General features: G+C 36.6%; 2 protein-coding genes across 3 annotated transcripts; one reads left to right on the top strand and one right to left on the bottom strand.

Annotated features, from left to right (window-relative positions):
• Window positions 1–24509: 24509 nt before the first annotated feature.
• Window positions 24510–44028, bottom strand: LOC121411104 (xylulose kinase-like). Of its 2 annotated transcripts, XM_041603628.1 has the most exons (15): window positions 43794–44028; window positions 42311–42393; window positions 39014–39164; window positions 38279–38365; window positions 37273–37401; window positions 36734–36799; window positions 35850–35922; window positions 35259–35377; window positions 34372–34453; window positions 30665–30821; window positions 30026–30141; window positions 29395–29565; window positions 28728–28874; window positions 28084–28178; window positions 24510–26968 (listed from the first exon to the last, which is right to left on the bottom strand). In XM_041603628.1, the coding sequence occupies exons 1-15, from the start codon at window positions 43845–43847 to the stop codon at window positions 26912–26914; spliced, it is 1587 nt and encodes a 528-aa protein (XP_041459562.1). In that variant the 5' UTR covers window positions 43848–44028; the 3' UTR covers window positions 24510–26911. The 2 variants fall into 2 exon arrangements, with proteins under 2 accessions (XP_041459562.1, XP_041459563.1); XM_041603629.1 differs by lacking the exon at window positions 42311–42393 and having other exon boundaries at window positions 43794–44016.
• A 5936-nt stretch (window positions 44029–49964) lies between these two features.
• LOC121411103 (fibropellin-1-like) lies at window positions 49965–75848 on the top strand. The gene is made up of 12 exons (XM_041603627.1): window positions 49965–50461; window positions 62723–62883; window positions 63619–63757; window positions 64197–64354; window positions 66914–67073; window positions 68430–68526; window positions 68887–70927; window positions 71276–71445; window positions 71796–71964; window positions 72902–73076; window positions 74317–74408; window positions 75077–75848. Exons 1-12 carry the CDS (start codon window positions 50327–50329, stop codon window positions 75297–75299), a joined length of 3720 nt encoding a protein of 1239 aa, XP_041459561.1. The 5' UTR covers window positions 49965–50326; the 3' UTR covers window positions 75300–75848.
• The last annotated feature ends 51748 nt before the right edge of the window (window positions 75849–127596 follow it).

Genomic DNA, 127596 nt, shown 5'->3' with positions numbered 1-127596 from the left:
CGTTAATTTGAAATAAAAAAATTGTTTTGACAATCGATTCTATTAGTATATGGTATTCAAAAAGCGGTGCAAGCCTTCAAATTCGATTGCTTCGATGACTATTGTAAGTCAGCAGAATTGATCCATATTATCATGATTACGGTGTTTGGTTTAATTTTGTTTTATTTTCATTTTTTTCAAATGTTAAATGTTTTTGAAACTTGCATAATTGCATTATCATTACCGAATCTGCCTATTTAAACACACTAGGCAAAACCTTCAAGATTAATATAAGAAATACGTAAATTAATGAAACTAGGCTAAAACTGAAGTCTCTTTTTACCTTTGTTCCTGACGGGGTGTTCATGAATACTCCCCCCATCTTTGGTCTCCTTATTCTCTTGTTTCTCATCTTCCTCACCCCTCCCAAAAGGATAACTTGGTACTTGCTTTCGAGACATATTCATTTACATCCTGTAGAGCTGCAAAATATGATAAAATTATGGAATACTTAGAATAGAGTATCATTCATAAAACATTCACTATAAAGAAAGAACTGGTTGATGAAATTCACCAGTATAAAATTACGTTCTGTATTCTTAGCAGACAAAGAGGTTTTATAAGCGTTACTCTGATCGTAATATGATCAGAGAGAAGAAGTGAAATAATAATATATTGCAATCAATATTAAGTTAGGCACTCGGGTAATCATCATTATATAAAAATGAAAAAAAGATGTTATGTTAGCAAATAAAAGTTTATAATTGTCCACTTATAGTATCAATAACATCTTTTTTTAAAGGATGTTTTTCATTGTATTCTCTCAAATCAAAATACACATTCCGTAATCAAGTTTTACAAATTATTTGAAATACGATTATAAATTATACAATAAATCCATATCTCATATAATTATACAAATTATACATCAAACTTCACAGATGCTGGAAATAGATAAAATACTGATGTGTTTCAACAATTACAAAATGAAATATTAACAAGATGATTCAAAAGAGAGAGAGAGAGAGAGATAAACAATGATTAAAAAAGGCGATGTTCTACCTCCCAACCCCCCCTCCCCGTCCCCAGGTAAAAATCTCAAGAATTTATATCGATCAATTTTGATTTTGATTTTTTGATGACCATCTTACTTCAAACAAAATATTCATTAGCTATTTGAAACCATAAAGACACGGACCTCTGGAAAAATACCACCACATCTATGAACATGTGATTAACTTCCATTTGGGAAGGTTGTGGAAGAATAAGTGAAAGAGTGTATTTCCTTTTAAAATGGCTGAAATATTTTGATATTTAACATTTTTACATGAAACTTGAAAATAAAACTTCTGCAAAACTTTACAAGAGGGAATGATATCTCATGATACCCCCATAGTATACCGTATCCCCCCGGAGTGGGGGGGGATTCCATTCACGAGTGGATACCATGCGCGACCATGGGGTCTCTAAAAGCACCCTAAACACGTATTTTCCACATTCTAAGAATGCACCCCTTAACACGTATTGGCGTCTCAAACCCTACCCTTAATAAAGTATTGAAAACAAAACGATACTCTTGGCAAACATTCCCTCAAATGAACCCCTAAACAAGTACAGCGATATATTGTTGTCACGGGTCCGTCCTTCGTCGGTTCTACCTTTACACACCATTTGGTTTCGTACCCCACCTTCCACAACTCGCGCAAATCGGACTCTAAACCAGTGTTGTAGTGCCTTGATGCTCGGCCTTGGCCTTAAGGCGCCTTAAGGCCTATTTTTTCAAAGCCTTGGCCTTGAGAGAGCCTTGGCCTTGGCCTTGAGGATTTTGAGCCTTGAAATTTCAAGGCATTTTCAAGGCTTTTTCAAGGCATTTTGTATTTTGTACTTTCATTTATTTTATACAAGTAATTATAAATGTTTCAATTGTTCTGTACATCTAATGACACTAAATACTACCAGTCAGCTGCAGCAGAAGCAGTAAGTGTACTTAGCAGTGCCATCAATTGCAATTATCATCACATAATTATGTAACAAAGAGAAGTGATGAAAATTAATCTTATTTATTGGTAATATGATGTAATCATGACTAATAAGGATAATGACAATATTAATGATAATGATAATAATTATGATTAGGATTATAGTCAGTGGCGTAACTACAGGGGGGCATGGGGGCACGTGCCCCCCCCCCCATCGGCTGACTAAAAAAAGGAGGAGAGGGAGAAAGAAGAGAAACGTAGTGGGAAAGAAGACATTAATGTTCATTATAATGTTATAATTATGTTATGTTACATTACATAAGAAACATTTTTTCATATAAATGACACATAATTTGCTCAGGGCATATGTCTTCATTGTTCCTGGTGCTCCCATTGTCTGTTTACCGAGATATATAATCCTGTTATACTAAAACCTCCCGTTTTCAAGTCAATATACACCAAACTACCAAATATATTTCCTCGCACTTCGAGTTATTCTTTTACATGTACAATAGTATGCTTCTTTTTCATGAATACTTTAAATGATTGTCCCATTTTAAGGTCTTAATATAAAACATTTCCTGTCCGTGCTTACGTTCGCAGTAGTGGATTGGTGAAAGATGTCTGCTCTCCATCAATTCCTAGAATGAGTCCTTAAAATGTCCCTTTTTCTGTTTTCTGATCTGAATATCAAAAATTTTTAGCTCGCGCTTCGCGCTCGCATCATTTGGTTAGTGAACTACGTAATGTCTTCTTGAATTCCTACAAACAAGCCTTAAAATGCCCCTCTTCAGGTCTGAATTTCCTAAATTTTCAGCTCGCGCTTCGCGCTCGCAAGATTTGATTAGTGAGATGGGTATGTTAATCATGATTACAAGTGCTTTATGTGCATGTTTAGATGTAATTCTAACAAAATCAGCAAGCGCTTATTGACACTCCCATTAGATGACTATGGTGAGATGTGGATAATAAAAGATTCCTAAAATATAGTCCTTAAAATCTTCCTGTTTGGGGTCAATATTTACACAAATTTCAGTTCGCACTTTGCGCTCGCATTATTTAGCGAGACAGGTACGTATCATGATTACAAAAGATTGATTGTAATGTCCCTTTTTAGGTTTGAATATCAAAAATTTTAAGCTCGCGCTTCGCGCTCGCATTATTTGACTAGTGAGATACATGTCCGTTTATTGGCACTGTCCTTATAAAAATATCTCTATTTGGTCAGTTTACCTGGCAACTGGGCGCGCTTCGCGCGCTCACTAGGCAATTCCAAGTTTTTGCTGGTGCCCCCCCCATGCCGTGACCCACGCTACGCCACTGATTATAGTGATTTTATGACAGGAATAATTCTGACAGATCTGACTGCAATTTAGACAACAATTTTCATACTTTAAAAATAGCTTACTCTAAAGAATGATAACAAGGTTGATTTCTATTCCATTAGGTTTTCCTTGTATTATTTTCTTTGACAAACAAGATTGTTTAAGTTTTAATGATATTCTGAAAAGATTCGGTAAACTTGAACACAAACTTCAATTTCGTCATTTCCAAATGGGCTATGGCATCAATGGCATGATGAGCCCAAAAATGTTGAGGGGCCAAGCATGGCATACAGAGCAAAATTTTAGGTTTCAAAATCAACAAATTTTGGATTGTGCTTGCATAAATTATTGTTAAGGTTCGCATTCAATTTACACACATAAAAATGCTTAGAATGTCTAGTTTTTAGGTCGGAATATTACAAATTTTTGAGCTCGCGCTTTGCGCTCGCATTATTTGATTGGTGAGTTATGTATCCTATTTATGAGTCACTAAATGCAGTCCAGAACAGCTTCCTTTTCTGGTCTGTAAAAATTTCAGCTTGTGTTTTGTGCTCGCGTTAATTTGTTTAGTAAGATGCATACCTTTTTCATGATTACAAAAACAGCTCGAAATATTTAAATTTCATTTCTTATTACATCTTATTACAACATCTCGCAAGGATGCCCTTTTAACAGTGATTAGCACCATAAAAATTGAGTTTTATAACTTCAAAATTGTTTTTTTTTCAAAACCACTTGCTCGCTAATTAAAGCCTAAATCAAAATATCTGTCTTATCAATTAGAAATAACTTAAAAAAGCTTTGCTGAACTGCACCAAAATTCTCATTTTGACTTATACTGTTAGTGCATTTTTGGCTTTGACCTCCCCCCCCCAAAAAAAAAATACATTCTGCCTCCCCTGTCCCAGGTAGAGGAGAAAGACATATGTTGAGAATGGGCATGCCAGGATCAGATCACCTTGGTAATAATGATTGCAATGTGAATCGCCTAGAACAATAATTAAATGTACAAAGGTAACTACATATTTATTTTAAGTCTAAATCTACATGATCTATCATGAAATTATTTTCGTTTTAAATGTACAAGGGTCAAAAATTTTGCTCGCTCACACCTTTTATACATTTGGTCCTGTGTGTCATGTATGCTGCCTAAGCATTGTTGTCTAATTTTTTTTCCATATATTGTACAATTGAAATGCCTTGGCCTTGAGGTTTTCAGGCCTTGGCCTTGGCCTTGGGTTTCCATGCCTTGGCCTCAGCCTTGGTTATTGAAGCCTTGGCCTTGGGTATTAAAGCCTTGGCCTTGGCCTTGGCCTTGGAGGTTTGAGCCTTGACTACAACACTGCTATAAACATGTAGTGTTGGGCAAAAAGGACATCCTTTATAAAACATTTTAATTTTGTTTTATCATCCCCGAAAATTTGACCCTAAACACGAAGCTTTCCTAGCGAAATAAATACCCTTTTTTCATTATTTTTGTGTGTTGACACCCTTATCACGTTACGTACGTAACGTGCCCTATCTTGAAAAAGACATCCTTTTACGTGTTTTTTTTTGTCGCGCATGGTATCCACTCGTCAATGTTTGTGGCCCCCGGGACCATATCATGATTGCGCATGATATAATGCATTAATGTTTCAATGGAATGTAAACATTGTTATTAATGTTGAGTTCCTTGATTTCTATGTTGAGTATTTTCTTCAATAAAACGAGGTTCACATCCTTATGATTTAAGGTATTGAATAAAGAAGTAAGAAACACTTTAATCCCTTAAAACACTTCTATAAATTAATAATATATGATTGAGAATTCTATTAAGTCGAATCATCGGTTGATAAATCTATAAATGATGTTGATGGACTGAATATGATAGAATTCAAATTATTCGTATAATGCTTGATATGCACTTCAACTTAAATGGCTTTAAATATTAACACAACTCTTGAAATCACTTTGATTCAGGATTTTACAAAGTGTTTGTAGTTCAAAGTCTGTTTTGTCCATCCAATTGGCCATGACGCGAAAGCGTATCTGAAGGACAATATGATGTGACTAGAATTCTCAAATTGAATTCACAATCATTATGAAATGAAAACCCGCAACAATGGTTTGTCTTTTACAATAAATTTAAGCGTAAACAATTTACTTTATATCAAGCAATCTGGTTTCTACTATAGACATGCTGGAATCAAACAGTCTGTGCATTATCTCTCGGTCTGAGGAAGTAAAATAACGATACCAGTATAAAACTTTCTTAGAACATTACATCGAGTGCGCTGCATGAGTATCTTTTGACATAGTTTCACTGCTTTTCTCGCATTTTGTTATATGATATAAAATAGAACATGTTTATATTTAGTTCTTTGCATACGTGACAATAATGACCATCCAATTGAATCACAATATGTTACAACAATGCTAATTACACGTGATCAGGGAGGAATCAAACATTCACTGTTTCGCATTATAATGAGGAAATTATTCCATGGATTATAATGAAATGGAAAAGAAACAGTGAAAATGTGACACCATCGACTCTCTCATTTGCATAATTATAAGTTGTACATGTTATCTGAAAATAAGCGAAACCATGAAATGTCAAAGCCTTCTTTTTTTACATACGATTTTGATTAAGTTTTCAGCATATCCTTGATCTATTCCCTTCTTTTTATCTGAAAAAAATACGATGGATTTTCCCTTTAATCGGTATTTTTGATCATGTTTCGTATTCGGCCACTTCCAACTCTCTTTAAGACAGGGCCCCGTTGCATAAAATTTGACAAGGTAACTTGTCATCCAATGGTAACTTGCATGGAAATCCTTGACTTTGGTTGGCCGTTGATCAGCGTTACTATGGTAGTTCCCAATGGATGTCAAAATTACCATAATAGTAACTTTTATACAACGGGGCCCTGCATGGTCCTGCTATCTCCCTCGTCTTCGTAACATATCTTTATCTATCAGAAGAACTATGTCCTGTCCATGGGTGTCGATCACGGTGGGGGGGGGGATGGGGGGATATATCCCCCAAAATATTTCAAGTGGGGGATGGCCTGTATTATCACCACCCCCAATAATTTAGGGTGGAAAATTATAATAATGATGGTGAATAAATGAAAAGTTTGATCATGATGATTATAGTGATGATTATATTATGCCATCAATCAGTATGTTTTCCTCGTAATTGTGTATATTGTTATCAAATAAAAACATTCTTTTCCAGGACTTTTAAACAGATGAATGGAGGTTTAAGATGAAAAAGAATTGAATGTTTATGTATATGATATTTTTAACACATGACATAAAAGAACCCCGACGAAAAGCAACTTTTGTTGACAGGGTGTTCCATCCCACCAGTGGTGAATAAATTGATTTTAATAATCAATCAATTCAAAAGGGTGGAAAAATAAATGGATGCAAAGCGCAAAAAGTATTCCAAAATAACAACTTCTTTCAAGCAACCCCAAGCAAGAAAGCATTAAATGAAATGAGAAAGGAATCTGAAAGTCCGCTGCAAGAAAAAGAAACAGCTAGTATTAGAATCGGCATCAACTAGCACCACATGTGGAAAGAAAAGGTGAAGAAACCTTCCATGATGATGAACCAAATCACCCTCAAGATTGTTCGATCATTTCCCCAAAAGAGACAAAATCACAAAAGATATTCTTTCAGAAGAAGTGGTTGACCAGATATCCATGGCTCCATTACCAACCGGAGATCCAAGGAGTGACTTGTTTCGAGTGCAAGCGGGCTCATGAAAGAGTGAGCCCATATCAAAAGCAAACATTTCGCTTTTAAAAAGTCATTATCATGGTCGTTTGGTGATATGTATGGTGCTTTTGTTGTATGCGGTTTAATGTAATTAATATTAAACATTTTATCATGTGACCCCATCAGATACCACTCATGAAAATATTAAGGTTCAGTGAGCTCAATATAATATGATCATATTTTTATCATTTTTTAATAACTGAAATCAATTAATGGTTTCAGAAAGAATAATTATTCATTTCTCTCTAAAGCGTATCTTCGGATATGAACATCGGATGTTTTTTTCCATGTTATTTTTGTTATTGTTATGGACTTGAATAACTAATTTTGATTGATTTTTTTTCTTATTTTGGCAAAAAGAACCCTTTTTTTAGTTTGGAAAGAGGTGACAGTTTTGCATTCTACATGAGCACACTCATGTGGTGCGTAAATTTCATTTTAACACATATATTAGCTGATATTACAAACTGATGGTTCAAGAAAATGTTGGAGAAATATCATAACATGACAGTCGAGTTTTGATTGTTTTTATGTTTGTTTTTGTTTCATGCACTTATAAAGCATTTAAAACATGTTAAATCCAGGGTTAAAATCGCCTAAGGAATGATGGTCAGCCCGATGGCACACGAGAAGCCACACAGTTTGTAATTATTTTGTGCTAGTCTTAATTTGTCCGAATCTGCATTATATCACCATGCATGCATTAAGAAGAAAAAGGATATTGCCAGTCGGGTTAGATTTAAGAGAGAAGTTGTATACATCATGCACAATAAACAGATCACTTTGTACATGGTCCAGACAATTTTTATCATTTTTTCTTTCGTATGAGTTTAGAATAGGCTTACTTGTAACACAAATTGAATTTTCAAAAAAAATTATATAAGTACAGTACACTGCAACAATGAAGGAATTTCCAAAAACACCATGCATATCAACCACTCCCAAATGTCCTAACTTGTGATTTTAGTGGGGGTAATGTTGAAAGATCCCCATCCACTAGAACATTTGTGTCAATCATCCCCCCAACCAAGAATATCGATCGACACCCATGGTCCTGTCATTGTTATTGATCAGTGTAACCCGTATTATATTCGTTGGTGAAACAACAATCTGTTTTTTCCATTTTTTGTGTTTCGTTTGCGTTATGCCAACGTTGAGTCCAACGAGTAAACTTTATTTTTGTAATGGAAATTTCCCCCATACAAACTCATGAATGATACATTCGAACTCAAAGAAGACTGCATGAAACTTGAAATACGTGGGAACGACACTCAATAATAGACACTTCTAATATGACTTTCCTTTTCTGCAAAGCCCTTGATAATAGAAATGCTTTCCACCTCTGAATGTCAGTCGTATTATTCTTTTATATGTAAATTCCCATTTATTATAATTACTTTTCTACTTGAGTAGATATGTATTAGATTTCTGGCATAAATGAAATTAGATGGAAATGAAACGATGCTTCATATTGAGAATATTCTTTCTCTCGACATGCTTGAGAATCCATAGAGTAAAACAGAAAGATAGAGAGAGAGAGAGAGAGATGGGGGGGGGGGGGGGGGGGAGGGAGAAGAGGAACGGAGAAGGGTGGGGGAGGAAGAATGAAGAAAAAATAGACATGAGGAAGCGAAACGAGATAGTGCGAATAATGTTAATTATTGTGTGTGCCTGGTGTGGATTTGTGTGTGTTTATAAAAAAATAACGATACAGTAGGCATATTCACAGTCTGATAATTTAAGAACGATCCATAATCATAAACTGCCTTGTATAATATTGCCTTTTTCTTATGGTTAGTTCTTAAGCGAGCATAGCCACGTCTCTCGAAGCATTCTGGTGCAGTTGCCACCCCCTTCAGAAATCAAAACCATTCCATTGATGCATGCACACGCACGGGGCTCCCTCAGACGTGTCGCCACTTCCAATAATCTAATTGACAATATTAAAGCAATCATTCATGCGTATGAACAATCACAGCGCGCTATGACTGCATATCCAGCTTGCATCTACCCTGTGCACGCGGTGTTCCATAATTGCTAATCTAATCGCGCTACCATGTATTTTCAAAAGCAAATAATAATCATCAACAATGTAACATCAATCTCGCAAAAAATACAGAAATATAGCGAACTGTAAAATAAAGAAACAAACGCTAGATTATCTGAAATCATGGCTTATGGAGTGTGACTATAAAACTAGAAAATTTCACCTTTTTAGAATTGAATATAATGTTCTGATGTTTACTTTCTGTCCCAATCTCTGGACATTATAGACATGTCTAAACATGAATGATATAATTTTTACACAAATATCGAACCACTGAATATAAACATTATAGCGGTTGCAGCTTATGTTGTTAGGTAACGAATTTTATGTTCCAAATAGATATCAGGAGCAAGTAAGGTTTTGGTATGAATGAAGAAGTATATGTTACAGCCAGATATTAACTTATTAGAATATTAGTTAAAAAAAATCTTGATTGCTCTTGCTCAAGTTTTTGAATAAAAAAACATGAAGAATTAGCAAACAGAGTGAAAATATAATAAAAATTTCAATGATTTGAATCTGTTCATTAATGGTGACCCCCAATGCGAGGCCCCGTCCCGAAAATCGCCGCACCTTTGCTCTCTAAAACACATCATAGCTTTAAATTCGAATCTCTCTTCACCTCTTTAATTGGTGTTATACCCCAGTCCGATGTACCGATCTATTGGTGTTATTACTGATATTGCCTGATGCATGAGCGATTTTTCCACGCGACGCATTCTGACAGGCTGGGCCTTAAGAAATATAAAGCTTTCATCTTTCGAGTGCTCAGTTTATTGTCAAACAATCATGGTTATTGGTGCAAATATCGCTATGCGTATACATCTTTGATATTAAATTTTAGCGACTGAGTCATCCTCGCTAGATTAAAAGTCACAATGGACTCCCATTCCCACAATTAGATAAAGACATAAAATAAGCCTAATGAAAATATACGATTCATTATGAAAACCTATTTTGGGCACGTCCAATTTCCAAGCTAACAATGTGATGGAAGTGTGCGATGTACATGTACTGATTTATTTGAATGTCTGTTTTTTTTTGCGTCCAAAAGAAGCCCAAAACGCTTGACACAAATAGTATGATTGTAGTACACGTATATATATTTCTTCTTTCAGACGAGAAAGTAAATAACAGATTATCAAAGAAATGTATTAATATTTGTAGAAGTAAAGAGGTCCATGCATGCAGTCCCCCATTAAAACAAAACAACATCAACAAAAAGAGTTCACAATGTCACTGTGATGCCTGTCAATGACCAGTATGCTCGATTATATTATAAAGCATCACATAATATAGATTATTTTCCGATATTCATACATTTATCTGACTTCTCAATATTACAAATTATATTTTACATTGAATTTGAAATTACATTTGGAGTTTAGTTATCTCTCATAAGAGAACGATAAAATTGTGCAGAAAATGTTGATGCATGACACTCGCGAGACCCGGCCGTCTTCGGTAGGTGAATGGGGCAAAAGCAGTTTGAAAAATGCGATGTATGATAATCACGATTCTTTTTACTTTATCTCTTTTAATCCAGAGTTTTACAAGAGCTGTGGTTTTATTATAATCGCATTTCAGTGTAATCTTTCCCTTTTCACTTTTAATGCTCGTTAGATTCTCTCTGCCTCTACTTTTTTTAACGAGTTTTCTTTTTAAGGAAGTGATCCTTGCTTTTAAGTCCTCTTACGGAAAATCCGTCCAGTAGAATATGAGAGGATGTGTATGCACAAGCTCTGGTCATATTCGGAATTTGTTAATGTCGATTGATTAAAAGCATAAACATGACTAGCGTGTTGGACAGCTGTGATGCAAAATGATCGACGATCAAACCATAATTTATTTGATTGAAATATGGAGTTGAATGTTTAAAGGACCTAAAAGAAAGATGACAAACTTTGATGAACAATCATAAGGACTTGAAACGAGTCATTGAAGGGTTCAAGAGTAAAGTAAATTTATGCCAAACTATTGTTAAAACTCTATCAAATCAGTGTATAGTGTTTGTTTGCACTATATACTGTCGCAGTCACACCACGAAAGTGACTCTATAACGATCAGGGGCCCGTAACACAAAACTTAGCAACGACCGTACAACATTTTTCTACAATTGATTGCATTGACTACAATGTACAATCAATCGTAAAAATCAAGCGTATACGTCAATCGCTAACCTTTGCGTTACGGCACCCAGAACGTAAGCGTTTATTTTACATCATCGATCGGTTAAAAGTCAGTTTTGTTAGTGTGACTGAACCTTAATTTCAGGTGACCCCCCCTAATTTTTTGGGCTTCCGCCGCGAATGGACAGTCATATTTAAATGTAAGCTCGGGATCCATGCAAGATTTCATGAAATAAGAGAGATCAAATGTGGGTCGATTCTTCATAATATTCGGAAGAGGTAAAAAGCAGGAGGTTTCTCTTTCAAATTGAAGGGGAGTCTATATTCTCATATATTTGAAAACATTATAATTATTCAAATATGTAAAAGATACCGATATTAGAGGGGCACTTATTAGAAATTCTATTTAAGAAAATAGAAGATCCGAGGAAATGGCAATATACTTGTCTTTTCGACACGAAACTTTTACTTTTCATTAGAATAATATATCAGATGTCCCTCTGTAGGCCTATCTAGATTTCAGTACATGTAGTTTCTTTATACAATTTCAATACCTGTATGGGGAGGCTGGCTACTTGCTACCTGATTGATTTTATCCATAGCACATCAGAATATGGGGAAATCTTTCCCGTCGATCCTTTTTCATGTTTCTTACACCAGTCGTCACTCCTTGTAATATGGATATTGTGTAATTTTGTTCCATTATATTGCCTTTCCATGAACCAATTGCGAAATTTTAAAGGAAGGTGACAGAGCCCTGTCTGGTGATCTTCAATGTATATTTAAATCCTATCTCTTCCGCCGATATGGTTTTTGCATTTCCGTGATTACACGTCTGTCCTATACTTGCCCTTATTTTGACACCAGAAGAACTTTTCCGGATCCATAACCTGGTATCTCGTCCAATTCAAATGGAAATATATGCCTCTTGAAAGTCACAGTTTAATTTCGATATGTTCAACCAATAGAGCCTCTACATTGCATAATAAAGGAGTTAATGCTGTGAAACAATTTTATCTTGTAGGCAAATCTGCATGTAAAAGTCAACTTTCTATGCATTTTGCGGCGGATTATCCATTTCACTGGCACAAGTGAACTTTCTTGGACATAATGAATTATACATTACGAACCCACTGCATACCCAAAAGATAAAGGGTAAGAACTGTAAAGTGAGGAGATATAATAGAGAAAAACTTTTATGCAATATACGAAATGAAAAGAACTGTGCCATGAAATTGCAATCGATCACTGTTTTTTTTTCAAGGGAGGGGGGGGGGGCAGGCTGCTTACCCTTCATTTTCCTCAAATACTTTGTTTCAAATCAAATATGTTACATGGAATATTGGACTTGCTTCGATTGATGGATATGGCGATACACTCACCTGTTAGGAAAGTGTCTAACATATATCCTTGTTGATAAAGTATATTTCATGCTCATTTGCTTCGCCCATGCACTCGTGTATCCTATTTTTTAGAAACTGTGCAGCATTTTCAGAATTCCACGTGATATTTTCGTATGCTGATTATACCACTTAAGTTACAGTATCATTAGAAATTTTTTTTCCCCACCAATCTTGATACGACGAAAAAAACAACCAACCAACCAACCACCCAAACAAACAAACAGACAATGATAGACCTTCTTCACATGCTTATGGTTGATTATCATGACTGTTGAGAAGAGTGATACTTAGAAGGTTTAGCTTAGTTCGTATATATATATTTTAATTATTTCAAATCAAATGAGATCTAGGAAACAATCCTAGTTTTCAATTTCCCTGCATGTATAAAGAGAATATGCCCATAATAAATTCAAATATTTAAACAAACATCTACTGCCGGATCAAGTTTTTTTAGGGGGGGGGGGGGAACAGAAAGATTGCGGAATTAGGCTTCTTCTTTTAGAATGCTCTAACAAGCCGGAAAAGAATCCTTAATCAATAGAAAAAACAGAGAAAGAAGAATACAAGTTCTTTCACTCAAAATCTAACAAGGAACTAAGGGGGAAAAGCTTTTCGATGACAAAAGGATGTATTTTTTTACCCGAAAGAAGTGATTAATATTTTGTTATATAAATTAAATCAATTATGTTTGACATAACGTTATAGCAAAATAGGGTGGGAAACGGCGAAGATGATGGATGGTTTAGCACAGATTTTTGAAATAATAATTGATTGATTTAAAATGCTTTTAAAGGAAAATGACAGGTCAAATTGAATAAATAACCTTAAAATTGTAAATAAAGAGGCTTTAATAGGAGGAAATCATAATTTGTAAACAAATTTTCGGCATTATTCCTATGTATTAAGATCGCATGTTCGATCTTTAATGAAAATCATAAGTCAGAAAAAATTGGAACCAGTGGGATTCGAACCCTTAAAATTGAGAATCAAAATAAAAAACGTAACATTTTATAACATTTTCTAAAATACCTCTGTGTTGATATTGACGAAGCTGATAAGGGATATAATCATGTATACATATATAATAACTATAATTTGTATAACCAACAATTATCAGCAAAAGTCAAGAGGCCCAGTCGCTGGCATTATTATATAGTGAGTTAACATTCAACTACATGTATTCAAACTGTGCGTATCATTGAAGGTGTGTGTTGCACAGCGTCATTGTGAGGACGCTGGCGGTCGAGCCTCGCCGCACGGGGAGCCTCTGTGATCAATCCCTGCATGATGCCATCTCAAACACGAATAAAGAGAAAGTAGAAACAGAATATCTAAACTTACCAAATGATTTTATAGTTTTTGATTGATGAAATATTCGAGATAACTGATAGATATATTGATTACATGGACTTGAAATATAACGCAGAAAGTCATGCAATAAGATGGCAACCTGTGTTGACGACGATGATAAGATCAGACCACACCCTAGTTCATTTTATCATCTTACCTTGACATCAAAAGATATCCACTTCAGTTTAAGTAAATTAGTTCTTAATAAGATCACTGGCAGAATTAAAATCAATTTTCAAGTCCCCAAAATGAAATAAGATAGAAAAACTCCAAGATGGCGAACATGAAAAAACGGCAAAAATTCATTGCCATAATAGATATATTAATATGCGCAATAACCACACCGCGCATCCTTGCGGGAGATGCTATAAAATATAAGATGAATTAGAAAATGACATTTTGCAATAGTTTATATCGCTTCACTAAATTTGTACCGGAAAATTAAGGGTTCATAGTAAAAATGTCCGAAAACGAATCAAGATCGCCGAAAAATGCAAGATGCCGATTATTTTTCACCAACTATTTCCCGCCAATATCATGCCATTGTATACTTATTGCTCTTCTTGCTATTGTGAGGTCACCCACCGTGCGGCAATGGTATGCGCCCAAAAAGTACATATTCCAGCAGTGATATACATATCATTACACCAAAATACGTCATGTGTATATGCAGTACCCACCTATATCGAAGCTATGCAGTTTTGCCTGTAATCCGATTATATGCCAACTTTAAGGTACTTTTTCCAAGCTTCCAATCGTCCAAAACTCCAACGAACATGGTCCAAGGTATATATATCCTATGGTATGGGCTCGAAACATTGAGGAAGAAGAGACATTACCGAAATATAGTCCAAAATGTTGAATTTCCAAACGGAAACTATAGAGGAAAGGAAGGCGGAGACCTGAGCAATGACGTACCTTTAATACTAAGTTCAACTATGCGGCTTCGCTGTGGCACACCTACTGCCGAGCCATCGGCGCATGCGCGTTCTCATTATTCAGTGAACACTGGTAGCTCATAATGGATGACAGTTGTTATGGAAAATGTATCTTTATATCATAATCTAATTAGAAATGTACATTTGATAGAGGAAATAATATGCTTTAGTGACTGTTTGAACATTACCAACCTTTTTAGCGATTACACAAGCCATTGTAGACTTCAAACTTGGAGTCGCACTAAATCCCAAGACAACATGATCCTATTTAGTGCATTGCTAATTAATGGATCACTATAATGACCAATACCTATCTTGATACACATTTATCATTTATGAGATGTCAAAAATGGTAATTTGTACGATGATTCAAAGCTGGCAAATGTGATTAAGAAAAAAATGAAATAAAATTACTTATAGAATGAACCGGTTGATATTTTCGAAGTTTTAGTAAAATGTAAATACAGAGGAAGGATAAATTCTACATTATTATCATAACATTTTGATAATGAAGAAGAATCACGGTCTTTAATGATACTTCAAACACAATTATGAACAAAGAATAATAAAGAACGTCGACAATGCCAACAGTCAACATGATTAATGCATGTTTGTATATCACATCATGTTCAACAAGAATGAATATGAAACGGAATATGATCATTTCTACTTTACTAGTACATTTCAAATATATGTCAGTCGAATGTCTAAGACTATTGAAATATCCTTCAATTTTTTTTGTCTAAGCTACTTTAATACCGAAATGATATATTGAAAAGGATTTGGTGTATATTCTGGTGAACCTCATGACTGACAGCGAAAAGTGCTCTTCGCTCTCAATATTTCATCAATTCATCATAAAAATTTCTTCATTTTCTTATGATTTGTATAGATATGTCACATGTATAATTGCATTGAAAGATAATGTTATGTTGATTAACACAATACATTTTCAATAGAATAGACAATAATTGATATATTTCAGCGGAATTTTAGATTTTGATAAAACTTGTTATTGAAAATTTCATTGAAGTTCGAATCGATAACTTATTACACTCTTAAAACAGATCAGTCAAATTGACTAGACCAGTATAGTCAGCTGGGAGCAACTGATATGGCAATCACTGATAGTCACATTTCTGACATTATATTCTAGTCAGAAATAACTCTGTTCTAGTAAAATATGACTAGAAAATAGTCAAATATGACTAGAATAACAGTTGCACCCAGCTGACCCTATTAACTAGTCATTTTTGACTGATTTGTTTTTAGAGTGTACATCATTTTATCCCAAGCAACAACAAAAATGAGCCAATCCACAGTATCAGCCTTGTGAAACAAATTATAAATATTCAACTGATAATAATTATTCTACCAGATGTTTGCTGGCCTATTACATGTTTCTCACTCGATGTTTATATATGCCTATATAAACCTCAAATCGCACAGATTACGCGACTGAATGCTTTATGCATTAATCGATTTCTGTATGGCGTTCAACCATCTGCTTAAATCACTAACACGTTCTAGAGCTCTCCCCTGTGCCTTACCTAGCGGCCTGGCTATGTGCGGATCTTTCATTCCTATAATTGGCTTGTTGTCATTGCGATCGTGTTCTCATTATGCCTTGCAAGAGTATGCTTCAAAATGAAAATCACCAATTAATTGAAACAGATTCCATGGATTCGGATACAAATCATAACTTGATTATACATAACCCTTTCCTTCCATCGGCTTTTGTTTGTTATTCGAAACTGGAGAATCAATTGAGTTACTGAATACTATCAATGACATTTTGTGATAACGTCTATAGGCTAAAGTGCCAATGAATATGCATCGCCTTTGTATATAGTGCTATATCTAAACATTTCTGTGTTTCAATTGTTTATTTACTTTAAGAACGATTACCCGCCACTCCCTAGTAAACTGATTGAAATATGTTAATGATTAAATTATAGGTTTACTTGTGTTACTCTCTATTTAATTTGAATTTATTGGGTTATTTATATGAAGATTTATTTGCGTAATTAAATGTAAATGAGATCAATTTTCGCATCGGTCATTAAGAAATACTTTGTTGTATTTTATGTTTTTTCTTTACGTAAAGAGAAATTTAAATGCCAATTGAATGTATGCTGAAGCCAGTCATAACTGAACCGAATAAGTTTATTTATTCTACTGAGTGATACCAATTAAAAAAGAAAAAGAACAACAAAACGCATATAAACACATTTTGTTTGTAATGAAATCTCATAACTGATGATGAAATGATTAAAAAACGTTTGATATGTGGCATAAAAAGCACACCTCATTTCTCAAAGAGGCGGGACCTAGCATTATGGCCCACAATCAGGGCGTCGATTTATTTATGAAAAATACGGGTATCCACGATAGTAAATGAAAATGTGTCGCATCAGATACCATCTATACAGCAGCGTCTCCATTTCTGCGCTGCGAACCCGCAGATAACTTATTTGCCAATTCTCTCCCCCATTCTTGATTGTCCATGCTCTCTGCTAAGAGTCAATCCAATCCATTAAAACCAAGATTTTCATCTTTCCTACCTATCGATCACAATCTAGGAAGGACCAATGAGTCATCGTGGTGCTTCAAGCCATTCATTAAGATTGGTATCAGAGTGCATCACCTGTCTCACATGGAGTCATCAAATCTCAACTCTGCTCTTATATCACCATGATGTTCTATTGGACAATCATTGAAAACAATTCAATGGGACTGGTATGAAATAAATCTTGAGATCGAACTAACCTCGCTCACTGTTTTTTCACGTTGTAAAGTGAACTATGAATCTTGATATGATAACATAATTTGATTGGCGCATATATTCGCTTTTTAATGAGAGCGCCGTTAAAAACCAAACCGTGAACAACATCATGCTTATGATAATTATATAAAGCCATGAAACGATGATGATGTAATAACATCTAAGGGCTGTCAGTCGTTGATAACAATCACAACAAAAATAAAAACCGTTTTCTCTCTAAATGTCTTTTACATTTTCTACATATCCCAAAACAGACAAACTGCATTAGTGGGGGAAAAAATATGTTGACGATTCTAGTCTTTACCGTGTTTGCATTGTAATTGGAAGATATAAACATAGTAACGTATGCCGTATACCTTAATTAATGTAATGAATATAATTTTGTACACATTCCACACAAATGCATCACAATTCTACTCTAATTATGAAATTAGCTCGGTATTTTAATACGTAATTTATTTCATACGTATTAAGTTCTCCCCCGCGTGACCATAATTCAACTATGTTCAACCAATGATCGTCTTTCGTAAACAATCGGTACCGTACAATCGGTGAACATGACCTACAATTATGTTCTGCCAATATTTATGTTTGTCTACTGATATTATCCCTCCTTACATATTCATAGCTTTGTAAATATATACAAGACTATTCAAGAAAGCAAATGAGCTGTATGTAACGATTCAACAGCCGGAACTTGCGGAGGGGAAGAACATTTCAGCAAATTACTTTGTGTCATGAGCCGTATCATTTTGATTGATGACTATTTTTTCTTCATCATATGCGTTTATTTACTCAACTTCTCATAACCATTTTTTAAATATAATCATGTATAGCCAATGACTAAATGATAAAAATTATGTTCCAATTTACGTTGATAGCTGCTTATCGATGCAGGATGTCATTCATCACTGGTGTATATAGATTTCGGGGATGAGGGGCATTTGAGCCCCGAAATTCGACAAACAATGGCAAAATGGAGAGTAGACTGGAAAGATAAGAAAGATTAAGAAAAGAAAAGGGTAATAGATGATGATAGGTGTAATCTTCTTAAAATTAAGTAAAAATATATCAAAACATTTCGCTTGGTCGGTTCGCTTGTCCGCGCCTTTTAGAAATTTTGCCTTCTGAATCATGTTCTGCCCCTCATTTTTCAACATTACGCCGCTATAACGGCACTCCTCTACAAGATATGCTTTTTGGTTGTCTTCCTCTATGTAATATTTCCTATTCTGATTTTTGGTAATCTCTTGTTCGTGGCTAAGATAAATGTATGTATGCGTAATCGATTCGTTATACTTTGAATGAAAAGGGTATTGAAATTGAAATAAGTTTATTTTTCAGAATTGTCATGAGTAAATCTGCCGATTACATGATTTCGTAATCGTAAAGTAAAATAAAATCGGGTTTCCCTAACGATCAAAATATTAATGTTTCTTGAACAAAAATAACACATATGCCAATGCAATCATGATACATGTAATAATTTCTTTAAAATGGCGCAGTATTACGTTGTAGACCCCAACTTATATATTTCTTTACATCGAATGATCAGTCACAGCTGCTAAAGCTGAATCATGTAAAACTATAAATCTTGTGTCAGATCTTGTCTTAAATGAAAGATTCATATGAAAAAAAATCCCAACACGCTTCGACCGACCGTCAGCACATGAAATTATGCTTGTCCAATTAGACATTGTGAGGACAGTTTTATGTCTTCCTTACACCCCTTGTATATTTACCAATCCTCACCTAGCGGCTCATTAACCACCAGACTCGAGCGCACAAACTCATCAATAACTCGAGCTTTGTGTCACTGAGGAGGTGATAAATCTTGTAATTGGTCGTGTTAGCTTGCTGTTGAGAACTCATTAGTTAGTAATTGGAATACACGTCTCTATCTAAGGGTTAAAGAGATGTTTAAAAGGGATTTGGTTCAGGGGCAAGCCCATGAGTCAAAGGTGCCACTATTCAGAAAGTGTAAAGGTTCCTTTAACCCGCTGTTCATAAAGTCATGAGGATCATTATTCTTGGAAGGTTAGCTATTTATCTGATGTAAGTTTTATCTTAATGATTCATTATGACGGTCGTGGATCATAAAAATCGTTATTCATATTAAAAAGGAAATCGGGTACGTTATTCAGTTTCATATGACCGAATAAGGGAAACTAATTATAATATGCAAGGGTACGAGGGTCCGATCGAGGGATACTAGTAATGGCATGAATGAGAGAAATAAATAGCATGTCCCATGAGTTTTGCAATACTTACTTTTTATTCGATTATGAATAGCGACTTTCCTCAACATTGGCCCATTAGCATAAGGGAGGGACATTTAGAATGAGAGTGGGAGAGAGGGAGAGGGGGTGGGGAGGGGGGATGAAAAAGACGGGGCCCGACCCCCCCCAAAAATGGTCATATTGAAAGTCTGTCAGGTTTGTTAAAAAGATTCAATTATGAATGACATTTCATCATGATTAAAAAGATGCAAATATTATACATTATACAAAGGCCATAATATTGATAATTAAATCCCTTTTCATTTACAATTTTAATTTGGATTTGGCCGTTGTATTATATTAATACTTAACGAACATTCTTGATGGCCCTTCAAACTTTTTGATTGATCTGTATAGCTATTGTTAAGTTTTACGGTTTCTTCAAAGGAAAAGTCTAACACATCAAAAAGTTGATTTGAATAAAAAGAGAAAAATCCAACAAACATAACATTGAAAATTTCAGCAAAATCGGAAGTAAAATAAGAAAGTTATGAAATTTTTAAATTTCGATTAATTTCACAAAACAGTTATATGCACATCCTGGTCTGTACGCAAACCAGGGGACTGAACGTCATCCACTCACTATTTCTTTTGTATTTTGTTACATGAAAAATGAAATATTATAATTTTCCCCTCATTGGCATGTATAAAAGAAAGTTTTATTCCTCTCTGAACATGTGGAATTACCTTTGTTTTAACATATTAAGGTTCAATCAAGTTGGCCCCTATTTTTGAAGTTGTAAAACTTGAAATATTGTATAATTTAAACAATAAAACAATCATCAACCCTCTCGTTTGCATATCACTGACCTGTTCATATAACTGTTTTGTGAAAAATAAGCGAAACTTAGAAATATCATAGCTTTCTATTTGACATCTGATTTTGATGAAATTTTCAGCATTATGCTTGTTGGATTTTCCTCTATTGATTCAAATCAACATTTTTGTGGGGTGGACTTAATCTTTAATATATAGACGTTTTATTAATTATGGATTTTATCCGTTTTTGCCATTTTCAGAAGTAAGATCCCACCTTTCTCTTTAATCTGACAAATGAACTAAATAAAAGCTTTGAAAAATTAATAATGTTTAGGCTTTCGTTAAAGTGTCCATCATGAGTTCCTACACTCTATAGTATCTTCGTTCCTGGGGCATTTTTTAAATACATGCTATTTAATTCGATAAAAATTTTACCTTAGTGGACGGGTAATAGTCATGTGTTTTGCACATATGAAAGCAATATCTTCGCTACCACAAAATATAGAAAATATTGAAAAAAATGTTAGCTAACGGTTATGAAAACATTTTACAAAATAAAAAAAATGTAAGAATTAGAAAACATTTTTGTATAATGTTTAGCAACAATATTTCTAAAAACATTATAAGTTTTTGTTCTGTTTTCTTGGAAACATCAGAATATTGAACACAAATACAAAGTTTTTAAAATATATATATTTCACATATTTTATACCAAACATTGTTAAACTATTACATAGGGGTGTAATGTATTAATGTTCAAATGTTGTAAAAACTTTGTGTGAATAGCCATTTCTGAGACCTTTTGAAAATGTTATAAAGGAAAATCAAAAGTACCTGATTTTGGATTGGTAGAAAGGTAGCTACCATATCTTCCTCTGATCATCCACACAAACTGATAGATTGAGAATTACCAGGGCGCCATCGAAACATATGTTCAACATGAAACTACCCTTCTTTTGCTTTGATACGACATTGTGCCAGTACCCCATGCTTGTTGCAAGCTAATTCAATATTGAATACATATGTCATTCGACTGGCATCTGAAGGGTTGTTTAGCCGGTTGCTGGTATTTGGCTACTGCTTCGGTGATGGTAGCTCTTTAGAATGACCTCTCGATACGTGAGGGTCTAATTACTTCAAGCGCTACTCCGCTTGGCTCTCCGATGGGATAGAAGATTCCTGGCATTCTCCGTCGGTTAGAGGGCTGGGGCGGGAGTTCATCTCATCTAATACCTTCTAATTTCTGTTGAAGCAATGTTGGTGAATTTAAATCACTTTAAACTGTTAACCTATTTGTTTCGTAAGATGACATATACCCCTCCAGCCCTCTCCCCCAAATCCCATTCATTTACCAACAATGGCAACTCTGTCGCTCCTTTGATCAGATTGCATGTGTTAATATGACCATTAAATGATGTCTTTATCTTTACCGAGATTTATCTTATTTCATCATGTGCCACCAAACGGGGGGGGGGGGGGGGTGGGGGGGGGGTGATGAAATCTTGTTTAGTTTTTAAGTTGTTGTTTCTGATTGATCATAAGAAATGACGTAAAGTGACATAAGTTGAGAGTATGACAGAACATGATTGTTGGCGTTCAGTTAGAACATCGTGTGTGTGTGTGTGTATTTGAGTTTTGTCAGACGTGTATTAATCAGATATGATTATTTACGTCTGGGACCGACCTTTAACGTCACCATCCGAAAGACGTGACCAGGGCTCGGACCTCGAACCTCTGCAATCAATTTGTAACTTCCCCACAGCTTGGATTACAGGCGCACGCCCAGTCATCATTTCTTTGCTATTTCAGTCGGTTGAGGGCGATATGCATCACATTTACCTGCAACCCTTCCGAGACCAGATCAGTAGATGACCAAACACACTTTCAATCATTCTCTACTCTGCCACATCCATTGAAGAAATGGGGTGTCAAAATATGTTCCATTCAGTTGTATATCAAACATTCAAAGAGGATTTACAGTTTTAAATAAATCTAACTATCGTTTACTTATTCTTAAAAGAGAAGTTGGCTTCAACAAGGCAGATATATGAAACAAAATATGTTTATGTAAGTTCAGTGAAAATCTAGCAAAGAATTATGGATTTTTAGATATTTTATCTTGTGAATACAAGCAGCTCCCTGTTACATGATATACATAATATCACATATATCCCATATATTTCTGTTCTCAGAGAACTGACGAAATAGGTCCAAATTCATATGTTTTTCACCAGACACATTAATTCAAATCTATTCTTTATGATGAAAACATTTCCAGTCATAATAAACCATTGGAAACTGAAAAATATGGAATTTCAAATAAATGACAATTAGGGTGACTGCCTACATGTGCTGTCATAAAATCAAAACTAAAAAAAAAAGAATCAATATTTTGTCATGGATTTTCATCAAACATTAATTAAAGGTAAATTCCATCTCAGACAGAAAAATATTTGATTTGAATCAATATAGAAAAATCAGACAAGCATAATGCTGAAAATTTCATCAAAATCAGATGTAAAATAAGAAAGTTATGACATTTTTAAGTTTTGCATATTTTTTACATAAAAGTTATATGCACAATTTAGTCACATGCAAATGAGAGAATCAATGATGTCCCTCACCGACTATTACTTTGTTTTTTTTATTGTTTGAATTATACAATATTTCATTTTTTTTACAGATTTGGCAAGGACCAACTTGACTGAACCATAAAATGTTAAACAATGGTAATTCCATTTGTGTAGTGAGAAATGAAACTTTGTTGTACAGGACAATGAGGAGAAACTTAGAATATTTCATATAATACAATACAAAAGAAATAATGAGTGATGTCCTCAGTTCCTGCATTTGCATACCGACTGGGATGTGCATATAACTATTTTGTGACATTAAGTGAAACTTTCAAATGATGATTTTGATGAAATTTTTAGTATTATGCTTGTTGGACTTTTCTCTTTTAATTCAAATCAACTTTTGGTTGGGGTGGCCTTGTCCTTTAATAATTTTCTCTCAGTATTCACCTCATGTCAGAGCAAGCTCCTCCTTTAAACATTCTTGTTCTATTGATTCCTGTCAGCTATATCAATATACTAATATGCCTAGTACAAATGGCAAATTGAACCTTTTAAAAATAAATTGATTGATGTATCTGTCAAATTTTGAACCTTTGTTAAGGAATAAGAAAACACTTCATCAATTATCATATTTTGTCAAAACAAATCTAATTTTCATATCAGATACTTTGTGATTTTAAATGGTGATACAATGGCTATCATGGTAAAGTTAAACATCAAAAGAAATAAATATAAAATGTTCATCCCAAATTAGTATTTCCTTGGTAAAAATGGTCACATGTACTATCTGAAAAATAAAACAGAATAAAACAGAAGCAAACAGGACTTTAACAAATTTATGAAAATTTAATACTTTCATGATGGCAGGTAAAATCACATTTCACAAGGATCTACTTGTAAAATCAAAGCACTTACAAATACATGTAACTTTGCTATACTCTTTTAAAGCTCTGAGAGAACATGATGATATTGCAATATTTTCACATACATAATTAAAAGATTTTTTAAACAGCACTTTAATTCACACAAATGTTGTACAACATAAACACATTGAGTGTCTTTTTAAAGAATATGATTAAATAATAACATATAAAAATATAACAATGTCTGATTCTATTCACATACTAAATTTTGTCACAGAGAATCATGATTAATACAGTAAATATATTTAATCATCTCATGATATGAATTCCAAGTGATACTAATAACTGAATCTTCTGCTTTATCAATTTACAACTAAAGCATGGAAATATAAGTGGGTTCATTTTATTTTCTCCATACATTTAAAGGGAAAATTCAACTTGTTCATATTTTCTCCCTTTCACTCCAACATACCGGGGTTTGCATAAAAGTGACAAACACGTCAAAGTGATTTGTAATGAACAAGTTTATGCTTCACATATATTGTTCTATCAATTCCTGTAAAGCATATCAACATATTACTATGCATAGTAGAATGGATAAATGCTTATTCTAGTAGAATTGATAAATTTAACTTTTAAAAATCAATTAATTGAAGGGACTTTGTCAAGTTTGGAACCTTCCTTTAAGAAAAAAAGACATTCACCATTCATCATATTTTGTCAGAGCAAATTGAATTCTAATATCGAATACTTGGCATTTTTGTTATGTACGCCATATAGTAAATGACTGAATGTTGCTAAAATATCTTTATTTGTATGAAAAGACTGAAAAAAGGAGGATTTTTCAAAAATCTCTTCTCAAGTTTTAAAGTTGCAGGAATGGACAAAAAGAATTGTGGGGGGGGGGGTAAAATGGTGAATGACACCCTATAATTTTCATCTAAGAGCTGTAAAAAAAAGTGGAGAATGAATTAAGAGAACAAGAACAAAGTAAGCTATATAATTAAAGAAGATACTAGGTCTTTTAAACAGACAACATATAGATTGATACATATTTCCTAAACAATTCAACAGCTAAAGTAACAATTTCCATTGGATTATGAATATTAATATCCAATGTAACAACACTATGATGTTAAAGTGGATTTTAGAACCTTCATGAAAGTTGAAATTTCTCTAAATATAGTTCACTTGTAGGTATAATATGCAGGATGAATTACTTATCAAATGTGCTGCTACAATTAGACCATAGACTTTTTACAGCCGACACCTGTCTTTAATATCCTCAGTCTTTGTACTCTTTCATACTTATTTTTTTCCTTAAGTCAACTTTCTTCACAACTTAGATTTTATTCATTTTAAATAAATGAACTGAATCACATGTATGACCATTACCATAATGTTGTATTTATTAGCACCATTCTAAATGATGAAATACATTTCAACTGTTATTTCACTTTGAACAAGTCTTATCTTATCAATAAGTACATGTATGTATTATAATATTCACTCCACTATAAAACTATAAGCATGTTCACCCTGTAATACTTTGTAACAGTGTGTTCACTGTTTTAACGCGATAGTTTTTGCAATAAATCAAAACTCGGTTTTGTTTTCTCAATATTCATTTTACTATAAAATTGTGAATACGTTTTCTTTGTAATCTTTGTTTTGATCAGTCTTTCGACAGCTTTAATGAGGAAGCTTTTGCACTAAACTGAAACTGAAAAGAATTTTTGTTATTAATCCATAATCTGCCCTAAGGTTATTTATAATCCACAATAAAGTAATTCAATTGAAAGGAATGTGAGAAAAGTGACATAATACAATTATAAGAGGGTATCTGAATCACAGTTTCACTATGGATGTTCAGTTGCATAATAATAAGTTTGCACATTCACTTCAGATCAATATTTTGATTTGCAAGGGAGCAGAAATACAAGGGCAACGTCATGGGGAGGGGGGTCATCCCTCTGACTTTTTTCATGATAAAAAAACAATATTTGAACAAACATTAAAAAATATACATCTCTAAAAAATAAAATTTGGTTGATTGACTAAAACCTGGATTGCAAGGAGTTCAGCTGTCAGTTGTTGAACAAGTAGCAATCAAAAAGATCTAGAAAATCAAAGGCAAGTTCAATATCTGTGAGCATCTCATTTGGATGAAATTTAAGTTGTACTTGAATTTTGTAGTTGTGTTGAGTACAATTTTTTATTGAATTGACCCACAAAATGGCTATTGTATCACCTTAAAACAGACCTGCCAACATTCTACATCCAAAAAAAAAGTATTCTTAAAAGGAAAAAAAAATTTTGACAAAGAAGAGTATTTTTAAAATCTGGCTCAACATAACAATTGCCAGCCAGTTGTGGTGAGATCGGTGAAAAAACATGTGAGATTACTCTACTTGAAAACTTGATAATTCACCCCTTTAAACATGTGCACGTAGGTTAGAATTTACTTGTTCTTTCTATGCAACAAGTTACTGGCCCGACAGTGACTTTTACTGGTTTGGGACTGTCGGACCAGCGCTAGTGTCACACGCTGTGTATAATACATACTCCATGATCACAAATTTAAAAAAGGTAACAAATCATACAAAATAGTATTGGTGTTTTCATAGCAAAAAAGAGGAACAAATACTCCAAAGAAGGGAACAGTTGGCATGTCTGTTAAAATCAATCATATTCATTGGTCTGAAAATAGTTAAAACTGATTACTATTTCACTCTGATATCTTGGCCTCTAGAACTCTATATCTCTCTAAGAGTGAGTTGTAGACCTGCATCACAAAATGATAAACAAAAACACAAAGACAAATAAGATACAAATAGGGAATAGACTGAACATCTATTCCTAATAATCATGTTAAAGGTCAAGTCCACCTCAGAAAAATGTTGATTTGAATCAAAAGAGAAAATCAGACAAGCACAATGCTGAAAATTTCATCAAAATCGGATGTAAAATAAGAAAGTTATGACATTTCAAAGTTTCGCTTATTCTCAACAAAATAGTTATATGAACGAGCCAGTTACATCCAAATGAGAGAGTCGATGATGTCACTCACTCACTATTTCTTTTGTTTTTTAATGTTTGAATTTTACAATATTTCAATTTTTACGAATTTGACGATTAGGACCTCCTTGCCTGAAGCACAACACGTAAAAAAAATGGAATTCCATGTGTATAGGGAGGAATGAAACTCCATTTCACATGACAATGACGAGAAAATAAAAATATTTCATATTTCATATAATAAAATACAAAAGAAATAGTGAGTGATGTCATCAACTCTCTCATTTGGATGCAACTGGCTCGTTCATATTACTATTTTATTGAAAATAAGCAAAACTTTGAAATGCCATAACTTTCTTATTTTACATCCGAATTTGATGAAATTTTCAGTGTTATGCTTGTTGGATTTTTCTCTTTTTATTCAAATCAAGTTTTTGTTGGGGTGGACTTGTCCTTTAAGCAGTAACTTGGTTTGGGGAAGGAAGTCTTTTGCTTTGCCATGATAACTCTAACTTTTTAAAAAGGCTTCACAACAACTTTTCAACCCTTTTTTTATTTCTAGTATTGCACATATCTTGATACCTAAATGCCTGGGCAAAATAGGTTTAAAGCTGAATAATTATAATCATATACAAACATATTAATTTACTATAACCCATGAAAGAAACTCTTGAAGAATATTAGGGAAAGAGTAAAAGATAAAAATGAACCCCAGCCCCCACTTTGTTCAAGATATCATGAAACTCCTATGACTGTAATAAAAAAGATGGTCTTCAGAAATGCACTCTTTTATTTGCAGCAATTACTATTTTGACAGAATAAAGATGACCTTGTAACCCACTGTGGGTTTTGGGATGAGCAAGGATACATAGAAACACTTACCTGAGCTGCATTTGTATTAGGAGTAGCTGCTTGCTTGTAATTGGATGCGGTCTTCACAACTTCATGGAATGGAACTTTGTCGCCACCTAGCCAGCCTGAACAATAGAGAATAAGGACTTTTGGGTTAAACCAATGACCAGAACACTCCCATTGAACATTTCATATTCAGTTTATCATTTACATCATGACAATTATTCATTTTGGGGGAAAGGGGAGGGGGAGATAGGAGATGATCACACAAAATTCTGCCAAGTTATTTAAAACATAACTGTATATGTCTCTACCATTTAAGTGGTGGACCTGGTATATTTGCAACGTTAATTTGCCTAGGTAATTACTTTATCATGTCACACTTATTGTATTCGCAATGATGGTCTCCTTGTATTTGTACTGAATAATAAATGATACAAGCAATTCTTAAACAGCATGTACAAAGCTAGTAAAAGAAACCTAAAGGTTAGGTAGAAAAAGTTGTTGGTCATCTGAGAAAGTTTTTAATTGCCCAGAAACAAAGGTATCTGACATTTAATGTCACAGTGGTAACCTTTAGATAAAACAGACTTTGTCAACAGTCATTTCATTAAAATGATTCCCTGTATTGACATGTGAAAAAGAAAGAGGGATGAACACATCCTAATGCTTACCATGCTTTGCCCTATAAGCACATCCTAGACATGCTGAGTTGGCAACATCCAGGATATAGACTGGAGCATTGAAGACATCGGATATCACTTGTAAGATGGCTTGGTTAGCTGAAGCCCCACCAGTCACTAAAACTCTGGTATCTCCACCTATAGATGAGATGGTTATGAGGAAGTAAAAAAAAAGCAATCAGCGCAACATAATTAGAAGATACTAAAATACAGACCAAGGAGAAGCTGCCACCAGGGACCTATTTCATAAAGAGTTACAATCATGGTAACTTTGCCAGTATGGCAAATAACATAATCAAAACCCTGATTGGGATTGGCTGCTAAGTACCATTACCATTGTAGTGGCCACACTGGCAAAGTTACCACAGTTCCCTGGCTGGAAGACCGGGAAGTCCCTAAGAAAATGCTTCATACAAGGATGGGAGGCTGCAAGGGTCTCATTAACAGATGGGACTACACAGATGGAGATGACATTGACTGGTCCAACTGTTCAGACTATGGCATAACTGTCCACAGTCCCCTTGAAGTTGATGAATGATGAAGAACACTTGACCTCCAATGAGTACTCTGACCTTGTGGAATCAAAGGTCATGAAAGATTAAGAATCAAGAATTACTGGAGGAGAACAAAAATAATGACAACTTAATGCCCTACTCACCTATATCATAACCAAGCTGCTCTGCGTGCAATCTCTTTCCCATCATTTGGCCTTCGATGAGCGCTCTGACCTCTGTTGCTGGGTCAAAGGTTGTGACAGGTTGATCAGCTGAGTTAAACCGATGAAGACCTACAGCTGATGGAGTTATCTCTTGCACATGAAAGTAGATACCTGCAAAATAATGTGATTAAAATCTTTTTAAGAAACTGTTCTCCTCAGTATCTTCACCTTCAAGGAACATTGCATATTGTTTTGTATCATCAACAAAGAAAAATGTACATGTAATTCTGAGTAAAACTTTTGAAAAAAGAAGATTTTTTACTCATGTGTACTGGAGCTAATGAAGGAGTCTCTACTATATTAAAAGGACAGTATCTTTGTGACCAAATGAAATTGCCTTCTTCAATTCCATTCATATGAATTAGAATGAAAATTGCAAGCAAATTTTCTGAAAAAAAGTAAGCTACCACAAGATGTTAACTTGAATGTGCTCAGTCAAAAAACAATCATTGTCCCCATTGCCACATTTGAAATACTTCAAATATTTAACTATCATATTTTTTAATACATTCATAATAGCTAATCAGATTTTAAGTCCCAAATGCAAAAATTGTAGGAAATGCACACTTACCAATATTGCCCCCATTCCCAATGGGAGTGCTCAAGAGTTGTTGATTGAAAATATCCCATGAACCATTGCTGCTTGCATCTCTTATCTTTTCTCTTGTTAGAGATCCATTCTTGAAACTAAACATTTGGGATTTGAAGACAAAAATAACAACTAGAAGGGAGCATTAAATAATCAGGATATTTCAGAAGCTTCTGATAATGATATCCACTATACTGATTTGCAGTACATGTTCTAAATCAAATGAAATTAATCCCATTTCATTGTATCACGATGGCCAAACAAATAATAATTCATACAATATGACATAAAGCAACACTGGATATCAATATAGAGAAAAAATGCCACTGAACTTGTACACTGTATCCAACCACAAACGAGCAGGGATGATAATGTATGTCAGCATAGCCCCTGGTCTATCAAAATGCTAATCTTTTTGCACCACTCTTCAAACAGATAGCATCCAACAAAAAGCAATGTTAAGGCAAAACAAACAATCTATAACTTTTCATTATGCAATCACCATCATATAAATGTACATTCACTATACTATTATAAGATTATTTTTTGGTTGTTAAATACAAACTATGATAGCTATGATTTTCAAAGCATGGCTGTAATACTATTTCTAGTCCTACTAACCATAAAAGAGCCATATAAGCATCATCATCAACAGGATTGACAAAGATATGGCCCTCTAGTGCTGGTCGTGGGGTCGTTAGCCAGAGGAAGAGAGTGTCACTGGTTCCAAGGCTCACGGCTACATCACCTCCTTTAAGACTCATTCCAGCTAGCGAGGCTGAGGAATGAACAAAACATATTGTATGCGCAAAGCAGTTTGTAATTCATTCAGCATCTATTACAAACCTATCATAAATGAAACAATAATTAAAAAGTTAACATAAACTGTTCCCCAACACATCTAGACTAAAGAATAAACTAACAAAGGGCACAGAGTTTTTTGTTTTGACCAACTTAAATTGAATACTCTGAAAATTTGCTTTTCCCAATTGATCACAGCGTCGCACGCACCACTAGTGTTTCCACTTTGAAGGAAATTACCCGAATTCCGGGAAATCCAAACGTTTTCCAGGTAATTTCCGGGAAATGAAAAAATTTCCGGATTTCCGAAAATTACAATTAAACAACAATTAAACATAGAAATCATTTGTAATTTTGTTCCTTTTGTTAAAGAGGGCGTGAACAAAAAAAACTGCAAAAATCCTTGATTTTGGCCACCTAGGTCAAATTTAGGCTCGCTGTATTATTGCCCGATTTTCGTGTAAAATCAATCTTGAAAATTCCAGGAAATATCTATGAATTTCAGGAAATTTAGGTTTCAGTTTCAGGAAATTTATTTTTGAGCTGTGGAAACACTGCGCACCAAGAACCGTCCTCTCTGCGGAATCTATAACACATGCGAAAGTTAGTTTTGCAGAGAACGCATTTAAAAAAAGTTTTCTTTAAACCAGCAATAAGTGCACCTACGAGAGCAAATTATTTACCGGTGTCTTTGTTCGATAGTTCAGGTTCCAAAGTTTCATCCCGTATCTTTACATTTTCTTGAAGTGAATTATTTACGCCACAGTGGGCATCGTAACAGAGAGGACGGTTCGTGGTGAAATCGCGAGGCGCGATAGCGCACTGTATCTGCGCAGAGAGGACGGTTCGTGGTGCGTGCGACGACAGACCTGGCAGCTACTACTGTGCAGCGCCAAATTGACAAGGCTCTATCCCTTTATTCATTGAACGCCAAAAAGGGTAGCAGCAAGTCCCATCTTTTAATATCTTTTGGACTAATGTGGCCAGGGTTTGAACTCGTTATGTCCCGGTTGCGAGACAGACGCTCTACCAAGATAAAGATGATATGATGTGGTGTACAGCAACATAAACCAACTTAAATAATATGCTCAGCGTACAAAATGTCAAACAAGCATACATACATTAGGGATAAGCAATGACAAGGAATTTCACAACATAATGATTCTGACAAAAGGTCTGCAAAACTGCAGACAGCTGATTTCTACACTGTACAGCCATTACTGGGTATTTTTCAATCTAAATTCATGTAGATAACTAACACATTAATAATGATGCGATGGTAATCTGGAATCTGGAAAAATAAATTAATTTTCATTTGTACAATTTTGACACTATAATGAAGAAATTCACATCAATCTACATATAAGGAAGTGGTTATATCAGATCTGGGCCCATTTCATAAAAGACATAAAACTATTGCAAGTTTGGCATGCTCAGCAGCCAATCAAAAACAAGGTTTCCATGGAAGTTACAGTCATGCTAGAGTAATGATAACTGTTTATCTTTATGAAACTGGCCCCAGTTGGTGACCTGGTCAAATGCTGTGTTAAAAAAAATTAACATCTAGGTATGAATGAAATGAAGACAGTTTGTGATCATTTTGCGACTTCACTTTAAGTTTCAGGACTGAAGATAAAATTTTTTTTTTTAATAATTATATTATAGATAAAAGTTTGCTTGAAAACTGTGTGAAAGACAAATTAGAATTACAGTTACCCCCCAGAACTTAATGGTTGCTTTACAAAGCCTACAATGATGACAGAAGTCAGTAGTCTATGAGTTGATGGAATACAATCAAAATTACTTCTAGCTCTAAAATGGGCCTATAGTCTTTTTAGGTAAGCCCAAATGTTGATTCAAGTCATCTTATACCCTGAGGCATATAGTTTACACATACGGAGGCTTACATGAATGAGGAGAAATCATAAGTATCAATCAGAAACATATCATAAACTGTTACAACTTAGGTACATAAGCAAGACACAGGGAGCAGGGCCAGGGAGATGATTATCGATGGATTTCAATTTCATTCAGGATAAAATGCAAGTAACGTATGCTAATCTGCACAAATGAATTTGGGACAGAAGGTGAGGGCAAGTCAAGTTCTTAATATGAACTCCTACACATCAAACAAGTAATACAACTACAGATCCTTCTAGACTATACAATTAAAATAAACATTTTCTCCATAAAGTGCTTGTTTGGGGTGTATAATCCTGTATCATTGATTGCTATACCGGGCTGAAATTGCATGCAACATCCCTCACTTACCATCCCTGTCTATACCCTTTAAGGAAAGCCCTGCAACCGAAGCTAATGACAGAAGAAGGTATACAAAGATACCCTTCATTACCAATAGTAAGGTGGCACATGATAAGCAGTGTTCACACCTAGAGAAAGTCTAGCCCAGCGTTGATTTGAAAGTACTTAGACCAGACTTAACTATCAAGACATCCATGATGTCGGCAAGAGAGAATAGACTCGCAAAGGATGGATGTCAAATGTTGTGTTTTTCATGAGGGTCTAATATTTCCATAAAAACTGCCAAGGTATTGAAAGGCTGTGGTCAGTCATGAAAGAAGGAGTTAGGATGAACTTTTGATAGGCAGTGTGGTCTTTCCAGGACTCTGGATCAAGTCTCAAAGTATTTTCGAACAGTAATTAGATTGCATTTTATCCTTCACTAATCAGAAACCAGCTATGTTTAATAGTCATCTACAGGCCTGGTCATCTGTGACACATGAATATGACAAATTTGAAATTACAGTTTCGAGAAGAAGAACAGGCACTGAAGTCAGCTGCATTCATATAATTTGATGAATTGGAAATGATAAAATATTTATATATTGACTGGCCTTGAGGGGTACATCAAATATTTCTCCTGCAACAGAATTATATTTGACTGAGTCTTTAGACGAGGGCAATATGGTTCTTTTAAGGGCAACATATTTGATGTTTCCCGAAAGAAGAGCCAGTCAGTATTATTACCTAAGACTGTACAATGTGTAATTCAAACTACAATTTGGAACAATTTACATGCCTGTTTAATTGCTTAACACTACTTCTGATTTCATGTTCACAACCTTTTTGAAGTAACCCTTAATAAGCCATTGTGATGTAATTGTTACTTACACTAAACGCTTACAAATCTTGCGCTTGGGTTACGTTTGTGTATGCACTGGCTGCGCCACATTTACAGTGCGTTGGTTCATAAACTGGTTCAAGCCAGATTTCTGAAATACTGAAATTAGCAATCGAAATCGGCTCCTATGTAAGAGCCCATGTAAATTGCACTAGGTTTAATACAAAAAGACTAACTTTCAATAGACTAGTGTAAAGTAAAATAGCTCCCAATGCAAAAACAATTTTTTTTATCTGGATATATCTGAAAAATATAATGAGCAGAAGAATTAAAAAGCCCCTTTCCAGAAAATAGTACTCCTTGCCCTTCCATGTACCTATAAAGTATTCAATGTATTTGGTGGTAAACTATTTTTTAAGTATTGAATAAACTACGTGTATCTTACCTGGATTATCTCCAGTAAATGCAATGATGGCACACTCGGGGGAGAAACCATACTGATCTACATAGTAACCTGAAATTTTGCCCTTTGGGGGTAAGAAAACAACACATTACAAATACTAGCCAGTTTGCATTCAAACAGACCTTTTTTTTTTCATTTTGTTTGCTTATAAAATGGAAATAAAACTTAATTATTCCTAGTGCTAATTGAAACATACACACCAAAGAGAAATTCCATCTAGTATACGTATGTCCAACCCATCTATATGCTGTACCTTGTTGAAATGATTTTTCTCTGTTAGCTTGTACATATAAAAAATCACAATATTCTTGTCATCCCTAAAACAGTTTGTGAGGTGAAGTAAGAGTCGAGAGACAAATCAGGATCCGATATACATGTATGAAATTGCCCAAAAGACTAAACTTTCAACCATTACCACAACTAGAAATGAGTACATTGAACAACATTTGTGACAAGTAGTTATTCAAAGTAAATAATCACCTACATTTAAAAGTTTCTCATTAAAACAACCCCCTACCAAGGAAATAAAGTACTAAAATGTGAAATCATGGGGTTGTTTTATGTATTTCAACATATTCATGACCATAATTCAGTGTAGCTTGATAACAAACCTCCCACCACATCAAATCTGGCATGAATTGTTTCATGGTGGCCTGATATGTGGAACCAGTCCAATTTACACTGACTTCAATGGTCATAATTAGGTATTCATGTATTTCATCATGCTATGCAGAGACATGGTATCCAAAATGCTGAAATGCAAAACAATTCTTGGTGATGTCATCAACTTCATTACTAAATAATGAGAGTATATATATCATGGAAAATGTAATGATGATAACCCTTACTATAAATCTACCTATACCTACCAGGTTTGTATAGGAAGGTACTGACTGACCGAGTCTCTGGGAGAGGCCTGGTGCACATGCAGATAATGCAGCTTCAGACCACTGCTTGGTGTTAATGTCAAGTAAATTCATTCCTGATCCTATAAAACAAGAAATACAGATATACAAAACCAAGGCTTGAAAATGTACTGCTGGAATATCTAACTCTTTCTGTACCACTCTGGCGGGGGGGGGGGGGGGGGGGTGAATGAAAGAAAAGATACAGTAATTATCCTTGTAACTATTATTAATTCTGTGAACAGTATCGATCTATTTGATAAATACACCACACATATAAGGTTTTGTATTTGAATCAAAACAACTGCATTCTGATTTTGTATGTTTGTTATTTGTTTTTTATATGTCCTTGAGAGCCTCATTTAAAACATCTACAGACTAAATAATATATCACATTGATTCATCAAGTCGTAACATCTGCTCTATGTATATTTAGTTCAGAGACATCTTTAAATACACAATCCATATTACCAAGTTATGAATTCCTTTACAGTGATGACGCTTGAATAAAGCACTTTTTTTTAAATCACAATCTTGCTCTAATTGTCTACTTACCATCACTATGATCTATAGCAGCATATTCACCCAAGAGTAAGGAAGCAACAAAACTGCTCACTAGAGAGATTCGCTGTAAGGGGAAATGAATAACAAAAACTCCCAACTCATGTATTCTGGCATAAGGTCATGGGCAGGTTGAGGGTATAGTTAATGATGGTACACAAACAGTTCGTTTAATTCCAGCAGAAATTTTCTGATATACATAGAGAACAAAAGGTTCTCTAGCACAGGCACATAGCCTGCTTTTATAACCTTTGCTCATTCTCCTGAAGATGACAAGAACGTCATAATGTCGAGTTTGGGTGGTCCTTTTCAGCACTGATATATGCCCACGAGAGAATACATTGTGTAACGTGAAACTATCACACACAAGCACATAAAATAAAATGAATAAATAAAAGACTATCTTTCCACATACACTTTTTCAATCAAATGGGAACATGGGAACTACACAAAATGGGAAATACATGTTTATCAAACTGGTAGCCTTTTTGAATTTGGAGATATAATTGTTACACCTTGCTCATGATAAGAATGGGCATATAATATAGCAAACATTTTTGTCTAACAGAATGGGTATGACAATGATCTCAAATATTTCACACATGTTGAAATTAATGTACCACTAGAAATCTCAAATCACCTGGAAGGTGTTTTGCTAAGATTTCAGTCTGACTAAAACTTGTGCCTAGTGCCAATGTGCACATGATGTGTAACGCGCAGACCCATTAATTGATATACAGTAGCACGTGTCCCATAAACGTGATCTGACCAATTCAGTGATGTGTTTTACATCTCATGCAACTGGGAAATTAGGTTTCACTGTTTTAATAGTCACACCTTAAGTCATTGTGAATCCCCCTCCTAGGTATCATACCTACCTCTGTATCTGCATAAGCATTAGGTTGATCCTGAAAGACTTTAGCTATCTGATTTCCAGTAAATCTCTGTCACGAAAGTAAACAAAAACGAAACTTACTAAACATTATTTTCCAAAGGAACCATGCAGTACAATAATGCTAAATAATGACATCTTCAACATGCATGGTAGTTGAATCATATGAAACCTAAAGGAATAGATATAGTACGTTCCAGTAAAGAATGAACAAGTTTCTGCGAGAGAAACTTCATATCTGGTTATTATCTGTATATAGATACATGTAGCTATATACAAACATATGTATACTCTAAAGCATGATACAATCTGTTTCATATTAGATCCAATATTTTCATATTTCATAATGATTTAGACCCATACTGATATTGTGCAGCAATGGCAGAAGTGGATTTGACGGATGAGCAAAATAAATATTGAATATAAAATCAACTGGATAAATTCTACCTTTGACAGTACCTTTAAATTTAGAGTATTCTACTGGAACCAGCAAATAATTCATATTTCTGCTGCTGGATACTATACCTCATATGCTCTGGATCCTGTAATATTGGCAAGATTCTGAGGTCCACCTAGAGCAGCTTCAAGGTTCTTACAATGTAAAGCAGTACTAGAATCCATCCAGATTGGAGATTCTTTCACAGCAAATGAATCCTGAGGTAAAAAAAAACAACATTGTTATGAATTGTAAGCACCAGTCAAACACATGTTGGGGAATCAAAGATTAAGTGTGACTAAATGTTGCACTTAAAATTAGTTCTGAATGGTCTTTAACTCATCACTGTATTAATCAGATCTTGCTCATAGGACATACACAATTGCATACTAAACAATGAGATTGTGCCAATGACAGAAGGCACTTAAGAATGACTTTAAATCACATTTGACATTTTGGGAACAGCCCCTGACCCTGACTTAACAAAATGAATTTATCAAATATCCCAGATTTGAAACAAATATGAAACATAATGGATAGCTAAATCAATCAAAATAACAGTACGGTCTAAAACAAATTCTTTGCCTTCAGTAATCAGCAATATTATATTGAATGATCTAAAATGTGTAAACCTACAATGTGTAAGACAAGATTTTGTTTCCTTTTGAGTTCTTACATCAAAACGTCAATTATATAAAGTACATAGACTTTGTGTGCAATGCATCATTGAGGTAAACAATACTCATTTTACTAAAGATCCTGGAGCTTATACGAGCATTGTGTTAGAAAGTTTTTATTTAAATCCTGGTCATCTTGACTATTTTGTCCAAGAACTAAGGGTGTATCAAATGCCTGAATCAATTCAATATTCTAAAGTACAGCTAAAAACCAGTATATTTTATTCATATGATTTTGATACCAGGGCCAGTAACACAAGAAGTTGCAATGAATTGTAAGTGGCAACGGCCAATTTAGTTGTTTGATGCTTAAGATGCGTATGTATATTTTTTACAAAATGATCTGTAACTAATCAGATTTGGTTTTAAAATTTTCAATTCATTACAAATCTTTGTTTAGACTACTGATTACTCATACCTGTAGCTGCTCTTGTAAGAGTTTATCTGACTGGAGTTTGTTCAGTAAAGCCCGAGATCCATTTTTCCAGAACACACTCCCATGTTGCTTTCAAAACAAACAGCAAAAGAAACGACATAAACACACTTTCTCCTCTCAAATATAGTGATTGGAAAATAAATTAAATACCTTATGCAAGACATAAACCATCCAAATCACCTATTTAAAGATATTCTTTGATACTTGTATTTTATGTCTAAAACTATCATTCACATTTATACTATCCTTGATTCCTCAGTGAGGTGGTAGGGAGTGACTCTTTATGTGGCATGGGAAAAGAAAATATTTGTGACTTTCTTCTTTGCTTTTAATAGGAGACATTGAAGTGTCCTTTCTTTTTCTGTATTTTTATGTCAACATTTAACAATAACAGAGAACAAGTTCTATGGAGCATTTAATAATAACTGCCTCCAAATGACAAATTTTGCCTAGCTTCAAATACTGCAAAACAAAATAATTGTATAAATCATCGCCCCCCCCCCCTGAGCCTTATCACACAATCTCTATCACTTATAATTTTTAACTCACTAGTCACTAGATACATTTATTTCTTAACTCTTTCAATGCCATATCAGCTCCATGGGATTTATATGTATCTCATGCTGCTGATTGGCAAATTTTCCTGAATAATGACTTCACTTTCTTTTCTGTGCAATATGAGGTACATGTGTCAAGGCAGTAAATTTATCGACTCACCTGTCCTGTTCCTGACAAAGCAGCTACTTTGCTGAAGTCCAGTTTGTGCGCTTTCAATCTGTCAAGGAGAATGTCCATTGCTTTGACCCACATGATGGTAGGTGAGGTGACAGTCAACTTGTCATCGTGAATATGGACTCCACCCTCAGTTCTATGGCACATGAAACAAATATGGTTTGAAGTGACAGGTGATTACTTTGATGGTCAAAGATTTTGATGAAAATGAAAACACACTCCAAGCTGAGCACTCGCAAATCTCTCACTGTAGTCTGGTATGAAAGGTTTTAAGTTTGTAAACAATAAAACCCACATCTGACTATGTTTACTTTTATAAGCCCATGGTGGGGGGGGGGAGCAGTTGCCTCCCTCCCAGAAATTTTGAAAACTTACAATTTGTTACTGAAAATTTTCACAAGGTTCACCAAAAGTGTGCTAAAAATCCTACAATTTCAGTTGAGAATTAAAAGCTTCCCAATGACAGACTCAGTCATTTCACTAACTTACTTTCCAGTTTCTTTAAATAATAATTATGCATCCTAACCCCCTTTGGAAAAAAATATTGCGTATGGCCGTGTATTTGCCAGCATTTATATGTTATTACGAATTATAAAGTCAAACAAGGGATCCTGAAAGACCAACATGAAAAAAAAATGCACTGGGGATTATGGAGATTGACTGTTGAAGACACAGTTTCAGAAACAACTATTAAAAAAATGATACACAAGTCCAAAATGTGCTATTCTGATTGAGTATCAAACATATACCCTGTTTACACATTGACTCGGCTCGGGGGTTGAACACGAGAGCCGTGCTCAACACGGCAATTTTATGCTGTGTAAACGCGATCAGAATGATCCACGAGCCGTGTCGAACACGGCTTTATCGATCCTACAAAATCGAAGGTTTCAACCCGCGACCCGAGTCAGACTCGGCAATTTTTTCGTGTGTAAACAGAAAGCCGTGTCGAACTCTCTTGACCTAGGTCACTGCGCGCGCTTTCACTTTTGGCATTGTTGTTGTTCGCACGGACAAGATTCGATTCCGGCGGTGAATTTCCCGCCTTTAATTTGCGACGTCATAATTCTTCTTCCGTTCGAGATCCGCGAGCCGTGTTGAACTCGCCTTTTCATATGTACGTATGAACGCGATCTCTGATCCCTTCTTCGCAGTCTTCAACCCGGCTCGCGGATTCAACACGCGAGCCGAGTCAATGTGTAAACACGGTAATAGTTGGGTTTGATTAAAACTCTCTCTGTGATTGACCCCTGGAGGGGGTTTCATAAATCTCTTTTGCCCATATTCTGAAGTTGGGTTAAATTTAAACTTTGGTTTTAAGTTGTGGTTTAACTATGGAAAGCCCGTTGTTACATAAATCTATAACAGTAGAGGTTCAATGTAACTGCTCATTTGACTCCTATAACATTATTAACTGCCTGGGAAGGATAAATATGACAGGTGTCTTCACCATTTAAGAATTAGCAAAGAGCACAGTAAACATGAGAAGCATTCAATGTAAACAAAATTTTAAACCATTTGGCTTCCCATAATTTTAGCACAGAGTTAGGCCATGGTCTAAGTTAAACCCGACATAGGAATACGGGCCTTTGTATTTAGTTATGTATGACTTATGGAGCTTTAAACATCTTAACAAAGATTTATTCAAACAGAATTTGATAATTTCTACATCAATCTGATTCATATTCTAGCAAATCATATACTTTGCAACAAGAAGATATTACAGGCATATTTGGACTATTAAAAGCTATGATTTAAAATGACTAGGAAGGGTAACCCACCAGACTTGCCATAGTCTAATTCTTTTTTAAAGACATAAGATTGTGAATCAGCTCTCTGACCACTGCAGATAATAGCAAAGATGTGTCATTCTCCTATTAATCCGATTGGGAAGTCATAAATTTAAAACCATGCTAGTAGTAGACATGTCTGTGTACACTCTGGGCTTTCCTATGCATACTGTAGACTTTTTACTACATTTTACTTTAAAAAGATTTGTGTAAATGTACATGCAGGTATGAACTCTGCTATAGTTACACACATTTTTCTTATTGAATACAGTAAATACTGGAGGGCAATGTGGAGGAGTGGGTAAGGTGCTGCGAGTGTGAGGCGAGTCCTGCCACCCCCATTTACAGGGACAAAACTGGATTTAAAACTTTAAAATGACGTTGATGATGAAAAAGAGGTATTTTTCCAAAAATAAAATACAATAGTTGAGGAAAAGAGATTATTTACAGTGAAGGAAAGGTTGGACAATCAATTATCTTATTGTTAGGTACTAGTTCATGTACATAGAAATCTAGTTGTAAATATTTGAATATGGTATAGAGTTAGTTTTCAAAAAGTGTGGTCATCATCATATCAGTCATGTTCAGCCCACTGCAAGGCGAAGACCTCCTCAAGTTGGTGCCAAAGGTGCTTGTTTTGTGCTGATGCAATCCACTCTGTGCCAATGAACTTTGTGAGCTCGTCACTCTTTTTCAATTTTTGTCTACCCTGATTTCGTGATCCTAGCCATGGTCTCCATTCTGTGATGAATTTGGTCTATCTATCTTGCAAGGTGGTCAGCTCATCTCCATTTAATTGTTTTGTTTTGATTATATCTATTACTCTAGTCTAGCTCCTAATCCACTGTATGGTTTCATGTTTCATGTTTTGATATCCGTAGCATTATACGTTCCATATTGTGTTGAGTGGTTTTTACGTTCTATTCCATTTTCTTTGTTACAGACCAGGTTTTAGAACCATAGGTCATTGCCGGTATAACACATTGGCTAAAGACATTTTGCTTTTAACAAGGCAAATTGGCATATTGCTTTTCATGTCATTGAAATTCCCAAAAGCGTTTCATCCACCTCTTGTCCTCCAGAGTGCCCACCCCCTCAAGAACAGAAAATTCCTTTAACCCATGTAGTGGAATCCATTACAAAACTTTGACAATTTGAATGGACTTAGTATTGATCTATGTGCAATGCTCTGACCATGATCCTTTACCAGAATACAACCCCTAGTTATTAGCAATGTTTAACACATACGTTTTTAACTATTTTTTTACAAAATAGGTAAAAACTAGACCATAAAAACACAATTTTTTTTTCATTTCAGGTACACTCTTTGCTAAACCACTGCTGTTTCTACAATTCAAATTTCAAATTGTGACGGGGGGGGGGGGGGGGGTAACCATGTCTGCAATATTGATGCGGATGATGATGACCAAAACTAGGTGACAGGGTCAGAATCCCAGTCAACGTGCCCAAAGACTGCTGCAAATCTACTTACCTAAATTCTGGCAGGTCATGATCAAAGTTAACACTAGTTTCCACAACAACTTGAAGTGCATCATTGACAGCAATTGCTTTAGCCTGGTTAGGGCAAATAAACAAAAAGGAACATAGTGACAGTATCATTATCAGACTAGATAGCAGGGAAATACCGAATCCTATTTCTTCATGCATTAGAAATCCACTGCAGATTAAAACACATCGCATTAACAATCACGAATATCGCACAGGCCGCCGGCCAGGTATACATGTACATGTACTTGTAATTGCCGAGGTTTTAATTGACAGAGTAGTTATAATATTCACTTGAAGAAAATTATACATAATCATGCTAGACAGTTTAGCATGATCTAGCACAGCGTCTAGCATGATCCACTGTTTGAGAGTACTGGACCAGTACTACTGGTAGATCTAAGCAGATCTGGGGTAAAAAACGGAAGTAATCTTGGTAAAGCGCTCAATAATTGAAACAGATATATATAAAAGAAAAAGAAATACAATGATAGAGAAAAATACGTAAAAAATTATAGAAATAAAATGGACAAAAGAAAAAAATTATGGGAAAAAATTAAAGATGAATTAAGACATAAATCTTATAAACAAAAATACATAAGGTTTCATATACAAAAAAAAGGAAGACGAATGAAAGCATATAGAATACAAAATAATTGACAGAACAAAGAAAGAAGAAAAAAAATACAAACCCATTGATAGAACAAAAGATGAAAGAGTTGAAACATAGAAATACATAGAACTGACAGAAGAAAATAAAAAAGATAAAACAAAGAAATAGGCCTATATACGATTTGACGGAAAAGAGAATGAAGAATTAAAAACACAGAAATACATAGAATTGATAAATGAAAATATCAAAGAAAACATAAATCAATAAAATACATAATTGATTGGAGAAAAGAGAAGAGAAGAAATGTGGAGCCTTGTGGCCCAGTGGACTAGTCTCTGGACTTTGAAACAGAGGGTTGTGGGTTCAAATCCCAGTCATGGCGTAAATTTCTTCGGCAAGAAATAAATAAAAATTAAAAAATAAGGAATACATCATCGGTATCGTACATTCTCTTAGAACATACATAGTATGACAAAAATTAGAGTCTAATGAAAATAGTGGGCCTTTTTTCAAGATAATATATTAATGTCATAAATTTAGAATCTAAAAAAAAAAAAAAAAAGGGACAGCAAATTAAACCCCGGTCCTCCGAATTGCTGACCAGATTACACTATTACACATGCAGGCTCTATGTTTGTAACACACTACCGTCGGTGAATGGGGATATAGTAAAATGTCAGGAATTGTTAAATAAATCCCCAGAAACGACGGTTATTCCTGTTATTAAAGCACGGTGGACTCCCGCCCGCTTCGCTGACGGGATGCGGGATCAGCTCCCTGGGTTACCTGGCGCATTGTCCCTGGGCCTGCGGAAGTAACCGGGCCGGGGGTAGGCTAGTAATAAACACGAACTTACTGTTTGAGTGCTAAAATCAAAACCAAGAAACAACTTGCTCTCTGATGATGCCATTTTAATGTAACTGCTTATGCACAGTGCTACTAGTTATTCTAAGATCGGAATATGGAGATAGACGACGAATTCTGCACCATCCTAATCTTCGGACTCCTAAATTCTAGCTCTAGAGATCTACCCCTCGCACTCGACTCGCAGTCCCGCGGGCGCGGTAGGGGCGGCGCCGGCGTGGCCGGCCGGAGTACGAGTGCCGTGCGGCCTGCTTCGCTCAAGACGTTGACATTGACGTTGACGAATCCACCAAGAGCTATATAGCACGCACATAGAAGCAGACACCGTTATACCCAATCGACCAAAAAGTTGAATAGTGTTTGTCGCCAGCTACCGTGAGGAGTCTCCATTTGACACACACTGGGCGTTGTGGCGTGCGCCTGTAATCCAAGCTACATGGCATGGGGGAAGTTACAAATTGACGCAGAAGTTCGAGGTTCGAACTGGTCACGTCTTTCTGATGGTGACGTTAAAGGTCGATCCAGACGTAAATAATTATATCTGATTGATACACGTCTGAAAAAAATCAAATACACACACACAGAATATATGTCTGTCATTGAAAAAAAAATGGAAATAAAATCGCTTGATTTTGTTTTTTCCGAAATGGGATACGACCTTAAACATTGGGGGAATTTACAAATTTCGCTTATTTTTCACAAAATAATTATATGAACAAGTTAGTCATATACAAATGACAGAATGAATGATGCCCCTCACTCACTATTTCTTTGTTTTTTTTTATTGTTTGAATTATACAATATTTCAATTTTTACAGATTTGACAAGGACCAACTTAACTGAACCATAAAATGTTAAACAATTGTAATTCCACATGTTTAGGGAGAAACAAAACTTTGTTTCACAGGACAATGAGGATAAAATCAGAATATTCCATATGAAATATAGTGAGTGAGTGATGTCGTCAATAACTCATTAATACCGACCGGGATGTGCATATAACTATTTTGTGAAATTAAGAGAAACTTAAAAATGTCATAACTTTCTTATTTTACATCCGATTTTGATGAAATTTTCAGTGTTATACTGACTTGTTTGATTTTTCTCTTTTTATTCAAATCAAGGTATTGTTGGGGTGAATCAAAGAATAAGAGAAGGATATATATGTGCCCCTGGGAATGCCAAAGTATTGATTTTGTGACATCACTACCCCCCCCTTTATCATGAAATTAAAATTTATATATACATAAATAGAATAAAGAATGCAGCAAGTAGTCGATTTGACATTTTCCGAACCTAGAAATGTTCTTTCCGATGAAGTTTTTTTCTTGATTCGTGTTCCTATGGGGTCCTAGAACAAATTCAGCTTGGTTGCCAAAAGTTGCCGTTTGGGCAATTTTGCTAATTTGCATAAATCCAAAATGGCCGCCAGATGCTATCTTGAAAACCTAACTTTTGAACCCCTGTCCACAAAATGATGAGTAATGACTCGTTTTAGGGGTTTAGAGATGTGTAGAACTGATTTCTGTAATCATTTTTGCAATATAAGGTCATCTTTAGGTCAAATCCAAGATGGCCGCCATATGCAATCTTGAAAAAATGACTTGTGTTCCCCTTGCCCCAGAATGACGAGTAATACCTCTATTTAGGGGTTTTGGGGTGTGCAGAATCCATTTCTGCTTTCTATTTTGCAATATAATGTCATCTTCAGGTCAAATCCAAGATGGCGCCATATGACGCCATCTTGAAATATCAATTGTTGAACCCTTTGCCCCAGAATCATGAATAATAACTCTATTCATGAGTCATTAGGTATGTTGATTCAATTCATGTAGTTATTTTGCACAAAAGATAATCTTCAGATCAAATCCAAGATGGCCGCCAACCGCCATCTTGAAAAATTACTGTCTGAGGCTTATACGTGTTAGAACTAATGTAAAGGGATTTCAGTAAGAATACTCATTTCTTTTATTAATTCTCAAGTTCATTTCAACATTAATTGCTCAACTTAGAATGAATCCTCTTTGGGTTTGGGCTATCCATTTCGAGTGTATTTTTTTAAGGTCCATTCATACCTTTGTACTGAAGAGGCTTTTAGGGTCTTATTTCAATTTGAAAGTGTTTTATCAATATTATTTTTCTAAATCAATGTGTCCAATGATTGGTAGGCATCAATTCGCCTTAAAAGACGATGGTGTAGCGCTAGGCCTTACATTTTCGAGAGTGACTATAGAGCACCACTCTAGAGTGGCAGTCTCTAGAGCAAATTTTTACAGATGAAGGAGGATGGCGCTGAGACACGTTTATATAGAGATGCTGCCCTAGCCTTCCTCCTAGGCCTTTGGTCTGCCAACTTAGCATTCCGATTATTTTCTGACGTCTTGACCCCTGTACTTAGTAGCTCTCCATAGAATGGATGGCGACTATCATCTACACCTTCATAAGTGTTAGTGTCTATGCGGCAAGTTTTATGTCATATTTGCATGTGTCTTTAAAACGGAGGTGTGATCTATCGATGGGGTGAGACCAATTACCTTACCTTGGCGAATCCAAGAAGGGATTCGCCAAGGTTTCATGGGGCAAACATGCCCCAACCACCTGAGGTGCTTTTGACTAAGGAGCGAGAATAAGCTGTTGACGGATGCCAGCACGTACGCTGAAGGGCCTCTGTATTTTTCACCTTGTCCTGCCATTTAACGTGCATGATACGTCCGAGGCAGCTGACATGGAAGGTGTTTAGCCACTTTTCTTGGTCGGCGTACGTTTCCAGGACTTACTTCCGTGCAGGAGCTTGGCCATGACTGTGACAGATTTTACAATCCTGATGCTTATATGCTTGTCCTGTGAAAGGGGACAAGAGACATATAGTCGGTCCAAGGTAGGTGAGGAGTCCACCATAACCAGACGAGTGTGTGCTGTTGATATACATATCTGGAGGACAGTCGGTGTCTTGAGTCTATCAGGATTTCTGACTGTCTCAAAGTCTGATGGATGGTCCAAACCCCTTACATGCACAAGACAGGCAGCTATTATGTATGACTAGGTCTTGTACTCCCACTTCTTGAGAGGCAGGGGCGACATCGTTTCCGTAAAACATTTCACGAATGAGAACAATCCTGACCGTGGAACAGTCTTGGGGAGCCTATCTTCTGCAGGAGGCTAAAGAGTGCACTCCTGCTGACCAAGTCAATGGCTCTTGTCAGGAGGAAAAGTCCAATAATACTTATAAAGGAAGTTAATAATTAAATCAATTTTTTTTGAAAAAAAACATAGGAGAAATCACTTTTAATTCAAATAATACTTTAAAGTCATTTCACTGGAAAAGTATGGTTGCACAGAAATAAAAAAGGATCAAAACTCCCGAAATCATAGCCCAAACCTTGAATGGTTTAATTCTAAAGTAAGCGGTTAATGACGAAATCTATCAACCATCTGACCATCTTAGACATGACTTGACCTCAAACTAAAAATGGAGTGATTAAAAAGAAATGAATCATTCTCACTGAAATCCCCTTACATGAGCTCCAATACATTAAAACAACAACCTTATTAGGGACAGCACTTCTTCAAGGTTCAATAGTCTCGGAAGTATTTTTTTTTAATATGGCGTTTAGTGGTCATGTTGGATTATTTTGACCTGGAGATGATCCTACATTGCAAAATTATGCACAGAAATTGATTAAACATACCAAATAACTCACGAAAAGAGGGATATTATTCATGATTCTGGGACAAAAACTTGAGAATTAATAATAGAAATGAGTATCTTACTGAAATCCCTTTACATTAGTTCTAACACGTATAAGCCTCAGACAGTAATTTTTCAAGATGGCGGTTGGCAGCCATCTTGGATTTTATCTGAAGATTATCCTTCACTGTGCAAAATAACTACATGAATTGAATCAACATACCTAATGACTCATGAATAGAGTTATTATATGCATGATTCTGGGGCAAAGGGTTCAAAAATTGATATTTCAAGATGGTGTCATATGGCGGCCATCTTGGATTTGACCTGAAGATGACATTATATTGCAAAATAGAAAGCAGAAATGGATTCTGCACCCCCAAAACCCCTAAGTAGAGGTATTACTCGTCATTCTGGGCAAGGGGAACAAAAGTCAATTTTTCAAGATTGCATATGGCGGCCATCTTGGATTTGACCTGAAGATGACCTTATATTGCAAAAATGATTACAGAAATCAGTTCTACACATCTCTAAACCCCTAAAACGAGTCATTTTACTCATCATTTTGTGGACCGGGGTTTCAAAAGTTAGGTTTTCAAGATGGCATCTGGCGGCCTTTTGATTTATGCAAATTAGCAAAATTGCCCAAACGGCAACTTTTGGCAACCAAGCTGAATTTGTTCTAGGACCCTTAGGAACACGAATCAAGAAAAAAACTTCATCGGAAAGAACATTTCTAGGTTGGTGTATTGAGCCTATGAGACTGTCAAATCGACTAAAGGGTCATTTACTGTCAATCATCATATACAAAGACAACCTCCTGATAAGAGAATTACATCGACTGAAAGTAAATAATCGAAAATTGAGCATAAGTATCCGACTATCACATTCAAATGTCTCAATGAACAAGCTGCACCATACCTGTCAAACCTCCTAACAGTTCGCCAATCAATGTACAACACTCGGTCATCATCACATATTATATATCCATCCCGGACACTCAAATCTGTAGGTGATAGGTAATTTTCTGTGTTTGCCCCAGAATATTGGAATAGATATACCACATAAACTTAGACAATGTCCTCCTATAAATATGCTTAAATCTCATTTGTTTTAATATATTGCAGGTATAATGTTTCCATTTTGTGTAGTTTAATTAAAGTTTTTACCAATGACCTTCATTGAATATTCTTTTTATTCCACTTCAATCAAAAGAACAAATCTCTGTTAAAGCGAGGAATTTATGATTTCGTTTTCATGTACGTTATAATGAGCGATTCGGGCTCTAAAATGCATGATTGATTAAACAAACACACCTTGAACTGAAGTTTGCTAAATGATTCGTTGTTTGACAATAACTTCCCTTACACAAGTAGGCATTGGTCTATTTCATTGTTTCTTTTGTCATCACATGCACAATTTCTCTATTTGGCTATGTCACAATAAAAAAAATGGTCAATAGGCCCCTATGGGTGAATGTAATTTGCGGAGAACGAAATAAAGACAATTTTCAATTTTTGCTTTAGACAGAATTGATGAAGAAGTGTTTATTCACCACAATCCGTAGAAAATGATATTATCAATTTTAGAAATGTACATAGGCCTATTAATAGGCCACTCATATAACTCTATTCAAAGTTATTTACTGCATGTTACTTTTCTGAAGAACTTCACTCATTGCATGGTGGCATTTGCTGCTTCAAGCAGTAAATAATAATAAAAAAATAATAGATTGTAATTTGAATTATAATTTGAAGTATAGTATTGCCCACGTATTACTTTAGCGGGAAATGTACTCACACCCGTCTAATTGGCATGCATATTCTGGAATAATTTTGATGAAATCAATGTTTGTTGCATCTCTCCCCTTAGTTCTCCTGCGGTACCTCAGTTGAAACGCTTTGTGTATCATGTACATAATAGCAGTAAACTTCTTTATATAAAATCCTCTTCAGGCCTATTAATGGTTTAGCTACAATTCTTAAATCCATCATAAAAGGTTCCATTCATTCTATTCAGATAGGTTTAAATCTTAGAACAAAAGAAATAAACGTTCGTTATCTGAAGATTGGAGAGGCTTAGACGATAAGTCACCGACAAATAAGCTATACATAAATACATGTATCTTGTCCAATATGTTGTCCATTCAATTCGTGGAAAACTTTTTTGTTATGATCACGTGACGTACATAAACAACACCCACCCCGCATTTAGTCTAAAATCGCAGACTGTTTACGTCCTTATCTTCAGTAGTAATATGTAAATTACAGTGCAAATAAGCTTCAACGGTAAGATCATTTATCTTAAATTGTTTTATTGTGCTCATTGGGTCCTCAATCCATAGAGAACGAATCCTGATTAAATATCTAAGAAAAAAAGTAGGCTAAAAGAAAGTAGATTGTGAACGTCAGACTATAAGCCATTGGCTCGCGCGTTTACACAGCACTCCCACACATTCGTCAATGAAAAACTCGTAGTAAATTTCGGAGAATGACCATCCAGACGTTCATTGAAAAGGAAAGCGGATCAACGTTGAATTTGTTTTGGTGTCGGGCGAGATCGATCGACCACTCCCTACATTTTGATTACTGAAATCTGAAATTCAGAAGGATTCCATTACCGGGCTCCATCATCCATTAATAACTTAAGTTCAAGTCTGTCTTGAATTCATCCAAGAAGGGAAGATAATTATCTCCTTGAATCAACAAGTACTTTGCGGCAGCTTTCCCAGATTTCGCGAGTTTTACGGCTAACTGTTGTCCAGAATACGGGAGAGCCTAGGCCTTGGCCGCGGACATAATTGAGCCACGTTGAATTTCTACGAGTAGAGGGTGTCGATGGTCAAGCAGCAACCAAGGAATCCGGGCCAAGAAATTACCAGCATCAGCATGGATCCATTATCAACGTTGAGACGAAGGGCGTGGCTGCACGACCCCAAGATATCAATCGTCCTACTTCTTGTCTGCCTCAAGGTAGGTAAGAGGGTTGAGCTCTCCCGGGATTTGTGATGTAGCATAGTGGAATGGTCTTATATCAATCTCTTTTTGAATTTGATCTGCAGATTCGGACTTTTCCTTCCTCGGTCCATGACGAGTCGAATTACGGGCCTATAACAACCAGGGAGTCTACTCTCAACTCCCTGATGGCCTCATCATTATACAGGGTTAATTCGAGGAACGGTTTTGACAGTAAGAGGGGGGGGGGGGGGGGATTGGGAGCGGACCAACACACAAAAAAAAACCACATTAACAGAAGGATTTATTGTATTAGAACACGTTCATTGAAAAATAATGTGTGTTTGATAGGGAGGGGGGGGGGGGGGGGGGTTCACCCCGTACCCTGTATAGATTGCATATCCTTGCGTTGAACAGTTGAAATTTGTAATAATCACGGATATGCCGTGTTGGTTTCCTCTTTTCCGGATATTAATGGGATGCTGGACTTGTGTTTGTTTTTATTCATTTATTTTCACTTCCTCAATCATCACAAAGAATATGCTACCCGAGCTTTCTTACTTTTAGCATTAATGAACTTAAACATTTGAAAACATTAATTGTAATGGCACGTCTGTCATACACTGTTGGAAATCTTGGATTTCACCTTCATGTAATGTATATCATAATTATAAATCTCCGGGATAAATCTAAATGAAGAAAACGAAAAAGGTTTTGCTAATGATATCTGCGCACTGTTTCCATCCACAGGTAGTGACTATTTAGTATTGGGGTATATGAAATATGGCGTTCGTATAGGTAAAATATTGATTAAGAAACAAAATTGGAATACCAATAAAATCACTAAATCAAACAGAATAAACTGACTTAAACGAAATAATAGAATACTCCACACCTCGCGGACACACGAACTTTCCGGCTTGGTTTGTGCATGAATTACGCTATTAATAGCTCCATGGTTTGTGTGGACATGGTGGAGGGGTACAGTATGGATGCAAAAAACAGGCTGTGCTGGAAAAATAGGTTGGAAGCTAGGGTTTAGATAATTTAAAAGGAAGTTTCAACAATTAGTGGGTTGTGTTTGACGGATAAAGACCAGCTATAATCAACTCAATCTTTGCAAAAACGGAAGTCTTAAGTACTCAATCCACCGTTAAAGTAAACCTCTCCGTTATGTAGTGGAAAGGGAAATTTGATTTTAGACAGTATTTGTAGACCAGCTGTTTACAACGACGAGCATTTTCTCATTGACAGAGCATCTTTAATACAGAATGAATATGCAAGTTGGAAACGTTGTGAAAATAAGCAACAACAACAAAATATATCTTATGATGAAATCATCAATGTTATGCTGATTTTATTTTCCATATTGATTCAGCTTTTTTGTGGTCAGCAAATGTATACACACGCGTGGCCAAATTATTTCCAAGCACCCCTAAACGAGTTTTTCTCTGTGTGCAAAATAACCACCTAAACAAGTATTTTTCACGGGCTTTATTAGTAAACATTTTGGCCCCTAAACAAGTTGTCGCCAGAATATGACCGTGGAAAAAAAATTGGAAAAAACATACCCTTAACACGTTTGACCCTACGATTGACCATTGACCAGTCTGTCAAAACTACCCCTTTTTAAAAAATAAAAATTGGTTTTTTTGATACCCTTAGCGAGTGCACGCACGGCCTGCGTCCAAAACTGAAAAACCCCACCCCTTTAAACGCGCTATTTTGGGTGTATTTTTTGGTATATTTGACTGCTCCCCCTGGTTTATTTCCTGATCGGAAAAGGAATATCATAGATTATTTAGTAGGATCAATTTCTTGGAGTTAGACCTAATATTTTTTTTAAAGAAGCAATCATGCTTTCCCTTCCAGGGACCGCGTAACGGTTTTCAAAGTGGGGGGGGGGGGGGCTGACCATGCTAAAAATCACAATCATATGGCCATTTTTACGTTGTTGTACACGGTTTTGGTAAAAAGTGGGGGGGGGTTGCTGAAGCCCCCTCAGCCCCCCTGGTTCCGCGGCCCCTGCCTTCCACATAACCTAAACATCTCCAGTGCAGCAGTAAAGAAATAACTATATTTGATTCGATTCATAAGGCCTATATACGGAGTCACACACGAGTATTCACAGTGTGTTTACACATTCTGTTTCTTATCGTCATAATGCTCAGATTTAATAAAGTGAACACTATTTCACAGTGTGTTACTGTGTTCACAGTCATGTATGAAGATGTGATTAAAATTTGAATTTACCAGAGCGAAGATAAGTGTACACTGTGGACACATGCTACAATATAGTGTCACAGTATGTTCATAATGAACTATAATAATTATTGTGATTCCCAACTCCCTGGATTTACAGGGTTTTTTCATCAGAGGGAGGGAGGAAGTCACCCCTGCCTTAGACGAAGTTGTCAATGTAGATAGATGCACAAGTACCGGGGGGGGGGGGAGGCTGGACCCCCATTTCTTCCAAAGGTTATATTCATAATCATATTGGGGAGTGAATGAGATAATACTTTACCTGTTTTTAATTTTTCACAAGATAAATGTCCAAACATGCCTCAGCCCCAAAATCTGCTTCATAACGGCTTTTGAGATCGACATATTTGTATAAGCATGATAAGTTAGGTTGTGTTTAATTTCAAAAATGTATTTTTTACAATCATTACATAGCCTACAAGTCATGTAAAATCTTAGTATTGCAGTTTTAATTTCTATCAACCTCGGAGCGGATTCGAAATCTTGGAAATGAATAAAAAAGGTACTCCGGGCAGAAAATAATTATTTATGAATAAATATAGGACGAAATTACTTGAGAAAAATGCTGAAAAATTCATCAAAATCTGATAACATTATACAAACTTATTGAAATTTAGAATTTAGCAATATTTTCTGAAAGCAGTTTTTATGCACGTTCTTGTGAATATTCATGAGGTGGGTTTAATATGCCGTGTCCCCATTTTTCTTTCTATTATGTTATTATATAAAATCATATCATTTCATATTTTCATACAAGACAAGTGTGTATAATAGTCTCCCTTCTAATAAATATAAGTTTCAGCAAGATATTTAATGTGGTTAATCTTTTTTTCAATTCTGGGAAGAAAAAAAGTTGATTAAACATAATTTCATTTTATTAAATACAAAAGAACAAGTGGGGATATGACATCATCAGTTTGCTCACTGAATATTCATGAAGACATGCATGGAACAACAGTTTCACCAAAATAATACAATTCTTAAAACTGTAATAGCCTTGTTATTCCTTGTCCAGTATTGACAGTGCTTTGTCTGTTGATTTTCTTAAGCTGTTCAAATCATATTATTTTCATTTCAAATAAGCATTTAAGTTGTGAAATAAAAACAAATCAATATGTATTTTTTTCCTTTATCAAAATGCAGGCATAAAAATTGTGTGCAGTTTCGGCCTATATTACAGATTCTCTTTTCGCGCATAATTTATAGTTTCTGATAGGCAGAATAATGTCCAAAGGGTGAATGCTCACATTGAAATCGAAAACATTTCTGAAAGAATTTTTATGACTTTAAAGTTATTATCTTGTTGTATTATAATCATCATATATATTAGTTTATGAAAGAGGTTAATGTCCCCGCTACCCCACCCCATGCAGTCCTGGATTCACGCTCCAATCGATGACCTCTTTTTAGCCATCATGGCTATATGCAAACCTGTCAACATGTTGCGATGACAAACCATTCCACAAACCCTCGGGATTGAGCTTGCTTCTTGCACTTCCTCGCCCTCAACTATATAAACCATGGACCTATGACAAACAAAGTTAGACATGTTAGATAGTGTCCAACAGTGGGGGATGTACAGTAACCTCGTCCATTTTCCAGTTTCGATGAGACAAGAACTGTGATAAAGAAAGTCATTCATATCAGTTTACAAGATGTGAAATAACATTGTACCGATCAGCACAAAGTACTTCTGTCGATCTCTATATTCTATTATATTATATAATTATATTATATTATTATATAATATATTTTATTATATTATATATTATAATATTGATCAGTAGCCCCGGTCAGTAGCATAGTGGGCAAAGAAATTTGAGGGAAACGCCGTGAGTGAGGTGAAAAATTTCGTATTTTTTTTCGTTGAGGATCTAATCTGGTAAATAGATTTGGACGAAATATTCAGAAACATCATATCTCACAATTTTCGTATTTTATATATATTTTGTCTTGATGGCGCAACGTTGTTTTTTCGGGGGGGGGGGGGGGGGTGGCAATTAGCAGTAACTTTAAGCCCAAAATCTACAGTTCGGATATACATGTAATTCACAGCAGCCTCAGTCTAATTTTCTGACCGTAACTCTACCATCTTCATGCTCTTGGCATGGCCAAAAATATTTCCGTCCTGAATCAATTTCAATTTACCTCAACCTTCAAATTGAAACTCCTCGAAATTTGTTATGATTTTAGGTGTCAAGCGAAATATCAGGGACGATGGCAAGAAGAAAATTACTTTCATATAAAAAAAAAACGAAACAAAAATATAAAACGACTATTTGTTGTAACAAAATATACATATAAAAAAATATTATTCAAAATTCTAATAGAGTGTATTCGGTGTGTTTATACGTATTGCCTACCTGTGATTATCTGATTATTGTTGGTGTAACGGGTTTTTTTTTACATGTATCACCCTCAGGGGTTATTGCCATTATTAACTTACGCATTCAAAAGTTCTGCGGATTTAGTACTTTCAAGGATGGGAAGGTGGTAAAGACAAGAGGGCCAGGTGACCGACCGCGCCACCGGGGGGGGGGGGGGGGGCTGACATGTCTGGACGAGGCGAGGCCAAAGAGAAAGGTCCCTATAATATTAACCTTAAAACCAATAATTGATATTAAAAAGAGGTTTGCTTGCCTCAGGGTCAGTTTAACAGCCGCGTGGCATTCTCCTTTTTAAGACCGATGTTAATGTATAATTTTACGTTTTTGTCAAATAAATTTACTCAAGTGCAATAAATATTACGAACCATCGTGTTCACATTAAACATCACCAATTATAACAAGTTCATGATAATTGCATACCCCTATGTGTATTCTTTTTGGTATATGTTAGATTACAAAATTATCAAGATTGAGGGGATTCCACTTTTAAGCGTATACACAGGAAAAAATTAAAAATAAATAAGTAACAAATTTCATACGAACTGTATCTTAGACCTACTTAGACGTTTTATATACAATTTTATATGAAGCTTATTGAGTGCGTTCCTTAAGAGATCTTAAAGAGATTTTAAAGATGTTTTAAAGATAAGCAGCAAACAATGCTTAAAATGTTAAATCATAGCTAGCTAGGTACGAGACGTATATTGAGTGATACATGTAGTCAACAAGTGTTCTTCATCTTGGCTTGCACCCCCCTCCCCGAGAACAGGAAATCTCTGTCTACCTTGATACACAGGCCGAGATGGATATGATGCACAATCACTGAGGGTTCAGAAGAAAGTCATGTTAACTCTTCGATAGAATATTACAATTAAATTCATTCTTAATTGCACGGATTCAGAATAATACTGAATAGCTGTGGTTATTGACCAGTCTATACTTAAGATGTAGATTTGAATACGAACACCCCCAGTCTATTCTCGAAATTATTTATGATTCAAATCTAAGTCGAGAGATTTGCTCATGCATGGTCGATAAACACAGTCGGTCAGGATTGAATTCGAATTCTTATAGTTTGTTTCTTTTAAATGAAATGGATGGGGACGTAATTACACGTACATGGGACCCGAGTCTTTAAATTTTATCATAAATTTTATTTTCAATCACTCACCCTGCAACTCACACATAAGATATTCCTATAGAAACTAATGTATTACCAAAGCAAGAAATTTAAGGATTATTACGCTCAACAATACGATATTTTAATTCACAGTTGAACCATAAACCATAACAATCAGGCGTATTGCATAAACCTTATGATGTTTTTTGACCTTGCCAGTCATGTTATAAAAAACTGATATTTGTGTCTGAATTATTTAAAGGAGAATGAAACCATTGGAACAGGATAGCTTGTGTGAAAACAGAAAAATCAAAGAAACAGATCAACAAAACTTTGAGAAAAATCGGACAAATAATGAGAAAGTTATGAGCATTTGAATATTGCGATCACTAATGCTATGGAGATAGCAAATTGGCAATGCGACAAAGATGTGTGATGTCACTTGTGAACAACTCTCCCCATTACTTTAGTATATATTTCACTTGAATTGCCTCTTTTATCACATCTATCCATAGATCATGTGTTCTTTCTACATGAGGGCATGTAATACGTATATTTTTAAGAATACACCATGGATAGAGAGTTTGTATCATCATAAGAAAAAGCAAAAAGAGATATATTGAGGGTATTTTATAGTCCACCAAAGGGAAAGTTGTTCATCAGTGACATCACACATCCTTGTTGCCTTATTGCCAATGGGAGGATATCCATAGCATTAGTGATTGCAATATTAAAATGCTCATAACTTTCTCATTATTTTCCCGATTTTTCTCAAACTTTCTTTATTATTATTCTTTGATTTTTCTGTTTCTACACAAGCCTATTTGTTCCAAATGTTTCATTCCCCTTTAAACTAGATATTCACCTACAAAGAGGATATAAAGTATGTCTATTCATTTCAGTATGACATTACATTAATAATAAAGATGTTCTAAATTTCTGTAATAAATAAATAAGAACGCAAGAGAAAATGATATCGCTGAGAATCAAAACTAAGTCATCGAAGCCCGAGGGATTATGCTATATTTTTGTCTCGCCTGCATATCAGAACGAGACTAGAGGCATCGCTGTTCCGCGACGGCAGCGGTGTCGTCAACATAGAGTTTTTGAAATGGCATCGTAAAGTGTAAAGTGTATGGACCTAGTTCATGAAACTTGGACATGAGGGTAATCAAGTATGACTAAACATCCTGCCTGAGTTTCAGGTCACATGACCAAGGTCAAAGGTCATTTAGGGTCAATATACTTAGAACATGTTGGGGAATCAATATCAAAATCTTAACCAAGGTCAAGTTTTTGAAATGTTGCCATAAATTCGAAAGTATACGTGGACCTAGTTCATAAAACGTATAGACATAAGGGTAATAGTGTACGACTGAAGATCCTACCTGAGTTTCAGGTCACATGATTAAGGTCACTCAAAGGTCACCTAGGGTCAACGAACTTTGGCCGTTGGGGGTATATGAGGGATTGTCATAAAAGATTTGAATTTTATGGATCTAGTTCCATCTAGTTCATGAAACTTTGACATATTTTAGTGCAACCAAGTATCCTTGAACATCCTGTGCGAGTTTCAGGTCACATGGCCAAGATCAAAGGTAATTTTAATGTCACTTAACACTGGCTGTGTTGGGAGTATGTGTTAAATTGGCATCATACCTTAGAAATGTTAATGGATCTAGCTCATGAAACATCGACATAAGCGTAATCAAGTATGATAATTTATTTTTGCACATGTCTTAGGTCACATGATCATGGTCAAAGGTCATTTTGGGTCAATTGACATAATGTTTTATTATCATATTAGTGTTTCCTTCTGTGAATTATTATTCATGAGCTGCTGCCTTCGAATGACGTAATGCAGGCGAGACTGCCATAATCGTTCGACTTGTTAATACATTGAAATGGTACAACTAACTCATCTTGAATGTATCAACACGATCAATGCTGGTGTTTTTAATTGTGTTATTGGACAGTGTTCGATGTTTTGAAAGTGAATCAAATTATCGCGAACTCCGCGATGTTGACCTGGGACCCGTTGCATAAGACTTCTGCCATGAAAAAAATGGTAATATATTTTTTTGCTATACTTTCTTGAATGTGTAAGTTTCAATAACATGATTTTGTTTGCTATGGTTTTTTTTTCATGGCAAAAGTTTTATGCAACGGGCCCCATGATTTGAAGTGATTTAGCTGTTACGCCTAATTAGCAAAGACGACTTAAATAATTGTGCAATCTACAAAATCTTTCGCTTACTCACAATAAGACCTTGGCTTATCGCCCACAGTACCTGTACATGGGATATTAGCCTACCTTTAGTTAAGTTATTAAAGGTTTATCTGTCAGCGTGAGAAAGGCAGAGTATCAATAACTACAACAACGACGAGTTTTATGGATATGAACGGAAGATGATCGGCAAAATATATAGAACGGAGGTGGATTGATTATTTCAGAAATTTTATGTAAGAAGAATAGATAATGGATTAAGCGTACACTCAATAATCGTACAGTGGTAGGTCATCATTTTGATTTTTGAAGAAGTATTATGTCCAGTATTTGGTTATTTTTTATCAAAAATTAGAAAATACACCTTTAATGTTTTTTATGAGTAAAATGTTTCCAATATCACTACATCGGTTTTTGAAAATATATTAAAGCGTTGCGGTTTGTCACCCTTGTAGAGTGTACAAAAAACACAAGTTTTTAGTTAACTACAATTACTAACAAAGTGCATAAATACAATACGATAATCATTAGTAATGTATGATAATTATGCTAAGCACCCCCCATTATTTTGTGTGCTATGTAGTCCGTTGATATTTAGCAAACCAAGTTGGCCTAATGTTGGTCTGAAATGTACAAAATGAAACGCTTCCTCGTGTGTTGGTTCCTGATATTACAGATCGATCAGACATGGTTATTTAATTTAAAGAAAACATCGTCTGGACTTTCAATATCCTGCGTAAGATTTTCCTTTGAGAATTTATACGCCGGTTGTCAAGGTTACGTCTACTTATCTTTCATATCACATACATGTATAATTCAAATTTTGCTAATGCTGCTGTCCGATTTATAATCATTCTTGATAAATTATCATTCAGAATAGAAAGCGATACAGAATTACAGTTTTTAATTTTGTTTTTAATTGATATATTCACTTATTAAGAAAATTATTTTCCATTTCGTTTCAGTCATATTTGCAGTTCAAGTATTTATTTCCAGACCTTGGATGCAGTCTGAATCTTCGCACGTACATTTGACTAAAACTAATGTTAACCGAAGAAAAACCATTCTTTTCTTTTACCTTGTACATGCTGTATCCCTTCTCTGTAAAGCGGACGGAAGTGATCCTATTTTTTACCGTTCCTCTAAAAGAAAACAACATGAACAGCTGGCCGGCGCCAGGAAATTTTGATATGGGTGGGTGGGGCGACCTACAGCTAGGTGACATATTAAAAAAAAAACTGAATAGTGTTACAGGCTATTACTTGGCCCAAAACTATCCTTTTATTTACACGTCCTTCTTCTTTCTTTCCGTTTATCCCTCATTCATTTAACCCGCTTTCCTTATCTTTTTTATTACACGAAACATCATCGGGGGGGGGGGGGGTCACCCCTCCTGTATAGCACTGTCCCTGACAGCAGCCAAAAGGCAACAAACGCAGCCGAAAAAATACACACTGAACAAAGTAATGAAGAGGAATCCGATAGTATTGAAAGTAAATAAATATGTACAAAAAAAGAAAGTGAGAAGAAAATTATAACGGGATGTGCCCAACAAACCCAAACATGACGCGATTTCTTCGTATTTTTGGCGGAAATACTGCAGACTACGATTAACTTCCTCTTTTTCCACCCACACACTCAGAACTCCTGAAAAATGTGTTTTGCGCATGGTACGCAACCTCGAAATAGATCGTAAGATGAATGATGTCAATACGAAATCAAATACATTTTTGGACATTTCAGTATGCGGCAGAAGGGTTGTGTTTACAGTCAGGGAATACCGAGCTGTCTCATTGACCAAAAGAGTTATTTTGTTTTTTTTCCCTATTTTTGTTGTAAACAAAAAGAAATATATTCATTTCAAATTATGAGGCGTGAGTTCACCACTTCTAATGTATGTTCTGTCAATCGCTTATTTATTCGGAGAGGCAGAATGAAGTTAAATCAACGTGTAAAAATGTTTTGAAATATTTTGTCCGGTAACCATCATGTACTTTCACGATTCCGAGTTGATATTATCAGCATCAGGAAAGAGTTTGTTATCAACGACACAGATCCCTGAACACAATAATTAGGAATACAATGGAATGTACAAACGTAATGTATAAACACGAATTCTATTTCAAAACAAGGCTTGGATAACACACTACAATATTTATAGGTTATGTCATAGGGAAAAGAAAACATGTAGGGTCCAGACTCCAGGGACGTGTCCTGCCAGAAATATTCTAGAATACTCATGCGATTAAATAGTATCTATTTCGAAGAGGTACCCAAATTATTCGGAAATAAATATTCATCGAATGTTAATGGAAATATAATGTAATTTTAGTCCAATTTGAACATGATTATGTGGTTTATTTGACCCTTCCACACCTGTATAAAACATCCCTACTCATGTCGTTGATAGACATAAAGTATATGTATTTGAGCATTTTCTAATGAGACGATTACCAATAGACTGAATAGATTTAAGGAGTTCCAAAAGGAGATAGAGATTAAATAACAAAGCACCCAATAATAAAGAGTAAAATAAATACAGATAGACGAATGAAGAACATTAAAAAGAATAATCAACTATAACCAACAAACCAACTGATTAAGTAAAATTAATGAATAAGTCATTTGATTAACAAATAAATCAATAGATTAATGAAACAAATAAAACAAATAACCTGTCGACAGGAAAAGTAAGGCTTCCTCAGGAACTCTCACATATTTCCTTATAAACGATCAATGTATGCGAAGTTTAGAAACATGATAATTATTCATTTTTGTTCAATTACCAAAGGAAATACATATTCTCTGTGTCAGTTTCATTCTGAATAATGAGGTGTGACTGCTTGGAAACATATCCCCCTTTTAATGATAGTAATAATCATAATTCTAATGATAATAATGTTAATAATAATAACATTAACGATATCGACATTCGTGATGTGTTGGTATCCCATCACAAAAGATTAAAAAGGATTAAATATATATATTTTTGATTTTTTTTATCTCGTTAAATAAAAAAAATCCTTGTAATTTTCAGCAAAATGGTTCGATCCATTTTAATATATCATGGGATCTGATTTAAAGCAAGGAATGTCATTCACAACCATGAAAAATCTGCAATTTGAATTAAAAAGAAAGACAATCTCATAGGTACACAATAAAAAAACCCCAGTTTGATGCTTAACAGTACAATCTCAAGTAAGATAGTGAAAGCAAATATAAAGGAGAATCATAACACGTTATATCTCGATTGTAACGAGGAAGGTAGTAGCTTGTCCGGTAATCTTTTAAGCGTCTCAATTAACGGATATTTATCCCTTACAACAATAGAGTACATCCTGACAAGATAATGTATCAAACTTTCCCGCCCGATCACCTGATCGATTTAAACTTACGTTTTTTTGCTTTGTCTTTGTTGTTGGTTATTTTTTGGGGGGGGGGAAGGGAGAGATAAATCAATAAGTATGGAAACATCTAATTGGATGTGCCATGGCCGAGTGGTGTTAGGCTCCTGAATATATATGGAAAGTCTGGGGTTCGATCCTCGGCCGCGGCACCCATGCAGGGCATTTAATCGACAGTGCTCTTTTATCCTACATTCAAATGACAATGTTATACACTCATTCTTGGTATCTTGGTGTGCACTAAAAAAATACAAAGTCTCATTCATTACCTGAAACTACTGAAGTACAGATGGAGGGTCTTGGGGGCTATGGCCCCTAAAATTTATACGGCGAAAAATAAAAAAAAGGAGGGGGGGAATAAAAGGAAAGGGAAATAATGGAATATATATGTATTAATTTTTTTATTGAAAAGATTTGCTCGCTCGCATCGCTTGTTTGCACTTTTTTTTAACTTTTGCCCCCTCCACCACATCTGCCCACTCAACTTTTTTATCATTATACCACTGCCGTGATAAGTAAAACGGTAATTACTATAATCGGCTACATGTCAATTACAAATCTTTGGAAGGGGTTGGATCGAAAGAATAATTTGACCATTTTGTTGTAATTAGGCTTGCGAGACCTTTAGTTGTGCGTATGTTTACGATTTATTTTATGATATTTATGAGATAGCACTCAGGCATAGTTTCATAGAAACAGCCCTTGGTTGTCTTATAGGTTCCGAAATCGCAACTGTTTGAATGTGAGTCAAATCGTAACAATCGTATTCATAAACACATTAATTGAATTAACTTCACCACACCAAAGATGAGTTATATTTCTGTATAATCCGCAAGATTGTAGGTCATTAATACCATTGCATTTAATTGTGTCTTCCAGATATCACAAGTACATTCTTCTGCTACGTTCTCTCTGAAGCTTGTCAGTTATTCTAACGCTGCAAATCGTGAGTTGGATGGTGACTGTTGCGATACAGTATGGATTTGCCGTATTGATAAGTGTGATCCAAGATTTAACCTATGTTTTCATCGAATTGGCGGGTATGAAAACTTTTTCCTGTTTAGTTTTGAACAATTTATTAGTTCCGTTTCATTACCCCTCCAATATTTTCACTTTTTGAATTTATCTATATATCTATCTATCTATCTATCTTTCTATTATTTATTCATTTATTTGTTTATTTATTTATTATTCAATTCTTTTTTATTTGGGGGGGGGGGGGGTAGTTTGTTCTGAATACTTTTGACCTTTATGCCAACGATGACCTCTCAACATAAAAAAAATAAAGAGAACAAATCTTTAGCCCTTTTTCATTCTGGTCTTAAAATATGACACCGATCCTTTCTTTTGGGTTCAGTATTAGTGTAATAATGTTTTCGTTCCATGATGGAAATCTGCACGTCAAGCCAAACATAAAACTTAACCTACAACACTAAAAGTAACCCTAATCATTATCTTTGCATTGTTCTGATACGAAAAGCTCTATTACAATCCCAACTCTAACCTTATGCCCTCTCGGATATTAAGACAGTAGAAATTGTGGCTGGTGTTTATGTCGTTTCACCGTATTCTCTATATGTGGAAATAGATTGAAAGAAGGGGTTCCTAGTTCTTGGACTCCCCCCCTCGATAATTTCGTTAACTCGTCTCCATCTACATTCCCCCAATCAACTTTCATCAGTTACATTCAATATGATTTTCCCCATCAGATGGCAATAACAAGAACGAAGACGATATATTATTTTCGGATATTTTATTAATTTATTTCTATACAGTTCCAACAGCATGACGGCGTGTGATCACGGACGAATACAGACTGGACTTGTTAGAGATAACGGACAATCGTTCACATTTCCAGCAGTTCTCCCACCAAACATTGCAAATCCAATACGCCGTCAGATTCCAACTTGGACGGTATAGTAGTTTTTTTTAACACTGACTTTTATCGAATTACAAAGGCCTTATTTAATTGCAGATTCCTTGCTCTGATAGGCGGCCGTATGTCTATTTCATAACTTTTATATTCATTTTAACAACTTGAAGAATCTAACTTATTCGTAACCCATTATCTTTTACTGGGTTACTTTCATAGTAAATTTTCTGAGTAGAGAATCTAATTACTTCTATATCCAAATTCCGTTCCCAAATTGTCGCAGTAAACAAAAAAGTCATGCATACAAACTTCTGGTTTACATCAGTATCATCATCATCTTCATCATCATCATCATCATCATCATCATCATCATCATCATCATCATCATCATCATCATCATCATCATCATCATCATCATCATCATCCTCATCATCATCATCATCACTACTACTTAATATGTCTTATTATTATTCTTTGTAGGGTGGAATTCGAGTAAAGATAGAAATCTGGGATGTGGATCCGAATGCAGATGATAAGATTGATTTCTATGCTAGCAATATCAACCTAGCTGCAGCACGTAACGAGGCATCTGCAACAGCAAGCCGATACACACTAAGAAGTAACAAGGGTTATTCCGCGTAAGTATACAAGTGGATATTGTGTTTTACAAAGAATAAAGGGCGAATGCTGCCTTAAGTCATGCTTACGATCTACGTAAAACAACTCCCAAATCTAAAGTACATGTAAATCTAAGCATCTCCTTAATTAAAGGACAAGTCCACCCCAACAAAAACTTGATTTGAATAAAAAGAGAAAAATTCAACAAGCATAACACTGCAAATTTCATCAAAATCGGATGTAAAATAAGAAAGTTATGGCATTTTAAAGTTTCGCTTATTTTCAACAAATAGTTATATGAACGAGCCAGTTACATCCAAATGAGAGAGTTGATGATATCACTCACTCACTATTTCTTTTGTAATTTATTATATGAAATGTGAAATATTTTTATTTTCTCGTCATTGTCATGTGAAATGAAGTTTCATTCCTCACTGAACACATGGAATTCCATTATTTTAACATTTTGTGCTTCAGGCAAGGAGGTCCTAATCGTCAAATTCGTGAAAATTGAAATATTGTATAATTCAAACAATGAAAAACAAAAGAAATAGTGAGTGGGTGACATCATCGATTGTAAACGCCTACTTAGCTGTTGTACGCGATCAAATGGGAGGCTGAATGTCACACATTCGTACCGTTGCACGCAAGACGTACCATCCAAAATGTACATTGCACGGCTTTAGGAGGTGACGTCACAATGCGATTTCATTTGAATAAGGTGACAATGCGCGTAAGCCCGCTGCTAAATGCGCAATGCTTTCCAAGATCATGTGCGTTGTCCGGCTTGTGGGAATTTGCTTTTCGCTTTTAATATTTTTGCTCCCTTTTCATAGATTACTGGAGGGAAAAATCTTGTTTTATTTATATCTTCGCTAGATTCCGAGGCGTTGTACAACACAAATAGCGAATATTCTTATTCGTGCAATGGTGCGAGATTTCGCATTCGGTGAAGAAAGAAACGCTATATTCAATCGGCTAACGCCTCGTTGAATAGAGCATCTTTCTTTCACTCATGCGAAATCTCGCACCATCGCACTCATGCCTATTCGCTATTTGTATACTCTCTCATTTGGATGTAACTGGCTCGTTCATATAACTTTTGTTGAAAATAAGCGAAACTTTGAAATGTCATAACTTTCTTATTTTACATCCGATTTTGATGAAATTTTTAGCATTGTGCTTGTCTGATTTTTCTCTATTGATTCAAATCAAAAATTTTCTGAGGTGGACTTGACCTTTAACTAACCAACCGAATCGGACCATCCCGCGTACGTTGCTATTTTTTTTAATGGGGGGGGGGGGGAGGAAACTTACAAGAAAAACCAAGCCCCCAAAAAAAAAATGTTGTGTCCCCTCTAACTGAGACCTTACAATTTTTGACAAGTAAAAAGATCTCCCAATAAATTGCAAATCCACATATTCATGACAAATCACTCCCGGAATGTTGCCTCGAAATACTTGGCTAATATTTTGGAACCATGTGAAAGTATCATCATTAACTCTATATTTATAAATATTTCGTGGTGTTTTAACGTTAATCACTGAATTTGAGAACAATTTTCTCGATCTTTTTTTTCTGATTTGGGCAATAGCCTCACATGTCCATCCGGTGATTGAGCTTCGGCTACAATTCAGCTTAAACCGGACTAAATCGCCTGCTATGTGCACTCTCATATAGCGGTACCAGTATTTATTTATTTCAGGATTCTGTTACCGTAAGGTACAAGAGGATATCACATCACGTATCTATATGTTTGCAAGTTAGATTTCCCTTTTGCGTAATCATGATCGTTATTGATGTATAAATCACACTTTATTAATTTTGAGCTGTGTTCATTATCAATTTCAATATATTCGGGAACGTGTAAATAGTATGAGCTTCGTGATAAGTAATATGAGTAACTGGCTAATTGTAAACTACATGAGAGCTGTCGTTACCTATGAGTTATGTGATAAACACTGAAGCTGCCCTCCCCTCTCTGCATTGAAATTTAAGGTAGAGGTGACATTAATTAAACTGTTTTCTGCTGTCTTTGTTTAAAAGCCATGTTGATACCAAGAATATTTTTTACTTATACTCAAGACCCATAATATAAGAAACGGTGACAAACGGTGACCTTTACAAATGCTGTAAAATGTTATGCGATCCTGAAAGTTTATTCGTGAGAGGGGCAAAGCGAGTGAGCTGAAGAAAATTTGTATTTTCACCCCTCAAAGCTTAATTGTTTGGTGCTTTTAAATGATGAATTAAAAATACTTTTTTTTACTTTGATTTATCTTCATTTTCATCTTGACAGGGAAAAAGGAAACATATCAAATTATTTTTGTTCATTATGTTGAAATCTGCCACAAACTTCGATTTTTATATGAAAAAAAGGCAGAGATTGCTCACTTCAACTGTCTCGTAAATACTGAGATTTTTGTTACCCGTACGCCCCGCTCTGTAACCTAAACCTTCTTAAAACTACTTTTGGCCCTGGCTGTGTTATTGCGATCTTTCATTTGATATTAATTTAGGATATTACAGTCATAATTCCACTTGAATTTATTCATATTATCTCTCTGATCTTCAACAGGACCATCATAGAAGCTAAAGTTTTCTGCGACCCACATTACTACGGAAGTAACTGCAGAACCTTTTGCCAACCCACCAACTCAGATAGAGGACATTATTCCTGCAGTCCACAGGGACACAAAATATGTCATCCGGGATACACAGGATACAATTGCATCATGGTAAGTGTTTTCCTTTATTAATCTTCGATTTTAAAACTACTTTCATAAGTTTTGTTTTTGGAGTGATGAAAAACAAGAAAATGTACACATCACCCTGAAAGATTAATGAAGTATGAGGAAAGTGGATACTGAACACTTTGTGGAAAGTATAACTATGACAAATATGGAGATTACGAATATGAGGGAGTCGCAATTTCCATGATCTGAATAGCAGAAAGAAAATAAAGTGATTTATGAGCACTTTCTGCGCATTATGACTTACTTAGATTTATAATGCTAAATCACAGTTGCCATTTATATCAGTTTGTGTGCTTTTCTATTAAGGTTGTTAATTTTTGAGAATATACAATCATCTACAAAAACATGACATTCATTTGAAGTTAATAATATGACCACAATGCATCATGGGGAGTGCATGATGCAGATACATCTTCAGAGACTATCACTATCTCAGAAAATATATAATGAAAAATTTCATCAATTGCCTTGCAGAAATATCTAACATTTCATGGAATATCGCGAACACATGTATTTAGAGTTAATGAACTACGTTTAGAATTACTTGGCAGATATATTTATATTCTACTAGGGCGGTAGTGTCTTCAACAGCCAGGACTAAGAAGGGGGGGGGGGTATTGCATGGAATGATGATTCATCAGGGGGTCTCTTCCTTTGGGAGGAAACAAACTTCGACATCTCCAACATGACCATTATTATGCCCTTTTTAAGTTCTACCATTTGATAGACACTGTTGGAAATAAAGAATCAGCTTCCATTTCGATGCAAAAGTACATTATTTACAAGTTCATATTGCGTTCTTGGTGCGACAATGTTTATAGACCATATTTTAAAACTTTTGTGTTTCACTGGATAATATTTATTGAAAGGAATTGTTTTTTATCACTACGATCACCCATATGCCTATAGTTCTAGGTATTTTGGACTTTGCTATATAATGGTAGAGATTTCTGACACTTTAATGAGGGGTGATTTTTCTTTCAAACATTTTCCTTTGCGTTTGCTCTTCTATCACCCTTTTTGATATAAAACACCGCGGTCATCAGTTGTTTTTTAAACCATATTTTAAGTTAAATATCAGCATTTCAGGATGAGAGGGGAGGGCCCATAACCCTCATTTTGTCAGTGATTTGTTACTTAAGCCTATCAAAAGATATATGGGAACAAATTCATGTATTCATAAGAAATATTTGAAAGGGGGCATTCGGGATCTTGATTTTGGATCCATCATAGAATTGTAGAAACTCTTTGCACAGATATAAATATATATGTTTCCAATATTTCAATTAAGGGTATAACCTTCATGATTATACTCGATTATTATTTTGGTTTCTACAGGAGATCGATGAGTGCGCATCAAGGCCGTGTCAGCATGATGGAGCATGCACGGACATTTTGAATGGCTATACATGCGACTGTATAGATGGCATATCAGGTATTGATATTTTGACAAGTATGAGCCTATAGTGAAGTTAATTTGCCTTTTGGAATGGCACTCCAGTTATAAAGAAAGTAAATAATAACAAAACATGTCAAAGTAATGAATAACGAAGGCCAGAAGTAAATGCACAATGAACTTGTAACAGCGAAGAAACATATCGAACAGTATCGACATGTTCGTAATTATTGTTTGTTTAATATCTGAGAATTAGTACTGTATTTTAATACAGCAATACAGATAGTCACTTTTCGTTTTTATATTCCAGCATATTTTGTTTCAAAGGTTTCACTATATTTGACGATAGGAGATACAGAAGACTAATTTATATACGTTTTCTTTATGTCTCTTTGAAAGGCTTAAATTGTGAGATCGACATCGATGAGTGCTCGAGTTCACCATGTCTCAATGGCGGGTCCTGTGAACATTCAATTGGCAACTATTCCTGCTCCTGTTCTGCGGGATTTACTGGACGAAATTGCGAGACAAACGCCAATGAATGCTCTTCAAACCCTTGTGCTAACGGTGGTAGTTGCCAGGATGAACTGAACGGGTTTAACTGTGTATGCGCTGGTGGTTTTCAAGGAACAACCTGCGAGACGAACATAAACGAATGTTCTAGTTACCCATGCAGTTCGGACCATATATGCCTAGATGGAGTCGATGGCTATACGTGTGAATGTTCGGCTGGGTATGAAGGAATCCATTGCGAAGTCGAGATTGACGAATGTGGCAGTGGACCTTGCTTGAATAACGGTTCATGCATTGATGCTGTGAATAGCTACACCTGCATGTGTGTTAACGGGTATAATGGATCAGTTTGTGAGATTGATGTCGATGAATGTGAGAGCATTCCTTGTCAGAACAATGGAACCTGTTCCGATTCTATCGGTAGCTATGACTGTAGTTGTCCACCGGGTTTTACGGGTACCAACTGTGAAATTGATATTGATGAATGTAGCAGTAATCCCTGCAACTTGGACCATACTTGCATTGACGAAATTGATGGATACACATGTCAATGCAGTCCTGGTTTTACAGGAAAACATTGTGAGCTTGACGTTGATGAATGTCAAAGTATGCCTTGCGACAATAATGCCACTTGCATTGATGGTGTTAACGCGTTTCAGTGCCAATGTATGCCTGGATTTGAAGGTCCCTTATGCAATATTAACACAAATGAATGTTTAAGTAATCCATGCCAGAATGATCATACTTGTATCGATGGAGATAATGGTTACACTTGTCATTGTATGGCAGGATTTACTGGTACTCACTGTGAAATCAACATTGATGAATGTACAAGTGGACCATGCCTAAATAATGGATCATGTGAGGATCTCGTCAACAACTTTACTTGCCATTGCGCATCAGGTTACGACGGTGTATTTTGTGCAGACAACATAGACGAATGTTCGAGCAACCCGTGTTTTAACAATGGAACATGCGAGGATGTTATCGCGGGTTACATATGCCATTGTTCTAATGGATTTAATGGTGAATTCTGTCAGCATGACATAGACGAATGTCAAAGCGAGCCTTGCTTAAATCAAGGTTCTTGTGCTGATGATGTCAACAGCTATAGTTGCTCATGTAAAGTTGGGTTTACGGGTGTTGTGTGTGAAGAAAACATAGACGACTGTCTGGCTTCTTTGTGTTTGAACAACGGAACGTGTATCGATGGAATAGACTCCTTTACCTGTAGTTGCCCTCCAGGATTTAATGGAACTTTGTGTGAAACCAATGTGGACGAATGCGAGAGTCGACCATGCTACAACAACGGGAGTTGTATGGATGGTGTGAACAGTTTCCAATGCGACTGCGAGCCAGGATACGGTGGTGATCTCTGTCAGACGGATATCAATGAATGCAGCAGTAATCCATGTCTAAACGGTGCCTATTGCATTGATGATATTGATGGATTTACATGTTCCTGTCCTGATGGTTACTATGGATTGACTTGCGAAGTTGACCATGATGAATGTGCCAGTGCACCCTGTCTTCATGGTGGCACTTGTATTGATATCGTCGATGGATTTTATTGTCGGTGTACACGGGGTTTCGGAGGAAGGGTCTGTGAGGAGGACCTTGATGAATGCAGCAGCTCACCCTGCATGAACAACGGGATATGCGAGGATATGGTTGCAGGTTTCACATGTCATTGTCCAGAAGGTTTTGAAGGGGACTTCTGTGAAGTTGACATCGACGAATGTGCAAGTATTCCTTGTTTCAACAATGCGACCTGCGTCGATGGAAACTCGTCTTATTCATGTGAATGTCCGTTAGGATTTATGGGAATCTTATGCTCTGAACAGGCGACCCTTCCTCCAGTATCACTATGTGCACAAGGTGTTTGCAAGAACGGTGGTTCCTGCATCCAACAAGAAAACCAAGAAAGGTAATTCATGACATTCGTTAATGTAAATTTTAGAGATGGAAAGTGGTATAAACAACATAGTTGAACATCCAAGTGGAATGTTGGGAGACTCTGAATACATTGTTCAATATTCTTTTAACATATTAAAAAATAGTAATCAATGGACATGGAATAAAATACGGCACTTATCCTTATCTCAGTAAGAAGCTTTTGCTATAAGGGTATCTCCGTTTCGAGAAATCTATTTTTGCACAGATTCTCATCGCGTCTCCCGCGTTATCGTTTAGAAACGAAACCGCCCTTTACTCATTCAATAACGTCTATATGCATATTATTTTTCACTACGTTTTCTTTTCACAATATACCCAGATGTGTTTGTGTACCAGGTTTTACTGGACCTCATTGCCAGGTTATCTTGAGAGGCCCCTGTTTTCCATCTCCCTGTTTGAATGGAGTCTGTGTTCCTGGAGAAGACAATACCACGGAATCACGCAGATGCATCTGCAGTGATAAATTCCTCGGCGAGTTTTGTGATGTTGGTATGTCATCTGCAAATTGTTTTACAGCATTATTGACGGGGGAAAATACGTTTATATCAATTTTGAAATCCCCATTAATGCCATTGTGTGTTGTATGATCTGCCAGATGAGATAGGGAAACCATAGAAATGAAGTTGTAAATTAAAATTACGTGGGGACCAATATTTATGGGTAAACGTGGTTACGATGAGAGATATAAGATACAGTAGGCAGATAGTGGGAGGAGGGGGGGGGGGGGTAGAGAGAGAGGAAGAAGGGGGGGGGGGTGACGTGGGAGAGATCAAGGGAGAGAGAGGGAGTTTAATTTATAGAATCTAAAGTATTTTCAAACTTCTAACCAATTTGCACAGATCCAGTGAGGGACATTTATTCCATTACGATAGCTGAACACACCAAACCATCTGCTGATCTTCAAGCACACTTCTCCAAACTTCTCAAATCAAGTCTGGACATTCGAGATCCTGAGAGTCTTCAGATTGTCTTCCAGAAAGCTCAGTACGGGGAATCACAACTTACCGGGTAGGTCACATAAGTAGCTCTTTTTAAAATTCTAATATGATCATTATAATTACTATCCAAATCAAATCTCTGATTTACTTTGTAGTTGTCATTGTCATGTGTGTGCAGTCAAGACAGATATGAATTACAATTTAGTTATAATGATGATAAAAGGGATAATGCCATGAATACAACATCAAAATTAGAACACATGAAATTATCATAGCCTCCTTTTCTTGTGAAAGATGTATACAAGAACTACCGTAATAATAATGATATTAATGTTAAACTTCCTGACGATGATACACACTTTGATTTTGTTTTAGTAAAAGCATGAATGTTTGAATTTTATATTTCATAAAACATGATAAATGAAGTTCTGACATCATCGGTGCAATATAAACAATCAAATCATCACGATCTTAAATCTAGGCCACGGGCGAACCGGTGTAGTCATAGGAGGTGACACTAGTTGACCTTTTCTTTTCGCAATTAAGTTATAGAGGAAGGCTTATGACAAAGTTGTACATCCCAGCTCAATATTTCCAATACATTGTTTCATTCTTCTGTTGGAAAATTTACCTGTGTTCCTTTCCTTCATTTTTCATTGGCTCTCACTCACTCTCTCTCTCTTTTTTTACCGCAAAGGACTTTACATTCATGATTTCATCGAACTATTTGGTCGACTTGAGCATATCACCAGAAATTTCCCATTAACTTCTTCGTGCATATGACTTTAAATAGTTTTGTTCAGTGTTTGGAGATTTCTCATTCTGTATGTTTTTAGTTTAGTCAGGCGCGTGCCCCAGTTACCCATTCTCGCCCTTGTTACGAATGTATACATTATTTTCTTTTATGTTTCATCTGTTTCGTTTGTGTTTGTTTGATAAGAAATTCCCTTTTTATTACTTTGCTTTAATAGTAACTCATATTCTTTTGGTTGTTTTGGATGATTCAGTCTTGCTTATACAGCTATCGAGTTCTACGCACGCGCAGATAATAATGTGCTGACAAGATCACAACTCACCTCTGCGATTAATTCTCGCTCAAACCAGGAAATTGGTGCGATTCTCAAGCCCTATAGGTTATTCATCGAAACTCCACTGGCACACGTCACATCGAAAGAAAATCAGGTACGCCCAAATTCCTAGCTGTTAAAAAAAAGAAATTGATAACAATGTCTTCTTCACCTTTGAATTTCAACGAAGCCGCCATAATACCTTCCATATAAGTCCGCAAGATTTGGTATTAATGTTAAACTGGTGGTTTTCAATCAGAGGATTTTTCAGTGAGATATCTTATTCTGTGGCATGTCAGGCTTGGCATCAGTGGGTAAATTTGTCTTCAAAGATAAGTTCAACTGAAATCTATTTTTAATAGATTGTTGATAAGTACTCGTAATGCATTTATCATGGACATGATGGACCCCTTGATTATGATTTGTGGTTTAACTTGAATTATGATGAAGGATACAAATTCCTAGCAAAGTAATTTTTGTCTCGCCTGCATAGAAGACAGAGACTATATTATAGGCGCCGCTTTTCCGACGGCGGCGATGGCGGCGTCGTCAACATTGAATCTTAACCAAGGTTAAGTTTTTGAAATGTCATCATAACTTAGAAAGTGTATGAACCTAGTTCATGAAACTTGAACATAAGGATAACCAAGTATTACTGAACATCTTGTCTGAGTGTCAGGTTACATGACCAAGGTCAAAGGTTAATTATGGTCAATGAACTTAGACCATGTTGGGGGAATCAATATCGAAATCTTAACCAAGGTTGAATTTTTGAAAATGTCGTCAAACCTTCGAAAGTATATGGACCTGGTTCATGAAACTTGGACATAAGGGTGATAGTGTATCACTGAAGATCCTGACTGAGTTTTAGGTAACATGACCATGGTTAAAGGTCAATAGGGTTAACGAACTTTGGCCGTGTTGGGGGTATTTGTTGAATTGGCATCATAACTTAAAAAGTTATGGATCTACCCATGTAGTTCATGAAACAGAGACATGAGGGTAATCAAGTATGAATGATTGTTTTGCACATGTCTTAGGTCACACACATGGTCAAAGGTCATATTTTACTATAATTATGGGTGTTTTCTTTTGTGAATAATTATTTAATAGCTTTTTTCAAAGTCAGCACTGCTGTTATATCGAATCCCGTAATGCAGGCGAGACTGTCAGATGCATTCCACTTGTTGTATCTACCGGTCATGTAGCTGTATCTTTATGATTCAATAAATAAATGGTCAATTTAAGTTGACAACTATATTCACTTGTGTTTCTGGAATTAGTGAAATAATAGATTAGGCTACAATGCAGGTTACTTTAATCGCATATAATATAATTTTCTCTTCTCATCACAGCAATGGATGTCAAAGAACTGGTTTGTCTTCTGCATCATTGCTCTGCTTATTCTTATAGCACTGATCCTGTTCGCATATCTTTACAAGAAAAGGTAGGGCAATATCCCAGCATGCATCTCGCCTACAACATTGTCAGTGCTTTCTTTATTTCAACCCGCTTATCAATTCTCATTGTACGAATATTCATGCCATATCTCATTTATTCAATGTTCTGCTGTTTGATATATGTAGTGCGATTTGTCATATATCAAATCCAATCAAATTAAAATTCCTGTCAGCAGTATAAATGTCTTCGAGAGAAGTCAGTTAACACAAACCAGGGATTTATTTTTAATGAAGATTTAAATGGATTGATAAAGAAGAATATTTTAACATTTAAAAAGAGGTTGTAGAACAGGCCAATGCATCTTATAAGGGACTATAATAAAGATGATAATAGAAGGTATTGTTTAGAGCGAACATAATATCCACCTTATTATGCTTAAAGAGTTCCTATATTACCTTTTTTGGAGACAGTGCTATGTGTGTACTTAGAACGAAACCTTGCTTAGTTGTTTGAAGTTGGACTAGATGATTTTTTGGAACATTGGACTTTTAAGCCTGTAGGTCCATAATAAAATGCCTGCTAATTTTGAGAATACACAGTTCATAACGTGCATTAACGTGGACGAGCGATTCCTCATCATCTTCTAAATGATTAATTCATCAAAAATTATCATTCTAAATCTTATCATATTTATGAAATTTCTTTTTGATTTAGGAGAAAACAATCAGAAGCCTACGAGCATACAGAGTTGGATCGCGAAGTCACACGGTTCATCAACCCAGCGTTCGGTTCACCCCCAAATAACGTGCCACCCAGAGTAGAGGGCGCTCTACCGGTGACAGAAGCAACAGAGAGTTTTGCTTCGTGGGAAGCCAACTTTTCAAATGCAAACATGGGCACATTCAAAGGTCCTCCTGAATCGGATTCCGAGCTATGATCGAATTGATTAATTGAACAAAACCTTTAATACTCTCATATAACTCTATTCAGTGAAAAATTTCGGATAAAGTTTCAAAGTGAAAACCAAAATAGAAATGGAGAAAGGACTGGGAGTTTTACCGGGGAGTGAGGGAGGAACCTAGTCTGCTGGGCAAACCCTTCACTCGAGTTAAGGGTCTGAATGTGCAGCCTACTCATGCCTTGTGTACTGAAGGCCCTCTCGTTCAGGAACAGCAAGTTGTGTATGTGCTAGTCTTTGCGTGGAGGCACATTTGTTAATCAAAGTCCCAATCAGGGTCTGCGCTGCAGACTAGGAGGAACCTTCCCCCTGAAACGACCGATGAACATCATTGCTGTCAACAAACCTTAGGCAGGATTGAATTGATGCGATGAAAACATTTCTTCTGAAGATGAAAATGGGGAATATTTAAAAAAGGAATGGACAAATGAAACATCTTATAGATACTACCGCATGACTTATACTATATAGATTAACGTGTATTGAGAGGGGCGCATTGCATTCCTCTTTCCTCAATCAAAATATACAGGTTATGATGGTGACGATGGCGTTGATGATGATGATAATGATTACGATGATGGTGATGTTGGTTGTGGTGGTGACGAAGATGATGATTTTTACGGCGATGATGAATGAAATGAAGACAATAGAGTTGGTAGAGCATAAGTGACTACGGGACGAAAATAAGGCCTTTTGAATATCACCAAGCGCTTACTGAACTGAATAATAGTAATTCATGTAATAAAATGGAATAAAATATCACTGACTTGAGGTATTGCAAGATACATTGCGGATTAATTCCATCCAATAAAACCATTTTCAGTTTTGAAAAAAAAAAAATAAATAATGTGCAATACTTTTCACGAACAAGCATCGTTATGTTTATTCCGAATTTGTAAAATATACCTTATTGATAGTCCCTCTTGTATCAACAGTAAAATCACTTGATTTCGATTGCGTAAGTTGCTAGTTTGAGATCTGCATCGTCATGTCATGACATGAATTTGTCAGAAGGGGAGTGTGGAAAATATTATGTTGGTATCATTCACCTGCTGTAAATATTGATAATGGGGTGATCAAGCCAAGGCAAACTGGTCTCATAGTTTTTATTTGCCGTATGTCATTAATGTTAATATTTGTCAAAGAACTAGTTACATTATTGTCCAAAGTACTAACTTAGATGTGATTGCATCGTAGATTGACGAAGTGTATTTTGTAGAAATATGGACCTATTCAAATGCTTATCACCATGAGCACCCATCGTTTTATTTTACTCTGTTTACGTTTCGTTGCCAAAATAGGACATTTTATGAAGTAAATCTGCTGATATTCCGTAGACTTAAAAACTGAATGAAAGAACAATGAAATTCATTGCCGAAGTTTTATTGATCGTGAGGTGAGTGCCCGGTCACATTGATCTTTGTAGTATTTATCAATAAATTTCCAGGATACTCAGATAAACACGTAGACCTGGTTGTATATAATATTGTCATTAAAAAAAAATCATTGCACTGATATTAGTTAACACAACAAGGAGATGATGTGCTTTGATCACGATTATAAATGTATATAATAAGTTAACATATTTTTGAACCATGGCTATGTTATTGTACAAATGAAATAAAAGAAAATACGAACCATCACATCATAACCCAAAGTATTCCCTCTTTCAAATTCTGTGTTGGAACATGGAGTTGATAATTCAGATTTGATTTTCTAGAAGAGGGGAAGTTGGGGATACTGTGTTGACACCATATCTAAAGGTGTGACTAGCATGATCAGTCAAAATGTCGCACAAACTCAAATCGGCCTCTGAGAGAGAGAGAGAGAGAGAGGGAGAGAGAAAGATAGGGGGGGGGGGTGGGAGTACTAGTAAAATTGATCTTATCATACTTCATAGTGTAGAAAATAAGTTCTTATTTCCAGATAAACTCCGGTGAGAGTACTTTCCCGTTGATGAGATGAATGATTTACGTTCTAGAAACGTTTGTCTTTCTTATTCAGTGGCGTAACAGGCGCGGCGGGGGGGGGGGGGGGCTGCCCCTGGCGGATTTCACCGGAAAATACAACAAGAGAAAAGGGAGAAAGAGATAAAGGGAAAGGGAAAGAAAGAAAGAAAACGAGGAAGGGGAAAAGGGGGAGAAAGGAAAAAAAAGGAAAAATGAAAAGAAAGGGAAAGAAAGAAAACATAAATAGGAAGGAAAGCAGAAAAAAGGAAAGAAAGAACATGTAAGGCATATACCACAAGCTAAATTGGAAAATCAGAATATGAAGAAAAGGGACAAGAAAAAAAAAGAACTTAATAACGTGACCGGGCTGCCAAGGATTGAAAAATAGAAAGAACGGGAAGAAAGGTAGATGGCGTCTATTATATATAAGCTTGCAAAATTTTATGAAATAATGTTCGCAATCAGGACTAAAAATCCTTAGCCAAGGGCTAGCTATAAATGTCATTGTATATGTCCTAACCTGTGATGTTCACAGCTTTTCGCTGGCAAGATTCACCGTAAAAAGCCCCTTAATGTTTACTTGGGCTAAATTTCCAAAACTACTATCCCATAAGTAGAATTTAATTTCAAATCCATTTTAAAAGGCCAAATTTTTCTGGTTCGCTGGCGACTTTTACAATTTTTTCCACCTTTGCTATGTTGTGCTGCCTCAAAATATTTCGTTTATAATCCGCAACTGCGTTCAATTTAATGTGTTGTGTATGTACCCGTGATTTCATAAAACAGTGGCCATTTGCAATGTTTGAAAATATCACGAGGTTCCGGGGGCTCCACCCCAGACCATTGGCGGCACCAAGGGGAGGCATTGGGGCATTTTCCCCAAGTGAGTTGGCCCCACCCCCGGAATTAAAAAAAAAATGTATAGAGAATGTTGTCATAAGCATCCTACTAGAGCTGCAAAGTGCTCCAAAACAGCCTTTTCGTACTTTAAAATTTTCTCATCAATTCACTGTTAGCTTCCAACATTTTATTTATCCGTCAGGTCATTATATAAAATTCACAATGTCGCTCACGCTACACACTCGCAGTAACTGTTCACTGAGATAAGTAAATTATCTGTTCACATGGGGCTTAAAATCCAATATTCAAGTCAATGTACTTCTCGCGATTAGAGTATTTATTATTTGTTTTATAGCGAGATAAACATCCTGCGTATTCATAATTTTCATAAATCAAAAATTTTCAGCTCGCGCTACGCGCTCGCATTAACTTTTTATGAATCAGGTAGCCATCCAGTTCATGATTACAAAAAGTGCTTGGAACGTCCAGTCATCGGGATATCAACAATTTTCAGCTGGCGCTTCGCGCTCACATTATTAATTTGGTGAGATTATGTTTTAGTCCTTAACAGGTTCCTTTTCCTTTTAGAGTCTACATTAGAAAAAAAAGCATAGCTCGCGCTTCTTGTTCGATTTTGAGAAATAGGCAAAATATTTGTGTATTTCCCCCAAAGGTTTTTTTTTTGCCTCCCCCGAGTTAAAAATCTTGGCGCCGCTATTGCCCCAGACGCGATCCCCAAGCTGGCCCCCAAAAGCTCTACAACCGAGAACAAAAAAGAAAAGATGAAAGAAAGATGTAATATATGATGTTATTTTCTGAATATTATGTCAAAATCAATCTCAAAGTTAGTTTATCATGAAACGGTGATTTTTTCTCGCTCGCTTTGCTAGCTCGGGACTTATATCAGGCAACTTTTTGCTGCGCACGCCATACTGTGCCTCCTATTTTTTGTACTTATCACGCATTGAGCTTTGCCCTAATGCTCGGGCCACAATCATAAAAAATCCTGTTCATTCCATTATATGACCGTATGATCGGACCCCAGAATATTTTAACAGTTCACAGCTAGAGCTATAGAGTAGTCTCTGGGCCGAGAGAACTTAACGTTTACGTAAAAGACTCTAGATCTAGAAATCTATATAAACCCTAGCCCTAGGACTAGGCTACTATCAAATGCTGGTCATAAGTGGTAAGAAAGTTTTTTTTTATGTTATGCAATCCAATGAGAAACCTGCCCAGTTTCATTAACACATGGTTTATATAATTCAATATTTGGTCAAGTCCATCCCAGGAAAATGCTGACTTGAACAAATAGAGAAAAGTCAAACTAGCAAAGTGCTAAAAATTTCATAAAAATCGGATGTAGAATAAGAAAGTTATGACATTTTAAAGTTTCGCTTATTTTTCACAAAACGGTGATTATGCACAACTAGGTGACTCAGTGGATGATGTCCATCACTCACTATTTTTGTTTTTGTTTTTTATTGTTTGAAATATACAGTATTTAATTTTCTATAGATTTGACAATAACGACCAACCTGACTGAACCATACAGTGCGTCCCAGAAAAAACGAAACCGAGATTTAGTGATCATTTAATCAGGCGCGGATCCAGGAGGGGGCCGAGCCGGCCCGGCCCCCCCCCTATTTTTTGACAACCTGCAGAAAAAAGTTTACTCTTTACCTTGATAGAAACTACGAAAAACAGAAAGAAAAGTAAGAAAGAGGTATTTTACCCATGATGTGTAATTTACAGCCTCGTAACGACCGGCCCGACCCCGAAAGGAAACAAAAAAAAAGGTGAGGGGAAGAATTGGAAAATAGACTTTATATAAAATTTTTCGCTCGCGCTTCGCGCTCGCATTGCCTGTGTAATGAATCCCATTCAAGAGGGTTAAATGACACTAATATATAACCAGTATATATACAATATATCCAGTTATGATATCAATTTGCACACAATTCTCTAGCACATCAAGCATTTATTATTTTGTTTGATTTACACAAATTGTTAATGTGTATCAAAATGTTCGGCTCGCGCTGCGCGCTCGCATTGTTTAATTTGTGAGATACCTATGCTCTTTGGAAATTCTTACCAAAATTTGTCAAAATGCTCCTTTATCATGTCAGTATATCAAAAAATTAAGCTCATGCTTCGCGCTCGCATTTAATTGTTTGAGACGCACAGCTTGTTTATTTAAATAAAAACGCGCTTAGACTGTTCATTTTTTTCAGGTCGGAATATCAGAAATTTTGAGCTCGCGCTTCGCACTCTCATTATTTATTTGGTGATACTTGTATCCTCTTCAATAATCACTAAAAACAGTCCTAATTGGGTCACTTTTCACGTTACTATATGATAAAATTTCGGCTCGCGCTTCGCGCTCGCATTGTTTAGTTGGATACTTATCTTTGCTCATGATTATAAAGACTGCTCCGTCTGAATCTTCAGTTCTAAGGACATAAAATATCAAAGATTTTTAGCTCGTGCTTCGCGCTCGCATTATATATTAAGACCACATGAGATACAATATTGTTTATAGCAATAAAAACTAACATATACTTAAAACTTCAGTCTTTAGTTAGGACTACCCCGTGAAAAACCAACAAAAAAAAGCCAGATTGTAGCGGCCAATCGAGAAAAATGTTGATCAAAATATTTTTCGGCCCCCCCCTATTGGCGAAAGCTGGATCCGCCCCTGATTTATCATAACTTAATCATAAATAAAATAGACAAATGACCTATCAATTTAAAGCTTAGAATCTCTTCTTTCATCTGATATTACTTAGATTATTTCTCATTCACGCATGAGTGAGCAAATACAATTTGAAGAAAGGATATCAAAAACTCATTTGGCGGGGGGTATCTGGGTTTCAAAAAGAAAACCACTTTCTGAAAAGTTCAATATCTGCTCCTTAATTTGATACCTAAAATACAGAAAATGGTCAAGAAATAACAAAGTTCTGGTCATTTGAAATAAGGCTTGAATTTCAATAATTTCATAAAATGAAGAGGTTCTCCAGTGTGGCTTTCAAACTCACTTGACACTCTGTTTTGTTGACGATCAGCCATGCATTAAATCTTTTGTTCACCATGCGAAAGCTTCTGTGGGAAACCGCTGAAAACACGTTCATCTCATGAAATTATGGAAATACAAGCCTTATTTCAAATGACCAGAACTTTTGTATTTCTTGACCATTTTCTGTAGTTTAAATACCAAATTAAAGAGCAGATATTGAACTTTTCAGAAATGTGGTTTTCTTTTTGAAACCCAGATACCCCCCGCCAAATGAGTTTTTGGTATCCTTCAAATTGTTTTTGCTCACTCATGCGTGAATAAGAAATAACCTAAGTAATATCAAATGAAAGAGGAGATTCTAAGCTTTAAATTGGTAGGTCATTTGTCTATTCTATTCATGATAAAGTTATGATAAATGAATGCTAAATCTCGGTTTCGTTTATTCTGGGACGCACTGTATAGTATTAAACAATGCTAAGTCCACATGTTCAGGGATTCGTTGTATCACTTGGCAATGAGGAGAAAATTCGAATATTTCATATTTTATATGATAAAATACAAAAGAAATAGTGAGTGGATGATGTCATAGTTTCCTCATTTGCATACCAGCCAGGCTGTGCATATCTGTTTTGTGAAATTAATCGAAAGTTTAAAATGTCATAACTTTTTTTATTTTGCATCCGATTTTGATGAATTTTTCAGTGTTATGGTTGTTGGATCTTTCTCTCTTTGTTCAAATTAACTTTTTGTTGGATTAGACTTGTCCTTTAACATATTCGGCTACCTGGAACACACCGCCCCAACGCCAAGCTGTGCCAGTGCTCTCTTGCACACATCAGTTCAGTGGTTAGTATTTTGACGTAAAACGTAAAATTTTATTTTGAATGATTGATGCCGCCGTAAATCTAAATTTCAACATATGATGAAATTGTTTGGTTGAGTCAGACAATCAACTCAGTGCTAAGTCCCAAAACCCCCAAATTAAAAATTTCTTAAATAGATTTCTATTAACCCTTTTATTGAAAGGCAAATTTGATCAGATTTTCTTCTGCACATTGGTAACACTGGCATTTTCTTTCTTTAATTGCTGCACACATTCAACACTGAATTAATGTCTCTAAAATTCATTTCTATTTTGCATTCAATTGATATGTTTATATTTTGTTTGACATATATTTTTACAAAACTCTGTTGCACTTATGTTTATTAAAATGGTAAAGATGAATGTAATAGAGTAAAAATGGTTTATCGCACCAACAGCTAATACCGTGTATCTGTAACAGACATACAGGGACCTTTTTATGAAATATAAAATGCCATTATGATCTTTTCATCTGTATACTGTTGTAGCATATCTTGCCTTAATTAACATGATTATATTTTATACATTGTGTTTTATATTTCTATTAACAAAGACATAATCTAATATACACGTATCAATAATGTTATTTATTTGAATGAAATTAAATATTTTATTCTCATCAGTGAAGATGCCCATATAACATTTAAAAGACACATAAATTCCATAAGATGTACATATATACAGTGTACTTTTTAAGATTTTTACCAAATATTTCAATGCATACCTATTTGACCCACCAAAAAAAGAAAGAATATATCTAAAACCTTCATCTAGAAAAAAAACATTTAAAAAGCCCATGGAAGCCATGCAAATCTTATCTTTTTATCACAATTAACATCTATTAACTTTTTTTTCTCTCGCTCTTTTGTATTCTTTATAATTTCTCTATCTCTCTCTTCATCTCTCTGATTTTGCCACAGTCTCTCACAATCATTTTCCTCACTGTCTCTCTCATTTTTCCCACTCTCTCTCATTCATTTTCCCTGTGTGGGTTTCTTTCATTTTTCACTCTCATTAAAATGAAAGAGAAATTTGCTATGGATCAGTTGTTTAAAGCTCAAGTCCACCTCAGAAAATGTTGATTTGAATCAATAGAGGAAAATGAGACAAGGACAATGCTGAAAATTTCATCAAAATCGGATGTAAAATAAGAAAGTTATGACATTTCAAAGTTTCGCTTATTTTTAACAAAATAGTTATATGAACGAGCCAGTTACATCCAAATGAATGAGTCGATGATGTCACTCACTCACTATTTCTTTTGTTTTATATTGTTTGAAATATACAATATTTCAATTTTTACGAATTTTACGATTAGGACCTCCTTGCCTGAACCACAAAATGTTAAAATAATGGAATTCCACGTGTTCAGGGAGAAATAAAACTTCATTTCACATGACAATAACGAGAAAATCAAAATATTTTATAATTCATATAATAAAATACAAAAAAAATTGTGAGTGAGTGATGTCATCAGTTCCCTCATTTGCATACTGACCGAGATGTGCATATAACCGTTTTGTGAAATGAAGCGAAACTTTAAAATGTCATAACTTTTTTATTTTACATCCGATTTTGATGAATTTTTCAGTGTTATGCTTGTTGAATTTTTATTTTTTTTATTTAAATCAAGTTTTTGTTGGGGTGGACTTGTCCTTTAAACATATTTCATCAATAAATTGCTTGGCTTTCAGTGTGAATAGGCAGTCTAGCTGAACATACAAGAATGTCACCCCACACACCTTGATAAAGAAAAACGACTCTTACTGCCAGGGGTAATTGCTGCTAGTTCAAATAATCTATGATATATCAATTTTATTGCACCCTAAGCAACATCGTACGATATCAATGATAAAATCTTTGTATCATAAATGACAACTTATTGATAAATTAATAGCGCTATTAAATTCTATAATTGCTCAGTGTTCTTTGATAATCTTTGGAAAACGCCATGAGTTACATGTTTTTTTTTTAAAATGGCGTTGCTTAATCATGGTAGGGTCCAATATACCATGATGCCGTGTGTTTTCTTTTCATAATTTGCTGTCTCGACCAAAGAGCCCCCCCCCCTCCGAGTGGATACCATGCGCGACCCCCCAAAAAAAACACGTAAAAAGGATGTCTTTTTCAAGATAGGGCACGTTACGTACGTAATGTAATAAGGGTGTCTAAAACACTAAAATAATGAAAAAGGGGTATCTATATTCGCTAGGAAGGCTACGTGTTAAGGGGCAAAATGCGAGGGTATCAAAATTATACTAAATTGTTTGATAAAGGATGTACTTTTTGCCCCAGGAGTCAGCACTATGTGCTTAGGAGTACAATTTTTGCAAGGTGTGTGAGGTGGGGCTATACTAAACCCAATGATGTAGGTATAAGAGGTAAAACCGACGACCGACGTCCATGACAGAATAATTGGAATATCGCTGTACTTGTCTAGGGGTTCAATTCAGGGAATACTTACCAATAGTATCGTTTTGTTTCCAATTCTTGTAAAGGGTAGGGTTTCACTCGCCAATACTTGTTACGGGGTGCATTTTCAGAAAATGGAAAATACGTGTTAAGGATGCTTTTCGAGACCCCATTGTCGCGCATGGCATCCACTCGTCAATGGCCCCTCCGGGGCAAAGAGGGATCTGAAATGAGCTTCCATTAAAAATCATTAAACCATAAGTGAATTCACTTGGAATGATTAAGGACCATTGAGAGTGCAGTATTCGTCACCAAACAGCCTAAAGTTGATTACTGGACCTTGGTAATGACAATATAACTTGGCAAGCATGTCACTGTCACGTACTCCCTTTATCAAGCCCCAAAATATAATAACATGTTCCCATGAAGTATAATCCAATACGCCAACGATGAACATGTTCAGAATGATCTGTACATAATACACCGTACTTTGACAAAATGTCATGTTATGGGGAGTTTGTACGGTTTAAAATAAGATGGTAATTATTTGCTTACATTGAATTAAAAATGATACTAATGCTAACTGCACATCTTTCATCTACAAATAAAATAAATTATGCCATTATGTAATTATTTGCACACATTGAATTAAAAATGATACTAATGCTAACTGCACATCTTTCATCTACAAATAAAATAAATTATGCCATTATGTAATTATTTGCACACATTGAATTAAAAACGATACTAATGCTAACTGCACATCTTTCATCTACAAATAAAATAAATTAAACTTTTGAATCAACTTTAGGCTGTTTGGTGACGAATACTGCACTCTCAATGGTCCTTAATCATTCCAAGTGAATTCACTTATAGTTTAATTATTGGTATGTAATGTAAAAGAACACTGCAAACTCAAATGTGAAAATTTTGGTACATACTTTGATAAAGAAATATAAAACTATGCACGACGCTTTGATTTTCGAGCTAACGTGTAATTCCGCTTACTGTTACTCAGTATCTTGCTTTTTATACACATGCAATTTTTCAACAATAAATGAAAATTGCATTTTGATCGCATGTATGTATAGTGTAACATATAGAAAACTTCAAACAACAAGTGTGCCTCATGTACGATGATGCTCTACTGTTATTCAATATTTTAATTCACATGCACATGTATATTGCATTCTTACATTGTATAATTGCATATGTACATGTGTTATCTAACTTGAGAAATAGTAAGTGCATGTTAGTCAGCTATTACTAAGCATTTTAACTCAATAAAGACATACCAGACAAATATGACACTGTTTTCAATAACACAGTTTGCAACTTATTAGAGGTATGTTCCCTCGGGATAACATTATACATACATGTACTTATATGGGATAAGCCCGTCAGTCATAAGGACCATAAGTCATAATACTAACTGGTCATAAGGACCGCTAGTCATAACGTGTAAAATCCTATACCCAAAAGCTCGCTAGTCATAATAGGCAAAAGGGGTCGCTAGTCATAAGGTCATAAGGACCATGGGTCATAAGGTCCGATTTTCATAATGCAAGATAAGGGTTGCTATTCATAATGGACCATAAGGGTAATTGATCATAAGGATCGCCAGTCATAATCAACAATGAGGGTCAGAATTCATAATACTAGATGAGGGTCGCTAGTCATAAAAAGGAAGAGGCTACATTGATCATAAGGGTCGCCAGTCATAATGGTAGAAGGGAAGGGGTTCGCCAGTCATAATAATGGATGAGGGTCGCCAGTCATAATAATGGATGAGGGTCGCCAGTCATAATAGGAGAAGGGGTTCGCCAGTCATAATGATAGATGAGGGTCGCCAGTCATAATAGTAGAAGGGTTCGCTAGTCATAATGGTAGATAAGGGTCGCTATTCATAATAGTAGAAAGGGTTCGCCAGTCATAATGATAGATGAGGGTCGCCAGTCATAATAGTGGATGAGGGTCGCTATTCATAATAGTAGAAGGGGTTCGCCAGTCATAATAATGGATGAGGGTCGCTAGTCATAATAATAGATGAGGTTCGCCAGTCATAATAGTGGATGAGGGTCGCTATTCATAATAGTAGCAGGGGTTCGCCAGTCATAATGATAGATGAGGGTCGCCAGTCATAATAGTAGAAGGGGTTCGCCAGTCATAATGGTAGATGAGGGTCCCTATTCATAATAGTAGAAAGGGTTCGCCAGTCATAATGATAGATGAGGGTCGCCATTCATAATAGTAGAAGGGGTTCGCCAGTCATAATAATGGATGAGGGTCGCCAGTCATAATAGTAGATGGGGTTCGCCAGTCATAATACTGGATGAGGGTCGCCAGTCATAATAGTAGAAGGGGTTCGCCAGTCATAATAATGGGTGAGGGTCGCTATTCATAATAATGGATGAGGGTCGCCAGTCATAATAGTGGAAGAGGGTCGCCAGTCATAATAGTAGAAGGGGTTCGCCAGTCATAATAATGGATGAGGGTCGTCAGTCATAATAATGGATGAGGGTCGCCAGTCATAACAATGGATGAGGGTCGCCAGTCATAATGGTAGAAGGGGTTCGCCAGTCATAATAGTGGATGAAGGTTGCTATTCATAATAGAACAAAGGGTTCGCCAGTCATAATAATGGATGAGGGTCGCCAGTCATAATAGTAGAAGGGGTTCGCCAGTCATAATGGTAGATAAGGGTCGCTATTCATAATAGTAGAAAGGGTTCGCCAGTCATAATGATAGATGAGGGTCGCCAGTCATAATAGTGGATGAGGGTCGCTATTCATAATAGTAGAAGGGGTTCGCCAGTCATAATAATGGATGAGGGTCGCTAGTCATAATAATAGATGAGGTTCGCCAGTCATAATAGTGGATGAGGGTCGCTATTCATAATAGTAGAAGGGGTTCGCCAGTCATAATAATGGATGAGGGTCGCTAGTCATAATAATAGATGAGGTTCGCCAGTCATAATAGTGGATGAGGGTCGCTATTCATAATAGTAGAAAGGGTTCGCCAGTCATAATGATAGATGAGGGTCGCCAGTCATAATAGTGGATGAGGGTCGCTATTCATAATAGTAGAAGGGGTTCGCCAGTCATAATAATGGATGAGGGTCGCTAGTCATAATAATAGATGAGGGTCGCCAGTCATAATAGTAGAAGGGGTTCACCAGTCATAATGGTAGATAAGGGTCGCTATTCATAATAGTAGAAAGGGTTCGCCAGTCATAATGATAGATGAGGGTCGCCAGTCATAATAGCAGAAGGGGTTCGCCAGTCATAATGGTAGATGAGGGTCGCTATTCATAATAGTAGAAAGGGTTCGCCAGTCATAATGATAGATGAGGGTCGCCAGTCATAATAGTGGAAGAGGGTCGCCAGTCATAATAGTAGAAGGGGTTCGCCAGTCATAATAATGGATGAGGGTCGTCAGTCATAATAATGGATGAGGGTCGCCAGTCATAACAATGGATGAGGGTCGCCAGTCATAATGGTAGAAGGGGTTCGCCAGTCATAATAGTGGATGAAGGTTGCTATTCATAATAGAACAAAGGGTTCGCCAGTCATAATAATGGATGAGGGTCGCCAGTCATAATAGTAGAAGGGGTTCGCCAGTCATAATGGTAGATAAGGGTCGCTATTCATAATAGTAGAAAGGGTTCGCCAGTCATAATGATAGATGAGGGTCGCCAGTCATAATAGCAGAAGGGGTTCGCCAGTCATAATGGTAGATGAGGGTCGCTATTCATAATAGTAGAAAGGGTTCGCCAGTCATAATGATAGATGAGGGTCGCCAGTCATAATAGTGGATGAGGGTCGCTATTCATAATAGTAGAAGGGGTTCGCCAGTCATAATAATGGATGAGGGTCGCTAGTCATAATAATAGATGAGGTTCGCCAGTCATAATAGTGGATGAGGGTCGCTATTCATAATAGTAGAAAGGGTTCGCCAGTCATAATGATAGATGAGGGTCGCCAGTCATAATAGTGGATGAGGGTCGCTATTCATAATAGTAGAAGGGGTTCGCCAGTCATAATAATGGATGAGGGTCGCTAGTCATAATAATAGATGAGGGTCGCCAGTCATAATAGTAGAAGGGGTTCACCAGTCATAATGGTAGATAAGGGTCGCTATTCATAATAGTAGAAAGGGTTCGCCAGTCATAATGATAGATGAGGGTCACCAGTCATAATAGCAGAAGGGGTTCGCCAGTCATAATGGTAGATGAGGGTCGCTATTCATAATAGTAGAAAGGGTTCGCCAGTCATAATGATAGATGAGGGTCGCCAGTCATAATAGTGGATGAGGGTCGCCAGTCATAATAGTAGAAGGGGTTCGCCAGTCATAATGGTAGATGAGGGTCCCTATTCATAATAGTAGAAAGGGTTCGCCAGTCATAATGATAGATGAGGGTCGCCAGTCATAATAGTAGAAGGGGTTCGCCAGTCATAATAATGGATGAGGGTCGCCAGTCATAATAGTAGATGGGGTTCGCCAGTCATAATACTGGATGAGGGTCGCCAGTCATAATAGTAGAAGGGGTTCGCCAGTCATAATAATGGGTGAGGGTCGCTATTCATAATAATGGATGAGGGTCGCCAGTCATAATAGTGGAAGAGGGTCGCCAGTCATAATAGTAGAAGGGGTTCGCCAGTCATAATAATGGATGAGGGTCGTCAGTCATAATAATGGATGAGGGTCGCCAGTCATAACAATGGATGAGGGTCGCCAGTCATAATGGTAGAAGGGGTTCGCCAGTCATAATAGTGGATGAAGGTCGCTATTCATAATAGAACAAAGGGTTCGCCAGTCATAATAATGGATGAGGGTTGCCAGTCATAATAGTAGAAGGGGTTCGCCAGTCATAATGGTAGATAAGGGTCGCTATTCATAATAGTAGAAAGGGTTCGCCAGTCATAATGATAGATGAGGGTCGCCAGTCATAATAGCAGAAGGGGTTCGCCAGTCATAATGGTAGATGAGGGTCGCTATTCATAATAGTAGAAAGGGTTCGCCAGTCATAATGATAGATGAGGGTCGCCAGTCATAATAGCAGAAGGGGTTCGTCAGTCATAATGGTAGATGAGGGTCGCTATTCATAATAGTAGAAAGGGTTCGCCAGTCATAATGATAGATGAGGGTCGCCAGTCATAATAGTGGATGAGGGTCGCTATTCATAATAGTAGAAGGGGTTCGCCAGTCATAATAATGGATGAGGGTCGCTAGTCATAATAATAGATGAGGTTCGCCAGTCATAATAGTGGATGAGGGTCGCTATTCATAATAGTAGAAAGGGTTCGCCAGTCATAATGATAGATGAGGGTCGCCAGTCATAATAGTGGATGAGGGTCGCTATTCATAATAGTAGAAGGGGTTCGCCAGTCATAATAATGGATGAGGGTCGCTAGTCATAATAATAGATGAGGGTCGCCAGTCATAATAGTAGAAGGGGTTCACCAGTCATAATGGTAGATAAGGGTCGCTATTCATAATAGTAGAAAGGGTTCGCCAGTCATAATGATAGATGAGGGTCGCCAGTCATAATAGCAGAAGGGGTTCGCCAGTCATAATGGTAGATGAGGGTCGCTATTCATAATAGTAGAAAGGGTTCGCCAGTCATAATGATAGATGAGGGTCGCCAGTCATAATAGTGGATGAGGGTCGCTATTCATAATAGTAGAAGGGGTTCGCCAGTCATAATGGTAGATGAGGGTCGCTTTTCATAATAGTAGAAAGGGTTCGCCAGTCATAATAATGGATGAGGGTCGCCAGTCATAATAGTAGAAGGGGTTCGCCAGTCATAATAATGGATGAGGGTCGCTAGTCATAATAGTTGATGGGTTCGCCAGTCATAATAGTGGATGAGGGTCGCTAGTCATAATAATGGATAAAGTTCGCCAGTCATAATAGTGGATGAGGGTCGCTAGTCATAATAGTAGATAGGGTTCGCCAGCCATAATAATGGATGAGGGTCGCTATTCATAATGATGGATGAGGGTCGCCAGTCATAATAGTGGAAGAGGGTCGCCAGTCATAATAGTAGAAGGGGTTCGCCAGTCATAATGATAGATGAGGGTTGCCAGTCATAATAGTGGATGAGGGTCGCTATTCATAATAGTAGAAGGGGTTCGCCAGTCATAACAATGGATGAGGGTCGCTAGTCATAATAATAGATGAGGTTCGCCAGTCATAATAGTGGATGAGGGTCGCTATTCATAATAGTAGCAGGGGTTCGCCAGTCATAATGGTAGATGAGGGTCGCTATTCATAATAGTAGAAAGGGTTCGCCAGTCATAATAATAGATGAGGGTCGCAAGTCATAATAATGGATGAGGGTCGCCAGATATAATAGGATTTATTTATTGGAAACATTTCTTAATAACTTTGGCGCAATCTCAAAATGTATCACTGCAAGGAAAAGACTCCCTGCAGATTATTCAAATCCAAACGTTAACATATATATATCTCAATTAATTATGATATCAAATTATTTGGGATAAGATGAGATAGGCCTATCCAGCCATAATGATTATGCATTCTCCTTTGGCGACTTGCTGTTTTGAAATTAACTGCGGTATGGTTTCGAATTGGGAGGGGGGGGGGGACTCGGGTTAGGTAAGTTCGAAATGTTTGTGGGGGGGGGGTTAACATTGTACTGGTTTATTGAAAAGGACGGCAAGGGGAGGGATTGAGCCTCTCATGGTCCCGGTTTACTGGGCCAGTCAGAATATCAAGGAAAAGTAATATTACATTTCAAGATATTGAAGGTCAAGTCGCAAGAAAAATGTTGACTTAACGTTAAAAATTTCTTATAGATTTATTTATTTAATCATTTATTAAAACATCTTTATACAGGATAAAATGTTCAAATAAAACACTGTTTTTCAACACGGTCCTGTTATATCAAGAATATGAAATAACAATAAAAATGCATACAAACTTAATTAAGTTAAAATACTGAATATGCTTAATTTAAAATAAAAGTTGCAAAAAATAGAGAGAGCAGGAAGAGAAATAGTGTGGTTTAGTATATGGCAGAAGTAGAGAGAGAGAGAGAAAGAGAGAGAGAGAGGGGAAAGAAAGGAGTACAACAGCATAATACAGAATTAACTAGACAGTTAAGTATACAATAAAATATGGATAAAAGGTCAGTCTACTGTTAATTTAAAAATACTTGTTTTTGTACGACCTCTTGAAATGTAGGAGGTTAGAAATATTCTGGAGTTCATTTGACAAGGAGTTCCATGTCTTTATTGCACTAAATTTAAAGGATTGCTTGAAACTTTCAATATTTGGCTTATAGGTAATACAGCATTCAGTGAATCAGCATTACGTGTATCCATGTCTATCAGTAAATAGTTCAATATCATTACAGAGTCTAATAGGGGCAAGTCCATATATACATTGGTAGAAGCTAAAATACATAAAAAAATCCCTCCTTGTATCAAAAGATTGTCATAATTTCAGTTAAATCTGTACAACTAATAGAGAATCATATTCTTTCATTACAATACGTGCCGCTCGCCTTTGCAGTCTATTAAGTTCCCTGTTTTTCAATGAACAATTACCCCAAACGGAACGAGCATGATCTATACATGACTGATTATTTTTTTCAATAAAGTATTATGTAAGTCTGGTTTAAGAGTTTTACTTAAATGTCGTAAAGCATTTAACTTATTGATCTACATAGATGTTTGACATGAACATTTCATATGAGATTATTATTAACTTCAACACCTAAATATCTTACAGAATTAACTTGTTTGAGATGCCATTAAGCTTTATATCAAATTTTCCTTTGTTTTTTGAATAACGAGTTGAAATAAGCATAATACTTATTCTAGTAACATTGATCTTTAAACAATTGTTTATATACCACTTATCAATTTCATGTAAACATACCTGTAAATCGCATTGAATTGTTATGTAGTATTTTATGTAGTATGTATTTAAGTTCCTGTTATCCTTTCAGTCATTCACATTCACTTGTTTACAAACTTCCCCAATGTCATCTAAGAATCCAAAAACCCCAATGCCATTTAATTCCTAAACCTTGACCATTAATGACCAACCTCCAGTGATGTCAGCTAACTTCAAGGAAGAAGTAGGACTCACACTTCCAGCCCGAGTCACTTGCACAGAGCATCACCACACCCCTTATACCAGAGAAAGTTTGATAGACAGTTACCTATAGACCAATCAGAACAAGTTAACATCCCCCACCTTGAATTGTTACACCCCAAAACTAATGATATAAATAAGACTGCTTGATTATTGAAGAATAGAATACAGAAGAATACTAGACCCACGCTCATCCAGATAGAGAATCGGAAATGTACACAATTACATAATCAGCAAAAATATTACAAACATGCAGCAGCACTGGCGTAAATCCCGGGGATGGGGATATACCCCCCCCCCTTCAAGGAGGGGGAGATGGCCCGAACAAACACCCCCCACACACACACACACATACACACACTTTCTACGAAAGAAATGAAAAAAGTATCACAAGAGATAATTGTTCTATTGGTGAAAATTCTTCCTAAAATACCGCTAAACAAATAAAACAATATTATTTAATCATAAAATGCAAATAAAGAGCCAGTTCACCATTTCCAAACGAAATACTTATGTCATTGAAGAGAAACCCCGGTTTCTTCAAATTCATCAATGTTGGGTCTTTGGGAAGGGATTAAGATGGAATGTCAAAAAAATTGAAACATATAATAAATCCATTAAACCATCATCATGATGGGATAAAAAAAGATAATATTGGAGGGGGTTGCCGTATGGACACACAGTGGCGTAACTAAGGGGGGCATGGGGGCAGGCCCCCCCCCTCCAATCAGCTGAACAAAAAAACAAACGGGGAAAATGAGAAAAGAGGGAGAATGGAAGAAAAACGTAGCGGTGAAGAGGAAAATATTATTCATTATAATGTTATATTATATGATAATTGTTACATTACATAAGAAACATTGTAATCATACCTTTATGAAACATAATTTGCCCAGGGCCTACGTCTTCATTGTTCCTGGTGCTCGCATTGTCTGTTTCACGAGATATATAATCCTGTTGTACTAAAACATCCCGTTTTCAAGTCAATATAAACCAAATATGTTTCCTAGCACTTGAGTTATCACCAGGGGCGGATCCAGGATTTTGAAATAGGGGGGCGCCAGCGGCGAGGGAGCGAAGCGACCGAGCGGGGGGAGGGTGTGGGAGGGGGGATACCCCCCTCCCACGGCAAGGACTTTTTCAAAAAATCATGTCCAATAGTCGTATTTTGAGAGCACCTTTAGAAGAAAAATGCACACTTAAATCACTGTAACTTCATGAATAAAAGACACATACTGACTCAATTAGGAGCTGGTTTCCAGTCACACACCGTATAAGCGGTCATTAAAAACATACATTTGGCAAAGGCTCTTCACTTGCTTGCATCGTGTGATTGAAACGTCAAATTTAAATGATACGAAACTGAGACTTGTAATCGATAAGTTCCGAATAATCCATTCTGTTTATTGTCATTTGTGTATTTACATTGTGTGTTTCAAACGAGAATTGTTTAGTCGTATGGCAACATGCATAAAATTTGGTTCTTTTTTTCCCAAAATGCACAGTAAATTGTTACAAACTACAGAAAAAAACACGACATCATCTTCTGGTAATCAACCTTTTCCCAGAGGTCGTCCCCCCCTAGATTTTTAAAACAATTTTTTTTTTCGATTTTGCTGGCAATTTTTTTAAAGATATATTGTAATCAGCAAACCTATAGATTATCAAACATTAAAAATGGGGTAAGGGGGGGGGGGGGGGGGTTGTCAAAATTTCTACCATTTAACAATACACAATGTGTCCTCGGGACATTTTTCCCCAGCACGAAAGTATTTTTTCTCCCCCCAACCCCCACCCCCCCCCGTCACATAAAATCTTCGCTCCTTACGCTGACATATAGCTGCCTATACACAGCAAACGCGGAGTGGGGTCGACTGGTGATTGAGAATATACAATTTGCTCCTTGATCAGTGGCGTACCGTGGGTCACGGCATTGGGGGGGGCACCAGTAAAAATTTCGGGTCACTTAGGGAGCGCGCGAAGCGCGCTCAGTTGTCAAGTAAACTGACCTAATAGAGATATTTTAAGGACATGCAGTGCCATCAAACGGATATGTATCTCACTGATTAAATAATGCGAGCGCGAAGCGCGAGCTGAAAATTTTTGATATTGAGGGCTAAAAATTGACATTATAAGCAAATTGTTTTGTAATCATGATACTTTACTGTCTCGCTAAACAAACAATGCGAGCGCGAAGCGAGAGGTAAAATTTTTGTATATACTGACCCTAAACAAGGAAATTTTAAGGATTATATTTTAGAATCCATTAAGAGTATAAATATCTCACCATAGTCATCTAATGCTATTGCCATCCTTTGCTGATTTTGTTAGAATTACATCTAAACACAGTCATGAAGCACCTTTTGTAGTCATGTAATCATGATTATCATACGCATCTTACTAATCAAATACTGCAAGCGCAAAAGCGCGAGCTGAAAATTTAGGAAATATAGACCTGAAGAGGGGCATTGTAAGGGTTGTTTGTAGAAATACTCTAAGACCCTACGTATTTGACTAACCAAATGATGCGAGCGCGAAGCGCGAGCTGAAATTTTTGTATATATTGACCACAAACATGGATATTTTAAGGACTATAGTTACGAATCCATTAAGTCAGAGTATACATATCTCACCATAGTCATCTAATGCGAATCCATTAAGTCAGAGTATACATATCTCACCATAGTCATCTAATGCGAGTGCCAAGCGCTTGCTGATTTTGTTAGAATTACATCTTAACACATGGATCACTTTTTGAAGTCATTGTAATCATGATTATTATACGCATCTCACTAATGAAATACTGCGAGCGCGAAGCGCGAGCTGAAAATATAGGAAATTCAGAAATAAAGAGGGGCATTCCAAGGCTTGTTTGTAGGAATTCACTAAGACCTCACGTATTTCACTAACCAAATGATGCGAGCGCGAAGCGCGAGCTAAATTTTTTTATATTCAGATCAGAAAAATTGACATTTTAAGGACTGATTTTAGGAGTTCATGAAGAGCAGAAATCTCACCAATCCACTATTGCGAACATTAGCACGGACAGGAAATGTTTTATATGAAGACCTTAAAATAACTTTCAGTAGTCATGAAAAAGAAGAATATATCCCTACTTATAACAATGCTCTAATTGCGAGGAAATATAGTATTTTGTTGTATGTTGATTTGAAAACGGGAGGCTTTAGTACAGCAGGTATCTCGTTAAAAAGTCTATGCGAGCGCCAGGAACAATGAAGACACAATTGAGCAAATAATGTTTCATGAAGTTGTGAAAAAATGCTTCTTATGTTATAACACTATGATCAACAACAATTTCTTCTTTCCCCCACTACGTTTCTCTTCCCTTTTCCCTCGTTTTCTTCTTTTCCCCGTTTTTTTTGGCCAGCCGATTGGGGGGGGCATGTGCCCCCCCATGCCCCCCCCCGTAGTTACGCCACTGTCCTTGATAATTCGTTGGAATGATTGCTTCGGCGAAACTTAGTTGGGGCGCCCTGGATAATATGCCTCTGAATCTACCAGAAAGTGTAAAAGTTAGTTTACATTAAATACAAATATGTCTGACCTATACATTTCAGTGAAAAACGTACATGACCAAGGCAGAATGATAATGCTGCGCACGTGGCGCCCGATATAGGGCTTCATCTTTGAGTGAAGAATAATCTCGGGGATAGACATTATCATTCGCATCGTTGACACTTTCTCTCGCGATCTGTTACTTACAATTTACATGTATTTGCCATAAAGACGGACAAACGCATGTTACAAAAAACACAAAATTTCGGGAAAAAATGATATCCAATCCAACATCTTCACACTGGTCACTGCACTGCATATCCCGATTACAAGTGGTGCAACTTTCCAACCAATCGACTTGCGCGCCCTGGAATTCCGGAATTTACATATTGCAATACAGTATGACAGAGGTGCATTTGTGCGAACACAAAGGCCATGAGCGTAAGTTAAAATATAGTTTTGACTAGATCTAGCCCTTGAAATTGACTACATTGTACCAATCCAGTAAGTATAACCATCAAAAAAAAAAAAAAAAAATCCGGCGAAAATAGGGGGGGGGGGGCGCGCACCCGGGGCGCCCCCCCCCTCTGGATCCGCCACTGAATCACTGTTTTATTCAGTGACATAGCTTCTTTTTCATGACTCAAAAAGTGATTGCCCCATGTTAAGGTCTTCGTATCTATGAAACATTTCCTTCCATTATTACGTTCGCTTTAGTGGATTGGTGAGATATGACAGCTCTTCATGAATTTCTAAAATCTGTCTTTAAAATATCCCTTCTCCTAATCTGAATAACAAAAAAATTCAGCTCTCGCTCGCATGATTTGGTTAATGAAATACGTATATGGTCCTAGTTAATTCCTACAAAGAAACCTTAGAATGCCCCACTATAGGTCTATATTATTTAAATTTTCAGCTCGCGCTTCGCGCTCGCAATATTTGTCAGATGCGTTTGATAATCAAAATTGCAATGACTGCAAAAAGTGTTTCATGTGTTCAGATGTAATTCTAATAAAATCAGCAAGCGCTTAGCACTTGCATAAGATGACTATGGTGAGATATGCATACTCTAAGTGGATTCCTAAAATATCTTTTTTTCAAAATCTCGCTGTTTGTGGTCTAATTGTGGTCAGTATAACCATGATAACTGGCAATCACTCAGTGATTCAAATATTTTGCTGGCGCCCCCCCCCCCATGCCATGACCCACGGTACGCCACTGTGAAAGTTATCAAACCATTGTCCTCATCCACTATTATGACTGGCGACCCTCATCCATTATTATGACTGGCGAACCCTTTCTACTATTATGACTGGCGACCCTCATCCATTATTATGACTGGCGAACCCCTTCTACTATTATGACTGGCGACCCTCATCCATTACTATGAATAGCGACCCTCATCCATTATTATGACTGGCGAACCCCTTCTACTATTATGACTGGCGACCCTCATCCATTATTATGACTGGCGAACCCCTTCTACTATTATGACTGGCGACCCTCATCCACTATTATGACTGGCGATCCCCATCCATTATTATGAATAGCGACACTCATCCATTATTATGACTGGCGAACCTCATCCATTATTATGAATAGCGACCCTCATCCATTACTATGAATAGCGACCCTCATCCATTATTATGACTGGCGAACCCCTTCTACTATTATGACTGGCGATCCCCATCTATTATTATGACTGGCGAACCCCTTCTACTATTATGACTGGCGACCCTCATCCACTATTATGACTGGCGATCCCCTTCTACTATTATGACTGGCGACCCTCATCCATTATTATGACTGGCGATCCCCATCCATTATTATGAATAGCGACCCTCATCCATTATTATGAATAGCGACCCTCATCCATTATTATGACTGGCGACCCTCATCCATTATTATGAATAGCGACCCTCATCCATTATTATGACTGGCGACCCTCATCCATTATGACTGGCGAACCCCTTCTACTATTATGACTGGCGATCCCCATCCATTATTATGAATAGCGACCCTCATCCATTATTATTACTGGCGACCCTCATCCATTATTATGAATAGCGACCCTCATCCATTATTATGAATAGCGACCCTCATCCATTATTATGACTGGCGAACCCTTTCTACTATTATGACTGGCGACCCTCATCCACTATTATGACTGGCGACCCTCATCCATTATTATGACTGGCGAACCCTTTCTACTTTTATGACTGGCGACCCTCATCCATTATTATGACTGGCGAACCCCTTCTATTATTATGACTGGCGACCCTTATCCATTATTATGAATAGCGACCCTCATCTATTATTATGACTGGCGAACCCCTTCTACTATTATGACTGGCGACCCTCATCCATTATTATGACTGGCGAACCCCTTCTACTATTATGACTGGTGACCCTCATCCACTATTATGACTGGCGATCCCCATCCATTATTATGAATAGCGACCCTCATCCATTATTATGACTGGCGACCCTCATCCATTATTATGAATAGCGACCCTCATCCATTATTATGACTGGCGACCCTCATCCATTATTATGACTGGCGAACCCCTTCTACTATTATGACTGGCGATCCCCATCCATTATTATGAATAGCGACCCTCATCCATTATTATTACTGGCGACCCTCATCCATTATTATGAATAGCGACCCTCATCCATTATTATGACTGGCGAACCCTTTCTACTATTATGACTGGCGACCCTCATCCACTATTATGACTGCCGACCCTCATCCATTATTATGACTGGCGAACCCCTTCTACTTTTATGACTGGCGACCCTCATCCATTATTATGACTGGCGAACCCCTTCTACTATTATGACTGGCGACCCTCATCCATTATTATGACTGGCGAACCCCTTCTACTATTATGACTGGCGACCCTCATCCATTATTATGACTGGCGAACCCCTTCTACTATTATGACTGGCGACCCTCATCCATTATTATGACTGGCGAACCCCTTCTACTATTATGACTGGCGACCCTCATCCATTATTATGACTGGCGAACCCCTTCTACTATTATGACTGGCGACCCTCATCCATTATTATGACTGGCGAACCCCTTCTACTATTATGACTGGCGACCCTCATCCATTATTATGACTGGCGAACCCCTTCTACTATTATGACTGGCGACCCTCATCCACTATTATGACTGGCGATCCCCATCCATTATTATGACTAGCGACCCTCATCCATTATTATGACTAGCGACCCTCATCCATTATTATGAATAGCGACCCTCATCCATTATTATGACTGGCGAACCCCTTCTACTATTATGACTGGCGACCCTCATCCACTGTTATGACTGGCGATCCCCATCCATTATTATGAATAGCGACCCTCATCCGTTATTATGACTGGCGACCCTTATCCATTATTATGAATAGCGACCCTCATCTATTATTATGACTGGCGAACCCCTTCTACTATTATGACTGGCGACCCTCATCCATTATTATGACTGGCGAACCCCTTCTACTATTATGACTGGTGACCCTCATCCACTATTATGACTGGCGATCCCCATCCATTATTATGAATAACGACCCTCATCCATTATTATGACTGGCGACCCTCATCCATTATTATGAATAGCGACCCTCATCCATTATTATGACTGGCGACCCTCATCCATTATTATGACTGGCGAACCCCTTCTACTATTATGACTGGCAACCCTCATCCATTATTATGACTGGCGAACCCCTTCTACTATTATGACTGGCGACCCTCATCCATTATTATGACTGGCGAACCCCTTCTACTATTATGACTGGCGACCCTCATCCACTATTATGACTGGCGATCCCCATCCATTATTATGAATAGCGACCCTCATCCATTATTATGACTGGCGAACCCCGTCTACTATTATGACTGGCGACCCTCATCCATTATTATGACTGGCGAACCCCTTCTACTATTATGACTGGCGACCCTCATCCATTACTATGAATAGCGACCCTCATCCATTATTATGACTGGCGAACCCCTTCTACTATTATGACTGGCGACCCTCATCCATTATTATGACTGGCGAACCCCTTCTACTATTATGACTGGCGACCCTCATCCATTATTATGACTGGCGAACCCCTTCTACTATTATGACTGGCGATCCCCATCCATTATTATGAATAGCGACCCTCATCCATTATTATGAATAGCGACCCTCATCCATTATTATGACTGGCGAACCCTTTCTACTATTATGACTGGCGACCCTCATCCACTATTATGACTGGCGACCCTCATCCATTATTATGACTGGCGAACCCCTTCTACTTTTATGACTGGCGACCCTCATCCATTATTATGACTGGCGAACCCCTTCTACTATTATGACTGGCGACCCTCATCCACTATTATGACTGGCGATCCCCTTCTACTATTATGACTGGCGACCCTCATCCATTATTATGACTGGCGATCCCCATCCATTATTATGAATAGCGACCCTCATCCATTATTATGAATAGCGACCCTCATCCATTATTATGACTGGCGACCCTCATCCATTATTATGAATAGCGACCCTCATCCATTATTATGACTGGCGACCCTCATCCATTATGACTGGCGAACCCCTTCTACTATTATGACTGGCGATCCCCATCCATTATTATGAATAGCGACCCTCATCCATTATTATTACTGGCGACCCTCATCCATTATTATGAATAGCGACCCTCATCCATTATTATGAATAGCGACCCTCATCCATTATTATGACTGGCGAACCCTTTCTACTATTATGACTGGCGACCCTCATCCACTATTATGACTGGCGACCCTCATCCATTATTATGACTGGCGAACCCTTTCTACTTTTATGACTGGCGACCCTCATCCATTATTATGACTGGCGAACCCCTTCTACTATTATGACTGGCGACCCTTATCCATTATTATGAATAGCGACCCTCATCTATTATTATGACTGGCGAACCCCTTCTACTATTATGACTGGCGACCCTCATCCATTATTATGACTGGCGAACCCCTTCTACTATTATGACTGGTGACCCTCATCCACTATTATGACTGGCGATCCCCATCCATTATTATGAATAGCGACCCTCATCCATTATTATGACTGGCGACCCTCATCCATTATTATGAATAGCGACCCTCATCCATTATTATGACTGGCGACCCTCATCCATTATTATGACTGGCGAACCCCTTCTACTATTATGACTGGCGATCCCCATCCATTATTATGAATAGCGACCCTCATCCATTATTATTACTGGCGACCCTCATCCATTATTATGAATAGCGACCCTCATCCATTATTATGACTGGCGAACCCTTTCTACTATTATGACTGGCGACCCTCATCCACTATTATGACTGGCGACCCTCATCCATTATTATGACTGGCGAACCCCTTCTACTTTTATGACTGGCGACCCTCATCCATTATTATGACTGGCGAACCCCTTCTACTATTATGACTGGCGACCCTCATCCATTATTATGACTGGCGAACCCCTTCTACTATTATGACTGGCGACCCTCATCCATTATTATGACTGGCGAACCCCTTCTACTGTTATGACTGGCGACCCTCATCCATTATTATGACTGGCGAACCCCTTCTACTATTATGACTGGCGACCCTCATCCATTATTATGACTGGCGAACCCCTTCTACTATTATGACTGGCGACCCTCATCCACTATTATGACTGGCGATCCCCATCCATTATTATGAATAGCGACCCTCATCCATTATTATGACTAGCGACCCTCATCCATTATTATGAATAGCGACCCTCATCCATTATTATGACTGGCGAACCCCTTCTACTATTATGACTGGCGACCCTCATCCACTGTTATGACTGGCGATCCCCATCCATTATTATGAATAGCGACCCTCATCCGTTATTATGACTGGCGACCCTTATCCATTATTATGAATAGCGACCCTCATCTATTATTATGACTGGCGAACCCCTTCTACTATTATGACTGGCGACCCTCATCCATTATTATGACTGGCGAACCCCTTCTACTATTATGACTGGTGACCCTCATCCACTATTATGACTGGCGATCCCCATCCATTATTATGAATAGCGACCCTCATCCATTATTATGACTGGCGACCCTCATCCATTATTATGAATAGCGACCCTCATCCATTATTATGACTGGCGACCCTCATCCATTATTATGACTGGCGAACCCCTTCTACTATTATGACTGGCGACCCTCATCCACTATTATGACTGGCGAACCCCTTCTACTATTATGACTGGCGACCCTCATCCATTATTATGACTGGCGAACCCCTTCTACTATTATGACTGGCGACCCTCATCCACTATTATGACTGGCGATCCCCATCCATTATTATGAATAGCGACCCTCATCCATTATTATGACTGGCGAACCCCGTCTACTATTATGACTGGCGACCCTCATCCATTATTATGACTGGCGAACCCCTTCTACTATTATGACTGGCGACCCTCATCCATTACTATGAATAGCGACCCTCATCCATTATTATGACTGGCGAACCCCTTCTACTATTATGACTGGCGACCCTCATCCATTATTATGACTGGCGAACCCCTTCTACTATTATGACTGGCGACCCTCATCCATTATTATGACTGGCGAACCCCTTCTACTATTATGACTGGCGATCCCCATCCATTATTATGAATAGCGACCCTCATCCATTATTATTACTGGCGACCCTCATCCATTATTATGAATAGCGACCCTCATCCATTATTATGAATAGCGACCCTCATCCATTATTATGACTGGCGAACCCTTTCTACTATTATGACTGGCGACCCTCATCCACTATTATGACTGGCGACCCTCATCCATTATTATGACTGGCGAACCCCTTCTACTTTTATGACTGGCGACCCTCATCCATTATTATGACTGGCGAACCCCTTCTACTATTATGACTGGCGACCCTCATCCATTATTATGACTGGCGATCCCCTTCTACTATTATGACTGGCGACCCTCATCCACTATTATGACTGGCGATCCCCATCCATTATTATGAATAGCGACCCTCATCCATTATTATGACTGGCGACCCTCATCCATTATTATGACTGGCGACCCTCATCCACTATTATGACTGGCGACCCTCATCCATTATTATGACTGGCGACCCTCATCCATTATTATGACTGGCGAACCCCTTGTACTATTATGACTGGCGACCCTCATCCATTATTATGACTGGCGAACCCCTTCTACTATTATGACTGGCGACCCTCATCCATTATTATGACTGGCGAACCCCTTCTACTATTATGACTGGCGACCCTCTTCCACTATTATGACTGGCGACCCTCTTCCATTATGACTGGCGAACCCCTTCTACTATTATGACTGGCGATCCCCATCCATTATTATGAATAGCGACCCTCATCCATTATTATTACTGGCGACCCTCATCCATTATTATGACTGGCGAACCCCTTCTACTATTATGACTGGCGATCCCCATCCATTATTATGAATAGCGACCCTCATCCATTATTATTACTGGCGACCCTCATCCATTATTATGAATAGCGACCCTCATCCATTATTATGACTGGCGAACCCTTTCTACTATTATGACTGGCGACCCTCATCCACTATTATGACTGGCGACCCTCATCCATTATTATGACTGGCGAACCCCTTCTACTTTTATGACTGGCGACCCTCATCCATTATTATGACTGGCGAACCCCTTCTACTATTATGACTGGCGACCCTTATCCATTATTATGAATAGCGACCCTCATCTATTATTATGACTGGCGAACCCCTTCTACTATTATGACTGGCGACCCTCATCCATTATTATGACTGGCGAACCCCTTCTACTATTATGACTGGTGACCCTCATCCACTATTATGACTGGCGACCCTCATCCATTATTATGACTGGCGATCCCCTTCTACTATTATGACTGGCGACCCTCATCCACTATTATGACTGGCGATCCCCATCCATTATTATGAATAGCGACCCTCATCCATTATTATGACTGGCGACCCTCATCCATTATTATGACTGGCGACCCTCATCCACTATTATGACTGGCGACCCTCATCCATTATTATGACTGGCGACCCTCATCCATTATTATGACTGGCGAACCCCTTCTACTATTATGACTGGCGACCCTCATCCATTATTATGACTGGCGAACCCCTTCTACTATTATGACTGGCGACCCTCATCCATTATTATGACTGGCGAACCCCTTCTACTATAATGACTGGCGACCCTCATCCACTATTATGAATGGCGACCCTCTTCCTTTATTATGACTAGCGACCCTCATGTTTGATTATGAATGGCGACCCCCATCGTTGATTATGACTAGCGACCTCTATGAACAAAGCCCCTTATGAATAGCGACCCTTATGACTATTATGACTAGCGGTCCTTATAACTAGCGGGTATTATGACCAGTGGTCCTTATGACTGGCGGGTGGACCCCAACACCATTCTAATGCTCCTTCCCGATACTCCTTGGAGAGTGACCACTTCTTTAGGCCGTGTGTGGTAACTGGGAGTGAACCTACGGTAAGTGATAAAGATCTCTTGTTTTGACCAATTTGAGCAATCATTTGTTTCATCCGACAGCAGGCAACTTATTGCATTCTGTAAGTCGTGAAAGTCATGAAAATAGAAAATGATATTATAGTAGTTTTATTACAATTATTGCTATTTATTTCGACGCTAGGTAAAACCGAATGATTCGGTAAATATAACAAACTACGACCTTGAAATGCAGACACCATAACATCTTAATTCAGCAAAGAATTTTTACTTCAAGCTTTGAAATATTTCAATTTTGGTGAAGATTTAATATTATGGATTAGAGTTATGTACTTTGATATATCTTTGTACTTTGAATAATGGACATGCTTCAGAATTTTGTTTCAAAATTATGTGTTTATGGATAAGGGGAAAACATTGATATTAAAGGTATAATAGTGAATGGAATAGAAATTAAGCTTAACTCTTACGCAGATGGCACAACATTTTGTATAAATGACGTCAAGTCTCTTAAAATCATGTATATTTTGGATGAATTTAAGGTGTTTTCAGGGCTTTGCATCAATCGAAATAAATCTGAAATTGTGGCACTTGGTTATCATAAAGCATATCCTCCAGACATATCCTTTTCCTGATTCAGATTTTCTAATGGCCAATTTAGATTTTTGGGATTATCTTTTTCACCTGACTTAAAAGACATATTTGAATTGAATGTTATTCCTAAGCTGTAAAAAATAAAGAATGTTTTAAGCGTATGGAAAATGAGAAAATTTAACTCCAATAGGGAAAATAACTTTTTTGAAGTCACTCGGCCTTTCAAAAGTTATATTTCTATTGTCTGCACTACCAAAACCTCCAGAAGATTTTTGAAAGATTTAGAAAATTAAATTTATTCTTTTATTTGGAATGAAAAAGCGGATAAAATCAGTCGTCTTACAATTATTACCTTCTGCAATTTCTGGCTTGAAAATTGCGTGGGTTAAACGTTATATGAGCACAGAAAATAAAGGAAAATAAAAATGTTTTTTCAAACACAACTTGGTCACCTTTGGAGGAGAATCGTTTTGGACGTGTGATTTAAAATACGATGATCCCAAAATAATACAAATAAAAAATAAATTCATTCGAGAAATTTTAATTGCTTGGAGTCATTTAACATTCTCTCCTGATTTACCTGAATTGAATATAAAAAATCAATTGTTATGATCAAAGTATTTGATTGATCAAAGTAGATGGGAATGTTATATATAAACAAGGCTTGAAAATGGGATCATCAGTATTAAACATTTAATGGATGAACAAAACAATTTTCTCTCACATACAACTTTTTCACAAAAATACAAAATTAATTGTAATTTTCTTGAATGTTATTCATTGATTTCTGCAATACCCATTGAATGGACACATTTTAGTCAACATCTTGTTGAGAGTAGAACAACTCGAGAAGATTTGTTGTATGATTCAAATAATGTTTTTTTAAGGTATGCAAGTTTATCCAAAGAATTTCTGTTGATAAGATCTTAAAGCCCCCTACTTCGCAAACAAAATTGGCACCCATTTTAAATGAGCCGGTTAATAATTGGAATTTTATATGATTCCCTTTAAATGCTGCCTTTCAACAAAACGCCGCTACTTTCAATAAAAACTATTCAATCGGATAATGGGGGTTAACAAACATCTTTACCATATTGGCTTGTCTGAATCTAATACCCCTTTCATAAACCCCATTAATGTAGCGGCACAGCTTTGCAAGACGGCCGGTGGCCGCCCACCGTCTTGCGCTGCCCGCGTACAAGAAAAGGACGGGAGTCAAAGAATGACAAGTTCGATGAAGTTAAGTTGTGTATCAGGTTTTATTCTAAATCAAAGTCAGATTACAAGCTGGATTATAATATACGTCGCATCTCTGGGCTGGACGACCGACGACAGACAAAAATTAAGCCGACATGGCCTACGGCGGCAAAACAAATCGGGAACGAAAAACTGCCCCTTGTCAACTAAACACTCCCTTTTTATCCCTTTCTGGGTCAAACACCGCGTGGCGAGAAAAGCCTTTCCCAAATCGACCCTATCACTTTTGGTGTAATGCGCGAAATTAATCCGCCTATAATGTAAGTATATAAAACGGAACTTAATTATTGTGTACTCCGATTCCAAATTCAAGTTCTTCGGCTTTCCATTATTCTTCCAACTTACGTAACTCTCTTGACCACTCCCCCAACTACTCTCTCAGTCAATTAATCCTCTTTTGCGACTCTTGTCACTTCAGCCACTCCCACTCACAGCTCACTTCCACCAAGGAATTCACTCCTTGCTTCCACACCTGTTCACATTCTCGCTCTCTCTCTCTAATCACTGAAGAATGCAAGCGAGCCGAAGAACATGAATAAGAAGCAAAGTAGTAAAATAACTGAAGTTCCAATGGACTTCTATTAGCCCTGAACGCCTAGCAACCCAGTCAGTTTGCCCTCTTTCACTTCCACATTCCAATCGCTAGCCTGGCCCAGAAAAACTAGCAAACGAAATCAACACCTTTAAGGAATGTAAACAACGGAAGAAGGCGAACTAACTTCTTTACCCAAACAAACAAATCTCTATTTTCCATCCCGCTATATTAAAATGAATTAGGCGGCTAATAGCAGCATAATTTGGTCGTAAAATTGGAGGAGGACAAGAGTTATCCGCATTACTCTGATGCTGCTATTATCCGCATAATAGCAGCATCGGGACGCGCGTTTCCGTTTTACACCCTGGCGAAGGCATTTTCCGGAAAAGTAGCCAAAAAGCGACTAGTGAAGAGTCTACACACGTCGCTGGTTGCATGCAGCGTGCGACACAGGCGAGTCCACCACACCGCATGCAATTTGCACAGTTACTGATCAGAGCACAGAGTTCCTCGGCACTTCATGTACAGAGAGAGCGGCAGTCAGGAGTGAAATCCGAACATGCTTTTGCAGTCGCGTTGTTTATGATAGTTTTTTTTTTTCTAAAAATAAATTATTAACTAAATGAATAGAATGACAGACAAAATAAAAATAAACAGATACTTATAATGGAAAGACAAATTGAAGTTTGATGGATTGATACACTTATAGCTGCCGAAAGATAGATATAGAAGACTGATAAATAGATAGAGACAAGATAGACAGACAGATAGATAGATAGAAATAGAGAGGGAGAGAGAGAGAGATGGATAGATAGATAGAGGGAGAGAGAAAGAGGGAGAGATGGATGGATAGATAAACAGAGAGAGGGGGAGAGACAGAGAGGTCGGTATAGAGGGAGGGGGGGGGGGGAGAGGAGAGAGAGAGAAGGATAGAGGGAGAGAGAGGGAGAGATGTTGTAGATAGAAATATGGACGGACAAAGAGAAAGAGAGAAAAAAGACAGACAGATGCTAGAGAAGGAGAGAGATAGAGAATTTGAGAGACAGATAGATAGATGTTAGATAGAGAGAAAGATAACGAGAGAGACAGAGAAGATAGACAAATTAACAGATAGATAGATACATAGATAGATATATAGATAGAGAGAAATAGAGAAAGACAGACAGATGGATAGATAGAGATAGATAGATGAGAGATAGATAGATGTTAGATAGATAAAGAGGGAGAGAGAGAGAATATTAACAATTTAACAGATAGATAAGTTAAAAAATAGATAGATAGAGAGAATAAGAGAAAGACAGACAGATGGATAGATAGATAGAGAGATATTAAATAGATAATTAAAGAATGAGAGAGACAGAGAAGATTATTAACAAATTAACAGATAGATAGATACGAGTCTAGTTAAAAAATAGATAAATAGAGAATTTGAGAGATAGATTGATGTCAGATAGATCAAGAATGAGAGAGAAGAGCGACAAATTAACAGATAGATACTGTAGTTACATCATAGGTATAGGTAGAGAGGGAGAGAGAGAGAGAAAGACGGACAGATTGATGGATAGATAGAGATAGAGAATTTGAGATAGATAGATGTTAGATAAAGAATGAGAGAGACAGAGAAGATTATGAGATAGATACTGCAGTTACATAGATAGATAGACATGATAGAGATAGAATTTGAGAGGTAGATTTATAGACAGATAGAGAGACAGACAGACATCAGCAAATCGGCAAGGCAAATGATGAAGGCAAACATTCGTATTGAACCTGGAAAGTATAAGCTCAGCTCCATTTGCAAGTACGGTATGTTCTGCGGATAACTTCGGTGCGGACTTTGGATCGCGCGCCCAGCTGATAACGTAAACAAACGTAGACGTAGACTCTTCACTAGTCGCTTTTTGGCTACTTTTCCGGAAAATGCCTTCGCCAGGGTGTAAAACGGAAACGCGCCATCGGGACAAGATTTTGAGTTTATGAACGCATTTCCAAATAATGCGGATAATTGCCATGGTGCAGTCACAAGGTCACCCTTTTCCAACACAACCGCATCGGAGGGGGCGTGTCCAGTTGTCATGGCGATTATCCGCCTTTTTCAGGACGGGCGCTCGTAAAAATAATGCGGCTTATTTTCGGAGTTTATGAACGCAATTTTTATTGAATTATCCGCATTACTCTTAGGCGGCTAATTGAAGGATAGGTTTATGAAAAGGGTATAATTTATGTGCATTTTGTTCTTTCTCTGTTGAAAGTATTTCACATCTGTTTTGGGACTGCCCTGAAACTCAATTTATTCAAAACTTCCAAACCTCTTATTTGAAAAATGACATGTATTTGAATAAGAATTTATTTCTGTTTGGTTGCACTGACGCTCAATACTTTACTGTAAACCGTTATATTCTTTACGCTAAATATTTCATTTTTTTCGACACGTTGTAAAGGCATGGTCACACCGCCCGGGCGTTGTTGGAGCGGTCGTGGAGCGGAGAGAAAAAAATAATCACCGCTCGCTACCGTTCACCATTTTTTATTTCGATTGTTTTTTTGTTTTTTTTTCGATTTTCCCCCCAATTTTGTGAGCGAAATTCGACCCTCTTTCCCTTCCGCTCCACGACCGCTCCAACAACGCTCGGGCGGTGTGACCGTGTGACCATGCCTTTAGGTTAATCGGTTGTGTTTTGGTTCTTTTAAGAACGTGTTGAAACGCTATTGTGAAATTGAAAGGGTTCTCAGTCAAAAACATCATAATTTTGTTTTATCAATAGGTAATAGTACGCATGTACATTTGTTGTAAACATGTTCGCTTCATGTTTTTTCTGTAAATCGAATTGCTTTCGTGTTTGATTTTGAATAAAATCTTTTTATGAAAGAAACAAAAGGAATTTCCTTTGTAAATCTATGAAAATAAGGAAGACAATTTTGAAAACGAAGGGATAATACTTTGAAACACGCATCATGGTCCCATTTCATTAAAAAAAATTGATATTACATGTATGGCAATTCTTGCTGGAATGTCAACTACACTGAAAAAAGTGCACAATTTGTTTCCTGATTGGCTCTTTTGATGACAGTTGACATACCATCAAGATTCGTTATTATAGCAACTTTTCATGAAATGGGACCCTGATCTGCAACAGCAATGCGCATTTCAGCTACAATTTAGTAAGTCCGGCCCATCGCATATTGCACTTGCTTTGCGATGAATAATATTTTTTATAGTGACGTCGTCTTTTTCTGGACCCGACAACCGTACATTATTAACGGTACATTTTAGACTGTACGTGTGCCGGGACGTGTGCAACGGTACAAATTTTTGACAGTCAGCCTCTCATTCGCTCGCGTACAACATGCTAAGTAGGTGTTGTACAATTTGGCATAATAAGAATGCACCACTATTATATTTTCAGTGATGTTTAGTCATGCTTTAATTGTTTCTAATCCTAGATTTTCCATGATAGCCAAACACCTGACGATTTATACAGGCCTCATCGACCACACTCGAAAAGCGGCACAGGGTTTATAGATGTTTAGAGACCTTCTTCTAGACGTTCAGAGTCCTCGAAAAGAAAGCCATCACTTCGTTTCACTGCAGAGAGCAAAGACATGATAGAGATTCCCAGTAAAATCTTTCATTCAGAACACCCATCTCATCACTCCATTACTGATAGCTTAAAGGAAACCAAAACCCAAGAAGAAAAGTAATCTTATTGGAAAGAGTAAGATGAGAGGAACAAATTTAAAAAGGTTCATCAAAATCGGTTATGAAATAAGCAAGTTACGGGAGTTTGAAAACTCTTGTTGTACTTTCTATGGGCATCCTCAAAATGGCAAACGTGCTTCAAATTGGCTGATTTTGTGGACAACTCTCCATTTGTTTTGTACACGAATTTTCAGATTTTCCTCATTATCTTTCAAATTGCATCTTGCCTCCTGATCTAGCACAACATATGTCATGGGAAAATATAATCTACACCATATATGTCAAGGTCAGGAGGAGATGATGTGAAATATGTAAAATAAAGGGGGAAATCTGAAAATATGTGTACAAAACAAATGGAGAGTTGTCCACAAAATCAGCCATTTTGGAGCACGTTTGCCAATTTGAGGATCCACATAGTAAGTACAACAAGACTTTTTAATCGTCTATAACTTGCCTATTCCGATTTTGATGAAACCTTTTTTAAATTGTTCCTCTCATTTTACTCTTTCCAATAAGATTGCTTCTCTTCTTGGGTTTTGGTTTCCTTTAAAGGGGAAGTTCACCCTGAAGAAAACTTTGTTGTAAAAATAGCAGAAAAAATAGTAAAAAATATTGGTGAAGGTTTGAGGAAAATCTGTTAAAGAGTAAGAAAGTTATTAGAGTTCAAAATTTGGGATTTGTGACGTCATAAACGAGCAGCTGCCCCATGTGTTATGTAATATAAAATGTATGAATTTCAAATTTTGTATGGTTCCTGATGACTTAATTTTGTTTTCTTTTCATGATCGGGTGTGAAATGATTTGTCTATTGATATACAAAAGTTACAGTGAAAACCATTTTCAATTTTCTGAGAAAATTACATTTCATTGATTTTTTACCATTCGCTATGTAGGAATGCTGCTCGCATATGACGTCACAAATCAAATAAGTGAAATTCTAATAACTTTTTAATTGTTTGATGAATTTTTCTCAAACCTTCGGCAATATTTTTTATTATTTTTTCTGCTATTTTTACAATAAACTTTTTGTCAGGGTGGACTTCCCCTTTAACCCTATCTAGGCCGGGGTATTTTGGGAGTTCATATGGCCGGGGGGGGGGGGCCTCCCAGGCCCCCCCTAAATATCTCTGCCGTCGACCGCGCGATTGCGCCGAAAATTGGCACGCGGGTTGCCTGGGACATAATCTACAAGATTGTAAAGTGATTTTTTTCATGCAAATTGCTATTAAGTGATTATGCTAATTTTATGCGTAATTAGTATGCAAAATCATTCTTTTTCCTCTAACTCCCTAAATAAAGCTCCAAATGTACTAATTTTGGGTATAGAAACTCTTTGTGGTGTTTTTAGCAAGTGTACATGAAAAAAATTGCGATATCAAATCATTTTCTTATGTATTATATTCTTTTTTGAAATTTCTTATGTATTTCTTTGTTTTTTGACCTTTTGTTTTTCATTGTTTTTTCAATGAAATTTGTTGGGGACTCTTCTGTGATCATAAAAAGCATAAAATAAATACATTTAGACCAGCAAAACTAAAAATAATCATGCATTTATGAATTTTGGTTGAAAACACAATTTGCATTGACTTTGTACACAAAATCACGTTTTTGAGCAATTTTTGGTCTGACATGCACTTACATAATGTTGCGTAATTTCGGAACCACGTACCCGGGTGACGCAAAATTGGTCTCAAAAGTTGCGCAAGACTTGAAAGTAAAAAGTCAGCGAGCGGCGCGGTCAAAAAATTTTGCGCAGCAAAAATATCGCACGATTCGTTGAGGGGGGGGGGGGGCCTCCGAGGCCCCCCCCCCCGGCCTAGATAGGGTTAAAGGTCTAGTCCACCTCAGAAAATTGTTGATTTAAATCAATAAAGAAAAATCAGACAAGCACAATGCCGAAAATTTCATCAAAATCGGATGTAAAATAAGTTTATGACATTTCAAAGTTTCGCTTATTTTCAACAAAATAGTTATATGAACGAGCCAGTTACATCCAAAGAGGGAGTCGATGATGTCACTCACTCACTCACTATTTCTTTTGTTTTTTATTGTTTGAATTATCCAATATTTCAATTTTTACGAATTCAACGATTAGGACCTCCTTGCCTGAAGCAAAAAAATGTTTTAAAAATTGGATTTCCACATTTTCAGGGAGGAATGAAACTTCATTTCACCTGACAATGACGAGAAAATCAAAATATTTCATATTTAATATAATACAATACAAAAGAAATAGTGAGTGAGTGATGTCATCAGTTTCCTCATTTGCATACCGACCGAGATGTGCATATATAACTGTTTTGTGAAATATAGCGAAACTTTAAAATGTCATAACTTTCTTATTTTACATCCGATTTTGATGAAATTTTCAGTGTTATGCTTGTTGAATTTTTCTCTTTTTATTCAAATCAAGTTTTTGTTGGGGTGGACTTGTCCTTTAAGGATGGCTTATGAGGATGATCGATCTGAAAGATCTGCTTTCACCCATAGTGAAGTGCCCGCATATGCACGCAAACACCATTCTAATGCTCCTACCCGATACTCCTTGGAGAGTGATCACTTAGTTAGGCCGTGTGTGGTAACTGGGAGTGAACCAACATTAAGTGATTGAATATCTGGCTCGTTTTGACCAATTTCTACCAATGTTTTGAAATGTTCGTGGAATGAATTTGCAGAAATATCCAAATAGTTGTAATTATAGCATTCTTTTAATCCGACAGCAAGCAACTTGTTTCATCCTGTGAGTTATATCAATAGTATTGCCTTTTCTATTGACACTAGTTAAACCCGAACGATTTGGTCACTTAGACAAAGTACGGCCTTTAAGTGCAAATACTATAACGTTTTAATTCAGCCAAGGATTAGCGCTGCATATAGTTAACAAAATTCACGCGGCAGAGTCTCGAGGACACATGTAATCTTAGTGTACTGTATAATCTTACATACATTTGTGTAAAACTACAGAAAATTGGTATTTCGTGTATGAAACCTATGAAATATTGCCCGAATCGTTGAGGGGGGGGGGCACCGAGGCCCCTACCGGCCTGGATAGGGTTTAAGAACAGAACCTGTAATTCATTTTCAATTTACTCAATTTGAAGATATTTTAAGGTAGTGAGGGGATGTGCCTATACAACCCGTAGCCAAAGGAGTTCAATCAAAGCCCCTAAAATTTCCAAAGCAAGAAAAATAGTGAAGGATAAGGTTTAGAGAACGAAATGCCCCCAAATTTTGACTGATTTCCCCCTTTTTCTCATCAAACGTGCCCCCCCCCCAATCGACTGACCAAAAAAAAACACGGTTTATAGAATATGACTTCCTTCCTTCTATAGGCAAGGTACGCCACTGTGTTGAGCTGTTCTTTTACTTTGTGTTCCCCCCCCCCCCTGGATCATATGTGTTTTATTAGTGCACTGGATGACTAGATTCATTTTTTCTCGCCTGCACAGAAGAGCGCGCGGCGGCGTCGTCGTCAGCACCAAATCTTAACCGAAGGTTAAGTTATTAATGACATCATAACTTAGAAAGTATGTGGACCTAGTTCATGAAACTTCGACATAAGATAATCGAGTATTACTGAATATCCTGCTTTGGTTTCAGGTCACACGACCAATGTCAAAGGTCATTAAGGGTCAATGAATTTAGACCATGTTGGGGATTTTATCTACTACATTTATTACTAACGAAATGTGAAAAAAGAAAACACTCGAGTAATTAGCTGAGCCGATCTGCGTCCAAGTCAGCATACGGAATCTGGACTGACCGCACGCGGTAAAGTAGAATCATCATGACTATAATTCCTTATTAATGATGTTGGTAAGTAAATTCAAATCCGATCAATTAACCAAACCCCCGTCTGAAGCATAAATGTATTTGAGAGCACGTAAACCTGGCTTTTGTTTTAATGAAGTTTTAATTAGATCGATATAGGAGAATTGTAAAGCACGCCGATGCAACTTGTTAGCTCCATGGTATTACAGCGCCCACATCCACATTGTTACGCTCAAGAATTACCTCCTTTGTGTGTCTTGAGAACAAAGCCTTGCTTAGTTTGAAGTTGGGATAGATGATTTTTTTGTAACATTGGAGAGTTAAAAAGTGGCATAAAGCCATTAAGTCAATAATAAAATGCCTGCTAATTTTAAGGATACACAGTTATGCATACTTTGCATTAACGTGGACGAGCGATTCCTCATCATCTTCCAATTAAGTGATTAATTTCTCAAAAAATTATTATTCTATGTCTTATATATTTTGATGAAATTTCTTTTTGATCTCGGACTCGGGAGAAAAAAATCCGAAGCTTACGAGCATACAGAGTTGGATCGTGAAGTCATTCGCTTCATCTATGCAGCGTTGTTCACCCCCAACATGCCCAAATAACCCCGCAATTAACGTCCAACCGAGAGTAGAGGGCGCTCTAATGGTGACAGAAGTAGTGTTCAGAAGCAGAGGGTCTTGCTTCGTTGGAAGTAACTTTTTAAATGCAAACATGGGCACAATCAAAGTTCCTCCTGAATCGGATTCCGAGCTATGATCGAATTGATTCATTGCTAATAGATTTTCAAATACTCTCACGTAACTAGCTGGCAAACTGAGATTCAAGTGGAAATCGACATGGAGAAATGAGGAGTTTTTACCAGGTGAAGAAGGGAGGATCTTTCCCACTGAAGAACCGATGAACATTCTTGCTGTCAACAAACCTGTCTCGCGGATTGAATTGATGCGGTGATAATACCTTTTCTGAAGATGAAAATGGGGAAAATTGATATTTTAAAATGGAATAGAAAAAATGAAAAACTTGCACTTATACTAGATTTAAGGATAATGAGACAGGCGCAATGTATTCCACTCTCCTCAATCAAAATATACTGGTAATGATAGCTTTGATGACGACGGTGATGGTTGTAGTGATGATGGTGATGATGATGATGGTGGTGGTGGTGGTAACGACGATGGTGGTTTCTTTAAGGCAATAATGTTAAAGACAATAGAGATTGTATATAATAACGGACTATTGCACGAAAATGACGTCTTTTAAAGCCTGTGTATAGCTTTGGTAAAGGGACAATAATGTGATTGATAATCGAATATCATCTAATATGACAGTCTTACTGAAGCGTAGAGACCGTTAGATATTTTTCCAACTGCACTTCTCTGAGAAAATTTCAAATATTCAAATCTTGGATATATAGCCCCCTCTCTCGGCGATGCTTGTTTTAAATTAAAAAAATGGGCATTCAAGCACTTATCTTATAAATTTAGTGATTAGATATCCAAAAGTTACAGACAAAGAACATATCTTGAAAGTTTCAGCCCATTCCGTGATTTGGAATAGGATTTAATTGAAAGACAAATTCACAGAGATATTTTGATTTGATCGGGTGACCCGATCAAGTTAAATTTCCATGTAAAATCGCAAAATTTATCCTGTAAAACACATTTTCATTTCATATCCTCCATATCATAACTGTTATAGGGCATATCCATTCATATTAGCTAGCAATGAATCGGAATAGTGGTAGGTGCATTTTGGTGGATTTACCAAAACTATACACAAGCTTTAAATCATTTCTTTTATTTCATAGAGTACTAACTGAAGTTAAGGAATTTCAGTTCATGTCATTAAAACAACAGACTATTGCTGTCTTTAGGTATTTCAAGACAAATTAAGTTTTGCAATATTTTTTACTAACAAGTATCCACATATTTATTCAGATTTTGTGAAATATATCCTATTACTAGTCTCTCTTATATATAAAATGATATTGCTTGGTTTCGTTTGTGTATAATTACTAATATGAGATCTACATTTTCTTGTCATGACATGAATTCGTCAGAAAGTGAGTGAGGAAAATATTATGTCGGTATTGTGTTAGTATCATTCACCTGCTGTAAATATTGATAACGGGGTGATCAAGTCGAGGCATAATGGTCTCATGTCTTATTTGCCATATGTCGTTAATTTCAATATTGGTCAAAGAGCTAGTTACATTAGTGTCAAAGTACTAACCTAAATGTGATTGCATCGCAGATTGACGTAGTGTATTTGTAGAAAAAAAATATGGACCTATTCAACTGCTTATCGCCATGAGCACCCATCGTTTTAGTTGCATTGACGCCCAATGGCGACAATGCATTGTTCTTGTTCCATATTCCTATTCCGTAATCTTCTTTGCATTGACGCCCAATGGCGACAATGCATTGTTCTTGTTCCATATTCCTATTCCGTAATCTTCTTCTTCTTCTTCTTCTTCTTCTTCTTCTTCTTCTTCCACCAAAATCCCATTTGTTTAACACATGGTTTTGTTAGCTCTACCCTGACTCCGTCCCACATCCAAATTCATCCAAATTTGGTAGACATGTTGTCCAGCATCCCTAGTTGTGCCTCTCGTCTTCCATTTTCCAAAATCACTCATGCATGACCATCCAGGCGCCATTTTGTCAATTTCAAGTCCATTTGCATACCATTCTTCATTCTTTCATATCTCAGTCATCCTGCATGCTACAGACTTCTAACAAATTGCTATAGATAGTCCAAGAGTTGCTCCATCATCTGCGACGTATAACTTGACCTTCAAAATGCCATCTTCATGCCTTAAATTCAAATCCGAAATAGCCTTCCTTCAAAAACTTCATATTTATTGAAATGTAATGTCTAAAAGTCGTAAAATGGCCGTAACTTTTGTGTTTTTATTCATTTTGCGCTCATTCTTTTAGAAATTGATCACGGTATCATAACATACATGCTACTAAGTTTTCACGCATCATTGATCTTCCGTCATTGAAATAGCGCCCTCTAAAGTTTCAAAAACGCTTATCTTTGAATGCCCCTCATTGCGTCATGCATGGCCAAACCCGTACCCTTTCTTGGATTTAGGGTCTTTAAGATATGCCCTTTCATGCCATTTAAAAAAATATATACCTTACAACTGACGAAATATCTCAAAAATGCTCCCGAAAATCAGCAAAATACCCCAAAATGCACTTTACTGCCAGCACAACTTCAACTTGCTCTTATTTCCTCATTATTGAAGCTTATTCTTTTTAACTTGGCAGATATGAGTATTGATATATACTTAAACAGTTCGTTAATGTTTTGTAACAGAAACTAACAAATTGCTGACGGTAGCTTAAAATTATTGTGCAAAACCTTCATTTTTAATGTCTTTCTTTATATGGCATTTACTTCCGGTCTATTGCTTCCACACAAATAAAAGTGGTATCAATGTCACCGCATTGGAATACTCTTTCCAGTGATACCAAATACGACATAGGTTACAACAGAAAATTTCAAGATAAGTCAATCTGAACACATGGTATACTGCTCACAATGCACACATTTTCAACAACCACGTATGGGCCGCCAATATGGTCTAAAAATTTTTACTCGAGAATGTAACTTCCTATGGACAGCAAAATGTGCTAATATCCAATTTGATTAACATGTAATATTTGTTAGTCCTCCCCTGCCACCGTTCCTCATCAAAATTCATTCTAATTTGGTAGACATGTTATCCATAATTAGTGACCATAACTTTAGAAATAGCGCCCTCTATTGCAAAGTCTTAAAATAGTTGAATTGCCATAACTTCCTTTGAATTTATTTTTGTCTCATATTTTCAGGGTTTGCCAATTGTATCATTTCACATAATCTAACTGTGTTTTACGCACCAGTGACCATTCCTTTAAGAAATAGCGCCCTCTAATATTTTGAGAATGTATATCATCTACAGTTTTCTTTCTATCTCTTTTTGTTTCTTGCCCTCTATTAAATCAGAGGCGTCAATGCATGCACATCGTTCTGAAACGATTGCAGTTCTAGTCTTCTTCTTCTTCTTCTTCCACCAAAATCCCATTTGTTTAACACATGGTTTTGTTAGCTCTACCCTGGCTCCGTCCTTCATCCAAATTCAACCAAATTTGGTAGACATGTTGTCCAGCATCTCTAGTTGTGCCTCTCGTCTTCCAATTTCCAAAATCACTCATGCATGACCATCCAGGCGCCATTTTGTCAATTTCAAGTCCATTTGCATACCATTCTTCATTCTTTCATATCTCAGTTATCCTTTATGCTAAAGACTTCTAACAAATTGCTATAGATAGTCCAAGAGTTGCTCCGTCATCTGCGACGTATAACTTGACCTTCAAAATGCCATCTTCATGCCTTAAATTCAAATCCAAAATAACCTTCCTTCAAAAACTTCATATTTATTAAAATGTAAAGTCAAAAAATCGTAAAATGGCCATAATTTTCTTGTTTTTATTCATTTCGAGCTCATATATTCAGGAGTTGATGACAGTATCATATCATACATACTACTCAGTTTTCACGCATCACTGATTTTTCGTCATTGAAATAGCGCCCTCTAAAGTTTCAAAAACACTTACCTTTGAATGCTCCTCAATGCGTCATTCATGGCCAAACCCGTACCCTTTCTTGGATTTAGGGTCTTCAAGATATGCCCTTTCATGCCATTAAAAAAATATATACCTTACAACTGACGAAATATCTCAAAAATGCTCCCGAAAATCAGCAAAATACCCCAAAAGGCACTTTAATGCCAGCACAACTTCAACTTGCTCTTATTTCCTTATTATTGAAGCTTATTCTTTCTAACTTGGCAGATATGAGTATTGATATATACTTCAACAATTCGTTAATGTTTTGTAACAGAAGCTAACAAATTGCTGACGTCAGCTTAAAATTATTGTGCAAAACCTTCATTTTTAATGTCTTTCTTTATATGGCATTTACTTCCGGTCTATTGCCTCCCCACAAATAAAAGTGGTATCAATGTCACCGCATTGGAATACTCTTTCCAGTGATACCAAATACGACATAGGTTACAACAGAAAATTTCAAGATAAGTCAATCTGAACATATGGTATACTGCTTGCTCACAATGCACACATTTTCAAAAACAACGTATGGGGTGCCAAATGGTCTAAAAAATTTTACTCCAGAATGTAACTTCCTATGGACAGCAAAATGTGCTAAAATCCAATTTGATTGACATGTAATTTTTGTTAGTCCTCCCCTGCCACCGTTCCTCATCCAAATTCATTCTAATTTGGTAGACATGTTATCCATAATTAGTGACCATAACTTTAGAAATAGCGCCCTCTATTGCAAAATCTTAAAATAGTTGAATTGCCATAACTTCCTTGTTTGAATTTATTTTTGTCTCATATTTTCAGGGTTTGCCAATTGTATTATTTCACATAATCCAACTGTGTTTTACGCATCAGTGACCATTCCTTTAAGAAATACCGCCCTCTAATATTTTGAGAATGTATATCATCTAGAGTTTTCTCTCTATCTCCTTCTGTTTCTTGCCCTCTATTAAATCAGAGGCGTCAATGCATGCACATCGTTCTGAAACGATTGCAGTTCTAGTTTACTCTGTTTACATTCAGTTGACAAAGTATACATTTTATGACTGAATCTGCTGATATTCCGTAGACTTAAAAACTGAATGTAAGAACATTAATATACATTGCTGAAGTTTTATTGATCCTTGCCGTATTTATCAAGAAATTGCTAGGAAACTGATAAATACACAGACCTGATTGTAAATAATAATGTCAATAAGAAAAAGACATTGTACTGATATTAGTTAACACAACAAGCATGACAAGTAGATGATGTGCTTTGATCATGATTATAAATGTATATAAGTTAACATATTTTTGGACCATAACGAGTTATTAAAACGGTTTAAAATGAACTTATTAGAGAAAAGACGTAAATACCATCGGCTTGTTTTTTATTATAAAATCGTTCACAACTTGATTAATGTAGGAGAAGTGAATAGGTGCACACGAGCAAATAGAGTAGGAAGAAATGATCACACTTATAAGATGAATGTTCCATTTGCTAGTAAAGATTATTACATGAAGTCCTTCTATCCTCGAACAATTAATGAATGGAATCATCTCCCACAAATAGTAGTTAGCAATCAATCACTTCATACATTTAAATCAGCTTTGTTAAAATATCTCCAATTAGACACCTGAATTATCATTATGCATATTTAGTACTTTGAAGAATTATTTATCATCTCCCTGCTGTAGTTTTATTTTCATATGATATTTGATATTCTGCCTATTTGTATTTCTTATCTAATGTTATTGATTATGTATTGTTTTATATTCTGGGATGCCTACTTGTATGGGTTTTCTAGACCTTGTTTGGCAATCCAAGACATGTAAATAATTCATTTTATCTGTCTGAATAAATTCAAATCAAATCAAATCAAATGTTATTGTACAAATGAAATACTCATTACCCGAAGTATTCACTCTTTTGAATTCTATGTTGGAACATGGAGTTGATAATTCAGATTTGATTTTCTAGAAGAGGGGAAGGTGGGGATACTGTGTTGACACTATATCTAAAGGTGTGACTAGCATGATCGGTCAAAATGTCGCACAAACCCAAAAGGGGCCTCTGAGAGAGAGAGAGAGAGGGAGAGAGAGGGAGAGGGAGAGAGAGATGGGGGGGGGGTAGAATACATGTTTTTCCTGATAAAATAGGGGCCAATTAAAGACGTTTAAACATATGACGTTTAATGGTCACACCTTTGGTTAAATGGGAAGCACACTTTGAAGTGAAGATGAAATGTAATAAATGAGAAGCATGAGAGAAACACTCAAATGAGGGTTTGGCAAACCTCCATCAAAGAAAAATAATGGTATGGATTCATTTGTCTTCTTTTTTGTTTTTTCAATGCATTTGCATAAGAGCAACCTCCTACACATTACATGCATTATGTGATATCGATTCTATAGCGCGTAATTCTCTCAGAAAAATTGGAAATTGTATTATCTTTTCATTTATTTAAAAACAACAACAACAACAACAAGACATCACTGTTTTTGTCTCACCTGCATAGCAGAGTGAGACTATAGGCGACGCTTTTCCGACGGCGGCGACGGCGGCGGCGTCAACATCAAATCTTAACCTGAGGTTAAGTTTTTGAAATGACATCATAACTTAGAAAGTATATGGACCTAGTTCATGAAACTTGGCCATAAGGTTAATCAAGTATTACTGAACATCCTATTAGAGTTTCATGTCACATGACCAAGGTCAAAGGTCATTTAGGGTCAATGAACTTAGACCATGTTGGAGGAATCAACATCGAAATCTTAACCTGAGGTTAAGTTTTTGAAATGTTATCATAACTTAGAAAATATATGGACCTAGTTAATGAAACTTGGACATAAGGTTAATCAATTATCACTGAACATCCTGCGTGAGTTTTATGTCACATGACCAAGGTCAAAGGTCATTTAGGGTCAATGAACTTTGGCCGAATTGGGGGTATCTGTTGAATTACCATCATAACTTTGAAAGTTTATTGGTCTAGTTCGTTAAACTTGGACATTAGAGTAATCAAGTATCACTGAACATCCTGTGCGCATTTCAGGTCACATGACCAAGGTCAAAGGTCAGTGAACTTTGGCCGAATTGGGTGTATCTTTTGAATTACCATCATAACTTTGAAAGTTTATGGATCTGATTCATGAATCTTGGACATAAGAGTAATCAAGTATCACTGAACATCCTGTGCGAGTTTCAAGTCACATGATCAAGGTCAGAGGTCATGTAAGGCCAATGAACATTGGCCATGTTGGGTTTTTTTGTTGAATAACCATCATATCTCTGTAAGTTTATTGGTCTAGTTCATAAAAAGTGGACATAAGAGTAACCATGTATCACTGAACATCTTGTGCGAGTTATAGTAGTTTTAAAAGTCAGCACTGCTGCTATATTGAACCGCGTGATGCAGATGAGACGGCCAGAGGCATTCCACTTGTTCGTATACACGCTTCTATGAGGAAAAAAAAAACACGTATCAGAATCAAAACTTTTAGGTTCATAAATCATTTAATGGGTGCTTATTAAACCTTCTTACATATATACGCAGTGGCGTAACTACGGGGGAGCATGGGCCCCCCCCCCCCATCGGCTGGCCCCCCCAAAAAAAAACCGGGAAAAGGAGAAAGGGAGGGAGAAATGAAAAGAAACGCATTGGCAAAGAAGAAATTATAATGTTATAATTATGTTACGTTTCTGTGTTACATTAAAAAAACATTTTTTTTTCATAACTTAATGAAACATAATTTCTCAGGGCCTATGTCTTCATTGTTCTTGATGCTCGCGTTTTCAGTTTAACTAGATATAATAGATCAGATATTTTTTTCGGAATACTATAGTTTTCAAGTATATTTGAGAGACGTGACGTTGTCAAATTAAGTCAATATAAATCAAATATATTTCCTCGCACTTCGAGCTATTATTGTTTTATGTAGTGACATTATGCTTCTTTTTCATGACTACTTAATATAAAACATTTCCTGTCCGTGCTTTCGTTTGGATTAAAGGATTGGTGAGATATGTCTGCTCTTCATTAATTCCTAAAATCAGTCCTAAAGTGTTCCTTTTTCTGATCTGAATATCAAAAAATTTTAGCTCGCGCTTCGCGCTCGCATCAATAGTAAAATACGTATGGTCTTAGTGAATTCCTACAAACAAGCCGTAGAATGCCCCTCTTCAGGTTTGAATTTTTTAAATTTTCAGCTCACGCTTCGCGCTCACAATATTTGATTAGTGAGATGCGTATGATAATCATGATTACAAAGACTACAAAAAGTGATTCATGTGTTAAGATGTAATTCTAACCAAATCAGCAAGCGCTTGGCACCCGCATTAGATGACTATGGAGAAATATGTACTCTTAATGGATTCCTAAAAGATAGTCCTTAAAATGTCTCTGTTTGGGGTCAATATATACAAAAATTTCAGATTGCGCTTCGCGCTCGTATTGTTTGTTTAGCGAGACCGGTACGTAACATGATAATAAAAATATGCTTATAATGTCCCTTTCTAGGTCTGAATATCAAAAATTTTCAACTCGCTCCGCGCTCGCATTATTTGATCAGCGAGATACCTATGTATCCGTTTAATGGTGATGTCTTTAAAATGTCTCTATTAGGTCAGTATACCTTGCAACTGAGCGCGCTTTGTGTGCTCATTAAGTGACTCAATTTTTTTGCTGGTGCCCCCCCCCCCATGCCGTGACCCACGGTACGCCACTGTATATAGCATGTGTTTTCCCCTTGAAAACTGAATTTGGGATAGATAGATAGAGAATGAAATAGAGAGAGAATAGAAAGAGATGAGAGATGTAGATGAATGGTTAATGAGAGGATGGGTAGGGAAGAGAAATTAAGAAAGAGAAGGGGGAGAGAAAGGAGAGACAAGGCGAAAACTTGGGCGAGATGTGGTAGCCGTGGGGTTGGGGTGAGTCGTCACTTCCTATTGGTTGGTGTACAAGATCCAAAATTTTCGGGGGGGGGCACTCCCTATCTGTGATCGCTGCCCGTGATGCTAAGCCACAGTACTGCAGTATGAAAGTTAGTGCTCATGAAAAAACGTATAAGAGGTATTGAAAGAGAAACCAAATACGAGAATGTGTTCATTGTGTTTTTCATACAGTATACGATACATTCCATCAAATTTGTATACAATCAAAGTTCACAGACCGTGCTGAAAAAAAATAACCCGGAACAACTGAAATGATTTGGGGTGATCACATGAGGTGTGATACTTGCTGTATCATTATGATCGGTTTTGCTTAAACGTACCAGGGGGAGGGGGGGGGCAGAGAGAAGAGCTAGTATAAAAGAAAGAGAAGAGAATGAAATAGCGAGAGAAAGTGTGTGTGAGGGAGAGGGGGGGGGGGGGGGTTGGCAGTACTTGTAAAATGATCTTATCATAATGTTATTAAATATAAGTTATTATTTCCAGATAAACTCCGGTGAGAGTACTTTCTAGTTGATAAGATGGATAATATATGTTCTAGAAACCCTTTTCAGTCTAATTAAAGTCACTTGAATGGGTCACCACTTTCTCAAAGTATAACAAACTTTGACATTCAATATTTAAAAAAAGTTAAAACTCTTTTTAATCTTTGGAATTCAAATAATCAATGATATATCAGTTTACGATTACCGTGATAAAACTTTGTGTCATGATGCAATTTATGGCATCTTTCATATTGATGACTTTATAGTCCTATTGTTCTGAGAAAAGTAATAATTCTCTTTAATGGCCACTGCTCAGTATTCTTAGATGATCTTCGGATATCACTTTGAATTATGAGATTTTATGTTATTCTTTTTTTGCTCAATCATGGTATGGTCCAATAGGCATATATCCTCATATCAAGTGATTTTTTTTTTTTTTGGGGGGGGGTCTGTAATTTGCTGTCTTTAACAAAGAGAGATTTGAAATGAGTTTCCATTAGAAATCATTAAACCATAAATGAATGAACTTTGAATGATTTTATTTTAGGACCATTGTGAGTGCAGTATTCGTCACCACACAGCCTATAGTTGTTTACTGGACCTCGGCAACGACAATAAACCTAGTTAGTAAACATGTCACTGCCACGTACGCCCATTATCAAGCCCCAAAATATAACCTGTTTGACGTATGGTATTTCACTCTACTCAAATCCAATACGCCTACGGTGAACATGTTATGGATTGGTGTATTAGGAAGAATGATATAGGCTTACAGATTATATACATACATTTTGACAGGTTTTCATGATCCGTGGAGTTTATACGACATAAACATGAATAACATGCTCATGTTTTGTTATCTTTTTTTTAATATTCAATAGTCTTTATTCATCATTCAGTTAAGAAAACATATGCATAATCTCAAACATATACATAATACATAATTTGATGGAACTTTGAAAAAAGAACATAATTGCAATTGAGCAAAAGCATACGGTGGGTTACAAAATTCCATATTATAACATTAAAGTAATCTAGAACTAGGTAAATACCTAGTCAAAAAAAATGCAGAATATAACATAAAAAGAATTTGCAGCGAATCAATTGAATCAAATAAAATCTGAATGAGTATAAAAATGTGAAAATGAAAAACCGATAGTAAAACGATTTCCACTATAAATACTACGGCTTGTTTGAGGTGCCTTGAATCATATAACCGTGGCTGACATATTCAAAATTATATTTAAAAAAATGTTCGTTTTCATGTTGTTGTTATGTATTTTGATTCTAAATAGGCCTATGCCTAAAAAACTAACTCATCTGAGAAAAAAATGCTGATATCAAATTGTCTTTTAAAAAAGAAAAGAAAATTCCAAGTGTAGGCCTAGGGGTGTAATGTGTACAAAGATGGGTGAATTTTTTTTCAAATACATGAATCACATAGTTGTACACAGTAAAAAAAATAGCACTCTAACAACAGGTTGTTTGAAATTTTTTGAAATTGTTAAACTTTTTAAACAAGTTGTTTAAAAGGCTTAAACAGCTGTTCAAATAAGTTTAAACAGTAGTTGTTAGAATGACAGGCTTAAACAACATGATTAAAATTTTAAACAACGTTTTTACAGTGTAGGGGAAGGCGGGGTAAGTTGAGCATAGGGGCAAGTTGAGCCATCAGCCCCAGGCCAATAATGAATGAGTCAGACATTGTGGTGGTGTCATGTATTGATGACCCATAGCATAACCCCTAACCCCACCATATTGTTTTCAACTTTGAAACAAAAAGTAGTTTTTTAGAGGGAAAAATATGAATTTCAGCCAAAAAAGTAAAAAAGAGTGTGAAATAGATAAGTGCTTTATAAACACACATGTCTTTAAATATAATCAAGACATGATAACAACATTATTAGTCCAGGTATGGATCTTCATTCTTGTCATAGTCTTTTCTATGATGGATGCATAATAAATGTGTGGATACAAAATTATCGCACTAAGTTCAGGCTGGGGTAAGTTGAGCCAAACAGCATGGGGCAAGTTGAGCCATGGTAATTCCTATGGTAATGTATCTTAAAAACAAACAAACCATAAAAATCGATTGAAATGCTGGCTGAAAGGAGCAAATTTACATGACTGCTCTTTTCCTTTTAAAGGATGTTAGTATTTATCGAGAATTAGCAAGTGAAAAGACTTTAAACAAAAAATTAACATGCTGGTTCTCCCCTCATACATTTTGTACATAGTTTTGTGGCTCAACTTACCCCAGAAGGTGGCTCAAACTTACCCCATATATGGGGCAAGTTGAGCCATTTGACATCGTTTTTTTCAAAGGTCACAATGACTTTCAGTGTTGGGATAGAAAGTTATATATAGGTGGAAAATATTTCAGAAGAATTAAATTTCAAGGCAAGGTACTTATTTCGACAAGATTATTAATCATATCAATTCTAACATGCAAAAAGCAAAAACTGTCACAACTTACCCCGCCTTCCCCTATATATTGTCGGGGCTTCGAGTTCTCACATTGTATTGAAGACAAAACAATAACAACATATTCGGGCCAATTGGAAGCCAGTAAACTGAACAGGCGAGTTTATTAAACGACGAAGAAGCTAGTGACAAAAGCGTGTCGAACCTGAAGATAATATTTCGTGAGATGGGAAGATTTCGGACATCATGGGAGATTACAAAGACATGTGACGTCATTGATCACTGGCCGACGGATAGGATGAGTCATATCTCCCACGCACACACTTCAACACCAGCAAAATAACAATAACAGACATAACAAAACATAATTGTGAGAGAATTAATATCTCTGAAACTATGCGTGCTACCTGAAGGAAAAGTGTTATGGATTTCTTAAAAACCAACTTTGAGAGTGAATTGGTCGGGGGGGGGGGGGGGGGCGATGCGGGGGCAATGACAATTTGGAGAAGTTCTTCCATGCTCTGACATGGCTATTTGCATGTTTCAATCCACCCCCGGAGTCACACCCGTAGACTGATTCCCAGGGATAATCATATCAATATCAATGTAACCACAAAGTAAGAGAGAAGAATAAAACCT

Source organism: Lytechinus variegatus, chromosome 3, assembly GCF_018143015.1.
Source record: "Lytechinus variegatus isolate NC3 chromosome 3, Lvar_3.0, whole genome shotgun sequence".
NCBI lineage: Eukaryota > Metazoa > Echinodermata > Echinoidea > Temnopleuroida > Toxopneustidae > Lytechinus > Lytechinus variegatus.
Note: the sequence above shows the minus strand (reverse complement) of the source record. Positions and strands in the feature narration are given on the sequence as shown.

Excerpts from the sequence above, each read along its gene's own strand:
- LOC121411104 (XM_041603628.1), bottom strand. The coding sequence starts at position 43,847 with ATGGCATCATCAGAGAGCAAGTTGTTTCTTGGTTTTGATTTTAGCACT. Across the intron at positions 42,394-43,793 it reads TTGATTTTAGCACTCAAACA|GCTAAAGCAATTGCTGTCAA; the intron begins GTAAGTTCGTGT and ends TGCCCTAACCAG. Across the intron at positions 35,923-36,733 it reads ATGCTTATGCAGATACAGAG|CGAATCTCTCTAGTGAGCAG; the intron begins GTAGGTATGATA and ends TTCCCCTTACAG.
- LOC121411103 (XM_041603627.1), top strand. The coding sequence starts at position 50,327 with ATGGTCAAGCAGCAACCAAGGAATCCGGGCCAAGAAATTACCAGCATC. Across the intron at positions 64,355-66,913 it reads AGTAACAAGGGTTATTCCGC|GACCATCATAGAAGCTAAAG; the intron begins GTAAGTATACAA and ends GATCTTCAACAG. Across the intron at positions 71,965-72,901 it reads GGGGAATCACAACTTACCGG|TCTTGCTTATACAGCTATCG; the intron begins GTAGGTCACATA and ends TGGATGATTCAG.